Source organism: Lepus europaeus, chromosome 6 (genome assembly GCF_033115175.1).
Source record: "Lepus europaeus isolate LE1 chromosome 6, mLepTim1.pri, whole genome shotgun sequence".
Taxonomy (NCBI): domain Eukaryota; kingdom Metazoa; phylum Chordata; class Mammalia; order Lagomorpha; family Leporidae; genus Lepus; species Lepus europaeus.
In genome coordinates, this window is record NC_084832.1 from 27,066,964 (window position 1) to 27,211,142 (window position 144,179).

General features: G+C 36.7%; 2 protein-coding genes across 2 annotated transcripts; both read right to left on the reverse strand.

Annotated features, from left to right (window-relative positions):
* Positions 1-68,566: 68,566 nt before the first annotated feature.
* LOC133762276 (small nuclear ribonucleoprotein-associated protein N-like) lies at positions 68,567-69,439 on the reverse strand. The gene is given in 2 exon segments (XM_062195284.1): positions 68,567-68,976; positions 68,978-69,439. Coding segments are annotated over 2 exon segments (714 nt in total). The 5' UTR covers positions 69,334-69,439; the 3' UTR covers positions 68,567-68,618.
* Positions 69,418-111,684, reverse strand: LOC133762049 (SNRPN upstream reading frame protein-like). Its single transcript, XM_062195158.1, has 2 exons — positions 111,610-111,684; positions 69,418-69,768 (listed from the first exon to the last, which is right to left on the reverse strand). Exons 1-2 carry the CDS (start codon positions 111,682-111,684, stop codon positions 69,499-69,501), a joined length of 345 nt encoding a protein of 114 aa, XP_062051142.1. The 3' UTR covers positions 69,418-69,498.
* Positions 111,685-144,179: the final 32,495 nt, after the last annotated feature.

The following is a 144,179-nucleotide window of genomic DNA, read 5'->3' on the forward strand; positions in this document are numbered from 1 at the left end:
AGTCATAAGACACCCCAAATTCCAGTAGCACATGTGGCACCCCAGATAGCATTTATAGGGAAATTTAAAGTGCCACATTTCAGGGTAAATTTTAGGGAGTCTTCTCTGATTTCATTTTGACTAACTTACAGTCAGTCAAAGGTCTGGCTGACTTTAAAGCTTAAAAACTTAATTGCTGAACCCTTATATTCCACTAATTCTTAAGAAAAAATGTCTTCAATTTACTACCTGATAATTTACATTTGTTATGGTATTGGTTCATCATATCCTTCAACTAAAATCTTAGAATAAAGCAAGGGATAAATTTGTTTGCATAATTCATATAATATCCCTCAAATATTCTATGAATAGAAATATATGATAGGTCCATTTCTAGAAATGATTTTCTAGATCTGTGTATCTCTGGTTTGTTTAATCCAAAATTATAATTCAGTAAACTAGAGCAATAGATGAGTTTGATTAATTTCAGATAATTGTCAATAAAAATCATTTTTTCAACTTCATTTTGAGATTCCATTCAGTTCAAGAATTCTTCCTTCACTTCCCATGGCAAGTGCACAATCATATAGCTAAACACCCAAATGAATGCAGAGCAGCAATGTGTTGATCAAGAGCCCAAGTTCGTCCCATATTTCACTAGGACATCATTGTGAATCTTTATTTTGAAAGCTTTATGAAGAATATGTTCATAAGTATACTCACAAAGTAATTATAGATCTGTCTAACAGCTCAGGATTAAAGATCCATGTCAATAAATGGTGTAAAAATCATTTCAGATGGAAGATATTTCATGAAGGTGTTACCAACTCAACTTAGCTAACTCTACCTTGGAAAATTTAACTTTGTGTTACTCCACCTTAGTAAATTGGCTACATTTGTATGTCTATCTAACTGACTAGAAAAATGTATGTAACTGTAATGCCAGTCAACTTTTGGTGCATAAACTATACATGATCTTGGCTAAGTGATTCTTTGATTACTAGCCAGTACCAAAAACAAAATACTTTGGTTAATAAATATTTCAAAATAGAAATGTAACATTAATCATGAACTTCTATAGAAGTTCCACTTTTCCCTCAAATTGTGTTGTCAATGAAATAGCTATTTTATGATCCATAAATAACTTTCTAGTCACATTTGCTGCAAAATAACAATCACAATCTACATATTCCTGATAATTCACTGAGCCAATATTGATACTTGAAGTTATTGTTAACTATGGGTTAATTTACTAATCTTCTTTCTCTACATTTATGTTATTTTGTAACAAGATGTATAGCTTCAAAAATGTTATCATTTTAAATCCTTAATATTAAAAGTGTTAAATTGCCCTGATGTTTTAAGACATTTTTATACCATAGCAATAAATTTCTTTTGTAATATGAAGAAATTCAGTAATCTATAAAAATGTGATATTTTTAAACTTTTAATTCCTGCTCAGCAAAAACCTTCTGTTTTTAATAAAACCTATTTCCTCTTGGTTTATATGGCACTCCGACAGTGCTGTGTTCTTTTGCCAGGTTTGTTTTAAAAATTCTGTGTAAACTACTAAAGGAACATTTGTGTCTTCATTTTTAAAGGCTCCTACTCTTTGGCTCAGGTTCTGAGTTTGTGCATTTTGAAAATAGAAGCACTTTATAAAGTCCTTTGATATCTTTTCATCAAAGAAACTAAGGAAGACCTATTTCATTTTTATTTTTTACTTTGACTTGAAATTTTCCGTATCAAAACTAGGTTAAGCTCCCTGTCATGTTATATAACAGGAATGCCTTGTCACATCCTGACATCTTGTCACCTAAACAGTGACTCATGGTCCTGGTGAGCTTTCAGAGAAAGGTTCTGGCAATTATCAAATGGCTCAGCTCTTCCTCTGGCATTTAACAAAGCTAAAAATCCATTTGATATATTGTCTGCATTTTTGCGGAAAATGTTGCTCTAGACACTCATACTAAGACTATTGGAGGGATTCCACATGCTTACATATGGTGATGATAATATGTAATATTCCATATGTTTCCATTATGTTATATTTAAGATAAGTATATGTTTACCCTGATTTATTCTCAATGATTCAAATAATATGTTAAATTGTCATTTTTTAAGGATTTTATTAAAAATCTGGTAAGTAAAGTACCTGGATACCCCAAGAAGAACAATCTAGGCAGAGGCACTGAAAATGCCAAGTTCTGAAGTGAGCATTATGCAGTTAGTAGAGAGCCAGACCGTTGGGGTCACTGTAGGGCTGGAACACAGCACATTTCAGTCTTAGTGAAAGGAGGAGACTTAGTGAAATAAGAAGACTTTAGTGGAGGGCTGCCTGCCATTCATTTGGTAAACAAACATTACTAAGCACCCTATTGTATGTCATGCTACAGATACAGCATTATACAGACAAAAAATATTGTGTTTACCTTTTATGGCTTATGATTTTATCTTTGAGTTGGAACAAAAAATAATGGTTAAATAGCAAATACACCAATGTTGAGCAGTTATCTCATATATTGGAAAGTGATAAATGCTGTAAGAAAAGCAAGGCAAGATAAAGTGGCTAGGGAGTTAAGTATGGAGAGACTGTTATTTTATGTAGAGACATTGAGGGAGGGAAGGAAATATAGTTAACTTCTTAGAATTGTACCGATGAAATACATAGAATCTGTTCTATTCATTGTAATAAAAAATTAAAAAGAACTGGTATTTTTGAGTAATTAAAATTACTATGAGAAGAAAATTATAGGAAGACATAATTAGAATCAGGGGAACCAATTAGGAGGGTATTACAAAAATAAAGAAAAATGAATGGGATTGGAATTAACTTTGAAGGATGATGTGGAGATAGCAAAATATGGTGAGATTCTGAATCAATTTCAATGGGTTACTAACCAGTAGGTTTGGCTATCGCATTACATGTGGAGATGAGGCAAAAGGAAGAATCAAGGATAAATCCAAGAATTATAACTAAGAATCTGAATAAACAGAATTTCCTGAGATGGGGAATATTGGGTTAATAGGTTAGTATAGGAAGTGAAAGTGATTAAAGTTTGAGTAGCACATATAATCACTGTAGTACTTCAGGCAGAAAAGGACTGAATAGGGAAGTGAATAACTATATTGGCAGGACTGAAGCAGCAAATTCTAAATGGAATGCCTATAAATGACTCCCAGATCAATCAAGAAATACAGTTGCTGCCAATAGTTTCTTCCCCCACCTTCTACCAGGAATCACCGAAGTAAAAGATGTAATTTTTTTTTGACAGATAGAGTTAGTGAGAGAGAGAGAGAGAGAGAGGTCTTCCTTCCATTGGTTCACCCTCAAATTGTCGCTACTGCCGTAGAAACGCTGATCTGAAGCCAGGAGCCAGGTGCTTCCTCCTAGTCTCCCATGTGGGTGCAGGGGCCCAAGCACTTGGGCCATCCTCCACTGCCTTCCCAGACCACAGCAGAGAGCTGGATTTGAAGAGGAGCAACCGGGACAAGAACCCGGCGCCCATATGGGATGCCATTGCTGCAGGCAGAGGATTAACCAAGTCAGCCATGGCACTGGCCAAAGATGTCATTTTACTTTTTTCTAATCAATGTCATTATGTTTAGATACTCAGGCACCAGGAAAATGTATATCTATATATAACTGTAGTTACTGGAAAGCTAGATGGAGATACCATTGCCACTGCTGACACTTTCACTGATATTCATCACTAAAGGATCTGAAAAAAATAATATATTGTAAGCTGATAACTCATATTTTTGTAACCCAGTTTAGCAACAGAAAGAACAAGCTAGAGAGTATGAAAGAGCTTTCTTAGACTACAGTGTGAGAGGGAGGAAGGGCAGGATGGGAAGTATCATTATGTTCCTAAATCTGTATGTATGAAACACATGAAACTTGTATACCTTAAATAAAATTTTTAAAAAGACTACATTAGGCTGGTGCCATGGCTCACTAGGCTAATTCTCCACCTGTGGCGCAGGCACCCCGGGTTCTAGTCCTGGAGCGCCAGATTCTGTCCCAGTTGCTCCTCTTCCAGTCCAGCTCTTTGCTGTGGCCCGGGAGTGCAGTGGAGGATGGCCCAAGTGCTTGGGCCCTGCACCTGCATGGGAGACCAGGAGGAAGCACCTGGCTCCCGGCTTCAGATTGGTGCAAAGCGCCGGCCGCAGAGCACTGGCCGTAGCGACCACCTGGGAGGGTGAACCAACGGAAAAAGGAAGACCTTTCTCTCTGTTTCTCCCTCTCTCACTGTCTAGCTCTGTCTGTCAAAAAAAAAAAAAAAAAAAAAAAAGACTGCATTATACTTAGAAGATAATGATGTTGTTTTCCATTTTTGATACAAGAAGAAAAATAATTACATGAAAAACTGTGGGAACCAATACACTATATTTGCAGTGTGGTTATTGAGTACAATGGAATAAGAGGTGGCTGTTTGATAACTTTTCAAGAGTCAAAAAGAGCCTGCATATATAAATTTGGCAATCAAATAAATAGAAGAAGTACAAGTATACATTATGAGAAAAGAATCTTTAGATGAGGCAGGATAAAATAACATCAACAATAAATGATTATAGACCCTAGTCCCTAGTCCCCATTTCTGTATTGCACAAATGGTAAATCTGCTTTCTCTGCAATGGTGGAGCTGGGCCAGTCTGAAACCAGGAGCCAGGAGCTTCTTCCAGGTCTCCCACGTGAGAGCAGGAGCCCAAGGACTTGGGCCATCTTCCATTGCTTTCTCAGGCCATGGCAGAGAGCTGGATCAGAAGTGGTGCAGCTGGGACTCGAACCAGTGCCCACATGGGATGCCAGCACTGCAGGCAGTGGCTTTACTTGGTACTCCACAATGCCGGCCCCTATTATGAATGACTTTAAAATGTGTCACCTTGAAGCAACAAATGATCATTATTTTCAGTTTCTGTAATTGGGAGCTGGGTTGTTCTGATTCAGAATATTACCTGTATTTGTGTGTATCAAATTATTGGTCAGTTGCAGCAATCCAATCTAAACGCACAAATGGGAACCATTTTCTTACAAGCTTACCCTTGTGGTTGTTGATAATTCTCAGGTGGCTACTGGCTATCAGCTGAAAACTAAAGCTACCGGAGCCAAGGAGCCTCTCCAGAGCTGTTCACAACATAGCAGTTTGTTCTGCCAGTGTGAGTTTTCTAATGGACAGAAAGTACAGGAGCTTGCTTAAAATGAAAGATGCAGTTTTTGATAACCTAATTTTGAGTGTAATGTTGCATTACTAATTCCATTTCTGTTGGTGGCACAGACCAACCCTGGAAAAATGTGCGAGGAAGTCACATAAAGATATTAATACCAAGAAGCTTGGAACACTTTGATCCTTGTAGAGGCCGGCTACCACGTAAGCCTTTTTTGACCTTATGCAATTGTTGGAGTTGGTTAACCAATTACAGTAATTTACTCTTCTCACTTATGGTGTTATGGCCTTGTCTAAATACTGACGGAGATTATGGATTCAAAAGGCTTCCATAGCCTTGGCAGCTCATGTCAAGAGCCTCAGGCGATCACTGACGTCATCCATAAGAGTGCTAATTGTTAAATAAATAACAGGAGTCACTGTGCAGTAACTTCCTATGCAGGACTTCTATCCTCAATAAGTTGTGTTATGAGAGTTAACTGTAAAACTTGTTCTCAAGCAGTTTGTGTGTGTGTGTGTGTGAACTGTTGAAATCTTTACTTAGTATAGAGTTGGTCTGCTGTGTATAAAATTAACTGAAAATGAATGGGAGAACGGGACTGGGAATGGGAGAGGAGGACGAGGAGGTGGAGTGGGAGAGGCGTGGGAGGGCAGGTATGCTGGGAAGAATCAATATATTCCTAAAGTTGTACTTAAGAAATTTGTACTCATTAAATTAAAGGTTTCTTTGGGGAAAAAAGCGTTTTAAGTTCTCAGGTCAGTTAATTGTGAATGCAAGATGGATGAGAACTGTAAGAGAGCAAGAACAAGCTGGAACCAGAGGACTAAAACTTACATCTGATCTTACTGTCTCTGATCTTAGTGATGGGGGTCTCTTGAAGCCAAGGCCCTTCACCACAGATCTGAACATTTGGCCTAAAATCTCTGATGCTGAACGAGGATCTCAGGGAATGTGGAACCAGTGCAGATCCAGCTCCTGAGCAACAGTAACAAGATAAGCCAGCACATAAGCAATGCACACACATGCTGCCAAAGTGCACCTGCTTCGTCTTCACCTTCTAAGCCTTCCACAGGGATTTCTCTTGTGGCCACTCCTAACCACAGTCACACTGAATAAAGTGTTCTGGGAAATGTAACTGCATAGGAAGGCTGTCACATGGTAAAGCCACCATGGAAACAAGACGCAGGATTCTCGGTGCTTGTGTGAAGCAATATGAATTAGAAAATCAGGGAGTTTTATACTGGATAAAGGATTCTTTTTATAGATTTATTTATTTATTTACGTTATTTGAAAGCAAGAATAATTTCCTGATTTACTCTCTGTGTGCCTACAACCTGCAGGGCTGGACCAGCCTAAGCTAGGAGTCAGGAACTCAATGCAGGTCTACCAACTTGATGGAAGGATTCCAACTTCTTGAGTCGTCACCTGCTCCCTGGCAAGGTGTGGATTAACAGGAAGCTAGAGTTTGAGAAATCAGGCATTCTCACAAAGGTTGTAACTACCCCTAAAAATGTTTTGTAATCACAGAACAAATATTTTATTGGAAAATTTATATTGCTTTGTATTAAATATAAGCAATTTGTATGTAATGTATCATATAAAATATCACATTTACTGTTATATTACAATTAAATATATAATATATAGACTATTGGTGACAAAATTTATTAGCATTTTGAATTACTGAGTTAAAGGTATCATTGTAAATTTGATGTACACATATCTAAAGTCTTGAATAAAAACACAATGTTATTTTTGATTTTACAGAGAAAACATAAAGCATGTGCAATAATAGACAACTTACTTATGAATATTATGCTTGTACATCACTTTTTCCTATTAAACATTTCTAATGGGATTCGGAGTGTCTGGGATATAGGATTTAACCTATAGCACTAAACCTCTATGAAATTGAGTAGGTAGAGATGAGAAGGGGAGTATGAAGAATTGCCAAATTTAGTTAAAGAAACATTTAGCTTATTATCTTACAGTGGCTACCCATTCTAAAAGCTTTGAATATTTATAAAGGATGAAGAAAAATCATATGAGCTAAACTATGTGATAGCGTAAGTGTTCAAGTATAGGTTAACAAATTACCTAATCACATTATCTTTTCTATCATTTATATGAAGAGTCACTGGTGATTTCGCGCATTATCTTCAACATTCCTTTTAGAAATATTGCAGACCATGGGCATAGTTCACAGTGAAACAACTGAAAATTACCTTTCAGTCTGAAACATTCACCTTAAGATTTTTTATAAATTCTATTCTCTTACTATATACAATGAATTAATACATTTACTATATGTACCAACTAGCATTTTATTTTGTCTATCAGAGACATTTTAAAGAATAAAGAATTCCACTATTCCTGAAATAATTTGTTTGAAGCATCAGAGAAAAGGGTGGGTTTAGAAATACATCCTGATTCTTGATGATTCACTTCCTTTCTGTTACGTAGAGGTTTGAGATTTTCCTATATCAGCACCTTCTTAAAAGTTTGAGCTTTCTAATATAAATATTCTTTTTTTTGTGGCAATTGATTTCTTGGAGAAATTTGTTCATATTTCAGATTTGATATAATAAGAAAAAAGAGATGACTCATTTTAGGAAGATATCATCAAGAAACCATTTGTTAAAGACATTGCTCTGATGTGATAATTAAACAGGTGGGTATTTCTTATGATTCTTTTCTGAGACTGCAAAAAGTATCTTAATTTAGTTCTCTCCAATATATTTTTAAATATTTCAATAAAAATATAAATAATTAAGTCCTATTTGACAATAAAACCTTTTTATAGTCTTTTCTTGAGATTGTTTACCTTTTTTTTTCCCCCATGGGGTATTGTGACATGCAAAAATTCGGTGTGGAATAAGAAGAAAAAAAAGGCAGAAAGCAAAAGTAAATGCTAAATTGACAAGTCTCATTGGTGTATTTTCCATTTATAAATTATACTTAATCTCTATGAACAATATATCAAATGATTTTAAAGTTTATGGAAAATATATTATGCTGCTTAAGTGCAGTCTACCCAAATTACACAATAGAAATTCAAACAATTATATATTCCACTTCCTGAAAGAGGTGAGTTTACTCAGTTCATTCAGGCAGAGTTAATATTTATTTAATGCCTACTTCATGGAAGCACATAACAATCTGAAAGCAATCAGCCTTTGTCCTTTGAGGAGGATCTTTCATATTTCAATCCCATAAAAGAAAATGTCTCAGAATATCATATGTAGGTGCTCCTAAAGAGGATTCTACTTACTTTTAGCATATTTCATTCCCCTACCAAAACAGTGTTGTCAGTATCCTGTTCCTTTTCTTTTAATTGTTCAGCTTTTGCTTACTATGCTTCTGCTAAAAGTTGGAAATGTAAAATATAAAATTTAATATCAGTACATATGCTGAAAAACTTTCCATACAAGTTTTGGGTTTTAGCCTCATGGCTGCAGTGTACCAGCAACTCCCTAACTGTGAAACTGTTTTTGTTTCTGTGTATAACAGTAATCAGCTTGCATTTGAATGTTTGATTATTAGTTGTTTTCTGGTAACTAAACAATTCCATAAGCCAAAAAATATGAAGTGTCAAAGAACAAATTACTTTCACTAATTTATAAATTGATTTTTAATTAACTTTAAAAAATATTTATTTGTTCATTTACTTGAAAGAGTGACAAAGTAGGGGAGAGAGAAAGAGACAGAGAGGGAGACACACACACACAGAGAAAGAGAAAGAGAGAGAGAGAGAGATTCCATCCATTGATTTACTCCTCCAAAGGCTCACAGCAGCCAGGGCTGGACCGGGTCAAAATCACAAGACAGGAATTCCATGTGGGTCTCTGACATGGGTTGCAGAGGTCTAGGTACTTGGACCACCATTTGCTGCCTTCCCAGGCACATCAACAGGAAGCTGGACGGAAGCAGAGCAGCCAGTACTCATATCCACACTGCCTTATGGGATGCCAGTATGCCAAGTGGTGGCTAAACCCACAGATCCACAATGCTGACTACCTAAGTTGTTTTTCAGTATAAAGAATCTGTTAATGGGCCAAGTTGTTTGGTTAGCTTGTTTTATGTGTTAATCTTTTGCAAAATGATTACCAGTTAGTCTTAATTATTATGGTCTTCATATTATTTTGGACAGAATCTAGGCTAGGACATCTCCTAACTATATTAAATTGAACTAGATTGCTATCTAAAACAACCTAAAAAGCCAAGGGCTAAGGCATCCACTATTATTTTTTATGTGCTGACGGGCAATTTTCTCACAAACCATGTGATCCTGACCTTTTCTGTCTGTCTGCAATGTGTAATGCACATGAAAAGTTGGCTACAAAATAAAGAGGTGTAGGGAATAGCAAAAGAGGAAATGACCAAAGGAAATAGCAAAACATTCTGTTCTGATTATTTTAGTCTTAGAAAGTTTTCATCTAAGTACATTTTCTGCTTTGAAAATGAAACAAATGCAAAAATATAAGACAATGAAACTAACTTCAGCACTCTATAATTTACTTCCCCTCAGAAATGTTAACCAACTTTTCTTTGATCTAGAAGAGAAGTATTATTAATATAGCTTTTGAAATGTTAAGAGAACATGAAAATCGGGGTTTCCATAGCAGAGATATTTGTGCTCATTTCCTTGTCAATATTCTCAGGGCATCTCCTTAAGATTTTGTGAGATATTTGCAGGAGATGAATTCAGTCTTCATTCTTTCTGCCTAAATCTCAAGAACTAGTCACTCCAAAATGCTCTGAGAACACACACACACACACACAGGAGAAAGAGAAATGGCTAAGATAATTTAAAACATGTGAAGCAGAGATATAAACAATTAAAAGATACTTGTGATATGAAGAGACTAATTTATGGAGTCAAGATCATTTATAAAATTATAAGTACTAAGGATGGAAAAGGATAGCAATCGTATCAGTATCAGTTACTTTTTACACTGATCTCTAACCATGACATTAAGCATAACGTTCAAAGTTTCTTAAAGAATCATTCCCCATTTCAGGCCAGCTGTGCAATAGGATAAAATTATTAGGAATAGCTTGGAAGGAGTTGTATAATTATCTCAAGAACAATGTGCTCCAAAGCAGTAGCCACTAGTCATGCACAAGCTTTATACTTATATTCATTTAAATTAAATAATGTAAAAAAAAGTCCATCAGTCACACTAGTCACATTTAACACTCAGTGGTAATTAGTGGCTATGATAAAGGGCAGTGAGAGATAGAATATTTCCTTCATCACAGAGATTTCCACTGGAAAGCACTGCTCTAGAAAATTAATTTGAAAAAATTCATAAAATCCAATCTTTCAAATACTTAACCAACTATCAGAATTGTTTAGTTGCAAGCTCATAGAGGGTAAGAATCAGTACTAATTCTAATATTCTATTTGTTGGACTTGTAGATAGCTAAGATGCTTGAAGTGGATGGGCTCCAGGAGTCTTTGTAATGTTGGACAGTTAGTCGTTTGCTTTCTTACTCTCCTCTTTTCTGCATGTGTATATTGGTATACACAGCAGACCACTATCTGACATGAAAATATGAAATCCTGTCACTTACAGCAAAATGATTGGAGCTGGAGGACATCATTTCAAGTGAAATAAGCTAGAAAAAGAAACATAAAAAAAAATCCTCATTCTGAACACAGAATGTTGGTACTGGAGGCTGGAAGGAGTCAGCGGGTACAGACAAGCTTTTCCAATGGTTATCAAATCAATGCTAGAATGAAGCTACATGAGCCTAGTGTAACTCAGCATGGTGGCAGACACTAGAGATCACAACAAATTAACATATTTGTATGAACAAATAAATGTAAGAAGCTGCAAACCTTCAGCCAGAAAAAAATATTAGAGAAGGGGAGATATTTGTTACCCAGATTGGATCAGTATACATTATATATGGGTATTGAAATGTCACATTCTAGCCCATAAATATGCGCAATTATTATTTTTTATTTATTCATTTGAAAAGCAGCGTTACTGAGAGAAGAACACACACACACACACACACCAAGAGAGAGAGAGAAAGATCAAGAGAGAGAGAGAGAGAATCCTCTATTTGCTGGTTCATTCCCAAATGATTGCAACGGCCAGGGCTCAACCAGTTAGAAGCCAGGAGCCAGGAGCTTCATCCTGATCTTCCACATGGGTGGCAGGGGTTCTAGCACCTGGGCCATATTCTGCTGTCTTCCCAGGCACATTAGCAGGGACCTGGATCAGAAGTGGAGCAACTGAGACTCAAACTGCTGCATCACAATGCCAGCCCCAACATTTCACAGTTTATTGTTAATAAGAATCAGAAAAAGTAGCCAAATTCTAAAAAGTAGAATTTTAAATGTTCTTACCACAAAACAGAAAGATAAGTATGTGAGATAATGGATAATCTAATTAGCTCAATGTAGAGATTTCACAGCACACACAGATTTCAGAATATCATACTGTACTAGGATAAATACATTCATTTTTTTCTTTGCCAATAAAAATACTTTTTACTGCTTTCTGGATACCATATCCATGATATATTCACAATATTTTACTCTTCCTGAAATTGTTGATACTCTATTCTTTAATTCTTTATTGATGTACATTGTTTCAGTCTGCCTCAGACTATATTTTTCTTCTTGTTTATCTGCAAATTTCTTTTGTTGGTTATAACAGATGTGTTCGGATGTTGAATTATCTTGTACATCTGCCAGTTTCCTAATTTGAGTCAAGAAATATTTTTGTGTAATTTAAGCTTCCCTGTATCATTTGATTATTTATACCTTAAATATTTATCCAATACTCAAGCATTGAGTCTATTTATTAACCACCTGTCTCCTTAGACAAACCAGGAACAGGATAGGGAAGATAAATTAGTTGTTCCCAACCGAAGTGTTCTGCATTTTGACTTTAGTGTTATGTGGCCCTTGTATTAGCAAGTTTATTAAGCATGTTTGTATGACTTGGGTTGAAATAATTGTAGCAGATAATTAGAGCTTTCAAAAGAGTAATTTGAGAAAGCAATGATTTAGAATTTAAAGCTGTATATCCAAATTAAGATATGAAAATATCAAAAAATCCAAAGAATTTGATAATAAAAATACACCATGAAATTAGTAAAGTGAGCAAGTAAAATAAAACAGTAAAGATCAACTAAACCAAGTTTATTTTTACAAATTTCTAATAAAAAACATATCTGCTTTAGCCTGAATAATAAAAAGAGGGTTATATATATATATATATATATATATAGAGAGAGAGAGAGAGAGAGAGAGAGTTGAGAATGGAAAGTGAACTTAGCTACCTGCAAAAGGAAGATTTTAAAAGGAAAACACTATACAAATGATATCATTATATTGAAAATTTATACATTCCTAAGAAACTAACAGCTAATTTGGTTCAAACAGAAAAAAAACAGCACAACTCCCAATAACCAATAAATTAAAGCAATGAAGTAATTGCTAAAAGTCTTTTTCCAAAGAAAACACTGAAAACACATAGTTTTTCAAGAAAGTAATAACTGTCAAGAAACATGTCATTAACATACTATAAGAATTTTCTAGAAATAACTTTTATGGAAAAAAAAAACAAAAAGTACATCCTACCTCATTCCATAAATAAATATTATTTTCCTCCCAAAATAGGTAAGGGGAATATGAAAAAGAAAATTACCTCCTATTTTGCTTATCAATATGACCAATCTCTCATGGAAATACTTCTTTTCTCAATATTTAAAAGGAAAAATTCTCTGTCATTATTCTTCTGTGATTTAAGGAAAATAATCACATGCTTTGTCTCTCCAATTGAGAAGTGACATAGGAGACAAACTGAGAATGAGTTCAAGTTTTTCAGCAGAGTGCTGTGACTAGTAGATTGATAGGTCAGTTTGGCTCTCTAATTAGCTTTCTTCTTTCCCTCTTTCTACATCCAAACTCTGAATCAAAATTACCCACCCATTCATGAATTGGGTAGAGAACAAGCACAGTCCCCCACTAACTCTGGAGGAACGGATATCTCTACCACAACAGAGAAAGCTTAGGCACTTTGATAATAGGAAGTGAGGGAGGGGGCTGAAAGGACGTGCCAAATGCCCTCCACCAAGTTCTCTAACCAGATGACTCAGCTGACACGTAGAGAGATGTGGGTGAAAAATAAAGAAGAAAACACTATGAAGCCCAGAGGCCAAGGGAATGCTGATGGTTCTCACCACATTTGTTGTAATGAGTTATTTGAGCTTGCCTTGTTTCTTCTTTTATGACTCTGGATGACACAAATATTGCCTGTTCTTCAGCATCTGTAATAACATTCAAAACAGAAATTATTATACTCTATTTATCATGTACAACATGAACTTAATAAAGAATAGCTGGTCTAATCAGCTCATAAATTAATGTTTGATCTTACTGTAAATTCTGGTTATCATGTTTACTCAGAGACTTACTACCCCTTTCTTTTGTTCATAACACTATAATTTTAATGAATACTCTATTTATTTGTTCAGATCCTTAAAATACTAAATTCATGTGGAATTGATTCAAATTTGGATCTTTTGTCACAACATCTTTTCCCAATTTTAATCTGGCATGTATTTATCAGTGTAACTTTCAAATTTTAAATTGGGTTTAGTTTACATGTTATATTTAGAAAATTGATTGAATCTCCATCTCATTGACAGGTTAATATTAATGTTTACTTGAAAAAAATTCTGATAACATATAAAGTGTTTGTAAAACCTCCCATACAGACTTTATTGATAAATTGAAATTTCCATTTCAAAGGGGGAATGTGTGTGGTACAGTGGGCTAAGCAACTGCTTGTAGTTCTGGCATCCCAGATGTGTGTCTATTCATATCCTTGCTGCCTCACTTCTGATTAAGCTCCTGGCTGATGCACCTGGGAAGGTACCGAAAGATGGCTGAAGTATCTGGGCCTCTAACACCACCTGGGAGACCCAGATGGAATTCCTGGCTCCTGGCCATGGCCCTGGGCTGGCCATGGTTTCTGGGACTATTTGGGAACTAAACCAGCACATGAAAAATTCCTCTTTGTGTATTTCTCCCAGTCTTTCTATGTATGCCTTTCAAACAAATAAATCTTTTCTTTTTAAAAAAGTGAAAATATATTAGTAAATTATACAGTTTTAAACAACTTGATCATGGCTAGCAATTTAGTTGTTGAAAGGGACATATTCAATGTCTATGGGCAAAGGTTACTTGGAAAATGATTCATTGTAGATATAAATCATAAATCAACCTCAATTGTCAAAGGATATGTTGATATCTCGTAGCTGAAAACTCAAAATACTCTAAACGGAAATTGTAAAATCATTGTTAATATGCTTATAAATAATCTATCTTCCTAGAAATAGTTGGGTCAAAATAAATACTATTGTTTAACTTTACCAATGTATTTTACAGTGACATTAAATGTTTACTACATACCTGTATTTTAGAGTACTCTTCTTATTCAACTTACCCATTCTACATGTTGATGAAATTCAGGTGAAAAAACTGTTGGTCAGCTGCACATGATTCAAAATATCAGATTCAAAACCTATCCATACACCTGAGGGTTCACTTAAATTTTCTAATTATTTACATTTGTAAAACTCCAGGACTTCTCCTCTAAATATAATTATTATTTTATCAAGTAGAAAATAGAAATTTCTAGAATTTTGTGTACATGTAAATAACTGTTGGGCCAACTCATTCTTGCATAACTAACCCTCTCTCAAGAACTACCTTTCAAGGGCATCTCTCCCGCAATGAACTAAAGACTTCCTAGTAGGTCCATCACCCAAGCATCTTTTTTTTTTTCCTTTTTTTTTTTTTTGACAGGCAGAGTGGACAGTGAGAGAGAGAGAGACAGAGAGAAAGGTCTTCCTTTGCCGTTGGTTCACCCTCCAATGGCTGCTACGGCCATCGCGCTGCGGCTGGCGCACCGCACTGATCCGAAGGCAGGAGCCAGGTGCTTGTCCTGGTCTCCATGGGGTGCAGGGCCCAAGCACTTGGGCCATCCTCCACTGCATCCCCGGGCCATAGCAGAGAGCTGGCCTGGAAGAGGCGCAACCGGGACAGAATCTGGCGCCCCGACCGGTACTAGAACCTGGTGTGCCGGTGCCGCTAGGCAGAGGATTAGCCTGTTGAGCCGTGGCACCGGCCCCAAGCATCTTAATTTGAACAAATCTCCATTCTCTAGGGCCACCAACCCACAATTTTAGGTTTTAAATATCTGTTTGAGTAATGGACTCAAATCCTGTTCAAACTGTAACATTAGGTACTTAATACAGTTTTAAATTTATAAATAATTATAAAAAAGTTATTTCCAAGCCAATTGTTTATATTTACTTTCCTTTCTATATTCCAAAAGAGATTTTCTTTTTCAAATCGAAATTAGTTGGACCTGGAAAAGAACCTGGGAGTAAAGAACACAATAAAGATTTTCTTATAATGAGAAGTAATCTGTATCCATCGAAAACCCACAATGCTTCTTGGACCAATCACAAAAAGGACGAAAAGAGCAAACCTAATGCCTAGCAAGTGATAGATATATAAAATCTCTGATTGTGGGGTGCAATAGCCCAACAGCAAAAGTCTGCTGCTAGAGCCAGTATTATGGGGACATTTCAAATGTATTTGATGATTTCCTGAGGGCTCAGTGTGAACTAAATTGGCAGCTAGACATTGTATGGGGAGACCATTTTGGTTAGGGTTGGGAACATACATCTTTACCTGAAGGATCCAGATCAGGTTCTTAGGGTAAATATTGTGGGGAAGAAAAAAAGTAACCATTATGAAATACACCCAGAATAGTTTATTCTTCTTAGCCAAAGACTAATGGCATAAGAAGTTATTTTTCTAGAGTCTAACCAACTTGAGTTTTGTCATAGCCTAACCAATGCAAAAGAAGGGAACTACCCATCTCTAGCCTGGACAGTATCTTCTTACCAATGTGGGACCAGGAGATGGAGGAGAACTGGAGAAGCAGTTTTGAATGCCCCCCAACCCAAAGGACACACCACAAGAGACCTAATACCAGGATTCTACCACATTTCCCTCCCAGTTCCATCTCTAACATACACATCAATACCACAACAATTAGGCTCCTTTAATAGGAACAGACTACAGTTAAGAGAATCCCAATATTCAGATATTGCTTCACTATTTCAGATACTACTTCAGAAGCAGGAAATCCAAGACAACAGGAGAGACAAAAACAAAACACTGACAAACCTATCTACAATTACAAACTGAAACAATGGCTAACTTCCAGCCAGATAAACGTAGAACCTCATACTAAAAATCTATTTAACTCAATTATTTTCATTAGATTCATCAGGACCAGGTTACATCAAAAAATGAGGAAGCCTGCTAAATGGTGAGAGATGGTTTGGACAGAAAAAGCAAAGTTCGGAACCACACCAAGGTAATGTTAGAATTATTGGCATTATCAGATCAGGAAATTAAAATACTTGAACTAGAATATATTCCCCTCTCCTCTTTTTATAGGCTATGTACCTATCTAGTTTGCCCAGGCATATAATTTACTATGTTTTGACTACTGTTTTAAGATCATATATGATTTGTTTATGACATCAAAATCTTTAGCATGTGTTTTTGTATCCTATTCTCCCATGCAAAATTTGAAGTAATATCCCATGAAAATTGACATAGATAAATGCATATTATGTGGCCACACTTCCTTTTATACAACCAACGCCAGCAAATTATCATTAATCTATATTTCTGTAAATGAGTTAAAATTTGTTGTTTGTAGTTGGTTTAAGCTATACATTTGCAACAGGAAATAAAAATGGCCAGATTGACTATTAGTAAATGTCTCAATAAAAGATATTTATAACATGTTAACTTCTTTTTCAACATCAAAAAGTATTAAAAGTCTACTCATCAGTTCTACAAGAGTTTTACCAGACTAGGATGTCATCTATATTTGGAAAATAAGGCCATCTTACATTTTGTTCACAAGAAGGAGACATCAGAGAAAGAAAATTGGGAGCAAGTGGAAGAATGCAGCAGGTCAGACTAAGTCTGATGACACTGAGAGAGTTGGGCACTTACTCGGAGCTGCTACAGAGAACGTATATATGGGATATAAAATAGCTCAGCAATGGCATTTAAGGAGTCAATTTATCATAGCCTACAGTGAATTCAGACAATTTGTTGATCCTTATTTGACCCTTCTTTCCTTTAACATTTGGAAGTGATGCATCATCTCTTGGTTTCAATGAGACAATGTGTGTATATTACTGTATGTTATGATACAAATATTCATAAATAAACAAGACTTACTGAAAGAAACATATGCCCTCTTTCAAGCCAGAAAAAAACATACAAACAAGACAGTAAAAGATAGGATCCCATGTTAACCAGAATTGAACATAAAAGCACCACTTTTCTTATCCAGATTTCATTGGTGCTTTACATTTTATAGCAAAGCATCCAGTATAGCTGAAACAGATAGTATTTTCTCTAGGATAATATATATGATGCTGAAGTTTATGATTTTGGAGCATTTTTGACTCTGAGTTTTATATTAGAGATGGTCAACTAAGTTAAGTTTATGATATTTTTTTTCAAAATTCAAAAAAATACAAAATTTGAAATGATTCTGGTGCCCAGCATTTTGGAGAAGGTATACTCAACATGTATCATATGAAATGATCATCTTCTTTACATGGCTAACTTGTATCTAACGCAGAATAAGAGTAATTTTCTGTCTATTACAGTGTCAGTATATCCAATGAAACAGTCATAATAATCTGTTACATTTCCATAGAGAGTAAGTGGCAGGGTCCTGAAAGGGTACAGTGGTGTTACAGTGACCATGAGATAGGTTTTAACTGTCTTTACTAAGTATCCAAAAATATTTTGGATGTAAGATTGAGAAAATTTTCTGCATGTATGGCATTTAGGTCTGTAATATAAGAACAATTTTTAAAATGTGAGATGATAAAAAGACTGTATTGTTCAAGTGAGGAAAAACTGAAAAATTCATTGCAGAGTCCAGCACTGCCAAGCTGGCAATGACACAGAAGGATATCAACAGTCTGCATTCAGACGGAATCCTGACGTGTTGATGTAATAGCCTGATAATGAAATGACTTGCCTGCCTCTATTTATAAAGAACTCTTTGACTCTTTGAAGTGGGCTGCTTTGGGGATCACGTAAACATGGCCTAACATGAAAAATTGTGACTTTCAGTGTATTATATTTTCTCCATAAACATAAATTCAGAAAAACTCTTTACTAAAGTTTATGCATTTATTAAACACATGAGAATTGAAGATTGCTTAATATCTACTACTTGCTCTGCATTCAAATCAAATTGCACTTTGACACAGTCTTTGGGAATAAAAAACAATAAGTCAAAACTGAGTAACAATTCTGTCTAGACTCAAGTAAATACATTGTCACCCAAATTCATGAATAGATAATAGAGCACTTGTTAGAAGCATGTGATATCAGAGTCAAGCGTTGCCAGAATCTTAAAAATGTAGAAATAGTTGCTTTCGATTCTTTGAGCTCAGTCGAATATGGAGCAAAGAGGAAGAGAGAAAAACAGAAAAGGATAAGGATAGAAATTTCAAAATCAAAGGAGTTGGAAAATGAGCCTAATTTATGAGGTGTTAAGTATCGCAAAGTCTCTCAATATAATATCTGATACGTATTTTGTCTTGAATCAGTTATCCGATGAACATAACTGAAGATCTGCATTACAGTCCAGACTTAACAACTGTATACACTGAGCTAACAAATTCCTAACATTTTCCTCAACACCTAGGATTTGTGAAGTCCTAGATGCTAATTTCACAATTCTGAACAACACGACAATGATTCTTGAGCTTTACAAAGATTTCATTCTTGGGCGACATAAACGCCAAACAAATATACCATTTGTTCTCCCTTATATGTGGGAGCTAAAATTTAAAAAAGAAAAAATAATAAAAACAAACAAACAAAAATGCTGTGTGTATCAGTATTGTAGCAAATATAGTTTGTCGAACTTTGTTTTCTGCGTTTGTCAAATGAAAGGTTAAGAATGATATACAATACTTTGAATTGGATTTGTGAACTACATTGAACTTGTTCTCTTTGTATTAAAATACCCCATTAACTTGAAAAAAAAAAAACCTTAAAAAGCTTACAATAAAATAACCTCACATAATTATATATATATATTTTTTTAAATTTAAAAATTCTAATAGGATTTATTTAAAATCTTTTCAGAAATAATAGGATTAAACACAGAAAGAACTGGTGGTTTATAAAATATTTTATACATTCTCCATATTTTAATTTCAACTATTTTTTTTAACTTTTATTTAATGAATATAAATTTCCAGTGTACAGCTTATGGATTACAATGGCTTCCCCCCGCCCCCATAACTTCCCTCCCACCCGCAACCCTCCCCTCTCCCGCTCCCTCTCCCCTTCCATTTGCATCAAGATTCATTTTCAATTCTCTTTATATACAGAAGATCAATTTAGTATAAAGATTTCAACAGTTTGCACCCACATAGAAACACAAAGTGAAACATACTGTTTGAGTACTAGTTATAGCATTAAATCACAATGGACAGCACATTAAGGACAGAGATCCCACATGAGGAGCAAGTGCACAGTGGCTCCTGTTGTTGACCCAACAAATTGACACTCTAGTTTATGGCGCCAGTAACCATCCTAGGCTGTCGTCATGAGTTGCCAAGGCTATGGAAGCCTTCCAAGTTTGCCGACTCTGATCATATTTAGACAAGGTCATAAAAGACAGAGTGAGGATAGTAACCAATGATCCTAAGAGTGGCATTTACCAGGTTTGAACAATTATACAGCATTAAGTGGGGAAGAGGACCATCAGTACACACAGGTTGGGAGTAGAGCCATTGGTGGTAGAGTAGAGGTTATGATTACAAAGGAATGAGGCCCAAGTGCACTAGACAGGGCCTAGAACAAAGGACAGAGTCATTATTAGAGGAGCTAAGAAAGGTGCTGTCTAAGCTACAATGAAGTTTTCTGATTGAGAGGCAAATAGAACCTGATAGAAGGGGCTTGATAATAATCTGGTGGGCTTCAGGCTTTGTAAATTCAAAGGCCCAGACCTATCTATCTCTTCACATGGGGTATATCCTAAGGGAGGTGTGAACCTCCTAGGGGAAGGCACTCTGTTGACTTTCATTACTTGGCTGGCCTGGGAGGAGAGCTGGCCAGGTAAAGGCAGGGGGCATCTCTAACAAGAAATTGACAGTTCTGCCTGCAATGTTGCTGACCCTACTTGACCATCCCCTCAGCTGCAGTGGTCACTTTGGAAGTTGCCAAGAGTTGTATCACTGGAAATGGACCTGCCCTGGAGTCGAAGGATGCCCAGGTCAGAGCCACAGATCTTATTGGCTCTAAGCTGAAAAGCCCTCCACTCAGCCCAACTTCCAAAATTATATATTTTTAATGAAAATGGAACAAATTTAGAATACAGAGAGTTTGGTGGTGAGGGAGGTAAGCTTACTATCTTGTTTACCTGCTTTCAGTAGGAAGCCGTGAAAGCAGAGTACCAGTTGTACTGAAGCAGGCAGGTGTACAAAAGTGAGGCTGGAGGTGTCACTGTTCTACCAAATGCCATCTCAATATGCCAAAAATGTTCCAATAGTGAGAAAACATGACTCAGTCTTGACTTCACATCTCTAATAACTTAGTTAGCTTGAAACTTCAAAAATTACTTGCTATTCATATAGACAATAGACATTTCTTGTAAAAGTACCGAACATTCAAAAATACCTTTAAGATTTTTGTTTTCCCAAAGAGTTCCAATCCCATTTCAGCTGTCAACTGAAATGCAGCATTCCACATAATATTCCCTTTGTATTAAAGCTCTAAGATCATAGAAAGACCATGGAGTAAGCTGTTTCAAATGCCCAGATTTTGAAAATTTCCCAAGTAGGCTATTTTGATATTTGCACTTATCAAATTGCAAAAGACTTAATATGTGATATTGTTTTCATTATTCAAGAATGTTGGTAAAATATAATGTTATATTTCTGCTTCTGGAAGGTGTAAATAATATTTTTTAATAAATGTAACTAACCACAGCGTGAAGATAAAGGAAAAATCTATTTCCTAGCATCCTTGCTAGGTTTAATCAAGTTAATCCATCTAAAATGTCATTTCTTGACACACATTAAGTGTGCATTAACTTGTACTCCATTATTTTTATTATGTTATTTTTATTATGTTTTATTTATGTTAGTTGAATTATAATTTATGGTAAGTAACAATTTTCATTTTTACATATAATTCTGTATTTTGAAGATATGTATATATTATTCACAAATAAATGATAACTAAAGCAAAAATACACACTGCCATAGTGACTTCTATCCTAGCTTAAAACAAACTTACTTAACAAAGTGAACTTTTTTTAATTCTAAATCTCTGTTTTACCTTTGTGGTAAAAATATTTGGAATAATTCATTTTGCTTCTGTTACTCAAATTTACTAGAACAGGATTTTACTATTTTATATCAACTCTAAAATATATCTAGATCAAATATTCTTTAGCTGACATAAAGCTCAAACAGTAAAAATATTGAAAAGGGATTCTTTGAAACATATATATATATATATATATATATATATATATATATATAATTTGACAGGCAGTTTTAGACAGTGTGAGAGAGAGACAGAGAGAAAGGTCTGCCTTCCATTGGTTCACCCCTCAAATGGCTGCTACGGCCGGTGCGCTGGGCCGATCCGAAGCCAGGAGCCAGGTGCTTCCTCCTGGTCTCCCATGTGGGTGCAGGGCCCAAGCACTTGGGCCATCCTCCACTGCCCTCCCAGGCCACAACAGAGATCTGGAATGGAAGAGGAGCAATCAGGATTAGAACCCAGTGTCCATATAGGATGCTGGCACTGCAGGCAGAGGATTAACAAAGTGAGCCATGGCGCTGGCCCCCTGTATATTTTATATATCAATTCTTTTGTTAATAGATAAAAACAAAATGCAATAACGGGGTGGTATCTATTGAATAGAGAGCTTTAAAATGTGATAGATCTGTTGCATACTTAAACTGTGCCATAGAAATATCTTAACTCTGGGACAGGAGAAGGTAATTCCTATTCTATCCATTTAAACATTGCTCAAAGAATAACTGGAAGAAATCTTGCCTACAATCAAGGATTTACTTCTGACTAGACAGTAACACTGTAATTAAGTACTGTGATAATAACGAATAACTGAAACTACAAGAGGTACTTTCACTGTGGATTGACTATTATGTGTGTTTAGAAATAAAAGCTTTTCATCTATAATGATTTTGGTGGAAATTCTCATCTTTATGGCTGCACTCCAGACCTGTCATTCATATTGTTTATTTACAAGAGATAATCACTTTGAAGATAAACATATGGAAGTTTCCATTTGTTGGTATGTATTCAAATTTGTCTTTTGAAAAGTAAATTATGCTATGCTCTGTGATTTCAGAATAAAAATATCTGATTTCTAACTGTGGGAAAATCTTATATTCTTATGGAATATCAGATTAAGCATAAACATAGTGTGGTGGTGATGAAATTTAGAGGCAGGAGGAAGAAGGGTGGAAGTGTTGGTGGGAAGGAGAGTAGGGTGGGGAGAATCATTATGTTCCTAAGTTTCCATATATGAGATGCATGAACTTTATATACATTAAGCAAAAGGTTTCTAGGTTAAATAAATAAATAAGTAAGTAAAATCAAAAACTGTGAATAACTCAGTGCTGCATAAAATAATAGTAAGTTCACAGACAGTTCCCAAAGGGAAAAATACAAATGGCCAAAAATATATGAAAAATTGATCACCACCACCAGCCTTCACGAAACTGAAAATCAAAGGCATAATGAGATATCACCTCACCCCTGTCAGAATGACTAATATTCCAAACAGAGAGAGTAACAAATACTGGCAAGGTCTTGGCAAAGGGGCCACTTACATACTGCTTGTGGAAATGTAAATTAGTGCCACCACTCTGGAGATTTCTTTTTTTTTTTAAGAGGTTTATTTATTTATTTGAAAGTCAGAGTTACACAGAGAGAAGAGAGGCAGAGAGAGGTCTTCCATCTGCTGGTTCACCCCCCAATTTGCCACAATGACCAGAGCTGTGCTGATCCAAAGCCAGGAGCCAGGAGCTTCTTCCAGGTATCCCCCATGGGTACAGGGGCCCAAGGACTTGGACCTTCTTCTACTACTTTCTAGGGCCATCTTGTACTGCTGAGAGCTGGATTGGAAGTGGAGCAGCTGGGACTCAAACTGGCATCCATATGGAATGCAGGCATGGCAGGCGAAAGCTTTACCCACTTTACCACAGTACTGGCCTCCGAGACGTCTTAAAAAACTAGAAATTGACTTGCCATTTGATCTAGCAATCCAACTACTGAATATATACCCAAAAGATTTGAACACATTGAATCAAAGAGATATCTGCACCCCCATGTTCATTGAAGCACTGCTCACAGTAGCCATGATATGGAATCATTAAAAGCATCAATCATTAGATGAATGCATAAGGAAAATGTGGCATATATAGACAGTGGAATATTATTCAGCTATTACAAAAAGGAAATTCTACCATTTGCGGCAAAATGGATGCTACTGGAGGACATGATGTGGAGTGAAATAAGCTGGGAACAGTAAGACAAATGCCACCTGCTCACCCTTACATGCATTAGCTAAATTTTTTTAAAAAATCAAAAAACAGACAAAAGAAAGAAATGCCTATGTATATCAGTATTGCTGCAAACATACTTTTGCCAGACTTTGTATTATACCTTTGGATGATTAAGAATACTATACTGCTGTAGTATTAATTATCTGTGTTTATTTTGAAATTTACTGTATATGGATGAAATGGTCGTTTTTTCATTTGGTTATTACTGATTGCTCATGTCGTATTTCTGCTAAGCTAGGGTGTGTTTGCTTTTCACTTGTTGGATTCTTTATATACGGGAACACTAAGCCATTGACTGCAATGCGAATTAATGATATGTTATCTCAAAAGTGAGGGAGATAAGGCGGTATGGAAGAGGGAGGAATGGAAGGATGGTGAGAAAAGGAAGGAAGGAGGGCAAAGGAAATATCATTATGTTTTAGAATTGTATCTATGAAGTATATTAAACCTGCTAAAAATAAAATTATAATAGAAATAAATCCCACAGGGATGGGAAGATTGAAGGATTATTTTATGAGGATAGGTGTGGAGACTGTGGCTTCATGACATTTCAGTAAAAAGAAGCAACTGATGGGTAAGACTGGAATCTAAGACTTCAGGGATTCAGTGGTTTTTGAAACACTTGCATACAAACTCAATTTAGTTAATATGCACTGCAGAGAGTAACACTGATGCAATTGTCCTGCTTAGTATTTGCTGACAAAAGTAAATAAAATTTGAACAAAAGTCCTTTTGCAAAGATTTATTTAATTGCTATAATTTACAAATTATGGTTTTCAAACACTAATAAACACTCAAATTAATTTCATCTATTTGAAATCATACTCCAAAAATAAACATATTGTGAGTAAATTCCTTCTAGTGAAAGTAAGAAATATAGAAAATAAAAACAATATAATGAAAACAGTTGATCTTGGCATGGGTACCGAATATGTTGGTATTAAAAAAAATTGCACCTAATTTGGCTATTTGGCTTTGGATATGCAGCTACATATGAACTGCATGTTTCTGGCAGAAGAAGTCAGATGTCTGATGAGGATTTTTGTGTTATTCCTTTCTTTTGATGTTTTATGTTTTCCATTTGTTGTCATCATTTTTATTACTTCAGGATATATTGAGGTCTGAAGAGTATACTACAATTAGTCAGTTTATATGGCCTGTGAGCTTTATAATTGGTCTCTCAGTGTGCTGTTCATTATTTAACAAAAATGGCTAATGTAATTTGCTTGATGAAAATATTAATCCTATTGTTTTTGCAATCTGCAATGTTTTCAAATCTTTCACCAAAATAAAAGCAAATCATGGGCTATATCAGTGTAAATGTCTAATTGCATATTACCTATATTTCTACCCTCCATGGATTTTATTATTAAATTCAGAACTCTTGATTTATAACATCAACATATAAAACACAGGTCTACATGATTTGCATTCTAAGACTAAATGGATCAAAGATCTAAATCTACAACCCAACACAATCAAATTATTAGAGAACATCACAGAAACTCTGCCAGATATAGATACAGGCAAAGACTTCTTGGAAAATACCCCAGAAGCACAGGCAGTCAAAGCCAAAATTAACAATTGGATGACATCAAATTGAGAAATTTCTGTACTGCAAAAGAAACAGTCAGGAAAGTGAAGAGGCAACCGACAGAATGGGAAGAAATATTTGCAAACTATGCAACAGATAAAGGATTAATAACCAGAATCTACAATGAGATCAAGAAACTCTAAAACATCAAAACAAACAACCCACTTAAGAGATGGGCCAAGGACCTCAACAGCTATTTTTCAAAAGAGGAAATCCAAATGGCCAACAGGCACATGAAAAAATGTTCAGGATCACTAGCAATCAGGGAAATGCAAATCAAAACCACACCTCACCTGGTTAAAATGGCTCACATACAGAAATCTACCAACAACAGATCCTGGTGAGGATGTGGGAAAAAAGGGACACTAACCCAATGTTGGTGGGAATGAAAACTGGTAAAGGCACTATGGAAGTCAGTCTGGAGATTCCTCAGAAACCTGAATATAACCCTACCATACAACCCAGCCATCCCACTCTTGGAATTTACCCAAAGGACATTCAATTGGCAAATAAAAGAGCTGTCTGCAGCTCAATGTTTGTTGCAGCTCAATTCACAATAACTAAGACCTGGAATCAACCTAAATGCCCATCAACAGTAGACTGGATAAAGAAATTATGGGACAGGTACTCTATAGAATAGTATACAGAAGTCAAAAACAATGAAATCCGGTCATTTGCAACAAAATGGAGGAATCTGGAAAACATCATGCTGAGTGAAATAAGCCAGTCCCAAAGGGACAAATATCATATGTTCTCCCTGATCGGTGACAACTAACTGAGCACCAAAAGGGAAACCTGTTGAAGTGAAATGGACACTATGAGAAACAATGATTTGATTAGCCCTTGTCCTGACTGTCGAGGAACAGCTTACTACTTTATCCCTTTTAGTATTTTTTCTTGTTCTACTTAATACTATTGGTTGAACTCTTTAACTAACACACAATTATTCTTAGGTATTCAAACATAACTGAAAAGTGATCCCTGATAAATATGAGTGGGAATAAGAGAGGGAAGAGATGTACAGTTCGGCACTTGCTCAATCAGACTTACGCCAAATGGTAGTTAGAAACATACCAGGGGATTCCAATTCAATCCCATTAAGGTGGCATGTACCAATGCCATCTCACTAGTCCAAGTGATCAGTTTTAGTTCAAACTGATCATAATGATAGGATTAAGAGTCCAAGGGATCACATAAACAAGACTAGTGTCTGTTAATACTAACTGATAGGATTAAAAAGGAGAGAACAATCCAACAGGGGAAGTGGGATACACAGCAAACTCATAGAAGGGCAGATGTTCTAAACAGAACTGTGGCCTCAGAAGCAGCCCTTAAGGCATTTAGATTTGGCTAAAACTCCATGAAAGTGCCAAGGCACTGTGGGGAAAAAAAAAAAAAAAAGTAAATGAAAGATCTCTTGTGAGTGAGATCCCAGTGGAAAGAACCGTCCATCAAAGAAGGAGGTACCTTTCTCTGAAGGGAGGAGAGAACTTCCACTTTGACTATGGCCTCACCTAAGTAAGATCAGGGTTGACAAACTCTAGATGCTTCCAAAGGCTTGGCAGCTCATGACAAGAGCCTCCAGTGATTATTGATGCCATAAACAAGAGTGTCAATTGTTAAATCAACAACAGAAGTCACTGTGCACTTACTCCCCATGTAGGATCTCTGTCCTTAATGTGTTGTACTATGTGAATTAATGGTATAACTAGTACTAAAACAGTACTTTATACTTTGTGTTTCTGTGTGGGTGCAAACTGTTGAATTCTTTATTTAGCATATACTAAATTGATCTTCTGTATATAAAAAGAATTGAAAATGAATCTTGATGTGAATGGGATGGGAGAGGGTGCAGGGGATGAGATGGTTGCAGGTGGGAGGGAGGTTATGTGGGGCAAAAGCCACTGTAATCCAAAAGCTGTACTTTGGATATTTATATTTATTAAATAAAAGTTAAAAAATATTTTATATTTAAAATATTTGACCTTATAATAAACAATACTAACAGAATTATATAACAAGGGATTTGTCATAGATAAAATATTTTTGGTTGAACTAATGGGAGAATACAATTTGCATATTAAGTAATTAATGCACAAATACTGCACTCATGTTATAAGAGAATAAATGGTATTATGTGCTAAAATTTCCAAACCAGATAGTCTTTAAGATTGACATTTTATTTTTGGATGTCTCAGTGCATTTAATAAAATTTATGGTATGATAAAATATTTGGTATAGAATCTTTGTGACTATTTAGTGATAAATGGATCTTTAAAGATTTCATAGATCTAGCTTTGATTTAGATCACTCTGCCTTACTGTGTTTTCAGCAGTTACTAAATTTTGGAATTGGAAAATCTTAAGCTAGTAAGGAGATATCCAGAAGTGTTTTCAATTTGTTATTCTATTATGAAAAAAAGATCATTTTGATCACACTTTGAGGTTTTCCAAATGTGGTTTTTGTGCATTTTGACATGAACATTTTCTATTACTTTGTTTTAGAATGCGTACAACTACTGCTCCCTTGACTTGACAATTTCCTGAGCTTGTTTAGTTTGCTTCTTGCCATCCATACTAAAAACTCTTCTTTATCATTGTTCTTTGGTTATCCTTGGAGTTCACTTTTATAACAAATATATATTCCTGGTATTGCAACATATTGTGCACATTTTTCTTATGAGTGGACTGTATAAAATTCAAAAAATAGGTTGCCTTAAACGCTTTGTGTTTTATCAGAAGAGTATAAATAGAATTTCATTTATTGCCCCAGTCATGTGGCACAGTGGGTTAAGCCTTAGCTTGCAACACTGATATCCCAATTGGATGTTGGTTCTAGTCCTGGTTGCTACACTTCAAATCCAGCTGCCTGCTAATGCACTTGGGTAATCAGCAGAAAATGGCCCAAGTGCTTGGAACCTGACATCTATGTGGGAGACCAGAAGAAGCTCCTGGCTTCAGCCTAATCCATCCCCAGCTACTTTGGCTGTTTGGTGAGTGAACCAGCGAACACAAAAAATCCCTCTCTCTGTGTGTCTCTCCATCACTCTCCCTGTAATTCTATTATTCAAATAAATAAATAAATCGTTAAAAAAACATTTTGAATTAGAACTTGTATAAAACTTTTGCTGCATTTTAAACATTTCAACATTTCTGCATGCAATAACTTGAGAAAGCTAAACTTAGTAAAAATATGTTGTGTTCTGAAAAGGTCTACATTATTTTAATTATTGGTCTGAGATGAACATTTTTAAAACAAATTTGTTTAGCTAGTTTAAAGTATGACTATTCAGTTAATTTAACTGAAATAATACTTACAATAACATGCAAATATTGTTTAAACAAAGACTGTTCTTGTGGAGAAAGGTGAATTATAAAAATAATTACATTGAATACATTTAAATAATTCTACTTACGCATATATTTCTCTGCAACAGTACTTTAAGTTATTACTACAATTTCATAATGAAACTCCAAAGTTAATCCCATTTGTTTACTGATTAATCCAGCATTAAAATCATTAATAGGGGCTGGTACTGTGGCATAGTGGATAAAGCCAAAGCCTGCAGTGCCAGCATCCCAAATGGGCGCTGGTCGAGTCCCAGCTGCTCTGCTTCTGATCTAGCTCGCTGCTATGGCCTGAGGAAGCAGAAGAAGATGGCCTAAGTTCTTGCGCCCTTGCACTTGTCTGGGTGACCCAGAAGAAACTCCTGGCTCCTGGGCTTGGATCAGCTTATTTCTGGCTGTTGTGGTCATTTAGGGAGTGAACCAGCAGATGAAAGACCTCTCTCTATATATCTCTCTTTCACTCTCTCTCTCTCTGCCTCTGCCTTTCAAATAAATAAATAAATCTTTCGTAAATAAATAAAATCATTGATGAATTTCTATCAAACCTTTCTGTAATTGAGATTGGACTTAATGAAATATGAATAGTGACTTCTATTCTCGTCTTCACAATTAACTTTGTGAGGTAAAAATGCTTAAATTTAAGACACTGTATGATAACTAAAATGTTTGTTATGCACATCAAGTTGGATAAAAATTTGTGATAAGAAATCATTGGTTTGAAGTTGTTCGGAAATATCTTCTGAAGGAAAAACAAGCTGAGTTCACAATATTGAATCTAAGAATTTCTATTACTGTGTATATTGTTAGCGCCTTATGTTTACTCATATTCCTCTATTCAGAATTTAAATTCCTGCACAGAAATTTTTACCATAATCATTTATTTCTTTACAGGTGAACTCACATGTAAAGGATGAGTGTTTTGTCCTGGGAAATGTTTATGATCCTCAGTTCAAGCACAGTAAACTGAATATTGAAGCTGGAGGAAACTGATATTTCTGCAATATTACTGTATATCTACAAATCATTTTGAATGGTGCTGGTAAACTTGATGTTTTATGTAGAAGAATAGAATTAGCATATAAAAATCGACTCATATTGGATCAAAGACCTAAATTTAAAGCCTGTAACAATGAACATGCTAGATGAAAATGCTGGGGAAACATCACTTCTTGGATGAGACCCCCAAAGCATAGGCAACGAAAATAAAACTAGATGAATGAGATTTTATCAAATTAAGAAGCATTTGCTTAGCAAAGGAAACAATCAACAGAGTGAAGAGACAACCAACAGAATGAGAAAAAATATTTGCAAACTACTTATCTGACCAAGGGTTAATGACTAGAATATATCATCAACTCAGGAATTAACAATAAAAATAATCAATCCAGTTAGGGAATGGACAAAGGATCTGGATGGACAGTTCTCAAGAGAAAAAATACAAGTGACCAATAAATAAATGAAAAAAAATTCTAGATATCACTAACCATCAAACAAATGCAAATTAAAACCACAAGGAAATATCACTTCATCCCTATCAGAATGGGTATTACCCAAAAAACAAATAATAACAAATGCTGCCAAGGATGTGGAGACAGGAGATCTCCTACAGCTGTTGGGAATGAAAGGGCAACTACTGTGGATAACAGTATGAAGAGTTCTTATAAAACTGGAAACTGACTTGCCATATGATCCAATTGTCCCTCTACTGGGTATGTGCACAAATGACATGAATAGCTAGTATCAAAGAGATATTTGCACAACAATGTGTATAGCAACACTGTTCACATTAGCCAAAATATGGAATTAACCAATGTGCCTGTAATCAGATGAATGGATAATGAAAAAGTGATTATATATATATATGTATATATATAATTAAATATTATTCAGTTATAAAAAAGAATGATATCCTATCATTGACATCACGGTGATTATAATTGGAGGACATCATGTTGAGGGAAATAATCTGGACACAGAAAGGTAAATACCATGGTTTCTTCCTTATATGTAGGAGCTAAAATTAAAGAGAGAGAGAGAAATGGCCATGAGTATGCTGTCAAACTTTGTTTTAAATCTTTGTCAAACAAACATTTAAGAATTACATACTACTATAATTTGAATGATGTTGTGACTATTTTAGAATTTATATGAGTGAAGTTGAACATCTTTTCACTTGGATATTGTTTATAGCCTTTGCTTACTTTTCTGCTCAGCTATGGACTGAGCATTTATTTGTTAAATTCTTTATTTAGTGGAGCATTAAGACTTGGGCTATAATGTAAATGAAAAATACATAATCTCAAAAATTTAAAAGAAATCATTTTATTCATGAATTCTGATCATTCTTCAGCATCCAAGTGATGCCTTTGATAAGTCATGCTATGGAGGAAAATGTCACATATTTCTGTCTTATCTGGGAGATTCATTCTCTATCTTATATTTACATCAGAAAAGTGCCCAGTTAAAGGGATCAGTATTGCTTTTAGTTCTTGACTGAACAATGAGAGAACCTCCAAGTTATTTATCTTTATATTCAAGTAGTCTGTATAGTTGGCTTAGGCTTATTAAACACTACATCCTTTTAAAAGTTTTACCATGACTGCATACAAAATGCTGTTATGTTTTTGGACATGTATAATATTGTTCTTTACAAAACAATGAACATATTTTAAATGCAATAATTATATTTAGATTAAAACCACATTATACAACATAATCCCATTATGTTGATATACTAATATCACTGCAATTATCTTGTTAGTAATGGTAATTATATATTTGGAAAATCACATCTATAAATGTACTTCAGAATCACAAGCAATTATTTTGACTCAATTGAAGATACATAATACCAGCACATGGTATTTAAAAAGTAAATATTTAACTAGGAATTTAAAATCCTCATGAAATATTCAAAGCTTACAGGCATTTATCAAAGATAATAATATGTATAAAATGATATATAAATGGCTAAATTGTTTTCCTACATTATGCTGCTAATAAAAAAGATGAATCACTTTGGGAAATTCCAGCCCTTGGATTAATTCTATCATCACCAAAATTATATCTTCAATAATCAAGACCGTTTTTTCCCCAAGCCTTCATCTCTAAAATTTCTTCCATCTTCCTATTCCATTATCTGGCTGATCATCACACATTTTTTTTTTTTTTTTGTACAGCAGAGTGTACTAAAGTGTATGCAAGTCTGCAGACAGAACTATATTTAATTGAATGTTAGCTGTGAGGGATGTACACATCTATTACTGAGCATTCATAAGATAGCATGTTTAAGATGTCAGATGCTATTACAACTCTGTCTCTCTTTTCTCATGTCTGACTTTAGACATCATCACTTCTACTCTACCCCACCTGGTTCAAACTCATCCGCAAGTAATGAGTGTTTGGACACTAGGTGCTTTTCACGAAAGAAACACAAAAATCTCCGATTTTATTTTAAATTACTCTCCTAAAGTTACAATAGAAAGTTTTTAGGAGATATATTTACAATTTTTTTTTAAAAAAATCAAGGATTTGCTATTCCTCCTATATATTTTTTCCAATTTTCCTTAAATTTCCATAAAATATGGTGATGTAGTCATTTTTTAGAAGAGTATTCATATTTTAAACAGAATAACTCTGAATCACCTATTATGCTGGGAATTTTTTTACCCCTTTTCACCATTTTTCTGTGTTTACTGCTTTTCCCAAATGGAAGCTCACACTTCTGTTACTTCACAAGGTCTGCCACCATCAGTTTTTATCCATCTATTATTTATTTTCTGAAAGTATAATTACTTCAATGCTTGGACCATTGACTTCCTCCTGCATGAGGATGCCAGATGTCCTACCACTGGAAAAAGTTATCATACATTACTCTAAGGGTTTGGATTCTAAATTTCCCCCAGATCTCAATTGCTGCATACCCTCTACTCCTGGGTTGGAAATGAGGTCATATACAGATGTTCTTGAACTGGGCATACACTTCCGTTTACCCAGTTATTCATGACTGAATATCAAGGGATCTATCCTTATGTTTGGTACAGTTCTACTGATCCTGATTTTCTGCTATTTTATATTTTAAAATATTATTTTTTCAAATAAAATTAAATATTTCCAAAGTGTACAGTGTTGTCAGTTTATATGCGTAAACTTTGGGTGCTGATGGACATGATCAAATTAACATATTCAACAGCACCCATATTTGTGATTTTCTGTATGTGTGACTACACAGAATTTGCTCTCTTTGTATAATTTAAGTAAATAGAGTATTATTTGCTCAACACACTGAATATAAGATTCCCAGAAATTAACCTCAAAAAACTAGAAATTGGAAATGTTTGATTAAATCTCCACATTTCCTTAATCCCCAACCCTTACAACCTCCATTTTACTCAGCACTTCTATGAATTTGAGTTATTTTTTAAGATATAAAATACCAGTGAGATCCTATAGCATTTGTCTTTTACCTCTGATGAGCAGATGCCCTCCAGATTCATCCATTCTTTTTAAATGGCAGTTTTCTTTTTTAGGGGCTGGATAATATTCCATACTAACCTTTCTTTATCCACTAATTCTATATGCATATTATTGTTCACTGATTATCAAAGAAAAAGCCTAAGATCAAATGGATGCAATTATTTCTTTGAGAAGATGGAATAGTTGCATTATTTTCATATCTTTGGTTAATTATCTGTGAAACTCACAGATTATCCAATGTAGATTACGGTTGTCTGTTTACATTGTTTATACAGATGTCTGCTAATATTGAAATTGTGGCAATGTAGTAGAATTTTGTAAGATTACCATCCAGGGAAACTGGGTAAATGACACACAGGATTTCTGTGTATAAGTTCTTGTGTATGGACAAATCCAAGTTAAGAAAAGTGACTGGGGCTGACGCTGTGGCGCAGTAGGTTGGTCCTCCACCTGCAGTGCCAGCATCCCATATGGGCGCCATTTTTAGTTCTGGCTGCTCTTCTTCCAATCCAGCTCTCCGCTATGGCTTGGGAAGGCAGTGGTAGATGGCCCAAGTCCGTGGGCCCATGCACCCACGTGGGAGACTGGGAGGAGTCTCCTGGCTCCTGGCTCCTGGCTCCGTATCTGTGCAGCTCCGGCTGTTGCGGCCATCTGCAGAGTGAACCAACGGAGGGAAGACCTCTCTCTCTGTCTCTACCTCTCAAATAAATAAATAAAATCTTAAAAAAAAGAATTAGTGACTTAGGTTTAACTGTTGATAAAGGAGGAGGTTTCTCTGTCCTTTTTCTCAGAGCACTTGTTAGAAAAATGTAATTTTAAGTAGTTTCTCTTCTCTTTGAAATGTATGTAAACCCTTTTGAATACTAGGTGAGACTTTCATCAGTTTTATACTCCAGAAATGCCTTCCTGAAGAACCTGGGAGCCACGTATTGGAAGTGAAGGGAGTTAGCATTTCTCGGGAAAAGTAGAAGTCTAACCTCCAAGTTAGCAAGATTGGATTCTTGTTGCAAGGTGCAAGTGTACCTCCTGTTATGAAGAGCTGAGGACATTTGTTTTTCTTCTGGGTAAGGCCAATCTATCGGAGATGGTCATCCCAACTGCCACATGAGTTTAAGATGAACGAGGGCTGATTAATTGTGCTGTCAAGTTCTCTTCCTTGAAGAATGGTAGCTTTTGATTTTTGAACACATGTATTTAGGGGCTATATCTGATTGCTTGCAATGTGATTAACATTCTTATTTAATATTTATTTTATATAAAGACTTTTCTTTCCTTATTATGTGTGGAGAGATGTTTTTATGGGAGTTAACTAAAACTTTGTAAAAATTATATTTGCCTAACATTTAGAACTGCCAAAAATTCTACAATGGGGGCTGGCATTGTAGATGACAGTTCAAAACCTGGCAGCTCCACTTCCAATCCAACTCTATGCTAATGACCTGGGAAAAGTAGAGGAAGAGGGCCCATGTGTTTGGGCCCCTGCAACATATGTGGGAGACTTAGACGAAGCTACTGGCTTTTGGCTCTGGTCTGGCCCAGCCCTGGCAGGTGCAGCCTTCTAGAGAGTGAACCAGCTAATGCAAGGTCTTTGCTGTCTCTCCCTCTCTCTCTCTAACTCCATCTTTAAAATTAATAAATAAATAAAAAATCAAGCTAGTATAATATTTGTATTTAGAACTAGCTTATTTACTTTTTAAAAATGGTTATTTGAAGAAGAAAGAGAATGATCTTCTATCTGTACTTTAGTCCGCAAATATGCACATCAGCCAGAGCCAGACCAGGCCAAAGATAGGAGCAGGAATTCCATCTGTTTCTCCCACATGGGTGACAGGAACCCAGATACTTAGGTCATCAACTGTGGGATCCCAGATGCAGTAGCAGGGAGGTGGACCAGATGTAGCAGGGCCTCTGCGATGGATGTGGGTATCTCGGGTGGAAGATTAACTTGCTACACCACAACAGCTTTCCACATATTTTTATTAGGTCTTTTCTTTCATCCTAATAGTTATTATTGTGCACCCCTGCTTTCTAATGACAGCTGAACAATGAAGAGGAAGAAAAATATAGAAGTATATCTTGCTGATGCATACTGGTAGTTATAGAAGGATGTGACTAGTTAAATAAAACCAGTACTTCAAAAAAATTTTCAATCTATATTTTCTATTTATTCTTGCCATCCAGCTGTATACATACCTGGAATAAATGTAAAATGCACTAAGAAATTAGGCTAGTAATTTAGTAAACCCGGTAAATGGGTTAAAAAGCACAAATTTTTTATAAAATATATTATAAATATCTTCTAATTATAATTTTAATTTTTTTCCTCATCTTTTTTCAACTCATCTGAATATCAGCTGAGTTTGTAGTGTTAAAAAGTCTTAGAAATCAAATCATGTGCTAAACATGCTATTATATAGTTGCAGAAAATAGATCAGCATTTTTTATCATCACAATTTTATGTGTAATTAAAAACACTCCATATTCTAGGCTATTGGATTTTCTGCTATATGAGGCAAAATATGTTTGTTACAAGAAATGAAATATTTTTACATAATTTCCAAGGGTAATGAAGAGTGCATTTAAGTGGTATTTTGCCTGCTTTTGTCAACATTGAATTTCATTTATTTTATTTTGGAAGTGGAGTCTTCACTGAGTGACCCCGTACCATCCTCATAAATTTAGGAGGCAGCGTTCTTTCCTCCTTCCAGCCTTTGTGGTAGAATCATGGCATAGTTGTTAATAACAGTTCCTGTTACGAGACTAAAGCTGAGACAGTCCCAAGCCATTGCTTCCAACTGTACCTCCTTTGGAGGACCTCTCTTACCCTTTATTGGCCTGTCTGACAGAACACAGACAAGGATTTCTCTTCAGAGCAAAGTGCTACTTTAAGCATCACAACACTTACTTGCATGGTTATGAGGACTGTTTGTTTGTTTTTTAAGGAAAATACATGTGACTTTGATTGTTGGTTTGCAGAATTAACAATTAAATCTTAAGGTAGCTTAAATATTTTTAGTTCTTGGGAAATTTTTGCAATACTATTAAATAGCAAGATATTTTCTAGAGTTACAATCCTTTTTATTGAAACTCTTGCCATTTAGATCTTTGAACAGTAGTAGTTCATGCTCTGTTCCCTCTCTTGCCCACAATTCAGTGGTTTCTAACTTTGTCCTGAGTATCTCTAAAGCTAACAAACGCAAACACACACTTTCTCTGACACAAAGACATATTCTATTGAGTTACATTTTACAACAGAGTAATATTTATTGCTTCTCTCATAAAAAGTGAAGTTCTTCATAAGTGTCCTCAGATTGACATAATTTTCTTTATTACCCTAAAATATTTAAGTACCAATTTTATCTTTAGGTTCTTGAAGGAATTGTTATACATATCTTCTTCAATTTAAAACATAATAAACTGTTAACCATTCAATAAAGCACTATTTTTTTTTTTTGCCTTAGCTGTTTTGATATGTTGATGTTGGTATGCTGACAATAAGAGGTAATGACCTTTCACAATAAAAGTATGATTTTTATCTTTTTTACCTCAGATGAACCAATGTAAAATAATTTTTCACTTTTGCTTGAATTTACTGAAGTTCCTCAGGTATGGTCTGCATTATATAGTATGTTAGTATTTTTCTCCCAAATCGATAGGGCTCTGGATTTGGTTGGCATATGCCCCAAATTCCCACATAACATTGATTGATGATTAGCTAGCTGCTTCTCAATAATTGACACTTCTCATTGTAGGATAGCATAGCCCTCACAATTTTAGCTGGTGTGTCTTATGCTTGATCTTTAAAATTTTATTTAAGATATGCAAATTTCATGTCTATAGATTTAGGAACATAGTGATATTTTAGCTAGTTTAATTCAGCCAATCCCAGAACTTAAGATGCACCACCTGAAAATTTCCCTCCAAATATGAAGTTCCATACTAGTGAATTGTTTCTGGAGTTCTGATGAGAGTAAACAGCTTCTTTTTCCTTTGCTTGTCTTTGCTTCTCTCTGTATTTTTGTTTCACTGCATAATGATGTAGATGTATTCTTCATTTGTCTTAAGCTGTCATATATAATTTTGATATTAAAAGCAAAAGAGAATGAGAACACTGTATTAGTGAGAATGCAAATTAGTAGAGCCACTATGGATACTAGAATAGGGTTTTCTTTAAAAAACTAGAAATTGGACTTCTGTGTGATGAAACAAAAGACATGAATTCACTACATCAAAAGAAGCCTGCTCCCCCTGCTTATTGTACCAATATTTCCAATAACCAAGATATGCAAAGAACAAACGTATTTATCATCAGATTAAGTGCCTGTCCTTCCTTACCTATTGAAGCTTGAAAAACCCTCAACCTAAACATTGAATGGGGATTACTAGAGGCTAGGAAGGATAACAGGAGAGTAGAGAAAGTTTGGATAATGGGTAACAAATCAGAGTTAGATCAAAGGAATAAATTTTTTGTTACACAGCAAGGCTAGGTGATTTTAACTCACAATAACCTAGTATATAGTTTATGAGCAAATAGGAGAAAGAAGCTCCAAGTCTTCAGTCTTAGATAATGTTAAATAAGGGGAAACATTGATTATTGTGATTTGTTAAATGCATATAATATGCATATATTGAAATGTCACACTGCAGCCCATAAATATGTATAATTTATTATTTATAAAAAATTAAAGTTCAATAGGAAAAAGCTATGAAAAGTGTTCTAACTTCAGATGGATCTTCTTCCCACTTAAATGGATTCTATTGATATATTCTCTCAATGGGATACAGTATTATGATTATTCTACTCCTATGCCTCAAAAAACAGGTAAACATAGTCATCTGTCACAGCAGAACATAGAATGACTGAAGATTTCCAAAATAGAGGTTTTCAATCTATTGAAACATAAGGTATATAAACATAAGGTATATAAACAAAAATACAAGAAACCTTGACCACAAACATAAATACTCATATATATGTATATATGTACACAAATAGGTTATTAACTGTCATTGGTTAAATATGATACTTTGTATTTATCCTCTAGACAATGTTGATTTTTGATAATATTATATTTATTAACACACCAAATTCAAGAGTTTGAAAATGGTCACCAAATTTTCTGTGTTGGAAACTTAATCCTCAAATTCTTACTCTGTTGGTATTTGAGAGTGTAGCCTTCAAGTAAGTAATTAGGGTTAGTGGAGGTCATGAAGAGGTCACGAAGAGATTTGTGGTTTTACAAGAAGATGAAGAGAAATCCAAGTTTATACAAGTTCTGTCACTATATTTTTAAAAATATTTATTTATTTATTTATAAAGCTGACTGACAGAGGGAGACACATACACACACACACACAAACACTCAACACAAAGAAAAAGATCTTCCATTTCATAGTGCACTGGCCATATGGCTGCTATGATCAGTACTGGGCCTTGCTGAAGCTGGAAGCCAGGAACTCCAACTGGCTATCCCACATGGTTGGCAGAGGTCCAGGCACTTGGGTCATTGTCCATGGCTTGCCAAGCTCATTAGCAGGAGGCTAAATCAGAAGTGGGAGGAGTAGCTAGGACTGGAACCAGAACTCTGTTACAGGATGTGCCATGATGCTGATTCTTCTCTCTTCCTCTTGACTATACTCCCTTGATCTTCCACCATTATTGCACAGCATGAAGATCCTCACCAGATGCAAAAACAGTGCTCTTGGACTTCATGGATTCCAAGGCTATGAGCCAAATGCACTTCCATTGTTTATAATTTACTAACCTGTGGTATCTGTTAGAGCATCAGGAAATGGTAGAGGAAACCAGGCCATTACCCACCCTGAAGTACAGTGAATGTGTTATCATCTTTTCTCTTCTCTCAAAGATTGCCTGACTTGCACATCTGCTTGTGGTGTGTGCTTAAGTACTCACAGGCTCTTCCTCTTGAAGTTCTGTGTCCCCGAGAAACCACATCACAAGAACTTTATAGCCACCTCTTCAAAACACCAGGCATGGAAACTATGTAGTGAGTTAGGAAGGCAACTAGTGACAAAAATAATATGCTTACTTCTTCTTGTAAAAATAAATGTAGTTTAAAAAAATGCAAAGAGGCCAAAACAACCCAGGAAAAAAGACAGAAGGTGTCCACCTCCCTGCCTTTCTTTCTGTCCTTCTTCTGCCTCTATGTATCTCTTTTTGTTGAAAGACATCTTTCTTCCTTTCTCCCTACCAAAATTATTATTTAATAAACTATTTAATAAACATTTTTCAGAGCCTTGTAATTCAAACAATAGAAAAAGTTCAATATCCTATGCTTATAATTTAAAAAATTCAATATAGGTAAATTAGTCAGTAGGTGATACTTTATAGTTCACATTAAATGAACATTTTTAGAAGCACGACAAATAAAACACATGAATTTAATTTATATGACAGGCACAGCGATTACATAATCCTTATACAAATAGCTACATCTTGTATGGAAAGAGATAAAATTGCTACTGTAATATAATTAAAACCAATATTTGGGAAAAAATTACTAGGGAGTGGGCCATTACCTTAGAACTTGGGATGTCCTCTTTCTACATTGGAGTGCTTGGGTTGAATATTGTCTCTGGTTCTTGAGTTCAGCTTCTTGCAAAAGCAAACCCAAGGAGGCAGCAGTTATGGCTCAAGTAATTGGGTCTGTGCCACCCTTATAGGTTATATGGATTGAGTGCTAAGCTCCTGGCTTTGGTCCTGGCCCATCCCTGGCTCTTGCAGTTAATTTGGAGTGAACCAGTGCATGGTATCTCTCATTCATTCTCTCTCTCTCTCTTCCCTCTCTATCTCCTTCTCTCCCTGTCTCTAAATAAATAGATAACTACAAAAATTGCCAGAACATTGTACATTAAGTTGATTGTGCATGGCCAAATGGACTGAAAATTAATGTTAAGAGTATGCAACCTTTCTCATACCAATGCAAATTATGTTCAATCTAGTGATAGATGGGACATGACTATTTTAAACATTAAAGAGTCTCAGTGATACTTTTTTGTGCAAGGGAAAATAAAGTTACAAGCTTATACATATGTAGACACAATTCTTCACTTACGTTTGCTCATGCACTGTTCAGAGAAATAACTCTGCGAGTCATGGAACAGTAAAGGAAAAGCAAATGTTTCGGTGGAGAGACTGGTGGGTTTTGTCTGATTAAATGTTGGAATAAACATGAGTGATCACACAAAAGAGCAAAATGTAAGTACAGCATCTAGAAATGGATGAACCCTTTTTCATTTGAACTAAGATATTTTGAAATACACTGAAACATATATAAACATTGTATAAATTATCCATTCCTTTTTACTCATCCCATCAAAATAAATCACATACACAATCAAAGTTAGAGAGTATAACAAAAACAATGTGAAATGTTTATAACATTTGGTAAGGAGATGAGTGTGAGGAGTTGGATGGTGATTCCAAGGACAATAAATAGATGATGTTTGAAATGTGTACAAAAGTGAACATTTTAACTCATGGTTTTAAAAGAAATTGAAATATCTGTTATATAGTGACTACTGATTCTTTGATCAAATTTTCCAAATAGCTTTAAAAACAATACAGCTGATTTTTAATTGTATTTCATTAGTGTCTATGTTAGGAATGGTAAAAAATATAAAATTATTTGACATCATTACTATCATTTATTTTATATCATTATAATTGCCTTTTCATGTATGAGTAATATGCTCTAAATTATAATCAAATGTTTATAACAAAAATAATTATCCCAAGTATACATCTGCTAGCATGGAAACAAAACTTAAAATAGTAATTTTTAATTTTTAAAAAATATTTATTTATGTGCAAGAGCTAGAGAGAGAGAGAGATCTTTCCATCCACTGGTTCTCTCCTCAAATAACTGCAATGGAGCAGGGTTGGGGTGGGGAGTTTATGCCAAGACAAAGCCAGGAACTTCATTTGGGTCTTGACGGGGGTGGCAGAGCCCAAGGACTTGAGCCACCTTCTGCTTTTCCAGGCTTGTTAACAAGCTGGATGGGAGCAAAACAGCTGGGACTTGACATAGTGTCCAAATGGCATTGCAGGCAGCCACTCAACACACTGCACCAAAATACTGGCCCCCAAATGCCAACTTTTAAAAGTACTGACTTGCCAAATTTTCTAATATTTTGTGATGAATTCAATGATCCTAAAATGCAATGTGTGCAATGTATATGTATGGGTATTGTATACATAATTATGACCATATAATTATCATAACATTTATGTGTGTCAATTATATGAGAAAGAACATGAAATGTAAAAATAATATTTGCAAATAATGCAACCAATAAAGGATTAATAACCAGAATCTACAAAGATATCAAGAAATTCCACAACAACAAAACAAACAACCCATTTAAGAGATGGGCCAAGGACCTAAACAGACATTTTTCAAAAGAGGAAATCCAAATGGCCAACAGACACATGAAAAAATGTTCAGGATCACTAGCTATCAGGGAAATGCAAGTAAAAACCATAATGAGGTTTCACCTCACCCCTAAATTTAACTGAAAAGTGATCCCAGTAAATATAATAATATTGGGAATAAGAGAGGGAGGAGATGTTCCATTCAGCATATGCTCACTTAATGCTCACCCTAATGGTAGAGGTAGAAAAGTACCAGGGGATTCCAATTCAATCCCATCAAGGTGGCATGTACTAATGTCATCGTACTTGTTAAAGTGATCAGTTTAAGTTCATAATTGATCAAAAAGATGGATTAAGTATCAGAGGGATTACATGAATAAGACCAGTGTCTGCTAATACTAACTGATAGAATTAAAAGGATAATGATCCTGCATGGGAAGCGAGATACACAGCAGACTCATAGAATGACAAAAGCCCTGAACAGCGCTCTGGCCTCAGAATCAGCCCTTAAGGCGTTTGGATATGGCTAAAAAGCCCATGAGAGTATTTCAGGCATGGAAACCAAGACATTGTGGCAAAAATAAATAAATAAATAAGTAAATAACCTAAATGAAAGATCTCTGTGAGTGAGATCCCAGCGGAAAGAACATCAAAGAAAGCAGTACCTTTCTCTGAAGGGAGGAGAGAACTTACACTTTGAATATGGCCTTTCTAAATAAGATCGGAGTTGGTGAACTCAGGAGGCTTCCATGGCATTGGCAGCTCATGACAAGAGCCTCGGGTGACTACTGAGGTCATAAATAAGAGTGTCTGTTGTTAAATCAACAACGGGAGTCACTGTGCACCTGCCCTCCTTGTAGGACCTCTGCCCTTAGTGTGTTGTACTATGAGAATTAATGGTGAAACTACTACTCAAACAGTGCTGTATACTTTGTGTTTCTTTGTGGGTACAGTCTGTTGAAATCTTTACTTAGTATATACTAAGTTGACCTTCTATATATAAAGATAGTTGAAAATGAAAAAAAAAAGAAATTAATGCAATAGATGTGGAATCTTATATCTTCAGAATTTGCAGTTGATTCTCCCAGCTAGATTTGGATCCCTCATTTCCCTTATAATTCCTTTAGATACTTCCAGAACTACCACTACTCTGTTAATACTCTTATTAAAGAAAAGAATTTGCTAAATGTGTAAGAATGTCTAGATTTCCTAGAAGTAAAGTTAGTTCTCAAGCAGTAAAAAATATATAATTACCTAAAACCTAGTGGTCCCTCAGTCAGCAGTATATATTTGTATTGGATCAGAGAATATACATAGCCAAAAAGCAGTGTAGAGATATCAATGTTCTATCTGTGGTGATGACCTATCAGAAATTTATACATGTATTATCTTACACAGCAATAAACCGTAGATGTGATTATGATGAGCAGCTTGAATTGGAGGAGATTGTCTAACATGGTTTAGGTGGGCACAGTGAAAATATAGAGTCCTTCAAAGAGGAAGAGGCAGGACAGCAAATCATTGTGATGACATATGAAGTGACTTATTCCACCATCATTGGCTTTGAATATGAAGGAAGGGAACCACCAGCCAAAAAGCGTAGGCAGCCTGCTTAAGCAAGAAAGAAAATGAAAAATTTCTCCCTGAGAGCCTCCAACAAAAGGGATATCCTACCAAAACCCTGACACTAGTGAGATTTGTTGGACTCCTTATGTCAAGAACTATAAGAAAATAGATTTCATTGTTTAAAGCCACTGACTGTATGTCAATTTGTTATAACAGCAATAGGAAACTCAAACAACATCACCCCTGAATCATTCTACAACCAAATCACTCTGAAGTGATTCATTTTAGCCTGCCACACTTGTCTTCAGTGTATACAACCATGATCAAACATTGGTAGCACATGTGTTACATTTACAAACCACACAGGTAGATATTGGAGCTATTGATTTTATATTTTCAGGAACTTCAAAATTGTTTATAGAGAACCTTAAAATAAGATTTTCAGAAGTCACTCAGTTCTCTTTATTGATATCTGAATAATAATGAGTCAAGGCCGGCGCCTCAGCTCAATAGGCTAATCCTCCACCTGCGGCGCCAGTACACCGGGTTCTAGTCCTGATTGGGGCGCCAGATTCTGTCCTGGTCGCTCCTCTTCCTGTCCAGCTCTCTGCTGTTGCAGTGCAGTGCAGTGGAGGATGGCCCAAGTGCTTGGGTCCTGCACCTTCATGGGAGACCAGGAGGAAGCACCTGGCTCCTGGTCAGCGCTTCTGATCAGCGCAGCATGCCAGCTGCAGCGCGCCGGGCATGGCGGCCATTGGAGGGTGAACCAAAGGCAAAGGAAGACCTTTCTCTCTGTCTCTCTCTCTCACTGTCCACTCTGCCTGTGGTGATGGTGGTGGTGGGGGGAAACAATGAGTCAATTCCACAGAACAAAATTCCTTAATGCTATTTCCTGTTGGCATTCTTGCCTAATTGAGCAACTTCAATAACCTCTAATCCAGTCACTCTTGATTGCATATTTCTGGTTTTCAAATATAGCAGAATTCATTCTAAATGCATACGCAATACCAATAACATCAAAGACAGTACTATAAATCTTAAATCCAGAACTCATTTATATACTTATGATTCAATTAACTCGCTATTTCTCTGCATTGTGTCAAAGAAGAAAATATCTTAGTTCTCATCAAAGACCTGTTTCAGTTTCCTTCCTTCCTTCCTTCCTTCCTCTCTTTCTTCCTTCCTTCCTTCCTTCCTTCCTTCCTTCCTTCCTTCTTTCCTTCTTTCTTTTCTTTTCTTTTCTTTTCTTTTCTTTTCTTTTCTTTTCTTTTCTTTTCTTTTCTTTTTTGACAGGCAGAGTTAGACAGTGAGAGAGAGAGAGACAGAGAGAAAGGTCTTCCTTTCCGCATGGTCTCCTATGCGGGTGCAGGCCCAAGCACTTGGGCTATCCTCCACTGCCTTCCCGGGCCACAGCAGAGAGCTGGACAGGAAGAGGAGCAACCGGGACAGAACCAGCACCCCAACTGGGACTAGAACCCAGAGTGCTGGCCTGTGGGAGACCGAAGGAGGATCCTAGCTCCTGGCTTCAGATTGATGCAGCTCCAGCCATTGCAGCCATTTGGGGAGTGAACCAGTGGACAGAGGACCTTTCTGTCTCTCCCTTTCACTGTAACTCTACCTCTCAAATAAGTAAATAAAAGTTTAATAAATTAAAAAGATTAAAATAACCCAAATAAAACCATATATTCCATGAAAGTCAAACTTATAGATGAGTCCCCTTTTACTAAGGTTTATCAGGAGTTTTAGAGGGCTCAAAACTCCTCTTTTTTTTTTTTTCTTTGCCTTTTTTTCTGGCTTGGGGTTCCAGTGTGGAGTGGATCACTCCACTGCACTTCATTCATCTGCAGATGTCATTATAGCTGCTTGTGTGGCACTTCCAAGGCTCTTCCACAGCAACCATTTGAGGTTCTCAGTGGCCCATCAAGTAGACCATACAATGCTGCTCCTTACCTCTCACCTCTTTGTCTTCAAAGACTACAGTGTCTGTACTGAGCAGCAATCTCCTGTAAATATTTTCAGTCTTCAGAATACAATAAGTGGGATGTCTGACAGGGTGAGTTCCATGAGGTCACTCAACAACTTTACAGCAAAGCTTTCCCGCTGGGCACACCTCAGTACTGAAGGCACCAATGATTTGTCTGGATACAACTTTGTTTGGTGGATTAGGGCAGTGTGGGTCACTCTCACTTATGTCTTGGCAACAAAGATAGGCTGACTTAAAAACAGTCTTTTTCTGACCTTCCAGAGGGAGCACAGGGTACCTGTGTGTCTTGAGTTCTGCCTGTTCCAAAGCCTTCGTAGCTGCATAGCACAGCTCATCAATCACTCTAGCAAGAAGCATACCCTCTTCTTCCCTAAACACTGAAAATTCACAGAGATATCTTCTGACTGTAGTGTAGGAATTGCTATTATGTGGAAAAATTTAATTGCCCAAGCATCTTTAGTGGCGATAAGAAGGGATAATCATAACATCATGAAATGCTAGTTCTCCAGCTAGGTGTATGCTGGCACCAGAGTCCAAAACAGCTACCTTCCCATGTTTCATGAAACCAGGAACCTCCTTTCCATAGATCATTTGCATTTCACATGAGCTCTCAGTAGATAGATTCCTCACAAATAGATACTGAATGTGGAATCTATGCATAGGTGATGAGACATGGAATCCATTTTTGCAAATATGTAAAGTGATGGGCTTGCCATCTTCCCCAGGGAATTTGGAAGAGGGGCCAGGGCTTGCTAGGTGAAACACTTGACGCTTAGGCATCTTACAGAGCCAGAAACTTTAGGAACTCAAAATCACTCAAGTCTGAGTACATCTGCAGGTACTATCTTCTCTTTCCCAGTCTCTGATAAGGCACAACTGTAGATTGGGCAAAGGAATTCTTGGAAATTCTTCAGTCTTCCTCCCACAGGGAAGGGCACAAGATGAAATGACAAGGATTGTGATACTTCTTCCTCTCTGATCCACACTGCACAGATTGTTGCCCACCCCAGATTCTGGCTAATTCTTGCCTTTCTCCTAAGCAAACTCTCCATGGCTTCTTCATTTTCTCTATACCACAGGTTCAGTTAATTGATCCAGTCCCTGTTCACTTGGATGCTTCTCCAAATCCCGGACTCCATTGGCTAAGTTGTGGTCACAGAACTACTGCTGAAGAAACCAGAGAGAAAGGGCTACTGGACAGGTTTTCCTCCATGCCCAGAACTTGGACTTTTTTAAAATTAAGTTTTATTTATTAATTTGACAGAGTGACAGGGAGAGCTGAGGAGGGGTGGGTGTGGAGATAATAGAGAGATACTCTACACACTGGTTTACTCCCCAAATGGTTTCAATGACCAGAGCTGGGCCAGATCAGAGCCAAGAGTCAAGATCTTCACCAGATCTTCCATGTGGGTGGCAGAGGCCAATGCACTTGGGTCATCACCCACCGTCTTGCCAGGTACATTAGCAGGGAACTGGATCAGAAGCAGAGCAGCCAGAACTCATATCAGCACTCCAGTACAGGATGTTGGCATCACAAAGTGGTGGCTTAACCTGCTGGACCAAAACATCACCCTCTGCAAATGTGGTTTTAATTATCCTGTTTAAAAATATTGGAATGAAATCCACTATCATATCTATACTCCAGGCAAGAGGATGGAATAAACACTAAATAGTAAAGGAGAAGAAATTATGTGTTAACTGAACTTTATGTAAGGTTTCCAGAAGTTCCCCAGTGATGATTAACAAACATTTCATTATCCAGAAACCAGTCATATGACCATACCAGTAACAAAGGATTTTGAAAATGTTTGGTATTAATATGAAGTTATTAATTAAAATAAGAAGTGAGAGGAACACATTTTGGAGAAAAATAGTACTCTTTGCTGACCCTTTGCTTAGAGTTAGATCGGTAGACAACCACAGTAAATTAGATAGTTAAATGACTAATTGATAGATAGACAAATGATCACATTTAGTCATTATAAATATATAATAGAAAGTAGTATATCCTGTGTTTCATCAACAAGAAATACAATGTTTAGCGCAATTCTCATTATAGTAATTATTTCTGTTAATGCTTTTCTTCTGTGTTAGCTACTCTATTAGATACATTTTCATGTATACTGACTGAAGTTTAGGACAATACTATAGAATATGTAATTGACCCAAGATTGCATGGCTGGTAAATAAGGGAAATTATTCCTGAGTTCATGATGTATCTGCTTTCCAATACTTGATGCTTAGTATGTGATAATTGTAAACAAATGAATTAGTTCCTTTACAGAATACATGCAATTTAGTTACCAAATGGAGTATTCAAACAATAAATTTGCATTGCAATAAATTTGCATCTATTTAAAATGAGAGTCATATTAACTTTGATCACAATAAATATGGCAAAAAAGTTTATAATATTTTCCCTTCAGCAGAATTCAGTTAACAGTTCGGACAGATGTGAGAGATATCAGACATGAAAGCTATGGATCTGTGAAATAACAAATACTATGAGTCCAAAGAAGAATCTACATTACCAGAGCCTTTTGGAAAATGATTGTCTGCATCTGTAGGCAGTTTAACTTTCTGCCAAGTTTCTCAACTTCTTTTGTTTACCAAGGGTACATTTTAAAATTAAACATCTTGAGAACTGGCGCCAGAGTTTGTGACATACAGCAGCATTTTGACATTCTTTTGGTTTCACAAAGAAACTGGTTATCTGCAATTCAGTAACACACAGCATGAAATCATATTTCACTAGTTTATTTAATAATCTTGGTGTCAATTTTAAAAACACAAATTCTAACCTAGAAGTTTGGTGCTTCATGATTTTCAGAATTAGATGGTAGAAAATTGTAAAACTGAAAAACACTTTCTATTTTGTCTTCACTTGTATATATTCTTTTCCCATTGATATTATGAAATAAAGTTGGCAATGATAAGGTAATGAGGTCTTTTTACTTTCATCCTCAATAAATTTTTAAAACTCTCATGTTAGTTCTTCATCATGAATTAATCATTTTCCTTCTTCATTCATCAAATGTTCATTGAGTACTTCCTATGTTTCATTTACTTAAAATGTCTTCCTTGTTTAACAAGTTACACAGAGGATATTAAGTTGGTTCAGAAATGTAGATACTGGGATTAGATGACGTAGTCCAAGAAGAATATGTGGACAGTGGTTCTTAACTTTGGTTACATGCCAGAATCATTTGCATTACTTTTGTAACTACACATCCTGGGGTCCATCTAAAAACCATTTAACAAAAAACTCTCATAAGGGGACCAAGTGAGTCATTTGAAAACATCTGTAGAAGATAACATTTCCACAAAATGTTGAGAGATACTATGGAAAGACATGAAAAAATAATATCACTCTTCAAAACACCAGTATTTAATATGTGGTTGTATGAGTAGCCAACAAATGAGCCAGGGAAGAAATTAAAAGAAAAATAATGTAGTCTTACAGGAATATGCATGCTTGAAGATTCAAGAATAAAAAGATAATAAAAATGTATTTTAATCACAGAAGATTCCAGAAAGAAATGAAAATGACACTACAACATATCAAAAATTATAGAATACAATCAAAGCAGTGTTCAGCTGGAAGCTTACAGTAACTGCTACTTACATCAACAAACTAGAAAGGCATCAAATAAATGAGCTATCAATGCCTCTCAAGTACCTAGAAAAACAACAAACTATACCCAAAATTAGTAAGAGGAAAGAATTAATTAAAATTAGACAAGAAATAAACAAAATTGAAATAAAAATACAAAAGATCAGTGAAATACTCTGCAATTAACACACAATTATTCTTGGGTGTTTGAATTTTAACTGAAAAGTGATCCCTGTTAAATATAAGAGTGGGAAAAAGAGAGGGAGGAGATGTACAATTTGGGACATGCTCAATCGGACTTGCCCCAAATGCTGGAGTTAGAAATGTGCCAGGGGATTCCAATACAATTCCATCAAGGTGGCATGTACCAATGCCATCTCACTAGTCCAAGTGATCAATTTCAGTTCACAATTGATGACTCTGATAGGTCTAAGAGTCAAAGGGATCACACAAACAAGACAAGTGTCTGCTAATACTAACTGATAGAATCAAAAAGGGAGAGAAGGATCCAACATGGGAAGTGGGATACACAGCAGACTCATAGAATGGCAGATGTCCTAAACAGCACTCTGGCCTCAGAATCAGCCCTTAAGGCATTCGGATCTGGCTGAAGAGCCCAGGAGAGTATTTTAGGCATGGAAAGCCAAGACACCATGGAAAAAAAAAAAAAGAAGAAGAAGAAGACCTAAATGAAAGATCTCTGTGAGTGAGATCCCAGTGGAAAGAACGGGCCATCAAAGATGGAGGTACCTTTCTCCAAAGGGAGGAGAGGACTTCCACTTTGACTATGACCCTATCGGAATAAGATCAAAGTCAGCGAACTCTAAAGGCTTCCATAGCCCTGGCAACTCATGACTAGAGCCTAGGGAGATTACTGATGCCATAAACAAGAGTGTCAAATTGTTAGTCAGCAACAGGAGTCACTGTGTACTTACATCTCATGTGGGATCTGTCCTTAATGTGTTGTCTAATGTGAAGTAATGCTATAACTAGTACTGAAACAGTATTTTACATTTTGTGTTTCTGTGTGGGTGCAAACTGATGAAATCTTTACTAAGTATACAGAATCGATCTTCTGTATATGAAGATAATTGGAAATGAAAAAAAAAAAAAACCCTGGTGTTAAATTGGAAATGGCATAGAAAATTAATTAATTTTTAAAAATATCATTAAGATTTCTGTCTTTAATGTGCTGTACATTGTTATTTAATGCTATAACTAGTACTCCAACAGTATTTTTTCACTTTGTGTTGTTATGTGGGTGTAAACTGTTGAAATCTTTACTTAATATATACTAAACCGATCTTCTGTATATAAGGGGAATTGAAAATGAAAAAAAAAAGAAAAAAAATTGATACACCATTGGCTCAACTAAACAAAAAACAAAGTCAGAAGACACAAATTAATAAAAATCAGAGATGAAAAAGGAAATGTAACAAAGAATACTACAGAAAGAAAAAGAATCATCCAGAATTACTGCAAACAGCAATATGCCAACAAATTAGAAAATCTAGAAGAAGTGGATAGATTCTTGGACACACACAATCTACCAAAATTGAGTCACAAAGATATATAAAACTAAACAGATCAATAACTGAGAAGGAGGTTGAATAAGTAAGAAAGGCAGCCCGACAAAGTAAAGTCCAGTTTTCACTGTTGAATTCTACCAGATTTTAAAAGAACAATGAATTCCAATTCTTCTCAATCTATTCAAAACATTTGAAATGGAGGGAATCCTCCCAGAACTCTTTCTATGAGGCCAACATCAACTTAATTTCTAAACCAGAAAAAGATACAGCAGAGAAAGAGAACTATAGCCCAATATCTCTGATGAACAAAGATGAAAAAATCCTCAACAAAATACTAGCTAAGGGACCAGTGCTGTGGCATAGAAAGTAAAGCTTCTGCCTGCAGTACCAGTATCCCATATCAATGCCAGTTCCAGTCCCACCTGCTCCACTTCTGATCCAGCTTTCTGCTATGTCCTGGGAAAGCAATATAAGATGGCCCATTTCCTTGGGCCCCTGCACCCACGTGGGAAGACCCAAAGTAAGCTCCTGGCTCCTGGCTTCAGATGGGTGCTGCTCTGTCCGGTCATCTGGGGAGTGAACTCTATCTCTCTGCCTCTGCTTCTCTCTCTGTATAACTCTGACTTTCAAATAAATAAATAAATAAATGAATCTTAAAAAGAAACACTAACTAATCAAATCCAACAACACATTAGAAAGCTCATTCCCTCGGACCAAGTGGGATTTTTCCCTGGTATGAAGGGATGGCTCAACATATGCAAATCAATAAATGTGATACATCACATTAAGAAGCTGAAGAATTAAAAGCAAATGGTTATCTCAATAGATGCAGAGAAAGTATTTGATAAAATACAACATCCTTTCATGATAAAAACTTTAAGCAATTTGCATATTGAAAGAACATTCCTCAACATAATCAAGGCAATTTATGACATACCCACAGTCAGCGTCTTATTGAATGGGGAAAAAATGGAAGCATTTCCACTTGTCCACCAGACAAGAATGCCCACTTTCACCATTGCTATTTAATATAGTCCTGGAAGTTTTAGCCTGATCCATTAGACATGAAAAAGAAATCAAAGGGATACAAATTGGAACAGAGGAAGTCAAACTATCATATATAGGAGAACCAAAAAACTCCACTAAAAGACTGTTGGAACTCATAAAAGAGTTTGGTAAAGTGGCAGGGTATGAAATTAACACACAAAAATCAATAGTCTTTGTATACACAGACAATGCTATGTCTGAGAAAGAGCTTCTAAGATAAATCCCACTCATCATAGCGACAAAAAGTATTAAATACCTTGGAATTAATTTAACAAAGGATGTCAAAGATCTCTACAATGAAAATTATAAAACCTTAATGACAGAAATAGAAGAAAAATCTTCCATGTTTGTGTATTGCAAGAATCAATATCACCAAAATGTCCATATTAGAGAAAGAAGTTTGAAATTCACTGTAATCTCAATCAAATATAAATAACACTCTTCACAGATCTACAATATGACATTAAAATGCATATGGAAACACAAGAGACCCCAAGTAGCTAAAGAAATCTCATGCAAAAAAAAAAAATCAATAAAGCCTGAGGGATCATGTATCAGATTTCAAGAAATACTCCAGGACATTTATACTCAAAAGAGCCTGGTACAAGCACAATGACACATGTAGAACAATGTAACACAACAGAAATTCAAAAGAAATCTACCCATGTACCTACATCCCTTTGACAAACTAAAATCAATCCCTAGAGTAAGGATAGTATCTTTAATAAATGATGCTGGAAAAGTTGAATCTCCATAAACAGAAGTATGGAGCAAGATCCCTACCTTACACCTTATACAAAAATCAACTCAAAGTGATTCAAAGATTTGAATCTACAACCTGACACCATCAAATTGCAAGAGGAGAACACTGGCGAAACTCTACAAGACATTGGTATAAGGGGATTCCAATTCAATCCCATCAAGGTGGCATGTACCAATACTATCTCACTAATCCAAGTATCAGTTTCAGTTCACAACTGATCATACTGATAGGTCTAAGAGTCAAAGGGATCATATAAACAAGAATAGTGTCTGTGAATACTGATAGAATTAAAAAGGAGAGAACAATCCAACATGGAAAGCGGGATACACAGCAAACTCATAGAATGGCAGATGTCCTAAACAGCACTATGGCAGCAGAATCAGCCCTCAAAGCATTCGGATCTGGCTGAAGAGCCCATGAGAGTATTTTAAGCACGGAAAGGCAAGACACTTTGGCAAAAAACAAACAAACACCTAAATGAAAGATTTCTGTGAGTGAGATCCCAGTGGAAAGAATGGGCCATCAAAGATGGAGGTACCTTTCTCCAAAGGTAGGAGAGAACTTCCACTTAGACTATCCTTATCTAAATAAGATCGGAGTTGGCAAACTCTAGAGGCTTCCATAGCCTTGGCAACTCATGACAAGAGCCTCCAGTGATTTCTGACGCCATAAACAAGAGTGTCAATAGTTAAGTCAACAATAGGAGTCACTGTGCACTTACTCTCCATGTAGGATCTCTGTCCTTAATGTATTGTACTATGTGAATTAATGGTATAAGTAGAACTCAAACAGTACTTTATACTTCGTGTTTCTGTGTGGGTGCAAACTGTTGAGATCTTTACTTAATATATACTAAATTGATCTTCTGTATATACAGAGATTTGAAAATGAATCTTGATGTGAATGGGATGGGAAAGGGGAGAGGGTGTGGGAGATGGGAGAGTTGCGGTGGTAGGGAAGTTATGGGGTGAAAAGTCCACTGTAATCCAAAAGTTGTACTTTGGAAATTTATATTTATTAAATAAAAGTTTAAAAAAGACACTGGTATAGGCAAAGATTTCTTGTAAAAGATCCTAGAAGCACAAGGGATCAAAGCCAAAATTGACAAATGGGATTACATCAAGCTGATGAACTTCTGTGCTGCAAAGGAAATACTCAGGAAAGAGAAGTGACAACCAACAGAATGGGAGAAAATATTTGCAAATTGATAAGATTAGGCAACTGATAAAACGTTAATATCCAGAATCTATAAAGAGCTCAAGAAACCCAAAAGCAATAAAACAAACATCCCAGTTAAGAAATGGGCAAAAGACTTGAACAGGAATTTTTCAAAAGAGGAAATTCAAATAGCCAACAGATAAATGAAAAAATGCTCAATAACGCTAGACAACTGGGAAACACAAATCATAACCACAATGAAGTTTCATCTCACCTAATTAGAATGGCTCTCATACAGAAATCAACACATAGTAATATCTGGAGAGGATGTGGAGAAAAAGGTACCCTAATTGTAATCTAGTACAACCATTGTGGATGACAGTATCTATTTACCTCAGAAAGCTGAAAATAGATCCAACATGTGGCCCTGCAATCCCACTCCTGGGAATTTACCCGAGCAAAAAGAAATCAGCATATGAATGAGTTATCTGTACCCCTATGTTTATTGCAGCTCAATTCACAATAGCTGAGATATGGAATCAACCCAGATATCCATCAACTGATGACTGGATAAAGAAATTATGGCATGTGTATATGATGGGATACCACCCAGCTGTAAAAAAGAATGATAACCTGTCTTCTGCCACAAAATGGTTGCAACTGGAAACCATTATACTTAATGGAACAGAACAAACCAGTCCTAAACTGACAAATAACGTATGTTTCCCCAGGTCTGTAGTAACCAGTAATGTACTAAAAATGTAATATATAGGCATGAAATTGACATTTTTAGTTTTGAAGATTGCTTACAACCCTTGTCTTTACTGTTGTGGAACAGTGTTTTTCGCTTTTTATTATTTGTTGAACTCTTTACTTAGTGTTGGGTTAATCTTATGAATACAAAGTACACTGAAATTAGATCATTATAAAAGTTAATAAGATATGGGAAAGAAAGTAGGAGAAAATTGAAAAGCATGGAGGGAGCGTAGAGTGGGAAGTATCACTATATATGAAATTTTATATCTTAAATAAAATTTTTTAAAAAGGATTCAAGCATTACCAAAAATTAAAAGTAGGCTAAAGTATTTTTAATTTCTGTTTACAGACTATCATTTCATATTCCCTTCAAAAACTATTTTAATAACGGTTTTATTCCTACCACTCCATTGAGATTTCCTTGTAAAAGTCAAAACAGATGCTTTGTAGTCAAAATTAGCTGCTACTTCTAGGTTTTTCCATTGGACATCTTGGGAACATTTGACATAATTGGCTCTACCCTCTATCTTGACACAGAAGACTTCTGGGATTCCAGATCCTCTTTGCTTTTCACTTACTTCAAAAGTTATTCTCTCTTATCAACATTGCCCCATATTGCTCTGTTCAACTTACAAATATGTAAGTATGCAGTGTTGGCAGTACGGACAGCTTTCTGTTTGCTGTGGAAATTTTTTAAGACTATTTATTTGTTTAACCCAAAGGGAGAGAGAGAGAAAGAGAGAGAGAGAGAGAGAGAGAGAGAGAGAGAGAATCCTCTATCCACTGATCCATTTCCCAGATGGCTGCAGCAGCTAGGGCTGTTCCAGACTGAAGCCAGGAGCTTGGAACACCATCCTGGTCTCCCACTGGGGTGACTAAATCCCAAATACCTAGGCAATCTTCTGTTGATTTCCAAGATGCGTTATCAGAAAGCTGAATGAAAAGTAGCATTTCTGGAACTCAAACAGATGCTCCAATATGGGATGCTGGTGTCACAAACAGTTGCTTAACGTGCTGGGTCCACAATGCTGGATCCTGAAAGTATGTTTTATAGATGATCTTAAGCAATCCCATAGCTTATAATGTACTCAACACATGCATGACTCTCAATTTCATATCTGTAGCCCACACATTTCTCCATAACTGCATATATGCACGCTCTGTTGTGTATTTAACATTCTGTGTAAATACTTCATTTGTATTTCATGTCTAACTTGGTAAGAATAGAACTCACTGTTAATGTCCTCTCCTTCAAAAAGTTTCCTTTCAGTCCCTATTTCCATATAACCAAGAACAAACATTCAATGGGTCAAAACAAATCTAATAGTTCTTCACTATCCTCTCTTTTTCTTTCCTGTTCATGTTCAACTAAACAGAAAATCCTGCTGAGTCTTTGTATAAAATGTATCCAGATTTGCCCACCTTTGCCACTGCCATGACTAACACAGGAATGCAAGCTCTGTCATTCCTTGTTTGGTTAACTGGAGCAGTTTTCTCACTGTTTTCCATACTGGTAGTCTCCTCAAGGCAACCACCATCATCTTTCAGAACATGAAGCAACTCATAATAATTCCTCCACTTGAAACACACTATGACACCCAGTTATGTCAAGAATAAAATGCAATTCTTATTCACAAGGCCTTATATGATTCATCTCCTACTTATTGCCAGTTTTTTCTCATATCTTTTCATCATAGAGACCTTTATAAAAGGGGACGTGTATATAAAATGAAAGAAGCAAGGTGCAGTGGATACTCAGCTGAAAGAACACATCTCATGTCGGAATGCCTGGATTGGATTCCCACCTTTGGATCATGAATCCAGTTTGCTATCAGTGCATATCATTGGAGGTAACAAGTGATGGCTCAGAAAATTGGGTTCCTGCCAAGCACATGGGAGACCTGCATTTTGCTCCTGGCTCCAGGCTTTGACCCAGGCCCATTCCTCGCTATTGCCATTTGAATAGTAAATCAGAAGGTGGATCTGTCTATCATCTGCCTTTCTGCCTCTAAAATAAATAAAAAGTGATTTTAAAAAATCAAGATAGATGGTAGATGGATCATGTATGCATGCCTCAATCACATTAGCTTACTTTATATCTGCTAAGCATGTCAAAACTACTCCTGCTAGAGCCATTTACACAAACATCTCCTTTGGCAAAGCTCCTCTGATTTTTTCACAGTTAGTGGTTTCTAGTCTTTTATCTCAGTTAAATAATGCATCTTCAGATAGGCCTCTCATAGTGATAAATCTAAAATTACCTTCCAGCTGTTGCTTAATAGATTAAGTCACATTTTTTATGCATAGGCTTCTTTATGTTTAAGAAATTTTGCTGAAATGTAATGTCTATCTACCTAAAATTGAAAAAAAATCACAAGCATAGAAATTACTTGTTTACATTTTGTTGGGTTATTTAGAGTACAAACAACAAAACCAGGGATATTTTCTTCTGAAGCACCGATCAGCATCTAGTGGAGGTTGTTAAATGGTTTCTAGTATGTGAATAAAATATCTTCTCATCAATTTCTTCAGATAGTGTTATTAGACCACAGCTAATTCATCCAATCATTTATATATTGCTAAAGTTTCTTTCCTGCTACAACAGCAGTTTTAAGCAGTTGTGATCACCAATGTACTGCCAAAAGGGATGCCTGCAACCCACATCAGAGTGCCTGGTTTGAGTCCTGGCTCTGTTCTCCAGCCCCGCTTCCTGCCAGTGTGCACCCTCAGGGCAGCACTGATGGCTCAAGTGCTCCTGTCCCTATTACTCATGTATGAGATACAGATGGTGGCCCTGGCTCCTTGCTATGGCCTTCCAGCCCTACATGTTTTGAACAATTGGGGAGAAAACTAGTGGATTGGAGATATCTTCCTGTCTCTTTCTTTCTCCCTCTCTCTGCCTTTAAATAAAGAGAAAAAATTAAAAATTGAAAACTAATAGACATCATATGTCTCTAAACCTAAAATATTTAGCATCTAGCCCTTCAATGAAATGCTTATCAACTTCTATATTAGATGCAATAAAAAAGTCATATATTATTTTTATCATAAAAATATTACATAAGTAGGAAATGCATATGTTGGCTTGTGGTTCTAATTTTATAGCATTATATAACATTAGTAGAATGGTGAGCATAAGAATGTCTATGTTTTTTTTTTGTTTTGTTTTTTCAAACTTTTATTTAGTAAATATAAATTTCCAGTTTATGGATTATAATGGCTTCCCCCCCCCCATAACTTCCCTCCCACTCACACCCCTCCCATCTCCCGCTCCCTCTCCCATTCCATTCACATCAAGATTCATTTTCCATTATCTTTATATACAGATTGATTTAGTATATATTAAGTAAAGATTGCATCAGTTTGCACCCACACAGAAACACAAAATGTAAAATACTGTTTCAGTACTAGTTATAGCATTACTTCACACTGGACAACACATTAAGGACAGAGATCCCACCTGAGGAGTAAGTACACAGTGATTCCTGTTATTGACTTAACAATTTGACACTCTTGTTTATGGTGTCAGTAATCTCCCTAGGCTCTAGTCATGAGTTGCCAAGGCTATGGAAGCCTTTTGAGTTCACTGACTCCGATCTTATTTAGACAAGTCATAGTCAAAGTGGAAGTTGTCTCCTCCCTTCAGAGAAAGGTACCTCCTTCTTTGATGGCCCGTTCTTTCTACTGGGATCTCACTTTCAGAGATCTTTCATTTATGTCTATGTTTTAACTTACAACATTCTCATTTTATGTTTGAAGTTGATAAACATGCTTAAGCATGCTTCTGATTCCAATTCAACACATTTATTCACCATTGAAGAGGAAGTGTGATGAGTAACAATTCCCCTCCCAGCATTAATTCTAGCTACTACTAATATTAGGTATTGAAATAGCAAAGTTACATAGAAACAGAGACTAGATAAATTTACTTGTGCAGGACCGATGAGGCCATCCACTCTCAGGGAGTCAACTGAATGAAAAAAATTAAAGTACTTACAAAGTTAGTCCTAAATTTTGTTTGTTTGTTTTAAGAATAGTAGAATTGACAGAGCATGCCAAATACAAATTTCCCATTTAATTTCAAACTCTACCATGTAAACCCAAGTTAATCTTTGTTTTAGGAATTATTGTTTATTACTAAATAGCCAGTGAAGCTACTATGTTTCTGATTTGTTAGAGGAACATCAAGAAAAGGAATCTGATGCTGTATTTAGTTATGTGGAACAATAAAATCTGCAAACTGCTAATTGACAGAAGTTTCAGCCAAATCCAAAATTCTTTATTAGAAAAAAATTTTTAGGAAAAAAATAGAGAAATGAGCCAAACTGTTTGTTTTTTGATATCATTGCCTGGTCTATTGCTATATCAGATATTACTTAGGTAGACCACCAATTCTTATTTTAGTGAAGATGTTATTTTTCATTGAACAAATGCCCTCAATTATACACTAGAGCATACTGCAAATGCCTTAATTTGTGATCTTGTCTCTCTCAAGTTTTTATCCTCTCATATTTTCTTTCTGTGATTTTACATCACCTCAATTTAATCAATTTACTATAATTCCACAGCCCATGCTGAAGGTATAATGACAGCACTAACCAATGTCTGTCACTTGTTTACTCCATAAATATAGAATTATCTGAGTACCAGGCCTTCATCATAGCATTATATTCTCAATGACTCTTTTTAAATTAAATAACATCCAACTTGATTGACAGTGAGAAACATATATTTAGCAGTACTTCTAAAGATGAGAAACTGTGGTAGAAGTTTAGTTTGACCATCTAAATTTGAAATTGTAGAACCAATTTAGTGGTAACTTGTGTGTATCTAATGCTATTCCTTGAAATTAAACATTTTCATCTGGCCTATACTTTGAAACTTTGGGATGTTTAAGAATGATATCAGATAAAGACTTCTATTTAAGCTGTCAGTTTTCATTATAAAAACAATGTGAAAAATTGGAGCAGTGTTTTAATTTTCTGATGATCTCAATCATGGGAAAAGAACTCTGTCTGAAGTATCCCAGATACTCCTGCACACACCTCTAAAATTACCCTAATTAATTCTTATATTTACTTTTTGTTTATGTACCTATTAGAACACATCAGTCACCTTAGAAATAGGAATTAAGAAACAAATGCCTTCTTGGCTCCTGGCTTTGGATTGACATAGTTCCGGCTGTGGCGGCCATTTGGGGAGTGAACGAACAGAAAAGGAAGACCTTTCTCTCTGTCTCTCACTCTCTCACTGTCTGTAACTGTACCTGTCAAATAAATAAATAAAATCTTAAAAAAAAAAAAAACACATGCCCTAACAGAAGCTTAATAAACACAGCAATTTTTTCCAGTACTGAAGTGCTGAGGATAAAGGATGTGTCATAATAATTTCTTTTTCTTTCTTTTTTTTTTGACAGGCATTGTTGGACATTGAGAAAGAGACAAAGAGAAAGGTCTTTCTTCTGTTGGTTCACCCCCCAAATGGCCACTAAGGCTGCGCGCTGCACTGATCCGAAGCCAGGAGCCAGGTGCTTCCTCCTGGTCTCCCATGCAAGGCCCAAGCACTTGGGCCATCCTCCACTGCCTTCCCGGGCCACAGCAGAGAGCTGGACTGGAAGAGGAGCAACAGAACAGAACCTGCGCCCCAACCAGTACTAGAACCAGGGATGCCGGCGCTACAGGAGGAGGACTAGGCTAGTTAGCTGCGGCGCCGGCCATAATAATTTATTTTAAGGCTGGGCATTGTGGCAAAGCCGGTTAAGCCAATGCCTGCAATGCTTGTATTCTATGTCAGTGCTGGTTTGAATCCTGACAGTTCCACTTGTGATCCAGCTTCCTGCTAATGCACCTGGGAAAGCAGTGGAAGATGGCCTGGGTACTTGGGACTCTGCACTCATGTGGGAGACCTGGAAGTTCCTGGCTCCTGGCTTCAGCCTGTCCCAGACCCAGGCTGTTGTAGCCATTTTGGGAGTGTACAAGCAGATGGAAGCTATCTTTCCATCTCTTTGTAACACTGCCTTTTTGAATAATAATAATAGTAATAGATTTTAAAAATAGGAAACATAAACTAAAAAGTTACACAATTACACAATTTATATATAGCAGAAAAAAACATCAATCCAGCCTAAGCAAAATGCTGAATTCATTTTTTTTAATTTTCACCATTTAATACTTCCAGAAATGCTACTTGTGGGTAGATCAGACTGATTCTTGTCTTCTCTGCTATTCTTTATTATTGTTTCAGAGTAGGAGCTACACTTCCAAAGCAATATCCATGATTCTAGAATCACTTTACAAATTTCCTCTCATACTTAAAATCTCAGAGCCATTAAACAGACTTAGATTTTAATCAGAGCCCCCACTTGTATTGGTTATTTGACTTTGAACCAATAATCCTCCTTAAACCCTCTTCTATATAATGGTGATAACAGCAGTAACTATTTTACAAGGTTACTTTGAGGATTAACTAAATTAAGTATTCATAGTTTAGTGTCTAAGGATAGTAAATGTTCAAATAATTATATTTCCAAATCTGTTTATATACGAATAACTATACTTACATAAATCGCATGTCTTTATTAAAAGGGAATGAACCTGAGTCCTGTATTTGGGGGATTTCAATACACTTTTCACAAGGAGGACAGTGCTGTTATGAATTTGTCAGTCCAGGTGCTATAACAAAGCCATTACCTATCATGGAGCTATTTTAAATTGAAAAGCAGATGAAACTGACAATCCAAAGTGTCACTTTAATAAAATGCATTTTGTTAGGCTTTTATTCGTTGATTCACCCCTCAAATACATACATTGAACACTGCTGAGCCAGGGTTAAAACAGGAGCCACAAGCAAATCACTTAAACCATCAACACTGCCTTCAAGAGCCTGCATTAGCAGGAAACTGGAATCCGGAGACAGAGCCAGGTATCAAACCCAAGCACACCAATGTGGAATGCAGGTAGACACCTGCATCTCAACTGCTAGGCCAAATACCAAGCCCAAAGTGTGATTTCTTTCCATCTAACTTTAGAAAGAGATAGAGATCCTTAAAAGACCTTTTTAGGATGAAATTTGTCTTTTCATCTGCCCCTAAAATCATTCATCAAGGAAAATGGATTTGTGTATATGTATGTGTGCATGTGTGTGCAAGTACATGTGTGTGTATGTGTGTGTGTGTGATAGAGCAAGACACCTTGTGTGGAAGCTGGGGAATGTGCTAATGTGGATGTGAGAGTGTGATCATTAAACTTGGACATCTATTGTTACTGTCATAGTCTGTGTAGGAGCATAGTTGGGGGCTACAGGTTAGTCAATATATTTTTATTGAAGATAAAATTAGAATTTCAATTTTTGTGGTATGCTACATATCCAGCATTGCACAAAGTTCCATTTTTATAGCTTTTGTATTATATGATTTTACTACAACCTATACTCACAATTTTCTGTGCTGTTGTAGGTAGTTCTCTTTCAAGATGTATATTGATAAGAAAGTTTTATAACAAAATTCTAATTTATCACATTAAAATATGTTGTGCCATTATATCATTTTTTTATCTGATCATTTCAGAATGCTTTCTAACGTTTGTTTATTCACATGAATACATTTACTTCAAATGACATAAGCAAGGAGAAGTTTCAGTTACTGAACCAGGGCTGGCACTGTGGCATAGGAAGTTAGCCCTCTGCCTATGGCATGACATCCCATGAAGGCACCAGTTTGTGTCCCAGCTGCTCCTCTTCTATTGCTTCTCTGTGCTAATGGCCTGGGAGGGCAGCAGAAGATGGCCCAAGTCCTTGGGCCCCCTTTACCCATGTGGGAGGCTCAGAAGAAGCTTTTGGCTCTTTGCTTTAGATCATCCCAGCTCGTGTTCTTGTGGCCATAGTGACCAGTGGGTGGGAGACCTCTCTCTCTGTCTCTCCTTCTTTCTGTAACTTTGCCTTTCAAACAAACAAACAAAAAAAAATCTTTTTAAAAAAAGTTACTGCACCATCCAGTGCAGTATTTGACACTAGACAAAATCGGGAGCGTTCAGGGTGGTATGGCCATAGACAGTATTTGACGCTAGAATAACTGTGCCTGCTTTTTAAGCTTTACAACATACTTTCTGATTTTACATAAGTATACATTACAATAAGAAGCACAATTATAAATACGATATCCTATCACATCATTCACTATAATGAACAATATTTGTCAGTGTGGATTTTTAGGCACAGATCCACTTAATAGTTTGTTAATAGGTACATTTCAGCCTACATATTTTCCAGTATTAAAGAATATGATTCTTTATTTAAACAAATTATCAGGTATTCCTTTAAGTATTGGAAAATATAAATGTAAGATGAAATTCTAAATGTTGAGAAGTTATTACCTAGAAAGAAAGACACATACTAAAAATAATAAAACATTGTTCATATAATTTTTCTTAAGAAAATGCATAGTAAACTATAGAAGTTGAGGACGTCAAGTTGGTATGGTTTGGGGGGAGATGCTTTTTGAAGAAGTGAAATTTAAATTAAACCAAATGCTGAAATGGAAACAATCATGAGAAAAATATGTGCCTGAAGAATATGAGGGGAACAGAGAATGTAAAGATCTTGTAACATAATCAGACTTGGTTCTTTCATGGATTCAGCGACATGCACTGTATCAAAACTTAGGCTGTTCTGAGGCTCTTTAATTTTTGCTGTGATATAAATCAATATAATGACAGTTATGCACTGTAACCTCTGTGGTCATTTGCAGCATTCTAGTTGTAATTATTTTTCCATAAAAAGAAAAATAGTGCAGGTAGCAAAGACCTATTAAGAGATTCTTGTATTTAGTCTATTATAATCCATTTTTCCTTGGTTCACACACAGTAGTAGTACATTTTTTTTGCCACCATCTCATTGATATTAAATTTCAATTTTATACCAGTGATGATAATGTTTTGACAACCACTTATTAATTGGTTACCAATCCTTATAAAACCTTATGGGGCCAGCGCTGTGGATCACTTGGTTAATCCTCTGCCTGCGGTGCTGGCATCCCATATGGGTGCTGGTTCTAGTCCCGGTTGCTCCTCTTCTAGTACAGCTCTCTTCTGTGGCCCGGGAAGGCAATGGAGGATGGCCCAAGTGATTGGGCTCCTGCACCCACATGGGAGACCAGGAGGAATCACCTGACTCCTGGCTTTGGATTGGCACAGCGCCAGCTGTAGCAGCCATTTGAGGGGTGAACCAACGGAAGGAAGACCTTTCTCTCTCTCTCTCACTAACTCTACCTGTCAAATAAATTTTAAAAATTTAAAAATATTTAAAAAAAACCCTTATGTATTTAATTCCTTTCTATGAACATATTACTTTATTCCATTTTTGTTAAGATTTTGGAAAATTGGAGTATCTTGCAACTTCCATTTTTATTACTAATAGAAAGGAAGAGGACAAGCGGAAGGACTTCTTACTCTTGCTAGTCAAGGAAAATGTAAGCTCCAAGAATCATAACAAAATAATAATGAAATATTTTTATTGCATGGAGATCATTTTGAAAGTTATTGACTTGTTCTATAATGTCTCATTCCATCTTAATTATATTTAGGAAGTACATATTGAGTATGAATATTCTACATGCAGAATACAAAAACCTGGAAATTCAAAGCAATTTTAATGGCTACTGACACTACCTCCTCCAGTATTTGATGAAAACAGATTTAGATATGATTTCTTCTTTCAAAAAAAAAATAAGGAGATATATGCTTTTTAGTTAGCATTTTCCCCCAAGAGACCAATGTCCTTCAAAGATCTGAAGAAGATTTACATTCAAAATATTGATCCAAATATTGGGTAATGTGCCGGACATAGAGATTTGCCACTTAATAATCCATAACGAAAGCACACTGTTCCTAGCACACTGATCTCTAGAGTAATCCAATAAAGAAGGAGACCATCTGGATTAACTGCTACCTAGTAGAATGTTAGAATCCCATCTTGAGTCATAAGTATGACAGGCAAAGACCCTCCCACAGATAGAAATCCGAATATAAAAACATTGTCACCATAGAAAAATATCTCACTGTCTATGGCTTTATTGACTTGATATTTCAAGCATCTGAAATACATGGAAGCATTAATAAAATTAAAATGATGGAACGTTATAGTCATTTCTATGTTGTGTAGTTAACACCTTTAAAAATATTTTGTATTTCATAGCTGCATATTTATTGTTTTTAATAGAACATTGTATATGTTACAGTAAACCAACTAATTTTTCATTTCATTCTTTGATCTTTGCATTGTACCAACAATTATCATTTGGTTTACCAGTAAAGAAAGAGTCAAAGAAAAGAAACTTTGGGTCAGCCTACAGTGTCTTCTTTTCTGTGGTATTATTTTCAGCATAAAATGTTAAATAAAATGCAGAACCTGTAGATGGAAATAATACAGGGACCGAAAGATATAACAGGATTTCGTGGTAACTTCATGTTTCTTAGAAAGCCTGCATTAATTTCCTTGAGCTGACTCAATGAGTACCACAGACTGGGTGGCTTAAGACAACAGAAGTTTATTGTCTCATTATTCTGGAGGTTAGGATTTCAACCCTATTTCTCAGTAAGGTCACATTCTCAGTTACTTGGATTTAATACTTCAACATACTTTGGGTTAAACAGAATCCACAATGTCTTTTCCATCCTTCTGCCATGAAAGGAAATCTTGGTTTAAACATGACCCTTGAGGGCCATTGACACCCCTACTTAGTGAGTAGCAGACATAACACTCTTCCTTTGTTCACTGGTTTGGGTTTCACTAAACTCCCACATATTCTCAGTTTGCGATTGTGAGTCATCATGAGCCCTGTATATGAATGTGCTGTCAAGGAATTGTGGTGGGCATGAATTCTGTGCATATCTCCTACGCTCACTGGCATGTTGCACTGCTCCATCAGATTTCAATTACAAAATACAAATTCAAAGAGCAAATTACTATTTCATGGCATCATGAAATCAACAGATTGGCCCCAACATCGTGGACCACCACTTACCATGACTGATCCAGCTACACCTGGCTCTGAAACTTCAACTTCAGCAACATATACTAACAGTCAATGCCAGTTTGGTACCATTCCTTACAATGAAGAATGAGCCAAAACAGAAATGATTCCAATTTTTTCTCTCAGTAATAAAATAATATTTTAAGTATAATTTTGCCTTTTTTGCCAGAACTTCAGCTAGCACCATGAACTATGAAGTTTATCTTTAACAAAAAAAAAAAAGAGAGAGAGAGAGAGAGAGAAGAGCTTCTCGAGAAAGAAATGGCTTATTATGGCTTATATAATGCAGATTCACAGTTCAAAATCAAGGTATACCCTTAGTCTGGCACCTGGTGGAGGATGGTAATGCAGAAGGTTGTGCATGGTGACTCTGGAAGCAGAGAGAGAGAGAGAGAGAGAGAGAGAGAGAGAGAGAGCAAGCATAGCTTATATCACCATGCTTCTTGCAAGAAGTACCTTCAAGCACCCAGTGAACTAAAGATCTCCAACCAGGTCTACAGAACAAAGGCTATAATTAGAGCAAATCTTCATCTATAATCCATCAACCATTAACAAGGGACTTAGTAATTTAAGAACTTGCATGAATTTGGGGAGTTAAGTCCTGCTCAAACGATAATATATCATTAAAATGGGGGCTTGCAAAAGATTCTCGAGCAAAGCAGTTAAGTAGAAATCAACTTGGCAATGTAGAGTGTTGTGGAATGGACCTATGATCCTTGGATGAATTGGTCATATCATATACCCTTCCAACTGAAGTTGGAAATGCAATACAGCATTAGAATTGCATTTCCAATTGCACAAATGAAGCACCAAGTTGGAGGTAATATCACGTATGTTTTAATTTCTGTCATTCCCAGCATGTTGTATACACTGATTCAAAGGGCATCATGGGCTGGTGCCATGGCTCACTTGGTTAATCCTCTGCCTGCGGCACTGGCATCCCATATGGGCACTGGGTTCTAGTCCTGGTTGCTCTCTTCCAGTCCAGCTCTCTGCTGTGGCCTGGGAGGACAGTGGAGGATGGCCCAGGTGCTTGGGTTCCTGCACCTGCATGGGGGATAAGGAAGAAGCGTCTGGCTCCTGGCTTTGGATTGGCATAGCGCCGGCCATGGCAGCCATTTGGGGAGTGAACCAATGGAAAGAAGACCTTTGTCTCTGACTCTCTCTCTCTCTCACTGTCTATAACTCTACCACAGAGACCTTGAGAATCTTGTTGCAGGATAACAGGCAGGTGTCTGGTTATCACAACAAGACGTTCCTCTCCTCTTTGTGAGAGGCGGCCTGATGCCTACCACCGCATAGGTAGAATAGTGCTGATGTTAACAAATACACACTTACTGATGCAGCAAGGCTGAATGTTATCTGGAGAGAATAAAAGCTGTTGGGAGAGGCAAAGATATGTTCCTTCTCCACCCATAGAGAGGCTTCCTCAGGCACCCTGCTTTTCCATAATCTCTTGTCTTTGTTCTTATTGATTACCTTCCATCCCCTCTTCACCTTGGAAAAGTTGCTGAGTAGGTCTCAACATTTTCTACCATAGGAGGTATAACAGTGAAGATAATCTCCTCTCCACTTTGAAGAATTCTAGTTCTCGGAAAATCCATCTATATTTGTTTTCCCTCAAATCACATATATTTGTGTTAAAAGTAACTCATCTCCCAAGCAAAGGGCTAAAATTCCCAGGGTGATACCAATGTTGTAGGAGTAAGAGACAACACTCTGATGTCTAAAATGTTGATGATTTTTATTGCTTATATTAAATATATACACATATATGGATATATTTATGTTAGCAAACTGTAGAATATATTGTTTATATCTGCAGTATATTGTGGAGAGAGAATAATACAACATGGTGAAAAGAATATGGCTCTATAGTATAAACAAAGACTAGTAAGAAATTCAACCATTAGGGACAAACATTTGGAAAAGTGGTGAAGACACCATTTGGGATGCCTGCATCCCATATCTCAGTGCCTGGCTTCAAATCTTGGCTCTATTTCTGACTCTAGCTTTGTGCCAATGGGCAGCCTGGGAGGCAGCAGTGACGACAACCCTGCCTGTCATACATGTGGGAGGCCTGGATTGACTTTTGAACTCCTAGCTTTGGTCTGGTCCATCCCCAAATGTTGTGGGTCACTGGGGAGTGCAACGTCAGATAGGAAATGTCTCTTGGTCTGTCTGTCTGCCTTTCTGATTTCTGACTTTCAAATAAAAAATAATGAAATAAACTAAAAAGTGAAATTCAACCACTGCATTATGAATATAAACCACCTTGGAGAGTGAGGAAAGTAGGTGTTGAGCTTTCCTCCATAGTATATGTATAAGCAACTGTAAACAAATTCTCAGAGAAATGAAAGATTCCTATTAGAAATGTAACAGGGAATAAAAGTTAGCAGTTATTGTTTACTTTCCCTTTTCTTTTTTTTTATTTATTCTTTTTTTAAGTTTTATTTAATAAATATAAATTTTCAAAGTACAACTTTTGGATTATAGCAGCTTTTTCCCTCCATAAGAACCCTCCCACTCCCAACCATCCCATCTCCCATTCCCTCTCCCATCCCATTCTTCATCAAGATTCATTTTCAATTCTCTTTATATACAGAAGATCAATTTAGTATATACTAAGTAAAGACTTCAATAGTTTGCACTCACACAGAAACACAAAGTATAAAGTACTGTTTGAGTACTAGTTATACCATTAATTCACATAGTACAACACATTAAGGACAGAGATCCTACATGGGGAGTAAGTGCACAGTGACTCCTGTTGTTGACTTAACTATTGACACTCTTGTTTATGGCGTCAGAAGTCACTGGAGGCTCTTGTCATGAGTTGCCAAGGCTATGGAAGCCTCTAGAGTTTGCCAACTCCAATCTTACTTAGGCAAGGCCATAGTCAAAGTGGAAGTTTTCTCCTCCCTTCAGAGAAAGGTACCTACTTCTTTGATGACCGGTGCTTTGCACTGGGATCTCACTCACAGAGATCTTTCATTTAGGGTTTTTTTGTTTGTTTGTTTGTTTTGTTTTTTTCCCACAGTGTCTTGGTTTTCCATGCCTGAAATACTCTCCTGGGCTTTTTAGCAGGATCCAAATGGCTTAAGGGCTGATTCTGAGGCCAGAGTGCTGTTTAGGACATCTGCCATTTTGAGTCTGCTCTGTATCCCACTTCTCAAGTTGGATCCTTCTCTCCTTTTTAATTCTATCAGTTAGTATTAGCAGACACTAGTCTTGTTTATGTGATCCCTTTGACACTTAATTCTATCATTATGATCAATTATGAACTGAAATTGATCACTTGGACTAGTGAGACGACATTGGTACATGCCACCTTGATGGGATTGAATTGGAATCCCCTAGTACGTTTCTTTTTTTTTAAATTATTCTATGCATTTATTATTAACAATTATCAATGCATAAAGAGGTGACAAAAAGCTCTCAAACACTCTGCACAATTTCACAAGACTCATTGGAAGGGAAAAAGTGACTGAGACAGATCAACAGTATCTTAGGGTCTTGGTGGGCGCATTCCTGGGGGAGGTGGACCTCTAATTCCTGGTGGAGGGGGTCTCATTCCTGGAGGGGGCATGCCTATTGTTGTCCCTTGAGCAGGGGGGAGCCCAATTGGTGGACCCATGGGTGGTCTCATACCAGGTGGCAGTGCCATAATTCCTGGAGGTGGGGTTGCTCTGCCAACAGGTGGGGGTGGAGTCCCTCGTCCTGGTGGGTACTGTGTTGGGGCTCCAGCAATGCTGGCAGTAGCAGCAACTGCAGCAGCTGCAACAGTGCCTCTTCCCTGTGGAGTCATTACCTGCTGTGATGGGCCTCCAACTCCTCTGACAGGGCCTGCTAATCCAGCAGGAGCTTGGGACCCCAGCTGGTACACCTCTGCCAGCAGCCCTACCAACTCCAGGGCCACCTGCAGCTCCAGCAAGTGGTACCCGAGCAATGCCAGTATCTTTTGGAGGTGGCCCCTCAACAGTCATGGATACCAAGTTCTCTCCACGTAGCAACACCAGACCCAAAACCCGCTTTTCTTCACGCTCCCGTTGTTTTGCATTCTTTGGCTTTATCTTCCTGAACTCATCACAATCACAGAGGATCAAATTCATATGCTTGTCAAAAGCCTTAAAGGTGCCAGTGAAGATTCGGCTATCTTGCAGGATACATCTCATTCTGTAGTCAGTGTGCTGCAGCATCTTGCTACTCTTGCCCACAGTCATGATTGCTGTTCCTCCAAATTCAATGTCCAAAGTAAAATTTCAGGACCCTTACGACCTAAGGGAAGGCTATAGATAAAGGTGTGATGGCAGGTACTCCTAGAAACAATGCAAGCTGGGCAGAAGCTTCACAAAAAGTAGATGGAGCCTTGATATTCCAATACTGCTTTAACCACCTCTTGGTGTCTCGGCTAAGAATGCCTGTCTTAGTTCCGCCTGGAAATCCACCACAGGTACTTGCTGCTGTTGAGAACGTCTTGGGTACAACTGACACTCTTGATTGCTCAATGAAGCAGTCCTCCTACGTTTAACTTGGACTTCCACTTCTGGCACGTGCTGCTCTGTAGTCCCTCTCAGGTGTAAGCGATCCCTGTTGATGTACCCTCTCCTGTCGAAATCACCTCGGCATACCCCAGCCCGCACCACGCTGCCGAAACTCTACCATTAGGGGTAAGTCCAAGTGAGCATGTACCAAACAGTAGAGGGCAGCGGCCTTGCCTTTCCTGAGGGCTTGTTGAAGTTGTGAGCATCTGAATTCTGGAAGCCAGGTCTTCTGGTTCCCCTCACATTTATGTTTTGTCTGCTGGTCTGAACATACATAGCCTTTCTTCTTGCCTCTGTTGGGAAACTGACATGAAGGAAAAAATCCTTTTTTCACCAACAAAGCTTCATGCATATGCCACACTAGAAATGAGGAGGCACCTGAACTGTGTCGACTAAAAGGACAATTTGAACACAGAGATAAATTTCTAGATGTAATCATAACTTCCTCAAGAGTATTTATAGGACTGATTGTTTTTCTTAGAGAAGGGAAAAGCTCCTCCTTCAATAGGAAGAATATAACTAGAATGAAATTTAAATGAGATGATGCTATTGCTTTGAATTCAATCAGATTTTTATTTGGTTAATCTGTTAGCTTCTTGTAAATCTTTACATTGGATGCCATCGATGATTTAGATGATTCTTAGACTCCTATTATTTTAGTCACACATAGAATTTTGACTTTACTTCTTGAATATTGAAATATACTTATGTCCTGAAAAATGGGGTACTTAAATAATTAACACTCAATTATTATTTACAACAAAATATAAACTGAGGGTGTTATGTAGAATAGCTTACCACAATTGCATGTGTAGATGGACAAATGAGCAGGAAGATTTAAAAAGTAACAGAGGCTTACTGATTCAATACGTGATTGGGAATGGGTCACTAATGGAAAAATCAGAGGTTTCCTCACACAGTTGCTCTTGGGAGTTCAGTTATCCTTGGGAGACAAACATAGTAAAAAGAAAAAAGATAACAGTTTGTTACTGGAAATTACATAAGATGTACCTGGATATTGCATTGCAGAGTCTTCATTAGCTTAATAAAAATTCATATAAATTTTCATGGAGCCCTAAAATTTCAGCACCAGGAATGCTGAACACACATATGTTCCTGTATACATTTTCATTGGTGCTTTTTGCTCAGATCATGATGGGACTCCACAGATTTATCTTGCCAGTATAATCACGTGCAGCCCTTGGAAGTTCGCTGCAGTGTACTTACCAATGTCTTGACCTTTAGATTGGAGTAGTTTAAACACCAGTTCTTCAGTACTTACTGAGATTTTCTTTAAAAATGTGTTTGTGTTACTGTAATGTAGAATGGACACACAAGACTCCCTTTACTGAAACTTGTATGGGTATATCAAGCCAAGGAAAAATTTACTAACACTATGATTATTTTAGAAATGTTTATTTAGAAATGTTATTTTAGAACTTTTTAAGGAAAGAGCAATTACTAAAGGACAATATAAGAATCTTAGAAAATCATCTTCTGGGCAGTCTTGTCTTAGGTATTAGTCCTGCTGTGTCATTTACAGATGGTTGATCAACTTTAAATTTCAAAAGTGTTTTCCATGCTTACTGTGTATAAAGGAGGACAGAGGGACTGCTATAGTTTGCATATTATTTGTCCCCCCGAAAGATTCACATGCTAGACAGTGTGGCAACCTTGGAACCCCTAAATAGTGTAGAACCCTAAATGCTGGGGCTAAGGGGAAGGTATTTAGGTCATTAGGGATACTGCCCTTGGAAAGGATTAAGATATTTCTCATGGTTAATTCTTTTGAAAGAATTAACAGAGAGCCAGTCTGGCCCCTCCCTAATATCTGGCTTCCTGTCTTAGCATGGGATCTCCTTACCATGATGCAATCTGCCATTATGGAATACAGTTAGAAGGACTATAATCAGATCCAGTGCTATTGCTTGAATTTGCAGCATGAATACTCTGAGAAATACAAGCCTTTAAAATTTATGCAGTATCCAGTCTCAGGTATTTGATTATAGCACAGCAAGTTACTACAAGGACTTAATGTCATCGTGCAGAAATATAGGCAGTTAGTTGTATGTACATTTGGCATTTATCAGGAGGCCAACACTGCAGTTCTGACTCCTTTACATAGCTGGTTTTGCACCCACTTACATTCTAATGTAAAAACATGGCATTCTACATCTGCCCATGTGAATTTCCTAGGTACAGCAAATATCTAACAAAATAAAAATTTTAATAACACATGAAAATATATGTCTTAGGAAAATATTAACAAAACAAATGTAGTTCTCCCATCAAGGGAAGTGATACAAACCCAGGAGTCAGACAAACTGGTGCATAAATTGGGTAGTGTTTGTAAAGAATGTTAAAATACATGTGATGCTGTGAGATTCTATCAGATTCTCAAACCAAAATAATCTTGACTGACACTTATCAGCCATGACTAGATCATTGAATACCCTGGAGAGAATACACTGGATTGCTCCCCAGTCACTGGGAAAAAATACGTTCTGAAACAATTTTATCTTTACATAAACTATATTCACATTTTTCAGATGCCTTCCAAATACTAATAATGCTTTATTATAAATGCATACATTGAAATGTATTGGATGATGTAAACATGACAAGTTTTCATGCCAACTCTGCCCTAGTAGTAGGCCTGATACCCCAAGAATGCACTCAAAATCATTCCACACTGATTCAATATGCCTAAATGAAGCAACACTTTGCTCCTCTCAGCAGTCAGGTTTTCCCATCATCAGCTCATGACCAAAGAATTGCTACTTTATTTGGGTAAAAATAGCCACAGTAATAATGGAACTTGCTTTGACTGGCTTAGGAAAGTAAAAGGATGATTTCAAATCAAGTCATAATATGTAAGTAAAAGACAGATTGGTAATAGTGAATTAATTATTTAGAAATCCAAGGTGTATATTTTGTCCCCAGTTTTAGGGTAATATTTACAGAGTAAAATAGAAAGATTATTGAAAGTACTAAAATTGTGATAACCCCTAATCTATTGTGGGTTCAATTTACCAATACAACTTAAGAATTTGGAATCCTTTTCATTGCATATTCTGTTACAATACCTGGCTTTACAACCACAAGGTCAATGGGTCTAATATTTAACTATGCTTAAAGTGGAAAATCACTGGTTAATTCTAATGGTGAATAAAAATGCATGTTAATTTAACTAAGTCCACTCATGTGGGGAAATTAGGCACACGTGGCAATTCAAAGATGGCGCCCAAAGGAAGTAAGGTGAGCGATACCCAAAGTCGTTTACCGTTTACCACCAAAGCTGATTGGCTGCACAGCATCAGGGGAGGTGACAACTGATGACAAGTGTACAGACATATAGCTGGTTCTGTAAAAAGTTGCCCTGTAAAATGACCTTTTAAGTAATTGGTTGGTCCTTAAGCTCTGCCCCAGTAATCATGTGGTCTTGTGCTTTAAAAGGCTTTGCTAAGTGCCAATAAACCGAGTTCTTGCTTGCTTGACTTGACTCCCCACTGCGTCTGACTGTCTCCCAGATCGGGAGGCTTGGGAACGGCCGAGCGGTACACTTACCTTTCTTCGGACCCAGTCCATCCTCATTCGGGTGGACTAAGACCCTGCACACTCAACCTTTATGAGTACCACTGTGAGGGTTAACATCTGTGTGAAAATGTGCCTGTTAACTGTTGACTGAAGATAAATGGCTTATCTCAAAGGGTATATAGAAACAGGAGTAAAACCTAAAGGTTCATCATTTTCATGTTTATTGATTTTAGATGTTATTTCAATCTATGTTATATTAAAATGGAATATTTTTCTGGTAATTCAAATAATACTACAGTTTTGAAGAAAACATGGATTTTTAAATTAATTAGATGGACCTCTTAAAAATATATAAAATATGTCTCCAAAAGGAAGCAATAAAACTGCATGTGCCCATGAGTCCTGGGTACTTCTCAGCATCTGGCTGAGCGTTATTACATTACTTGTGGTATTTGTTGCTCAGCCAGATGGGCACCCAAATCCCTTTTAATTTTCTTGGAAAATGAACAGCAGAAGCTTTTCTATTTTGTGTTTAAAAACAATGTTTCTCCAAGAGTGAGCCACTAAAGTATTTCTAGGTATAAGTACTCACTGTAATAAGTGCTTCACGAGTCTTCATACCCCTGATATCTACCAATTAAATGCTGATACATGATTTTTGGGTTTTAAGAAAAATTTTAAAGTGCCTCCAAACTTTCCAAATATTCTTGCGGGCTTGAGCTACTTCTTTAACAAGGGCTGCACACATCTGTTTGCAATGAATGAAAAACTCGAAGAGGAGAATGGGCCATGTGACCCTTGGAGAACCCAGCCTTCCATCTAAAACATTTTGGCCACTTTCCATCTGAATATTTTTGTAGATCTAGGCAGAAGTTGGGCTTGAGAAAAATAATACCATGGGAGAATTGTATAGAAGACTAAGGACACTGACATCTCAAGAGAAGAGAAGAAATGCAATACAGAGCAGTACTTTTCCACATTTTATACTGGTCTAACCTATAATATTTGATCAGGAGACTGAAGAGAAAGGTTTCTCAACATTATAAGCTAGAAAAGATACTTCCACTAGTCTACCACCATCACTGCATATTATTTCAATAACTGAAGAACAAAAATCACCTTGTAATAGCTAAGCAGGTGTCAATTCTTTTTTTTTTTTATTCAAAGCATCAGGTGCTAGGTAGTTTAAGTCTTGTGAGATGTATCTGTCACAACTTCTTTTCCAGAAAAAGAAGCTACAGGTGATGTGTAAGTGAATGAAATGACTATACTCCAATTAAAATTGTACTTATGTACACTAACTTGACATATATATATATATATATGTATATATTTGACAGATAGAGTTAGACAGTGAGGGAGAGAGACAGAGAGAAAAGTCTTCTTTCTGTTGGTTCACCCCCTAAATGGCTGCTACTGCCAGAGCTATGCCAATCTGAAGCCAGGAGAACGGTGCTTCCTCCTGGTCGCCCACATGGGTGCAGGCACCCAAGCACTTGGGCCATCCTCCACTGCTTTCCTAGGCCACAGCAGAGAGCTCGACTGGAAGAGGAGCAACCGGGACTAGAACCTGGCGCCCATATGGGATGCCAGTGCCTCAGGCAGAGGATTAACCAATTGAGCCAAGGTGCCAGCCCTAACTTTTATAATTTTTTAATTTATCACATATTATTCTTTATTTCAAGTATCTTAAAGAATGCCATAAGCATCTTTAGTTTACCAGTCCTACCCTACAAAAACATGCAACATATCAGAAACAGTCCTTGAGCTGTAGTTTGGTAAAACCTGATCTTGAGTAAAAATGAGAAAAACTGTAGACAGAACCATGTGTCTCTTAAAGTTGGGAATTTTTCATTAACATATTTGGGAAAACATTCATTGGTTTTACTACTTATGGAAGAAGAGGCTATTTCACCAAATTTGACCAGAAAAAATAACTAAAATATTTAGTATATAGGTGTCATCTCAAATTGTAATCTGTTAAAATTTGCTAAGACCTGTAGTGATCAAAAAAAAAATTTATCTTCCAAATATCTGGTTTTTTAAATGTTTTTTGCTGTATATTTTTATTCTTTTTTTTTAATTTTTTTTAATGAATATAAATTTCCAGTGTACAGCTTATGGATTACAATGGCTTCCCCCTCCCATAACTTCTCTCCCACCCACAACCCTCCCCTCTCCCGCTCCCTCTCCCCTTCCATTCACATCAAGATTCATTTTCAATTCTCTTTATATACAGAAGATCAATTTAGTATAAAGATTTCAACAGTTTGCACCCACATAGAAACACAAAGTGAAACATACTGTTGGAGTACTAGTTATAGCATTAAATCAAAATGTACAGCACATTAAGGACAGAGATCCCACATGAGGAGCAAGTGCACAGTGGCTCTTGTTGTTGACCCAACAAATTGACACTCTAGTTTATGGCGCCAGTAACCACCCTAGGCTGTCGTCATGAGTTGCCAAGGCTATGGAAGCCTTCCAAGTTTGCCGACTCTGATCATATTTAGACAAGGTCATAAAAGACAGAGTGAGGATAGTAACCAATGATCCTAAGAGTGGCATTTACCAGGTTTGAACAATTATACAGCATTAAGTGGGGAAGAGGACCGTCAGTACACATAGGTTAGGAGTAGAGCCATTGGTGGTAGAGTAGAGGTTATGATTACGAAGGAATGAGGCCCAAGTAAGCTAGACAGGGTCTAGAACAAAGGACACAGTCATTATTAGATGTGCTAAGAAAGGTGCTGTCTAAGCTACAATTATGTTTTCTGATTGAGAGGCAAATAGAACCTGATAGAAGGGGCTTGATAATAATCTGGTGGGCTTTAGGCCTTGTAAGTTAAGAGGCCCAGACCTATCTATCTCTTCACATGGGGTATATCCTAAGGGAGGTGTGAACCTCCTAAGGGAAGGCACTCTGTTGACTTTCATTACTTGGCTGGCCTGGGAGGAGAGCTGGCCAGGTAAAGGCAGGGGGCATCTCTAACAAGAAATTTACAGTTCTGCCTGCAATGTTGCTGACCCTACTTGACCATCCCCTCAGCTGCAGTGGTCACTTTGGAAGTTGGGCTGAGTGAAGGGCTTTTCAGCTTAGAGCCAATAAGATCTGTGGCTCTGACCTGGGCATCCTTCGACTCCAGGGCAGGTCCATTTCCAGTGATCCAACTCTTGGCAGAGCTGCCAGGGCTCTTCACAAGCTGACTTCTGCTGAAGCCCAGGCTTACCACATTGAAAGCCACTGCAGTGGACTGGCCTGTTGGGTCTCCTTGAGGGCAGATCACTGTACAGATCAGCCATGAATAGGCCTGCCACCCATTGCTTCTGATGCCTAGCTTTCTTTTCCTCCTGGTTTGTGTTAAAGCAGACCAAAGGATGCAAGTCAAGGGAGTGCCCGTGTCCCATCTCTAATCTTCGGTGGCCTGAACTACAAGTCTATAGTCACAGGCATGTTCTGTAGTAGTTTTTCTAAGGTAGACAATGCCCATGAGGAAAATTATATTCTCACTTTAAAACTTTCTTTCCCTTTTGTCTGAAAGGGAGGTTTTTTCTACTTACTGTATACTTTGCTGATGGCGAAGTGAATCTAGCTATGAGATTATTATTTAAGTTCTTATTTTGGCTATGCTATTACAGAAAAATGTTAGCCATCTCTTTTATAAGGTCTAAAGATTAAATTGTGCGTCCTACAGATTCCTTCATAATAGAATTAGTTTCCTACCTTGAAGAGAATAGAGAAATGAAAGAACAAGTTGGGCTTAGAATAGAGAAATGAGGGAGCAAGTCCTAGATCACTTGCTGACAATAGCAATATTACATGAATACTTAGCAAACCGTTTCAACCATTAGATAACAACTTAAGAAAACATTTACCAGAAGGTCCAATGCCTTCTATAAATTTTAAGATTCATGTATTTGAAAACACCTCTTAAATATCTAACATGGTGTAGTTTGTTTAACCAGTAAACTTAAGCACAACCTTATAAAATGTTTTTAGTTTCTTTCTACCAACAAGTTTAAAACATATGATACACAGATTCAGGAAACACAAATTAAAATGTATCTTTGATTGATTTTAGCTGATTAAATTTATGGACAAACTTATCTATAAGCCATTTAAAATAAAACTCTTAATAAAATTTCCTATGTGGACATACAATATGTACACACATATAACATAGCATAATAGACCAATATAGCAATTTTAGTAATAGCTTTTAAAATCTTTAACTCTTTTTGTAGATTGCCAATTGATTTGAATTGCTTTTTGTTTTTAGATTACTTTAACACATTGCTTTAACAGAGCATCAGAGTTTAATTCTATGTCAAAGAGAAATTGAGCTTCCTGTGATCTTTTGCTGTGAGGTTTCCTTCGTTTACCTTCTTTCATATTGGTGACCATGTTTCTGTGTTTCTGTGTGTAACACATCTTTAAGCATCTTTTGCAGGGCAGGATGAGTGGCAACAAATTCTTTCAGTTTCTGTTTGCTATGAAAAGTCTTAATTTCACCTTCATTCACAAATGAGAGCTTTGCAGGATATAATATTCTGGGCCGGCAGTTTTTCTCTCTTAGTACCTGGGCTATATCTTGCCATTCCCTTCTAGCTTGTAGGGTTTCTGATGAGAAGTCTGCTGTGAGTCTAATTGGAGATCCTCTGAGAGTAATTTGACGTTTCTATCTTGCACCTCATGGGAGACCAGGAGAAGCACCTGGCTCCTGCCATCGGAACAGCGCGGTGCGCCGGCTGCAGTGCGCTACCGCGGCGGCCATTGGAGGGTGAACCAATGGCAAAAAGGAAGACCTTTCTCTCTGTCTCTCTCTCTCACTGTCCACTCTGCCTGTCAAAAAAAAAAAAAAAAAAGAAAAAAAAAAGAATCTTTTCTTTATGTTTCACTGTGGTGAGTTTGATTACAATGTGTCGTGGTGAGGATCTCTTTTGGTCATGTTTATTAGGGGTTCTATAAGCTTCCTGTACTAGGATGCCTCTGTCCTTCTCCAAACCTGGGAAATTTTCTGCTAGTATCTCACTGAAAATGCCTTCTAATCCTTTCTTCCTCTCCATGCCTTCAGGAACTCCTAGAACCCGAATATTAGGTTTTTTAATAGTATCCTGTAGATTCCCGACAATATTTTTTAGATTTCTAATTTCTTCTTCTTTTCTTTGGTTTGCCTGTTTCCTTTCCTGTTCTCTGTCTTCTAAGTCTGATACTCTCTCCTGCTTCGCCCGTTCTGTTTTTAAGGCTCTCTAATGTGTTTGTCATTTGATCTACTGAGTTCTTCATTTCATTGTGGTTTTTTGTCACTATCACAGTTTCATGTTCTACTAGTTGTTTCATTTCATTTTGATTCCTCCTTAATATTTCATTTTCACGAGAGAGATTTTCTATCTTGTCCATTAAGGATTTCTGTAGTTCAAGAATTTGTTTTTGAGAACTTCTTAATGTTCTTATCAATTTTTTGAGATCCGCTTCTTGCATTTCTTCGATCTCATCATCTTCATAATCTTGAATTGGGGTGTCTTTTTCGTTTGGGGGCGTCATAGTGTCTTCCTTGTTCTTGTTACCTCGGTTTTTGCGTTTGTTGTATGGCATGTTGGAGATATTTGGTTTCTTCACTGTGGTGTTTTTTCTTGTTACACTATGGCTCTATATTAAGTGGACTGTCTGCTTTCGGTGGAGCCTTAGAGGCTTGAGATGAGTGTGGACTGAGAGCTGTGTTTGGTTCCTCAGGGTTGAGGGTGTGTCAAAGATGACACTCCCAGGTTAGGCGTGGTAAATCTCTCTCTTTCTTTTTTTTTTTTTTTTTGATTCAAAAGGGAAGTAATTATGCACAGCTGAACGTAATTGGAGGTAGTTAGCAGGCAAATGATATACCCACAGGAGCCAGAGATTGGAAGCTCTTTCCCAAGGACCACACAGGGAATCTCTGCTGCCCTCGGTGTGGGCTCCAATTCTCCTGCAATGTCCCACTGGGTTGCCAAGTTAGATGCTAATCTCCTGTTATTTCACCCCTCCCCCCAGAGTCAGGTTTTTCTGCTAGGTTCAGGGCTGGTGCAGACCTGAGGTCGCCCTGCTTATGACGTATGTCCAAAATGGCGCCTGCTCTTTGTCTTGTTCGCCTTTGACGGGTGAGCGGAGAGAGAGAAACTCGTGTCCGTATTGGTCACTTTTTTTTTTTTTTCCCTCTCTCTCTTCTAGTTAGCCTGGTGAACTTTCCCCCACGGAGTTTTAAGCCTCATTCCCTCTAGTCTCCTCTTTCCGCTTGCCCGCTGATGTCTCGGGCTATTGAGATTCGGCTCACCTCGCGTTCCAGCGCTGGTGTGTTGAGTCTGCCGCTGGTGTCCCGAACTTGGGCTCCCACGCTCTCCACGCAGGTCCACTGTGAATCACTAGTTCCGGAAGAGTTTCCTCTGCTGTTTCTTCCCCTACTCTTCCTTGACCCTGCAGTATCTCCACTTTTATTAACCTGTGTGTCTTGCTGAACTATCAATGTGCTCCCTTCCTATTCCGCCATCTTGCCCAACCCCATTTTTTGCTGTATATTTTTATTCTTAAGGAAGGATATAACATTATCTTTTAAAAAATCTACTTCAAAAATGCAAGAATTTCTCAAATAATTATTCTTAATGATTACCAAAACAGTTATGAGAGAGAATTACAACACAAATATCATACAAAAATGTTTCCTCTAAATAGCAGGTATGGTTACATGAGATCTCTCTATACTATTTTTTTTCTTTTGAATACATTTGAAATTATTTCATATAAAATGAAAAGTAAAACTGTATGATCATTTTGACTTATTTCTATTTTATTCACTTCTATAGTCATTCATTAGATCCTGTCTATTTCTGGCATAAATTTCATCACTATACCATAAAATTACCTAATTATTTAATTGTTCTTTTTTTAATTCATATGACTTTTCCTCAGATATATATTTTATTGAAATATTGTTGACTCCTTTGATTCTTAGTTACTCCACTCCACATTACCAATCACACCATTTGCTGCTTCTTTTTTTTTAATTTATTTTTTATTTGTTTATTTGACAGGTAGAGTTACAGACAGTGAGAGAGAAAGAGACAAAGGTCTTCCTTCCATTGGTTCACTCCCTAAATGGCCGCTAAGGCTGGCACTGTGCTGATCTGAAGCCAGGAGCCAGGTGCTTCCTCCCGGTCTCCCATGCGGGTACAGGGCCCAAGCACTTGGGCCATCCTCCACTACACTCCCGGGCCACAGCAGAGAGCTAGACTGGAAGAGGAGTAACCAGGACCAGAACCCGGTGCCCACATGAGATGCCGGCGCCACAGGTGGAGGACCAACCAAATGAGCCTCGGTGCTGGCCCCAATCATCTGCTGCTTCTAAACGTACCAATATCTGATTGCTTCTGTCATCTTCTCTCCTCTACTCGAATATATTTTCCTTAATGTACTCTTGGCATCAATGGTCCTTTCCTTATGTCAAAGTTCAGTTTACATCCTATGTCTTAAGGGGAGCCTTTATTTAAATTAAAGCATTAATTTAAAAGGATAATATTTTGCCACATCAAATGTAGACTGAGTGGAGCTGGCTTTGTGGCATAATAGGCACCTGTGGTGCCAGTATCCCACGTGGGCACCAGTTCAAGTCTCGGCTGCTGCAATTCCAATCAGGCTCTCTGTTGATGGCCTAGAAAACAGTGCAAGCTGGCCCAAATGCTTGGATTCCTGCACCCATGTGGAAGACACTGAGGAGGATCCTGGATCTTCTCTTCAGAATGGCCCAGCTTGGACTTTTCTGTGCATTTGGGTAGTGGACCAATGAATGGAAGTCCTCTCTCTCTCTCTGTCTCTTCCTCTGTAGCTCCACCTCTCAAATAAATAAATAAATCTTTAAGAACATGTAGACTGAATATAGAGAAAGTATTTTTATTTACTCATTAAATAATGAGGGGATCATTAAGCTATCACAAGTAATTTACAGGATAATTCAATGATCACTATCAAGAAATCAGAAATGCCATAATGAATTAGTGTATATAAAAATGTAATATTCACCAGACAGACATCAACTGCAAATATGTAAGGGGCAATGTTTATTTTCCACATGAAGAACCACTTCCTTTGCTGTGAGTTATTTATGGTTTACAGACTTGTAAATGATCTCAAAGACAATGAATATAGCTAGCCTGCTGGAATCTGCTAACACAGTTGATTTTGTTAATAGAATACTCAGTAATCTTGTTCTGTGTGTGCCCATTTCAAAACCTTTTACAACTATTGCAGATACTGACTGATTTCCTTTCTTCCTTTTAAAGTGTTGCCTGTAGCATTTCCAGCAATTGTGGCCCATCATTCTGATACCTAGGCAAGCAGCAGTAGCATTCTCTAGGAAATTGCCAGAACATGTAATTTCATGCCTATTGCATCCTCCTGATTCAAAAAGCACATTTTAACAAGATTCCTGGCTGATTCATATGAACACTAAAATCTTGAAAGTACTGAACTATGCCCCATACATTAATGCTGAAGGAAATTGATAGTCTTGCAATGTTCACCATGTTGGTCCTATATCTTATGTTCCTTGATTTACAAACTCTTTGGGATACAGCATAAGCAAAGGAAGGAATTGATTGACATATATTATTAAATAATTCTTTTTATTTTTTTCTCAAAATAGGCAGCTGGTACTATTTTTTTTCCATTGCCAGAAATTTTTAAATAGCCTTATGTTTTACCTGTTACCTAGTAATTGTGGAGACATGTGAATTAAAGCTGAACTCATGTTGTATTGTTAGAACATCAAATTCATGAAGAAAATGTTTTATTTCTTTAAAGATTTCAGGAATTTACCATAATACAATTTTTATACAAAAGTGACACTCATAGTTCAAAATGAAAGAGAGATCAGGTAGCTACTTTAGTAGTCAAAATCCTCAAGCACGGGCTGGCGCTGTGGCGTAGCAGGTAAAGCCTTCGCCTGCAGTGCCAGCATCCCATAAGGGATCCAGTTCGAGTCCCAGCTGCTCCACTTCTGATCTAGCTCTCTGCTGTGGCCTGGGAAAGCAGTGGGAGATAACCCAAGTCCTTGGGGCCCTTGCACCTGTGCGGGAGACCTGGAAGAAGCTCCTGGAACCTGGCTTTGGATTGGCATAGCTCCAGCCTTTGCAACCATCTGGGGAGTGAGCCAGCGGATCGAAGACCTTCTCTCTCTCTCTCTCTCTCTCTCTCTCTGCCTCTCCTTCTCTCTCTGTGTAACTCTGACTTTCAAGTAAATAAATAATCTTTAAAAAAATCCTCAAGCAGGAAAAATTGTGCCTGTTTTCATTTAATTAATATGTTTTCAACATGCTATATTTCTAAATACAGAATTCCCCAAACCATCAAATATGTTTAATTTCTTATTAGAGTTAGGCATAGTATGATTTGAACTAACTATATCAGCAAATAATGTTATAGGGATAATTATCCAATTATATTTTCACATAGTAACACATCACAAATTATTCTTTTTGATAATTAAATCTTTTTAAAGAAATTTTTAATTATTTATTTGAAAGGCAGAGTTACAGAGAGACGAGACAGAGTTAGGGAGAGAGGTCTTCCAGCCACTGGTTTACTCCTAGATGGTCGCAACAGCCGAAGCTGTGCTGATCTGAAGCCTGGAGCCAGGAGCTTCTTCCAGGTCTCGCACGCGGGTGCAGGAACACACGGAGTTGGGCCATCTTCTACTGCTTTCCCAGGTCACAGCAGAGAGCTGGGTGGGAAGTGGAGCAGCTGGGACTCGAACCAACACCTATATGGGATGGCTTCACCTGCTATGCCACAGTGGTGTCCCCGATAATTATATAAAGTATAACATATTCATATATATTTATATATTTAATTTTTGATACATAAAATTGTACATATTTATGGACTATCATGCAAGTTTGGTAGATGTATACTTTATGTAGTATTAAAATTGTGGTAAAATATCTCCTCAAACATCATTTTTATATAATGAATTATTCCACATTCTTTCTTCTAGTTTTCATTTTAGAAAAATTTAGAGCCTGAGGCTGGCCCTGAGGCAAAACGTGTTGACACTGCCTGCAGTACCAGCATCACATGCAGGTTCTGATTTGAATCCTAGCTGTTCCACTTCTGATCCAGCTCCCTGCTTGTCACCTGGGAAAGCAGCAGAAGATAACTCAATTGCTTGGGACCCTACACCTGCATGGGAGACCTAGAAGAAGCTGTTGGCTCCAGGTTTCATCCTGGCCTAGCCATGGCCATTGCAGCCATCTGGGGAGTGAGCCAGTGGATGGAAGAACGGTTCTCTCTCTCTCTCTCTCTCTCTCTCTCTGTAACTCTGCCTTTTCTAATTATTAAATGGAATCTGCAATAGCAGAAGAAAAAGAAACAAAGACGTATAGCTCATCACTACCTATACACTCTACTGCGTCATGGGACAGCAGAACTTCCTCATTCCATCTAACTGTAACTGTGCCATCGGTCTACCTTACACCATGATCCCCTCACTGCTATTCCTCCAGCATCTGGTAATCACGATTCTACTCTTAACTTCTAGGACAACACTTTTAGATGTCACATATGAGTAATATCATGTGGTGTTTATCTGTGTGAGCCTGACCTATTTCACATAACATGAAGACGTCTACCTCCATCCATGCTGCTGCAAATGCAAGATTTCCTCACTTTTATGAATGAATAGCATGTTGTAAGTATTTTTACACAAAAATTGTATATATTTTCATTTAGTTGTATCATTGAGGAACAACTTCTTAAAAATTCAGATTTTAAAGTGTAAAGTCTATTCTACTTCTTCTTTAATGCTAAAGCAAATGTTCCCTACTCTGCAGCTACCAGTTAATGTAAACAGAAGCAGTTTTGGCATCACTGAATTAAGATTGGACAAATAAAGTGCTTTATATATGCCTAAAATGTATCTCTCCTATGTCTTCTCTAAATCAAGAAAAATCAGCATTATGATAAACGTAATATTGAAAACTCATGAGCTCTGGGTTCTATCAAGAACCTTGAATTTCAATTGACATAAAACACATAGATCCCTAAATGTTTGCTGATGACATGAAGCAACCAGCATATATTGCAATCACAAAAATTAATCTTAAGAGAAATCTTAAAAAGCAAGAAGAAAATTTCATCAAGTCTTTCTCCAAAATTCATTTTTCAAGTAATGAAACCCATGGATGAATAAACAATCTAATTCTTTGTAATCTTTGCAATTTTAAACTTTGCAATTTTCAAAACTTGTCAAGCTTATTTGGGACCTAGGGTTATGCATCTTAGCCTTAGGAAAGTTCTTCTCCAGTTCTCTTAAATAACAGGCTTCTACGAGTTTTGGTTTGTTTTTGAGCAAGGCACTTCCTCTCTTGCCCATTCTTGTTTTGTATTGTTTTATGTATGAGGTTTTGATTGGCTCAGCTTTTTGTTTTATAATCTTCTGACTCAATGGGAAAGGGGAAATTAGAAACTAATCTCATGTTTTGAAACTTCACTTCATAAAGTAATTTAACTTTTGCCATATTTAAAATAATAAACTGCAAGTTTTTGTTTTTAAGGGTTATTTCATAAAGAAAAAATCTAATTTTTAAGATTAAACCAATTGTTCATGTCCAGTTTCAAAGTATTTAAGTATACAGTGAGATTTAATTAATAGAAAGATTATACTTGGCAATGTCCTAGAGGTAAATAATTGCCAAGCTGAAGACCAATCTCCTTTATCCTTTTTTCTCTCTTAGTATTGTTTCTCTAATGACATTCCTAATTCAATCATTTGTGCCATGATCCTCCACTCGCTCAAACTATATTTTTTTTTGTTGAACATTTATTTATTTAATTGAAAAGCAAGTTACAGAGAGGTAGAGTCAGAGAGAAAGAAAGTCTTCCATCCGCTGGTTCACTCCCCAAATGGCTGCAATGGCCGGAGCTGGGCAAATCTGAAGCCAAGAGCCAGGAGCTTCTTCTGGGTCTCCCATGTGGGCGCAGGGGCCCAAGGACTTGGACCATCCTCCACTGCTTTCCCCAGCCATTAGCTCAGAGCTGGATAGGAACAATAACAGCTGGGTCTCAAACCATCACTCTATGTGATGCTGGTGCAGCACGTGGAGGCATAACCTACTACACCACAGTGCTGGCTACAAAATTGTATTTCTAAATAAAGATAGTTGATTGGAATCAGACATTTTGAGATATAGGCATTTATTTACCATAAGGAGGAAAGACAACTTAAAAATTTTAAAATTTATATCTTTCCTATAATTTCATTTGACACAATCTCTCTCCTCTTTTCCACTACTCTTCCCTGTTCCCCTTCCTCTCTTCTCTTCCTCCTCTTGCTTATTTTCCTTCTCCCTTTCTTTTCTTTCCCTGTTATTCTTCTTGTTTCTTTCCATGATATGAGTAGGCAACACATTTCAAGAAAGTTTGAAATGGCAGTCATTTTTAGAGCATGTTTTTTTTGTGAGTTATATGCAATGAAAGGTTCTAACAGATATTGTCAGTGTGCAAGAGAAACTTAATACCCTATCATACACTAAATTATTATAATAGTTAATATATCCAAAGCATTAAAAATGATTTCACTGTAAAAAAATACACATAATTAAAAGGCGAGACCAATATAAAAATTGCTACTAAAATCACACTTTCTTAGTGGCAGAAAAAAATAGTTGAGCCATATGTAAACATTTTTAATATATAAATACATTTGTTTTAATATAATCCACTGTGAGGATTTGATCATTTTGACACCAAACATTTGCATTGACACATTTCAAAACTAGATTACTTGTATTAACTATCTTAATCCTTCAGCTATTCATGATCCCTATTTTCATTATTGAATTATCCATCCTGGAATGTGGAATTGAGTACCTTGCCATAGACTCTGTAACTTTCAAATGTTGCCAAAGAAAAATTGCAATGGACAGATTAAAACAAGCCAGGAAGTTTGTCTTTATGATTATTGCAATAGGAACTAAAGGAAAAGTGGGAGGCTTTTTCTGGGCTGAAGAACAAGAAGGGACAATGGTCAAGGTGTTCAGGTCAACCCAATTTACTAAATATAATTTTTAGAAGCTAAATTCCTATCCTGTCATCAAACATAAGTAAAAAGGGATATTCTTCCCTTCTATGATTACATATCAAAGGTATTGCTCCAAAGAACGTGAGAAAAGCATTCAATACAATCAAATTACTGGAGCAAAATATTGGAGAGACTGTAAGACATTGGCATAGGCAGACTTCTGGGATAAGACCCTAGAAGCACAAGCAGTAAAAGCAAGATAAGAACCTTTTTCAGAGCAAAGAAAATATTCAACAAAGTGAAGAAGCAATCAATAGGATGGGAGAAAATATTTGCAAATATGCATTTGATAAATGATTAAGATCTAAGATAAATAAAGGGCTCAAGAAACTCCACAATATCAAAGCAAACAATCCAGTTAAAAATGGGCAAAAGACATGAACAAACATTTTGCAAAGGATGGAATTCAAATGGACAACAAACACTTGAAAAATGCTCAGGATAACTAGCCACCTGGAAAATGAATATAAAAACCACAATGAGGTTTCCCCTTACCACAGTTAGAATGACTGTCATCTAAAAATAAAGAAGTAATAAATGTTGATGAAGATATGGAGAAAAAGGTACCCTAATACCTCATTGGTAGAAATGTAAACTAGCGCAATCTTTATAGAGACTCCTCAGAAATCTGAAAGTAGATCTACTCTACGACCCAGCTATACCACTCCTGGGAATTTACCCAGATGAAATGAAATCAGAATATAAGTTATTTCTGCCCCCATGTTTATGGCAGCTCAATTCACAATAGCTAAGATATGGAATTAACCCAGATGCCCATCAACCTATGACTGGATTAAGAATATATGGTACATATACACTATGGGATATTAAAAAGCCACAAAAAAATAATGAAACCCTGTCTTTTGCAACAAAATGGATGCAACTAGACACCTTAAGTCTTTGTTAAATAAGGCAGTACCTTAAAGGCACATGTCAAATGTTTTCTCTGATCAGTGGTAGTTAATATTGCATACAGAACACACATACACCCACACACAAAATGTGTAAGAATGAAGCTGGAGCTCAAGAATATCAACAACAACAAAACAAATAATCCACTTAAGAAATAGGCAAAAAATGTGAATAAGCATTTTTCAAAAGAGGAAATTGAGACAGCCAACAGATGCATGAAAAATGTTGAGGATCAGTAGCCATCAGGGAAACGAAAATCAGAATCACAGTGAGATTTTTACCTCACCCCAGTTAGAATGGCTCTCATACAGAAATCAAGAAACAATAAATGCTAGTGAGTATGTGAGGAAAAAGGTCTTCTAACCCACATTTGGTGGGAATGCAAGCTAATACAGTCACTGCGGAAGACAGTATGGAGATTCCTCAGAAAGCTAAAAATAAGTGTACCATATGACTCAGCTATCTCATTTCTGGGAATTAACCCAAGTGAAATGAAATCATCAATCAGATTTATCTGTACCCCCATGTTTACTACAACTCAATTCACAATAGCTAAGATATGAAATCAACCCAGATGCCCACCAGTCAATGACTAGAATAAGAAATATGGTACACTATGGAATATTACTCAGCCATAAAAAATGAATGCCTGTCTTTCACAGCAAAATGAATGCAACTGTAAGCCATTATACTTAGTGAATTAAATCCCCAAAAAACAAATATCATGTGTTTTGCTGGCATATGGTAACTTAAAAATGTACAAAAGAGTACAAAGAAATATAATGTATAGTTATTTGCATTGTAATCTATATAAAATTATTCCTGTGCATAAACAGTTGAGAGGAAATAGACTAGATGAACTTAATTATTATGTTATAACCACACAGAAAATATTTAGATGTTACATTGTCATTGGTTGCATTTCATTGAAAGAAATTATAAATGATCAATTAACCAAAAAACTAAATATGGGCAAAATGGTTATTTATACATTCAATTATTATTTATATCCAATATCTGTATTTACACTAAACTATGGTCTTTTTTCTTTTTGATTGTTAATTTTCTTGTTTGGTGAAATATGGTGAAATATTAAGCCATTTTATTGTAATATAAACTTAAAATATGTTATCTCAAAACTAAAAAAAAAGGAAGAAGGGTGGGAGGAAGGAGGGTCAGAGGGAGGGAGGGGGAATATCATTATGTTCTTAGGCTATGTCAACAAATCATACTGAATCTGTTAAAATAAAAAATTAAAAAGTCATTGGCCGGTGCCGCGGCTCAATAGGCTAATCCTCCGCCTGCAGCACCAGCTCCGCGGGTTCTAGTCCCGGTTGGGTCGCCGGATTCTGCTCTGGTTGCTCCTCATCCAGTCCAGCTCTCTGCTGTGGCTCAGGAGTGCAGTGGAGAATGGCCCAAGTCTTTGGGCCCTGCACCCGCATGGGAGACCAGCAGAAAGCACCTGGCTCCTGGCTTTGGATCAGCGCAAGCGCGCTGGCCATGGCGACCACTTGGGGGGTGAACCAACAGAAAAAGGAAGACCTTTCTCTCTGTCTCTCTCTCTCTCTCTCTCACTGTCTAACTTTGCCTGTCAAAAATAAATAAATTAAAATAAAATAAATAAAAAATAAAAAGTCATAAAAAAGAATGAAGCTAACATCCTATGATTTGATTATTGTTTATTTTCTTAGAATTTCATCTATGAAATACATGATTTTTCTCTTTTTATTAATGCAAGTTTTAAAAAGTGGTAAAAGGTGCAGAAAAATAATTTACACTTGTAAGTTTTCTAAAATAACTTCTATAAGAAAAAAATGACTCAGTTATCTATAGTCGAGAAACATCTCTTTTAAAGTTTGGTGAAGCTGTAGAAACTGTAAATTCCCTCTGTGGTCCATGAGCATATTTCCGTGGTCCCATGGCATCCTCCTCTATCAAGGTTCATAGTTTATACATTTTCTACTGTGCCACACCTCCCCACACTTCCTTTTCTCTACGCTAAAGGTAAGGGATACAGTTTTAAGGTCATATATATAAGAAATGTCCTATGATAATTTTATTTTTTATATTTAAATTCAGAATCAATGGTCTTCTTCAGAAGAAAAGAAGGTAAATCCTTCTTTAGGATATAAACATGAAAAATGACTTATATATAGGAAGCACTATGGTTCTGGTGTGCTATGTTTCTAAAATATCAGCCTCAAGACAAATTAGACATGGGAAACAATTGTAAAGATAAAGTAGCCCTTTGAAATTCTTGTTTAAATGACGAGTCTTATCAAAATAAACAAGCCAATGAGTTTTGCTTATTGTATCACAAAGGAAATAGTTGTTTTTCAAATAATATTCCTTCTTCAATAGTATAATGATATAAGCAAGGAAATAAAATATTTCTGATACTGAACTTTTCCCCTTGATTCTGCTCTTTAAACTTGAAATGAGACAGACACACTGTTTTCATGATCTTCAGAGAAAAATGTTTATTTTCCCTTAAAATAATGCTTTTTTAATATAGAAAAAGCAAAGTGAGAGAAACATTCCAATCTGCTCTCAGAGAAATTAGGTTCCCACTTCAAGGTACACGTGCGTTTGGTCTTTATCCTCTTTACTCTGTGCTATTTTTCTTCTTAGCTCCTTCGGGTACGTCTAACAACTTTGAAATCTTTAGATAAATTGCACTGAGAGTTTTACCCTCTTCAGTGAAATGCTGTTACAGTTTATAGGCTTGAGCCAAGTTAATATTTGATTCAAACACTGCAAACTGTAATATGAACTAATGCAGGTGATGCAAGCACATCAAGCTTAAAGATGCAAAAAGTGAGTTCTTGTGTCCCATCCCAAGCTGCATAAAAGCCTTTAGCACAAGATCTGAGAAATGTCTAGATACACCTGTTAAATAGCCTTTCCCGGATACCACTTTTATATATCTAAATTGTTTTCAGAAAAAATTTCCCTTATTATCCAATTTTCAAAAGAAAACTTTGAAAGGATTTGTAATCATGATTTAGAGAATATCTTGTTTCTGTTACTTTGACAGACATAAGTTTAGATTATCGAATGTATGACATACAGCAGAGTTTTAAATAAAGCTTCATGCTTTTGCACATGTTTGGATTTGTCATCATTTAGGAAACTGTAGGTGTCAAAAAGATTTAGTAAAGTTTTTCTCCGTTATGCAACTGAAGGAAACACACTCACCTAGTTATTAAACAAAGTTTATTCATATTTTGTGTTATGTTGTACAAGACATAGGAAAATCTGAATTGAGAAATATTCTGGTCACCTATCAAAACTTAAACTCAATTTAATTTACATCTAAATAATTTAGATTTAATCTTTTCATATACCATCTATTCAAATATAATATGATCAGTAAGTACTTTTTGGATGCAATATCACTAGTGTCTGAAGCATATAATCAAGTAGAGAAGATAAAACTATATAACTCAGGAAAGTGGAAAAGAATAATTCTTTTTAAAAAATTATATGAAGGGAACAAATTTCATGTATGTTTTAAGAGCATAATGATAGGTCCTACTGCACCCTACCTCTTCTCTTATTTTTCTTTTAATTTATACAATGACAGAATTTCAATTTTTTTATAGTCACAAACTTAGCCCTCCACTAAATAAAAAATTCTACAAGTTGGAAGTAGAAAACCATTGTTCCTCAAGAGTATATACAAGAACTATAAACAATAATCAATTCTCAAAATTCCCAATTTACACATATAAACTACATTTTTGTAATATTATATTAGTTAGAACAATCAGAGGAAACATATAATATTTGTGTATTTTAAACTGGCTTATTTCTCTAAGCATAATGGTCTCCAGTTGTATTAATCCTAATAGTTTGTTGAGAAAATAAATCTGATTGAGTTCTTGCCGATGAGTAAAGCTCAGGAGATACAAACCTATTATATCGAAATTGCTATCATTGCCATTGAAACAATCTGGATAAAGAGTAAAATTTAGTTTCATTCAAATTATGATTTAGTTCTTCAAGCAGTCATATAAAGTGGACCGTAGGAATGCCATTTAATAAGAGGAAAGGTGGTTGAAGGACAACAAGAAGCAGGTCTAGCACCACCCCACTCATAGGCAGAAGAATTAAATTCCAAATTCAGATATCCCTGGCTTCAATTTTCTTGTTCTTTACTATTTTTGCTATATCATTATTCTGAAAAAAAATATATCATGGATATCATAGGTAGCAGAGATGACTTTAAATAATCAGGTATAAGGGAAGGAACCATGATGAAAAGGTCCTTCAAGCTGTATCTTTATTTTGTATGCTTTAATTTTCTTGAAAGAAAAAGAGATATAGAGATGGACATAGAGAGGGGGGGGGGGGAGAGAGAGAAAGAGAGAGAGAGATGTTTCGTTTGCTGGTTCACTCCTCAAATGTCCCCATTAGCTGAGGCTAGCCAAGACTGACATTAGGAGCCCATAATCCTATCTGGGTTTCCTAGTTAGGAAGTAGGGATCTAAGCATTGAAATTCTGTCCCCATAAGTATTAAAATATTTAGTTCATATATTTAACAGGAATCACTTTTCAGTTAAATTTAAACACCTAAGAATAATTGTGTATTAATTAAAGAGTTCAATCAATGGTACTAAGTAGAACAAAAAATACTAAAAGGAATAAAATAGTAAGTTGTTCCTCAACAGTCAGGGCTGATCAAGTCATTGTTTCTCACAGTGTCCATTTCAACAGGTTTCCTTTTAGGTGCTTAGTTGTCACCAATCAGAGAGAACATAAGAGTGGGAATAACAGAGAGAAGAGATGTACAGTTCAGCACACGCTCACTCGGACTTACTCTAAAGTTAGAAATGTGCCAGGGGATTCCAATTCAATCCCATCAAGGTGGCATGTACCAATGCCATCTCACTAGTCCAAGTGATCAATTTCAGTTCATAATTGATCATAATGATAGAATTAAGTGTCAAAGGGATCACATAAACAAGACTAGTGTCTGCTAATACTAACTGATAGAACTAAAAAGGAGAGAAGGATCCAACTTGAGAAGTGGGATACACAGCAGACTCAGAATGGCAGATGTCCTAAACAGCATTCTGGCCTCAGAATCAGCCCTTAAGGCATTCGGATCCTGCTAAAAAGCCCATGAGAGCATTTCAGGCATGGAATGCCAAGACACTGTGGGAAAAAAAAAAAAAGTCCTAAATGAAAGATCTCTGTGAGTGAGATCCCAGTGGAAAGAACCAGTCATCAAAGAAGGAGGTACCTTTCTCTGAAGAGAGGAGAGAACTTCCACTTTGACTATGGCCTTGCCTAAGTAAGATCGGAGTTGGCAAACTCTAGAGGCTTCCATAGCCTTGGCAACTCATGACAAGAGCCTCCAGTGATTTCTGATGCCATAAACAAGAGTGTCAATTGTTAAATCAACAACAGGAGTCACTGTGCACTTACTCCCCATGTAGGATCTCTGTCCTTAATGTGTTGTACTATGTGAATTAATGGTATAACTAGTACTCAAACAGTACTTTATACTTTGTGTTTCTGTGTGAGTGCAAACTGTTGAAGTCTTTACTTAGTATGTACTAAATTGATCTTCTGTATATAAAGAGAATTGAAAATGAATCTTGATGAAGAATGGGATGGGAGAGGGAATGGGAGATGGGATGGTTGGGAGTGGGAAGGTTGTTATGGAGGGAAAAAGCCGCTATAATCCAAAAGTTGTACTTTGAAAATTTATATTTATTAAATAAAAGTTAAAAAAGATATTTAGTTTTGAGCCTTTTCCACAATAAACATTACAGCAGCATTATTAGTGTAAGTGACTTCAATTTTTATATTAAAACATTTAGTTTCTTCAAATTATAGGGAACTAATATTTGTTGAGTGTCTATTTTTTCTTAGTATATTAAATTAAGTTACTTTAAGTATTATGGTTACTTACACAGAACTACTATCATTTCCTCTGTCATAGAGTTAGTATCACACACACACACACACAAATATAACCAATACATATACTTAATTCTCTATTAAATATTGTTAGCATTTTAAGTCATTCATTCTTTAACTCATTCTAAAAGTAAAGTCGTTGAGTATATTAGCCTAGTGCCTGAGGATGCAATAGTGAAAAATGAAACACATGATTTTAAAATCCATAACACGGTTGAACTTTATGCACATGAAATCAGAAAAGGCATACAATGAATAACAAAATAGTTAGAGAAAATAAATCAATGAATATCAAGTATGCACGTTAATTAAGAATATGCTGTGAAGAACAAAAATATGATCCTAAAATAGTGAAAGAGGTTGAGAAATGTGAAGAGTGGTGGAAGTTTCTTTGTTATGGTATTGGATGTGCTTTTGGTTTCCCACCCAGATGTCCTGGGCCTGATCAGTCACTTTCCCACTGCTAGCATGTGCTGAGAACCACAGGTGTCAGATGCAAGTGCTGCCCTTGTCAGCCCAATATTGACATCCTTGGAGATCATGAGTGTCTCTCTCCAATGACTGAAAAATGTATGGATAATGACGTATGCAGGACAATTATTGTGGTAGTATTGGCACTCCAGAGCTCCCTACAGGGTCTGTCTGAGGGTACCTTCTTCCCAAAACATATATTTGCTTGTTTCATTCCTTCAATATCCCAATACCTGCTTTTTATATTTTTCTTACAGCTTTCTCTTGAATATATTCTCCCAATTAATTATATAGCCAGAAATTATTCTCTCAGACTGTGGTTCTAATAATCTGATGTGAGATAGGTTGCAGGAAAGACATGACTGTGAAGATAAATATTTAGAGGATTTTTGCAGTGATAGGAAAGAAATAAGTGAGATCTGGGGGTTGTGGTGACAATAGAGGAAAGGTAATTCAAATTGAAACAATTATAGATTTATGTTGAAATTTAAGCCAATAGCATTTAGTAAGGAGATGATGTGCATACAATAAAAAAGTAGAATTCAGAATACTAACTTCTATAAGCTATTGATTCGATCTCTGGAGTAATTGAGTTGTTATCAAACTGGTATAGAAAACAGTGAAAAGGAAACTGCTTTTGGGAAGATAACACTGGAGTTGTTCTCACTGTGTATCAAATTACCCCACAATTAGAGGTTGGAAAAAAATTTTAAATGTTAACAGAATAGTAATTTGAGCAGGACACAATAGGGTTAGCTATTCTCTGACTTGGTGTCAGCTGGAGTGTTTACAGGCAGGGATGCTCAGCCATCTGAAGATCCACTTATAGCTGGGAGTTGTTAACTTCCAGATTAGATTCTATGTGGTCTATGCTTCTCAACATTATAGATGGTCCTGAAGATTGGAGTGCCAAGATAGTGAGAGAACCAGGCAGAATTTTCTTTGCTTTTTATATTTTTAAGTCATGCATTATCACTTCTAACATTTTTTATCTGCCTTGAACATCACACATTTTTAACCCATATTCAAGGAGAGAGAACTTATATCCTGCTTCTTAATAGAGGTTATTCAATGTTACTGTTTACACAGATAATACCTTAAGATAATTTTGGGGCAATACAGTCTGCCATGTTTGGCAACCAAGTTTGGCCATGATAAGTGTGAGGATCCTGTTACACATTCAAGTAAAGATGTCAAAAAAAAAAAATGAAGTATGTGTGTTTCTGAGTTGAGAAATAAAATGTAGCCCATATCAAATAATTCAGAATATAATAAAATTCTGCTTTGCTCTACTTGGTTCAACATGCCTGAAATCCATTTTCACAAACGTTCTTTGCTTTATAACTATTAGATTAACTTTTCTATTCTGCTTTACATTCCACCAGAAAGTACAGAACCCATAAAGGTACAGAATTAGGGGAATTATGTATTAGATAATTCAAGGGGGACGGCAGCCTCAGGCAACTTTTGGTTAAGATGGAAGTGACTCTTCTTCAAGCAAGGAAAGGAAGTAATTCAAAATGGGTCCAAGTTCTAAGATCTCCTGTGTGGAGTTGTAATTCTTTTTCAGGGACTAGTATTTTACCTATCAATGATGGGAGTTTTCAAGTAAGAACAAGTTATTAAATTTCTTTAGAATCTGTTACTGTAAGCAAATCCTGAAACTAATTGTTTTATAAGTGATTTTCTTTGGTTGCAAGACTGAGACTCTATAAACTAACTTTAAAAAAGAGAAACTTCGGAATTCCAATTATATACATGAAATAAGAGGAAGCTGATTTAGAAATAATAGAGTCTGCATAGTTCCAGGTTTCTTATTAGAGACCAATTTTGAAAAAAATATATTTCTTTGTGGGGCGCCGGATTCTGTCCCGCTTGCCCCTCTTCCAGGCCAGCTCTCTGCTGTGGCCTGGGAGTGCAGTAGAGGATGGCCCAAGTGCTTGGGCCCTGCACCCACATGGGAGACCAGGAGGAAGCACCTGGCTCTTGGCTTTGGATTAGCTCAGCGCACCGGCCGTAGCGGCCATTTGGGGGGGGGGGGTAAACCAACGGAAAAAGGAAGACCTTTCTCTCTCTCTCTCTCTCTCTCTCTCTCTCTCACTGTCTAACTCTGCCTGTCAAATATATATATATATATATTTCTTTGTTGCTATGAAATGTTTTATCTATCTATCTATCTATGCACACACACACACACACTTTTTTTTTCTATTTGTATTTCTTTCATCATTTACTCCTGGTTGAAATTCCATAAAGGGACATATATTTTCATTATATGATCCACCATATATTATGCAAGATAAGGAACACCTCATAAGAAAGTAACTTGACCAAAAGACAGTACAAAAACACTGGCACTTGAATGTTGAATGTCACCGTATGCGTGAAATTATATATTTCGGGGTAGTGTGAGCTTTTAATGTTAAGTCATATTAAACTCTTAAGTCAAATTAAGCAGACCCGGCATTGGCAGTGTAGCCATAACTTTCTGATGTTAGTAAAAACAAAATTGGCGACTTGAAATTAAATCATGCCAAGGTTTTGATACACTTGTCTTAAGATATTAATGAAACACTTCAAAACACTGAAACGAAGTGTCCAGATTCTCAGATGTTTGTTGTGTGAGTTTTGTTTAGTTGTGTGTATTTTTTTTTTCAGTGAATGTCTGGCACATTGCAATCCTCAAACATGTGGTTATCTTTGTTGTATTGGCATAATCAGTGACTTGTACATTCAGCGATAGCATTTGAGCAAGTTTTATCAGCAAGCAATATTTTCAGTTAATAAGGTTTCAAAAATCATGTAAGAATGGGTTTAAACTTGCTGAATGTAAAGATTGAACCTCAAGTCACTGTAGCTTTAGTAATTGCTTATTGTATTAGTTTAGATGCTAGCACTGCATGTGCTGTGCATATTCTGATTTTATTAAAATAAAAAGTTGAACTGCACAGTCTCCTTTGTTGTTGTCAATTGTTTATTTTTAGAGGTGGAAATAAAGTTGTGCTTTTGCCTGAAAAAAAAAAAAAAGAAAGTAAAATTCCCACAGCAAAGAATACAGTCCAAGAGGAAAAAAGAAAAACAAATGAAAACCTAAAAACAAATGATGACATCAGATTAAAATCAACAACATCCGACCATTCCTTGTGTCTCTGAACTGTAATTCTGATTGCTAGAATTGGGTCTATTCTAAACAGTGAACATTTTTGTGGATTGGAACTTCTCTTTTGGGGTGCATCTTGATTAGTTTGACATGGTTGATATAAATCTTGATGTATAAACATAATATTCCTTACATTCTTTAAGTCCCTTACTTTGAATCTATAAACAAAATTTGAAACTAGTCTGATATATCTGTTACTTTTATGACAAGAGTCCGTAAACTAGAAACACAGAAATAATTTGTATAATTAAAGATGCATATTGGGTCAAATAACTAACTTCCAAACAAACAACTCATTGACTGAAGTATACTTTACTTCTCTGATTAATCCATAAATAGCTTCATGGTTCTCTTTTTTCAGGAAAAAAAATATGTGTACACTGAAAGCTGTTCCAAGAGAGAGACAATAATTATACTCTACAAATATATAGCCTCATATGGACGTTACCTACCCATGCATTGTGTGTTGGTTTTATGGCAGAGAAAAATATTTTGCTTGAAAATTAAATTATTACTAAGATTGATAAACAGCTCTTAGTTTAATTAAAATGAAATAAATCAAAATGACTTTATCTGACTGCAATTATCTTATCAAAATGCAAAGTCACTCCTGTGCTGGAACATTTTAAGTGCTTTTACAGAAAATGAAATTCAGAAATTTATTAATTTTCCATGATAGTTTGCTTAGAAAAATATCCCACTTCTGTCTATAAATTCCAGGTGTTTACTAAGAAATCAACCATGACTGTTAGTGACCTATCACAAATAGAGAGCTTGACAATGACTTTCTGATTAACTGCAGACAATTGTGTTTCCTTCCTAGATTTTCAAGAATTTAGATGTGGATTAGTAGCCCAATAGCTATTATGTTCTGAAGCTATGAAAACTTATCACTGAGCAATAAAAAGGAAGTCAGTGTCTCCCTTGCCCTACCTTCCCTTGGGGTTGCTTACTCCCTGAGGTTTTATAAAAGTTTATTAATAGCTTACATTTTTCTAAAATTCATTGAGGCATGTATCAATCTACAGTACTCTTATGAGAGTGGTATTTCTTCCACAAACTCCTACAGTTTTCTTCAGGCATTCATTTTCAAGGTGGGTTCTCACTGAAATCCTCCTTTCAAAGAGCTGTTCTTTTCTTTTCTTTTTTTTTTTTTTAACTTTTTCCTTTATTATTAACCATGTATATTTATCCCATCTGGATCATATGGTACCCATACAGGGTCTTGAAGAACACCATGGGATAAAGAATTTTCCGGAAATCTTGGGAATAACTCATCCATTAAGTCTAGTTCTCAAAACCAGGATCCTCTCAGAACTTCCAGTCTCACTCAATTCCTTTTCCTCCACACCTTTCCATTATGCACTTCAGACTTTCTATTCTGTATTAAATAAAATCTTGTATCTTCAACCAGTACAGGCATGATTCATGTCTTAACAGCTGGCTTCTTGAAGCTTATCTCTTCCAAAATACCTTTGGATTAGGAAACAGATCCCCTGTTCTGCTTACTGCATACTACTGCCTCTCCAAAGACTTCTCCAGCCAATTAAAATTTTGTTTGAGTTCAATAAATCTCTCTCGGCTACCCTTTCTCTTTAGTGTTGGGGTTTATATTATTATTTCTGCTTCAGAAAGGTAGAGAATATCTGCTTTTTTTAAAAAAAAATGTTTATTTTATTCATTTATTTGAAAGACTTACAGAGAGAGAAAGAGACAAAGGTCTTCTATCCGATGGTTCACTCCCTAGATGGCTGCATGATTGAGGTTTATATATTTCTGATTTTATGAAAGAATTTTTTTTAAGATTTATTTTATTTATTTGAAAGAGTTCCAGAGAGAGGTAGAGACACAGAGAGAGGTCTTCCATCTGCTAGTTCACTCTCCAGATGGCCGTAACGGCCAGTGCTGCGGCGATCCGAAGCCAACAGCCAGGAGCTTCTTCTGGGTCTCCCACACCGGTGCAGGGGCCCAAGGACTTGGGCCATCTTCTACTGCTTTCCCAGGCCATAGCAGAGAGCTAGATCGGAAGAGGAGCAGCCGAGTCTAGAACCAGCGCCCATATTTTTTATTTTTTTTTTTAATTATGACCTTATTCAGTCCTGTGCAGAGTGATCATAAATTCAGCCTATAGAATCCAGCTTGATTTGAATGGGGAGCTCTTAATAGTTAACACTTGTGTAATCTTAAGAAAAATGATCAAATAATCTGGGGGACGTTCCTGGGACAATCAACTGGAGCGTGTGCTATCTCATAGTTTGTAGTTGTCAAGTGAGTATCCCTAGGTTAATTACTTATGTTCAGAAAACTTAACATAAGTAAAACCAAATATATTGTCTAATGATACTAGTTTCCATCTACTTCCTTACTCTTAACTGTTGTAGACATACAAATTAAGATATGTTTGTACTATGTATCTAGAACCTAGTTAATGTTAATACATTATTATCAAACACATATATCCCTACCTTCTCATTCTTGCAAAGATGTTTATAACTCATTTATTACACTGTACAAACCTTCTTAAGATTTGTGCATGCTGAAGAACTTCTTTCTTTTCAGAAATTTCCACTTGACACTTCTTATTAGCGTTGATCTAGTAATATTTTTATATTATACATATTTTATATGTAATATGTGACACATTTTATTTATTTTTAAATACTTATTTATTTTAAAGGCAGAGTTACAGAGAAGTGGAGAGACCAAGAGCAAGAAGGCTGGTTCCTATTCACTGACTCACTCCCTAAATGGCTGCAAAGGCCAGGTTTGTACCAGGCTGAAGCCGGGAACCAGGAGCTTCTTCCAGGTCTCCCACATCAGGGGTAGGCACACAAACACTTTGGCATTCTTCTGCTGTTTCCCAGGTCCATTACCAAAGAGCTGGATTGGAGGTTGAGCAGCAGAGATAGGAACAAGCACCCATGTGGGACTGCAGCTTTAGGAGGTGCTTTAACCTGCTACTCCATAGAATGGGTTCCTAAGGGCATATTATATAGATAACAAAAAGCAATTTGAAATTTGCTTAAGTAAAATATAACAACATCTGTATAAACATCTAAGTTTTCTTAGTTGCTTTGAGTGTTTTAAATTCGCAGTGTTAATTGAAGGTAGAGAAAACATATTAACATTGTGATTGACCTTAAAAAGCCACATTTCATATTAACCATATAATTCATATAAATATTTGATAAAATAATTAAAAATTTTGATATGCCTTATAAATAGTTTACACAGGAAGCTTACCCTTCAATACATTAAATATGCGTGGTTAACTCAGATGTAGGAGTTTATAATAATAGAAATATTATTAAAAATGACTGCATTAGATAATTTACTGGGCTATAATAATTTAATTTGATTTAATTTAGTAGCTTACAAAATGGTGATTTTTTTCTACTAGAGAAAATAAGATACATGTAAGTTAGTAAGTATGGTCAGAAAGGCTTCTATTTGTAAAAGTACATATCTAGGAAGTTAATCAAATTAATGATTTTCAGAAATTTTTATAGACTAGGGTGCTTATAGCAGTTTCAGAAAATTAAGTGACCAATAACCTGGGAAAAATGAAGATATACTTTACAAGTATAGAAAATTATAAAGATTTGAGTTTGATTTAGGGAGAAAATGGCACTTGTTTTCTATAATTAATAATGATCACATAAATAATATGGAGAAAATTATTAAACCCAATGAGAATTTATAATTAGCAAATAGAAAAAGTTATTATTATCTATCTGCCTATTAGCTTAGTCTACCCTTATGCATATTATAAACCTACATTATTTGTTGGTGTCCAATGAACTGGAATTCCCAGATTGTGGTAATTATGCTTTTGCCTCCATTTGGGTTGAGAATTCTTTTTCATTTTCCTGATGAATTACATGTTAATTCAATTTGTTTTACTCTCTTTTTTTTAGCCAAAACATATGTTTATAGTTATAGCTTCCTATTTTCCCAAGACTTTTGGCCAATAATTTTTAAAGTCAGGCTCCTGAGAAATATTAATGGCAATGCTGGTCCACAGATAACTCAATGCCCCATGAGTTAAAAGATTGTGATTCAGCCAAGAGAGTTCTTCCCAAAGACACCAAGAGAAATTCTCTTTCAAAATAAAGAAAAAAAGCAATGTTTTCTGATTCTGCAGTAGGGAAAACTAATTTTTATGAATGTTCAGTAAAATAATGTATTATGTACGTAAATGCATTCCTTTATTTTAGGTTGAATAGATGAAGCGGTAAGAAAAGTAGCAGTCAGAAAAGATGTGTGACTCCTCTCCACTAAAGCATGCAGAGTACATCACACATACCTTGTTCAAACAGACAGGAAGTAAGTCCTCTTATGATCATCATGTATTAATTCTGGCAGAAACTGAATTCTTGTGCTAGGGTTGTTTGGGGTTTTCATTTCCATAAAGCTCATAATTTTTTTTTTTTGACAGGCAGAGTGGACAGTGAGAGAGAGAGAGAGAGAGAGAAAGGTCTTCCTTTTTCCATTGGTTCAACCCAAATGGCCAATGCGGCCGGCGTGCTGCAGTCGGTGCATCGCGCTGATCCGAAGTCAGGAGCCAGATGCTTCTCCTGGTCTCCCATGCGGGTGCAGGGCCCAAGCACTTGGAGCATCCTCCACTGCACTCCCGGGCCACAGCAGAGAGCTGGATTGGAAGAGGAGCAACTGGACAGAATCCGGCGCCCCAACCGGGACTAGAACCCAGGGTGCCAGCACCGCTGGCGGAGGATTAGCCTATTGAGCCACAGCGCTGGCCTGAGCTCATAACTTAATCGCTAAGATCACATTACAGAGCTCATAACTTAATCACTAAGATCACATTACAGGCAATTCTTAGGTAGTATGGCAAGTGATATGATAGATGTTTTTACAAGCAATGATAATTCCTCCCAGATGAACCCAGTGGAAAATGGGAAGGGATTAAAGAAAAGTTTGTATAAAATGAAAACCTGAAATGCATTATAAAATAAAGTTAAATATTGATATTATTGTTTATTTTTTTTTTATTTTTTTTGACAGGCAGAGTTAGTGAGAGAGAGAGAGAAAGGTCTTCCTTTTCCGTTGGTTCACCCCCCAAATGGCTGCCACAGCCAGCCCACTGCATCGATCTGAAGCCAGGAGCCAGATGCTTCTCCTGGTCTCCCATGCGGGTGCAGGGCCCAAGCACTTGGGCCATCCTCCACTGCACTCCCTGGCCACAGCAGAGAGCTGGACTGGAAGAGGAGCAACTGGGACAGAATCCGGCACCCCAATCAGGATTAGAACCCAGGGTGCCAGCGCCACAGGTGGAGGATTAGCCAAGTGAGCCACAGTGCTGGCCAATATTAGTGTTAAAAACATATTTTATTGAATAAAAATTTTAGAAATACAGGATTTCTGAATAATGACAACAATGATAATGGACTATACATACTAGACTATACATAAATAATATATATGTGAAATTCTTTACAATCAATAAGCATGTAATTCTTATAATAAATAATTTAAATATAATAGTGTCTTTAAAATGCATTATTTAAATCAAGTGTTGTGATGTTGGTAATTTTTGTACTTTTTATAAACATTTCCTGGGGTGTTGGCTCAGTGGTGAAGATTTTGCTTTGGAAGCCTGCATCCTTTATCAGAGTGGATTTCAATCCCAGCTCTGCTCCTGATTCCAGTTTCCTGCTAACAAGTATCTGAAGAGGCAGGAGGTTCTGGCTTAAGTAGTTGCATTCCTACCTCCCACCTGGGAGACTTATTAAATTCCTAGATCCCAAGCACTTGGAGAATCAATGGTTGAGAAGCCTTTCTGTGTGTTTCTGACTCTCTCTCCCTCTGTCTCTCAAATAAACTAATTAAACAAACACAAAGGTAAATTATTCCTGAATCCCCTAATATATATTCCCTATATCACATTTCCATGGCTAATTTATTTAAAATGCAATTAATAATTAGTAAAATAACTTAGAAAACAGTAATACATAGACAGAAACATTTGACTTTTCTAAAAGACTATATAGCATAATATGCAATAAAGAGGGGAAGAACTGGATTCCATTATTTTAACAAAGAAAAGTGACAAATTTCCCCAGTGTTTTGGCGTTAACTAAATCCATGAGAAAATTCTTAGAAGGCAGGAAAGAAGCACAAAAATAGAAACAATTGTTTAGAAAGGAAGAAAAAAATATTTTATGCTTGCATCAATTTACAAACAAGAAAAAGCACACTCCGGTTTTCAGAAGAGTAAAAGATTTCAACACTTAGAGAATACCACCCATGTATCTGAAGATCATATGGAAATATGAAAAAGAACATTCTTTATGTGACATTCTAAATTAGGCAAAAACAAGCCAAAATAATTCTTATTAAAATGACAGAGGCAGGCATTTGGCTGGCATAGCAATTAAGACAGTGCTTGGGAAGTCCCTGTCTAAGAGATGGAATACTGACAATAGCCTGATTCCAGCTTCCTGCCACGGCCGACTCTCAAAGGCAGCAGAGTTTGGCTCATGTGGTTGGGTCCCTGACACCCAACAGGAGGCCAGGATGGAGTTCTGGACTTTTGATCTTTTGGCCTGACCCAGTCCTCCTTGTTCTTGGCATTTGGAGATTGGACCAGCAGATGGGAGATCTTTCTGTCTTTCTCTCTCTTCGTGGTTCACTGTCTTCAAATGAATGAAATAAACAAGTAAACAAAAAACAAACATTATGCCAAATTTTCTTCTTCTATTAATGTCTAGGGAATTCTGAATCATGCCTATGAGTGAAAGACCGCACGGTACAAATTGTGTTTACATGTGCATGTCACATTTTCCATATCTGAATATGTCTCTATATCTGTGTATGTGAAGAAATGAAATTTTATGATTAATTATAATTTGATAATTCTATGTGTATTTTTGGACAACCAGTATAGAGACAAGCAAGTCACCGTGTCTCAACCCTCTCTTGAACCGCAGACTTCATCATCCAAATATGAAAAATGGATCTATTCATTTTTCATTAAAATGTTTCCCAAGTCCAAATCTCCGTCACCTGAGAAAGTAATGTCCATTATGTTTTAAAGCCTAAAAACTAGGAATCTTCCTTTAGTCCACTATTTATCATCACATCCTTAACCCATCACCAGATCTTTATAATAAAAACTTTTTGTGTGTCTTGATCTTGCCAATTTCTCTCCATCCCCAGCTCCACAACATTTTCCCCCAGTTATTCTTCCAGACCATTTCAATAGTTTCCTAATTCATTTTCTAGTTTATACATTTTAAAAATCTTGATTTAAAAATTCAATGAGCAGAAGGGACTTACAATTTTTTCTAAATTTTAAATTGTTAATTTATGTATTTCATAGGAAATGTAGAGAGAGAAAGAGAGACTCAGAGATCATTTGTTTGTAAGTTTACTCCCCAAAAACTCTGAACAGCGACCACTGAGTCAGACTAAAGTTAGGAACCTGGAACTCAATGCAGGTCTCCAATGTGGATGGCAGAATTCAAGTAATGTACCATCATCTGGAGTCTTCCAGTGTGTTCATTAGCAGGAAGCTGAAATCAGCAATAGAGATAAGACTTGGACTCCAGTACTCCGATATGGAATGTGTATGTCCCAGGCTGACTGTTAAGCACTGTAACAAATGCCCAGCCTTGAAGTTTCTAATTTTGTCTTAAAATATTATATATATTATATATATATATATATGCTTTAAAACATCCTCATATATATGTATGTATGCATCTGCATATATATAGTTGATTTAATGCTTATCGTGTCACATTGGTTGGTATTTGGTTCCCTATGGTTATTTTCCATGTGTAATCTAAATCTCTAAGTAGTTAACAAGTCTATGTAATCTGACCATTGCTATTTCCAGAATCATCTTATACCAATTTCTCTATACATTCCTCTTACTCTACAGCCTTTCTTGTCTTATTTTAACTCCCCAACAGTAATCTCATTTCCATCTTGAAACTTTTGTCCTAGCTCCTTTGTAAAGTCTAAAACCTGGACCCAATCACTTTCCAATAACGCTTTGATTTTTTTTACTAAGGCTTATTATGACTTTATAGTGATTTTCTTTTTAAAAAAGTTTTTTGTTGATATAAAAAGAACAGATTTTGTGCATTCCATAGGAACAATTCCAAAAAGACAACTGCACTCCCTCACTCCCTGCTTTCCCAAATCTCTCTCTCCCTTCCCTTTCTTCATCAGTTTTTGCAAAAATATAATTTTAATCCACACCATATTTCAATGCTTAATGTGCCACTAATCATAATATTTAACAAGTAAAAAGTGGGAAGACCACAGTTCCACAGGAGTATAAACATTTGTTAAAATGAAAATCATATCCCAAATTGACCATTTCATTCCTGTACATTTCTTGCATTCTGTAGTAACCACTACATATTTGTCTTTTTGAGACTGGCTTATTATGCTAAGCATGATGGTTTCCAGTTGCATCCATTTTGTTGTGAAAAAGGATATCATTCTTTTTTATTTTTATTTTTATTTACTTATTTTTGACAGGCAGAGTTAGTGAGAGAGAGAGAGAGAGACGAAGAGTTATAGACAGTGAGAGAGACACAGAGAGAATGGTATCCCTTTAATTGGTTCACTCCCCTAATGGCCACCACGGCTGGTGCTGTGCCGGTCCGAAGCCAGGAGCCGGGTGTTTCCTCCCGATCTCCCATACGAGTGCAGGGAACCAAGCACTTGGGCCGTCCTCCGCTGCCCTCCAGGGCCACAGCAGAGGGCTGGACTGGAAGAGAAGCAACCGGGACTAGTACATGGCGTCCCAACGGGGCTAGAACCCCTGGTGCTGGTGCCGCAGGCAGAGGACTAACCAAGTGAGCCATGGCGCCGGCCATATTTCATTCATTTTTATGGCTGAGTAGAATTCACAATGTAGCTATACCACATTTTCTTCATTCAGTCCTCAGTTGAAGGACATCTGGGTTGACTGCTTATTTTAGCTATTGTGAATTGAGATGCAATAAATATGGGGGTATAAATAAATCTTTAATAGGCTGATTTCATTTCCTTTGGTTAATTTCCCATGAGCCTGATGGCTAGATCATATGGTTGATCTCTTGTGAGATCTCTGCAGACTCCCCATATTATCTTCCACAATGGTTGTATTAGTTTGCATTTCAATCAACAGTGGATTAGGTTGGCTTTTCCCCACATCCTGGCAAATATTTATGTATTTTAGTTTTGGATGATAGCTATTCTAACTGGAGTGATGTGAACTTTCACTGTGTTTTTTATTTTCATTTTCCTGATGGCTAGTGATCCTGAGCATTTTTTAAAGTATTTGTTCACCATTTGAATTTCATCTTTTGAAAAATGCCTGGTAGGCCGGCACCGTGGCTTAACAGGCTAATCCTCCGCCTTGCGGCGCCGGCACACCAGGTTCTAGTCCCGGTTGGGGTGCCAGATTCTATCCCGGTTGCCCCTCTTCCAGTCCAGCTCTCTGCTATGGCCCGGGAAGGCAGTGGAGGATGGCCCAAGTCCTTGGGCCCTGCACCCGCATGGGAGACCAGGAGAAGCACCTGGCTCCTGGCTTCGGATCAGCGAGATGCGCTGGTTGCAGCGGCCATTGGAGGGTGAACCAGCGGCAAAAAGGAAGACCTTTCTCTCTGTCTCTCTCTCTCTCTCACTATCCACTCTGCCTGTTAAAAAATAAAAATAAAAAATAAAAAAAAAGAAAAAAAAAAAAAGAAAAATGCCTGGCAACGTCCTTTGCCCATTTTCTGACTGCATTGCTTGCTTTGTTGTTGCTGAGCTTCTTGAGCTCTTTATAAATTTTGGGTATCAATTCCTTATCAGTTGCACACTTTGCAAATATGTTCACTTTGTTGAGTGTTTCTTTTGCAATGCAAAGGCTTGATATAATCTCATTTGTCTATTTTTGCTCTGACTGCTTGCACTTCTGGGGTTTTACCTAAAGGTCTTTGCCTATCCCAATCTCTTGTAGAGTTTCCCTGATGTTTTCCTCTAGTAACTTGATGATACTAGGTTACAGGTTTAGATCCTTGGTCCAGTTTAAGTTGATTTTTGAGTACAGTGTAAGGTTGCATCTGATTTCATACTTTTGCATACATATATCCAATTTTCCAGCACTGTTTGTTGAAGAGATTGTCCTTTCTCCAGGGATCGATTTCAGCTTATTTGCCAAAGGTTATTTGATTATAGGTATGTGGAATAATTTCTGGGGTTTTTATTCTCTTTCATTAGTCTACATGTCTATTTTTGTGCCGGTACCAGACTGTTTTGATTATAACTGCCCTGTAGTATATCTTATAATGTGGTATTGTTATGGTTCTGGCTTTGTTTTGTTATTTAAGATTACTTAAGGTATTTGGGTCTTTAACATTCCCATAATAATTTCAGCATCATTTTTCTAGATCTGAGAATATTGTTGGTATTTTGATTGTTATTTCACTGAATCTGTAAATTGTTTTTTTTTCCAGTAGTATGGACATTTTGATAATATGAGTTATTCCAATCCACAAATATGGAATATTTCCCCCTTTTTGTGTCTTCCTTTTTGATTTCTTTTATGTTTTGTAATTGTCATTATAGAGCTCTTTTACATCCTTGGTGAAATTTAGTCCAAGTTATTGAACTTTCTTGTATCTATTGCGAATAGAATTAATCTTAGAAGTTATTTCTCAGCCATGACATTGTCTGTGTATACAAAAGCTTTTTGTACATTGATTTTAGTTCCTACTATTTTACCAAGCTCACTTATGAGTTACAATAATCTCTTAGTGTAGTCTTTTGGTTCCTTTCTATATAGAATCATGGCATTTGCAAACTGGGATAATTTGACTTCTTCTTTTTCAAGTTGTAACCATTTGATTTTGTTTCTAATCTAATGTATCTGGCAAAAACTTCTGTTACTATATTGAATAGCAACCATGAACATGTGCATCTTTGTCTGGTTCTGGATCTTAGTTGAAATGCTTCCACATTTCTAATACAATATGATTCTGGCTGTGGTTTTGTCATATACTGCCTTGATTGTGTTGAGAAATATTCCTTCTATACTCATTTGCTTAAGGTTTTTATCATGAATGGATATTGTGTTTTATCAAACACTTTCTCTGCATCTATTGAAATAATTATATGATTTTTATTCTTCAGTGTGTTAATGTGATATATCACATTGATTTGTGTATGATGAACCATCCCTGCATTCCAGGGAAAAGTCCTACTTGATCTGAGTGAATGGTCTTTCTTATGTGTTGTAGGATTCAATTAGCTAATATTTTATTGAGGATTTTTACATTTATGTTCATCTGAGATATTGGTCTATAGTTCTCTTTCCCTGTTATATCTTTTTGAGGTTTTGGAATTAAGATGATGCTGGCCTCATAGAAGGAGTTTGGGTGGATTCCCTCCATTTCACTTGTTTTGAATAGCTTGAGAGGAATTGGAACTCCTTCTTTAAAAGTCTGGTGTAGTTCAGCAATGAAGCTACCAGTCCTAAGTTTTTCTTGGTTAGTAGGGTCCTTATTCCTATTTAATCTATGTCTTAGTTATTGGTCTTTTGAGATTTTCTATGTTTACATGCCTCAATTATGGTAGAATGTGTGTCTCCAGGAATCTATCCATTTCTTTAAGATTTTCCAATTTATTGGCATATAGCTATTTGCAGTACTTTCTGATGAGTTTTTTTTTTTTTAATTTCTGTGATATCCATTGTTACATCTCTTTTTCATCTCTAGTTTTATTGATTTGGATCTTCTCCATCTTTTGTTAGTTAAGCCAATGGTTTATCAATTTCGTTAATTTTTTTTTTCAAAAAACAGCTCTTCATTTCACTGGTCTTTTGTATTTTTTGTTTCAATTTTGTTTATTTCTTCTCAATTGAAATTATTTGCTTCTATTAATTCTGGGTTTGGTTTGTCCTCGAGATGCACTTGCAGCTCATTTATTGACACCTTCCTGATTTCTTGATGTAGGAAATAAGTTTTATTGTGTTGTTTTATAACCATCATTCATTTCCAGGAATTTTTTTTTTTATTTGAAAGACAGAGTTATACAGTGAGAGAGAGAGACAGAGAGAAAGGTCTTCCTTCTGTTGGTTCACCTTCCAAATGGCCGCCACAGCTGGAGCTATACTGATCTGAAGCCAGGAGCCAGGTAATTCTTCCTGGTCTCTGACGCAGGTGCAGGCTCCCAAGCACTTGGGCCATCCTCCACTGCCCTCCCAGGCCACAGCAGAGAGCTGGACTGGAAGAGGAGCAACTGGGACTAGAACCCAGAGCCCATATGGGATGCTGGTGCCACAGGTAAAGGATTAACCTAGTGAGCCATGGCACCGGCCCTCCAGGAATTTTTTTATTTCCTTTTTGATTTCTTGTATGACTCATTGTTCAGTCAAGAATGTGCTGTTCTGTCTCCATGTGTTTGCATATTTTCTAGAGTTTCTTGAGTTGTTAAGTTTCAGCTTCATTCCATTTTATTCAAAAAAGATACATGGTATGATTTCAATTTTTTTTTGTATTTGCTGACACTTGTTTTGTGGCCTAGCATATGGTCTGTCTTGGAGAAAGTTCCAGGCACTGATGAAAAGAATGTATATCCTTGAGGTGTGAAATGGAATGTTTGTATATTTCAGTTAGGTCCATTCTGTCCATAGTGTGGATTAGCTTTATTGTTTCTTTGTTGATTTTCTGTCTAGTTTATCTGTACATTGATGAAAATGGAGTGTTTAGGAGTCTATATTTTCCTTTAGATCCAGTAATATTCCTATGGAGTATCCAAGTGCCCTGGCATTGGGTCCATATACATTTGTTATAGTCACATTTTCCTATTGAATTAATATCTCGATAATTATCTAATGCCTGTCCTCGTCTCTGTTAACAATTTTTGTTTTAACATCAGCTTTGCATGATATTAGGATGGTAACACCTGCTTGTTTCTGCCTTTTTTTTTTTTTTGAAGATTTATTTATTTACCTGAAAGAGTTACAAAGAGAGAGAAGGAGAGCGAGAGGGAGAGGGAGAGAGAGAGAGGGAGAGAGAGAGAGAGAGAGAGAGAGAGGTCTTCCATCCAATGGTTTGCACCCCAATTGGCTGCAACAGCCGGAGCTGCACCAGGAGCCAAGAGTCTCCTCCAGGTCTCCCACGTGGGTTCAGGGGCCCACAGTCTTGGGCCATCTTCCACTGCTTCCCAGGACATAGCAGAGAGCTGGATCAGAAGTGGAGCAGCTGGGACTCAAACTGTCGGGGCTAGTGGCCCTGGCCCGACATGAGATGCAGCAGGCTGAGGCTGTCCTTTATCTAATCCTGTTTCCTATGTTTATTGTTCTGAAGGCACAGACTCTTCGTCCCACATTCCTGCAGGCAGGATGTGACTTCTGATGAAGGTTTATGATGTTCTTTGCTCTATCAGCAGAGCTTGTACCCTGATCTTTGCTACCTTGTAAACTTGTTTTGTTCCTTTGCTATGCATGATAGCACGCAATGAATGTTATCTGTATGGGGCCTGGGGTATATATCCTTGCCTTTCTGTGTGCTCGGGGCTGGAGGTTGAAGAGTTTCCCCAGGGAGACGGCTTCCAGTCCCTTATCGCCGGGCCCCCTACCTTGGCCTGGAACGCAATGAGGCAATAAACGTGGTGATGAATTGACTAAGTGCTGCGTCTCCATGTGGTTTGTCTGGTTGCCTCCGACATCAAACCAGTGCTTATATGGGAATGCTGGCACTGCAGGGGGCAGCTTTACCTGCTATGCTACAGCACCAGCCCCCTACCTTTTCACTTTCATTCTACTTGTATTTTTGTTGGTGAGGTGTATTTCTTGTAGGCAAATAGATGGGTCTTGTTTTTAAATCTATTCAGTCTGTATTTTTTTATTTGGAGTACTTAAGCTGTTTACATTCAAAGTTATTAATGATAAGTAATGACTTGGCCCTGCCATTTTTCTGTAATATTCTGTAATATTCCTGCTACTTGCTTTAGACTTCCTTTGTACTTTTACTAGGAGATTTTCTGCCTTCAAAATCTTTCATAATGATGACTGTCATTTTCTGTTTCTGTGTTTAGTACATCCTTAAAAGTAATTTTTAATGCTGGACAAGAGGTGATAAATTCTTTCAACTATTATTTGTTTTGGAAGATCTTTATTTCCCTTTCATTCTTAAATGAGGCCTTTTCTGGGCAAACAGTTCTGGGTTGACAGTTTCTTTCTTTTAGGACTTGGATTATGGCTCTCTATTCTCTCCTACTCTGTGGTTTTCTGATGAGAAACCAGTTTTATTCTACTTGGGAAACATTGAAGATAATCTGGCTTTTCTATTGTGCTCATTTTAGATTCTTTTCATTATGTTTCACTGCTGGAAGTTTGAGTATACTGTGTCATGGTGAGGATCTTTCTTTGTCATGTCCATTATATGCTTATGTCTATGTGCTTCCTGTACTTGGATGTTCCTTTCTTTCTGTGTATTAGGGAAATTTTCTGCTTTTATATCTCAGAATAGGCCTTCTAATCAATTCTCTATTTCTATGGTACAGGAATCTTTAAGACACATATGTTTTTGGTTATTTGATAGTGTCCCATAAATCATAAATACTATTTTTCAAATTTTTTCTTCACTTCATTTTTTGTCTAATTGTGATATTCCCAATGATTTGTTCTAGCTCATTACAGTTTCATCCACCTCACCAAGTTTGTTTCTGAGACTTTCCACTCTATTTTATATTTGACAGATGAATTCTTTATTTCTAATATTGCAATTGATTTCTCTTTAATATCTCAATCTCTTGGCAAGATTTTCACTCATATTGTACATCATGAATTTGATACTCTGAGTTTCTGAGTAATTTAACATCATTCTTTTGTATACCTTTTCAGGCATTTCATCAATCTCTTCATCTTTACCTTCTAATGTTGAAGTGTTATGTTCCATTGGGGGAGTCATGTTGTTTTCCTTATTCTTTAGTCTTGTATTTCTGAATTTATTTACGTGCATTTGTGGGAACACCTGTTGATTTTCTCCTTTTATGGATTTTGTCTTTGAACTACACGTCTGTGGTTTAGTGGAGTTTCTGCTCTTTCAATGTATATCCAGAGTAATGATGTGGGTGAGCCTAGGAAGATCTATTTGGTCAGTGCTGGAGTGCAGAGTGAGAATCCAGGGTGACACCACAAATTGGGTGTGGTAGATCTCTACTGTCTTTAGTGGGGAGGGTATGATCCTGCCTGTTGGTATGAGCCCAACCTCACCTCCTCTCTTCAAAGTGACCAGTGCCTGAGGTTAGCCCACAGTGTATTCTACCCTCACCCACGTAGGCTCATGATTGCACAAAGGATCTATGTAGTCCTGTTTGAGCATGGAACCCTCTGCAATGACCCACTCCAGGCAGTCAATGAGCTCTGAACTCTGAAGGTAGACACAGTGACTTCCCAGATTCAGCTACACCTCATGCCCTATCAGGCCGTCACAGGATTCCCATAGTAACAGCATGCAAGGTTACCTCAGTTAGAGGGTGCAGAGTATCCAGTCTTAGCCAGGCAAGCATGTCCTGTCTACAGAAAAAGCAGATAAATGCTTCCAGAGCCAACTGCCTGTGAGTGCTCCACCTTGGCAATTTTAGCCTCAGAGCTTGTGAAAAATTGAAGGAATGAGAGCACCTCAGAGTCCTAAGTAGGTTTACAGCTCCTTGCTAATCCTTCTGCCCAGACTCTCAGCTAGTAGAGAACACAGATTTTTCCCTCTGGTAAAATTTCCTAGTTTCAAGTGTGTGAGAGATACGCTGCATCTTACTGACATTAAGACGATACGTTCTCCCTACTGATAGACAGGCACACTGTCGGGGTATGGGGAGAAAGAAATATGGGTTTCCTTCACTAGATTAGGTGGGTACCCTGCCCTCTACCCCCTGCTAGGACTCCAAATGGGACTCATTTCAGTGTGATTCACAAGGGATTAGACATTCTCTGTGCTTGTTAACAGCAGATATTTTGAAAGGTGGGAATAAAAACTGAAGTAAAAATGTGGTGGACAGGGGCGGAGCCAAGATGGCGGATAGTGAGGACGTGCGCCTTAGTTTGGGAAAATAAAGTTTCATAAAAGTGGAATTATTGTAGCCTCAGGAAAAGACTCAAGAAAAAAACTGCAGAGGAAACGTTTCCGGATCTAGTGGATGTGACACAGAGGACCTACAGGGAGCCCACCGCGTGGAAACCCAACCGCGGGAGACGAGCCGAGCTGCGGGAGACGAGCCACAGAATCTCGCCAGCGCGGGAACCAACGGGAGCTCAATTCACAATAGCTAAGACCTGGAACCAACCCAAATGCCCATCAACAGTAGACTGGATAAAGAAATTATGGGACATGTACTCCATAGAATACTATATAGCAGTAAGGAACAATGAAACCCAGTCATTTGCAACAAGATGGAGGAATCTAGAAAACATCATGCTGAGTGAATTAAGCCAGTCCCAAAGAGACAAATATCATTTGTTTTCCCTGATCGGTGACAACTGAGCACCAAAGGGGAAACCTGTTGAAGTGAAATGGACACTATAAGAAACAATGACGTGATCAGCTCTTGTCCTGACTTTAGATGTACAATGTAATACTTTATCTTTTTTAGTATTTGTTGTTGTTGTTCTAGTACTAGTGGTTGAACTCTGTAATTAACACACAATTATTCTTAGGTGTTGAAATTTTAACTGAAAAGTGATCCCTGTTAAATTTAAGAGAGGAAAAAGAGAGGGAGGAGATGCACAATTTGGGACATGCACAATCAGACTTGCCCCAAATGATGGAGTTAGAAATGTGCCAGGGGATTCCAATACAATTCCATCAAGGTGGCATGTACCAATGCCATCTCACTAGTCCAAGTGATCAATTTCAGTTCACATTCAATGGCTCTGATAGGTCTAAGAGTCAAAGAGATCACACAAACAAGACCAGTGTCTGCTAATACTAACTGATAGAATTAAAAAGGGAGAGAAGGATCCAACATGGGAAGTGGGATACACAGCAGACTCATAGAATGGCAGATGTCCTAAACAACACTCTGGCCTCAGAATCAGCCCTTAAGGCATTCAGATCTGGCGGAAGAGCCCATGAGAGTATTGTAGGCATGGAAAGACAAGACACCATGGAAAAGAAAAAATAAAAAGAAGACCTAAATGAAAGATCTCTGTGAGTGAGATCCCAGTGGAAAGAACGGGGCCATCAAAGAAGGAGGTACCTTTCTCTGAAGGGAGGAGAGAACTTCCACTTTGACTATGACCCTAGCGGAATAAGATCAAAGTCAGCGAACTCTAAAGGCTTCCATAGCCCTGGCAACTCATGACTAGAGCCTAGGGAGATTACTGACGCCATGAACAGGAGTGTCAAATTGTTAAGTCAGCAACAGAAGTCACTGTGTACTTACATCCCATGTGGGAACTGTCCTTAATGTGTTGTCTAATGTGCAGTGATGCTATAACTAGTACTGAAACAGTATTTTTACACTTTGTGTTTCTGCGTGGGTACAAACTGATGAGATCTTTACTAATTATATACTGAATCGATCTTCTGTATATAAAGATAATTGGAAATGAAAAAAAAAAAACCTGGTGTTAAATTGGAAATGGCATAGAAAATTAATTAATTTTTAAAAAAAATATTATGTAGGATCTCTGTCTTTAATGTGCTGTACACTCTTATTTAATGCTATAACTAGTACTCCAACAGTATTTTTTTTCACTTTGTGTTGCTATATGGGGGCAAACTGTTGAAATCGTTACCTAATATATACTAAACTGATCTTCTGTATATAAAGAGAATTGAAAATGAATCATGATGTGATTGGAAGTGGAGAGGGAGTGGGAAAGGGGAGGGTTGTGGGTGGGAGGGAAGTTTTGGGAGGGGGAAGCCATTATAACCCATAAGCTGTACTTTGCAAATTTATATTCATTAAATAAAAGTTTAATTAAAAAAAATGTGGTGGACATTGATTAAATGCCCTGGTTCAGAGAACAATGATTGTTCATGTTAAAAAATGATAATTAGATATCATCAAAGTCATTCTTAAGCCAACAGAGATAATTTTTTTTCATATTACATATCAGGTGAAAGAAATGTTTACTATTCTGAATGTACAGAGAATTCACAAAGTAATTTTGCTGTGTGAAAAAATCTAGCCACTAGCTTATATAAAATGTGATTCCATGCGCTAAATGTTACCATCTATGGATAAAGAACATTGAGAAGGACATGTTACAGAATAATTTACATCTTTAAGATGTTAATTATTTTTAAGAATTATTTTTAAGAATTTTCCTAAGATACACTCCAAGAAAATGGGGAAGGAAGAACATCTGGGATGTCTGAGAAAGTGAAAACCAAATCCAAGAGATGCACAAATGGAAATTCAAGGTTGTCAGAGTGAGTTAAGGAAAATAATTTTGTCAGGAAAGAATCTCGAGAGAGAGAAGGTGTGTTTGCAAGTGTGGAGACAGGAAGATGTAAGATAAACCTAATGATATTGAGAAATGAAGTTAAATCTCCACCTTAAATATTGAGGGCTAAAGAAATGAAAAATTTAATATTAAAATATATTAAGTCAAATTCAATCAATAAATGAGCTAAACACCAAAATACAAATATCAAGCACTGAGAAAAGTGGATGAGGCAGACATGATGCTGTAATTTTTCTAAATACACATATTTTATTTAGGATCATAAAATATTTTACATTTTTATCCATAATAGCCTATAACTATAGTATTTATTAATACAGGTAAATATCCAAAATATCTTGAAATAAAATGATTTCAGAAATTACATCTAGGAGAACAATTGAGGATGTAGAAGGTGAAAGCAGGAGACAACTGTTCTTCCATATAAACTGTATGTTCAATTGCATCTGTTTCTGCGTTACTCTGAAAAATATAACAATGCTAAAAATCAACTACTATTAACTATTTTATTTTTAAATTGCAACCAATACCAGATGACTACTTAATTGGCATATTTATGTCATACGCAGCCATCTTATTAAAAACAGCTCTTGAAACAATTTGATTATATTTGCCCGCTCAGTCATCCATGGACATCTGAATTCATTCAATTCATGGAGTTCGCAGTTAAACTTCAACAGAAGGCAGTAAGTCATTGCTCTCTCTGATCAAATATGGTAATCTCTTTCTCCAAAGTTCACTTCAGAACAGGCAGAATTCAGTGCCACTTAATATTTGGATCTTCAACTCCTGAAGGTCAAAAGCAGTAGCAGACAGTGATAACAAAGCTTCCTGCTGCCCTACAGAAAGACATGGTGATAATTCATCTGTTTATTTTTTCTGATTTCTGTATTTCTCACAAGTAGTTCCCAAAGCTATATTTTATACTTTTTCGCAGTTTCCAGTGGAACTTAAGATTTTTGTAGCAAAACAAATGTACTAGGGAGCATAAGAAATAAATTAAAATAGCTTTTTATTTTTCCCAGTGTGGGAAGCCTCAGAAAATGAATTCATCCAAACATCAAGTTCTGACTTATTTGTGCTTCCTTGTTATTGACTGATATCATGTGTCTTCTGGGAATTGTGTAAGTCAGAAGTTCAGGAAAGACCACAACCCTGAAAACAATAACAACTTCTTGCCTGTGAATCCAAATCAAAACACCAAACACTAGCATTCAGTTCCCTCCGTCTACCAGGCTCACTTTAGCCACATGGCCTCATCATTCTTTTTGAATTTCATTTGACTCACTAAACATTTATTTACATGCTAGCTTAACCTCACTGTTCCCAAGGCTTTCCATATAGTGGTTTATTCCTGAGTAAACCATAAAGATAAAGTATTTTCCATATTTTAGATTTCACAAGAATATCCTCAATGTTTTCTTTACTGGTCAAAGAGAGCTTATCCATGCTACCTGCATTAAACAGTGCTGAATTAATTCCTTAGGTGGCCAAAAAAACCCAGACGATCAAAATCTTTAAACTCTATCCCCACTTTTCCCCATGACAGACTACTCATCTACTGCAGATGATATTCAAAAACACTCTGCAATCCTAATGGATATTAATAATTTTTGTTTTACATTGTTGTTATATATAGTTGTATTTTTGCTACAATGGTGTAATTACATATATGTACATTAGATGAAATGTCACATTGTTTTATTCATACACAGAATGTGTTTTCATAAAAACCAAATGCCTCCAATAGCCAGTGAAGTCTCAATTTGTAAAGCAAGGGAGTGTTACCGTACTTTATCATATCTAAGGTATTATTAGTGCAAGTTATGCCATTATTTTATATTACATTAAGAAATTTCATGCTGCCAACTATAAAATGTGATAAAATAATTAATATTATTTAAAATATTTACTTTATTGAAAAAGCTATTGACAAGCTTAAATGTTATATCAAATATCTAGTTCATATATAAAAATGTTAATAAATAATGATTAAAAATAAAGATTCTTGAAATGTTTTCTCATTTATTATCTCTCAATGTTTTTGCAGCTTGGTGTTGCACATTTTCATGTTTTTTTCCATATCACTGTCTATTAAGAATGTTGGTAACCGAGAATTTCTTTTTATTTTAAAGATTTATTTTATTTATTTGAAAGACAGCCTTACAGAGAGAGAGAGAGAGATACAGAGAGAAAGAGAGAGGTCTTCCATCTGATAGTTCACTCCACAGATGGTCTCAATGGCCAGAGCTGAGCCGATCCAAAGCCAGGAGCCAGGAACTTCTTCCAGGTCTCCCACATGGATGCAGGGACCCAAGGACTTGGTCCATCCTCTACTGCTATCCCAGGTCATAGCAGAGAGCCAGATCAGAAGTGGAGCAGCCGAGACTAGAATTGGTGCACATATGTGATGCCAGCACTGCAGGCCAGGGCTTTAATCCTCTGTGCCATAGCACTAGCCCCTGAGAATTTCTTAAAATGACACTTAACATTGCTGTCCGAGATTTTCGTTCAAATCACTGCATTCAACTCTGTAAATCTTGATTCCATCACATTCTTGCTCTTTCTAGAATATCTAATCAGGTTTTCACTCAACTAGGTATCTTATTACCTCAAGTATCCCTAAGTAGTTTTGTTGAATGATACTCTGAGGAGTTGCTCTTGTCTGGCTACGCTACCTGGAGTTCAAACCAGTCTACTTCTACAGGCAATAGCAGCAAATCAACCGGCTGACTCCCAACAGCATTTGAAAATGTCCCATTCACTTTCAAAAATGCTTCTATGTGACAAAATATCCATACTAGAATGAAAAGCATGTAGACAAATAAATAGTATACATTGTTAAAGTGGATAGTATATTGAAAATCAAAAGATCTATAAGGGTGGATAGATAAAATGGGTCGTTTTTATTTATTTATTTGACAGGTAGAGTTACAGACAGTGAGAGAGAGAGACAAAGAGAAAGCTCTTTCTTCCATTGGTTCACCCCCCAAATGGCCGCCATGGCCGGAAATGCACCAATCCAAAGCCAGGAGCCAAGTGCTTCCTCCTGGTCTCCCATGCAGGTGCAGGAGCTCAAGCACTCGGGCCATCCTCCACTGCTCTCCCGGGCCACAACAGAGAGCTGGACTGGAAGAGAAGCAACCGGGACTAGAACCTGGCGCCCATATGGGATGCTGGCACCACAGGTGGAGGATCAACCAAGTAAGCCACGGTGCCAGTCCCAAGGGTCTTTCTTTCTTTCTTTTTTTTTTTTTTTTTTGACAGGCAGAGTGGACAGTGAGAGAGAGAGAGAGACAGAGAGAAAGGTCTTCCTTTTGCCGTTGGTTCACCCTCCAATGGCCGCCGCAGTAGCGCGCTGCGGCCGGCGCACCGTGCTGATCCAAAACCAGGAGCCAGGTGCTTCTCCTGGTCTCCCATGGGGTGCAGAGCCCAAACACTTGGGCCATCCTCCACTGCACTCCCTGGCCACAGCAGAGAGCTGGCCTGGAAGAGGGGCAACCGGGACAGGATCGGTGCCCCGACCGGGACTAGAACCCGGTGTGCCGGCGCCGCAAGGCGGAGGATTAGCCTGTTGAGCCAAGGCGCCGGCCTCTTTTTTTTTTTTTTTTAAATAGCATTTAATCTCTTAAAGAAATTACATTAGATCCAAATGTATATAGTAGGCTTCATGTTCACAGTTATTCTTCTTTACACCATGAGTATATCAAGAAAAGTTAAAAAAAAATGCAAGTAAAGCAGTACTACTTTATGAAGATCATCTGCTCCTTCACAATTCAATCTTGACGTATCTAGGTTGTTGTTTGACTTTATGGTTTGATCAATAGTTTGATGTCCCCCACAAGCCCATGTGTTAAGAATTGATCTCCAATGTCTGACATTAAAGGTGAATGCCTTAATATTAATAGGTCATGTATTAAGGGAATAGACTTGAACTAATTATGGCTTATGGGAGGTAGTCCATTGGGAGGACTTTAGATTGTAGGAACATGGCCCTACAGGAAGGTTTTCATGAGAGAACTGGTTATGTAAGCTGAGTTCAGACCAGATTTTCTGTTTCCTGGCTCATAGTGAGATTGTCTCTCTGCCCTCCTCCAGTTTCTCCAGATGCCTAAACCAAGGGTACATCTTGGACTTGAACTTGCAAAATTGCAATCCAAATTAAACCTTGATCATTTCTAATTTGATTCGCTCAGGTAATTTAGTGGTGATAATGAAAAGCTGATGAATGCATCATGTTACTTCTGCCTTACTTTCTAATATTAAAACTTTTTAAAGATAAAAAATACAACCACAATTTGCTATATGATTTCACTTCATGAATAATTTATTAAAACACTAACAAAAGTATTCATTAATATTGTTTGCATGTATGCTTTTGTGTAATTTAATTATCTGTTGCTGCTTAATGATTTATATCCTTGTTTAACATCTTGAAAATGCAACCATTTATTATATCTCAATTTCTATTATCAGGAGTCCAGTTTGGCTTAGCTGGATTCTATTTCATATTCTCTTTGGATGCTACATTAAACCATCAGCTGGATCAACAGCTTTATCTAAGATCCAGCCCCTATGGCCATTGGCAAAAATGGCCATATGAGCTGTTGCTCCATAAGGTTGCTTCAGAACATGAGAACCAACATCTCTCAGGAAATTAAGAGACAGTGAAAGTATCACTCAAGGTCAAAATTAAAGTCATTTTTCAAGTTACTCTGTAAATTACATTCAATATTTGTGCCATATTCTATTTGTGAATACTAGGAGTTAGGGTCATTAAAGTCGTTTTAGTAACTATCACCCACAAAGACCTTGGCTCACTTGGTTAATCCTCTGCCTGCAGCGTCGGCATCCTATATGGGTGCCGGGTTCTAGTCCTGGTTGCTCCTCTTCCAGTCCCTATCTGTGCTGTGGCCCGGGAGTGCAGTGGAGGATGGCCCAAGTGCTTGGGTCCCTGCACCCACATAGGAGACCGGGAAGAAGCACATGGCTCCTGGCTTTGGATTGGCGCAGCGCCTGCCGTAGCGGCCATTTGGGGAGTGAACCAACATAAGGAAGACCTTTCTCTCTGTCTCTCTCTCACAGTCTATAACTCTGTCTGCCAAATAAATAAATAAACAAATAAGAAAACAGATAATTAAATTCCATGATCCATTCCTTTGTTTATTTACTCCTAAACATTTATTGAATTACTACTATATCCCAGGTATTAAACATGTCATTGAAGTTTCAATCCTTAAACAAAAGAGAATGATCAGTAGAAATCCATTAAGGTGTAAAGTACAGAATGTTTTGAAAGATACATCCTACTTAGTAGTACTAATTAGTATGTTAGTAAGTAGTGAGACAGTTAGGTTGTCAAGTCAAGAATAAGTAAAATAGTGAGAGTAATTCTGGCAATTGTAAATATTTGATACTGCCTGGGAATATGGCTAAATGCATGGTCACTGGAAATGTTTTTCGCATAGAGAAGAAAATATAAATCCTTCTATACTGATTTTAAAAACTTACCAATTATCATTTGAACAATTCAAAAATAACCATAGGAGAATAACAAGATTAATATTCTAGAAAGTCTTTATGATCATAATGTTGATTTGGTTTCATAGGGAAAAATGCTAGAAACAAGAATATTATTTCTATAAAGTTACCAGGATGGTCAAAGTGAGAGACAACTAAATCATTCCAGGAGGTAGTATCTGGGAACTATATATTCAGTAATTACTTCTGAGGTATAATAAAGGGATATAACCCTCAATTGAATGTGTTGGGGATATGCAGGCCGTAATCAGCACTGAAATACATCCAGGAAAGAAGGCACATGATTTAAAGTTATAAGAAACTCATCAGTGGGGTGTTTGGTGAAGTGATTAAGGCACCTCTTAGAATGTCAACATCACATATCAGAATGCTTATGTTCAAATTTGGGCTCTGTGCCCAATTCCATGATCCTGCTAATGTGCACCCAGGGAGACAATAGGTGGTGACTTATCTAGTTACATCCCTGTCAAACAAATGACAAATGTAATCTTGCCTTTCAAAGAAATAATTCAATCTTATAAGACACTCCTTCCTTCTACATTGTACTGCAATGGATTGCTGTGTTGACAAATTAGCTATACATTTTTTCATATGAATTATTATAGATATATTCCACAATTTAGTGCTGTTAGGTAAATGGAAAGTTTAGACACACAGCCAATTTTGACAAGTCATGCATGACTTTGACTATAACATTATTTTCTTGATAGCTGCTGATTATTTTGGTTTATTTTTATGAGTGTACAGTGTGCCTGATGAGGATGGTCATAGTTATGGTTTCTGCAATCATGGTTTGTCTATATCCACAGAAGGAATCTAATACAGTCAGATCAAGGTACATTTCCAACTAAACTTGAAGGTAAAGATTTTTTGCATTCTGCTATTCAAATTTTGTCTTTCCTTGTACTCTGGGGAATAAATTTTAAATACTGCAATGTTTGAGATTCTTTGCTCTATTAGAGTGATTATTTTATTCTTGATTAGTAGTCTTAGGTGTTTACCAGCTTATGATAAGATAGCACTTAAAAATCTGAATTCTGTTAGACATGAGATCATCATGAAATTTCAGTCCTCTTTGTAATGATGTCTGCTTTGGTATGTCAAAAGACAGGTGAAAATTTTTTCCTTTTGTGGTTTGCATTCAACATGTTGGACTTTGCATTCTGTTTCTATCAAAGACACTAACCAAATCATACATCTGCAAATATATCAGGTTTTTTACAGAGTTCTGCCAGTTCTACTGCAATTCCAGCAAGTCTCTGTATATGATTATCTAACATGCATGTTTATTGTAGATCTTGCTGAACATCACCTAACCTAAATCCTGTGCTTCTTATACTGGGCAAAATGTCCAAGTAAGCCATTAGTGGCATTAAAGGATTTGTCTTCCAATATATAAGCACCTAATGGTATCAAATATCTGAGTCAATAAAACAAGACTGTAAGTTTTTGAAGGATACATTTGATTTTTGTGTCCCAGGGACAAACACCTTTAAGAGGAGATCTAGACATTAGTAGATTACCTCATTATGGAAAACCCCCTTACTTTTCTGTTATTACGCTCAACCCAGAAGATCAATTGGATATATCCTAGATAAACCAGAATTTGAGTTTTGATGTGTCTTGTCTCAAATCAATGTTGTTGGATGAACCATCCTACAATTTCAATTCTTGTGTGTGCATTTCAGATCTCTAATTGACAATGCATACCTCATGTGGTTCTTCAGTGTCTTTCATGGCATCATGCATGAAAAGAGTATTTATTCTGTCAAGAATTTTTTTTTTTTTTTTTTTTTTTTTTTTTTTTTTTTTTTTTTTTTTTTTTTTTACAGGCAGAGTGGACAGTGAGAGAGAGAGACAGAGAGAAAGGTCTTCCTTTTGCCTTTGGTTCACCCTCCAATGGCTGCCGCGGTAGGCGCGCTGCGGCCAGCGCACCGTGCTGATCCAAAACCAGGAGCCAGGTGCTTCTCCTGGTCTCCCATGGGGTGCAGGGCCCAAAGACTTGGGCCATCCTCCACTGCACTCCCTGGCCACAGCAGAGAGCTGGCCTGGAAGAGGGGCAACCGGGACAGGATCGGTGCCCCAACCGGGACTAGAACCCGGTGTGCCGGCGCCGCAAGGCGGAGGATTAGCCTGTTGAGCCACGGCGCCGGCCCTGTCAAGAATTTGTCACTGATGAGTGTAAGAGAAGGTGAATAAGAAGCAAAATGGACATTAAGTTTGGATGGGACTAGTTTAGATATCAGTACTATTATTTTTTGAGCATTAAGTGGCGCAAGCATCTTTTGTTTGCTCTAAGTTCTAAACTTACTTTGGTTCCTTTGTTGAATTTAAAATAATTTCAAAGGCATTTGCATTGTCCCAGTCTGAGCAACATAGGCTCTACTATGGACTGGTGTAGAGTTGATCCCCTTGTTTTATGATGGGTGGGATGATCCAATCATTCAATAAACTTTTTTCATGTATTTTACTGTCTGTTTTTAGACCTTCCCTTTTTTCTGTGTTAATTTCCCCAATACATTGCTGCTGAAATGACTCTGGTATGCTCACACTTTTTTGGAATATTTTTGCATTTATTTAGGTTGTATTTCTTTCAACAGTGTGTTATAGATTTCATACAGCCATGCAGTATTTTGTAATTTTTACTAAATATTTTATTCTTTTTGATGTTTTTTATTTTTTAATTTATTTTATTTTATTTTTTGACAGGCAGAGTGGACAGTGAGAGAGAGAGACAGAGAGAAAGGTCTTCCTTTACCGTTGGTTCACCCTCCAATGGCCTCCGCGGCCAGCGCGCTGTGGCCGGCGCACCACGCTGATCTGAAGGCAGGAGGAGCCAGGTGCTTCTCCTGGTCTCCCATGGGGTGCAGGGCCCAAGGACTTGGGCCATTCCCCACTGAACTCCTGGGCCACAGCAGAGAGCTGGACTGGAAGAGGGGCAACCAGGACAGAATCCGGTGCCCTGACCGGGACTAGAACCCCGTGTGTCGGCGCCGCATGGCGGAGGATTAGCCTGTTGAGTCACAGCGCTGGCCCTCTTTTTGATGTTAATACAAATTGATTCTTAAAAAAACTTGCTCTTGGGGCCGGTGCTGTCGCGTTGCTGGTAAAGCCACTGCCTACTGTGCTGGCATCTCATCTGAGCGCTCATTCAAGTCCCAGCTGCTCCACTTCCAATCTAGCTCTCTGCTTTGGCCTGGGAAACCAGTATAAAATGCCCCAAGTCCTTGGGCCCCTGCACCCTCATGGGAGACCCTGAAGAAGCTCCTGGCTTCTGGTTTTGGATCGACACAGCTCCGGCCATTGTGGCCATTTGGGGAGTGAACCCGTGGATGGAAGACCTCTCTCTCTCTCTTTCTTCCTCCCCTTCTCTCTGTGTAACTCTGATTTTCAAGTAAATAATAAATAAATCTTAAAAAAAGTGCTCCTTATTTTTAATTTTTCCTACAACAATGTTGCAGAAATGGTTTACACAATATTACAATACAACACTGTCCTGATTTGGAGAAATGTGCTCTATGTATTGAGACCATGTTGGTTGTCATCTCCTTTAGTGAGCCCAGGTGTGACATCATCATTGTAACGATACTGGAAGGGACAAAGTATTGCAGTGTTCTCTAGGTTCCTGTCTCATCCAACATACACATAATTTTAACCATTAGGCAATATGAGACATAACTTGAGAGACACAGTGAGGTATATTATAGACTTAAAATGGCATCTGCAAATTGTCGTAGGTAGTACTAGGAACAAAATATATTAAATATATTTAATGAGAGAGAACATTTCAAAAAGATGTGTCCCAGTAAAAAACTGAGGACTTAATATACTACCATTGCTGATAAGCTTCAATCTTAATGATACTGGGAGCAACGGTTAGATGCTTGTAATCCACCAGGTATCACCATCAGTAGATCATTACATGAAGATTCATTATAGGCATGCATTCACTTCTTTAATTTGGTCCAGAAATGTTGATGTCTTTTGAACACTCATATAATAAATAATGCTGCTCAAAACTAGACGTAATGATTTGGGAGGTTCCAGGGCTCCATTTGTTCTTTCCAAAAGCTAGGGCAAGCTTACTTAGTAATTATGTTTCCTCTCGGGTAATAATGTTTATTTTTAGTTTACAGGCACACACACACAGACACACATATGTATCAGCTACTACAAGGTTGATTCCAGTAAAAGGCCAGACTCTATTTGGATCTTGACTAACATGCCTGTGTTATAGCCCATCAAGGTCTATGACAATGCCCAGAATGAGAACTGAGAACTGAGAGGAGAATGCCTCCAATCAAGAGAACTAACTTGGTGATATATGCCCTTCCTAAAGCAGCTCATGCACAATGACAAGGCCTGACAAGTCCCATCTTCCTGTCTCTAACCACTATTAAAAACCACAACTACCACAGGACCAGGTGAATCCTTATAGTGACCTTGCACAGTGAAGCGAAGCCCTGAAAAAAAAATAAACTACTCACTCATAAAAGCATTTTATGTCATAAAAATGTGAAATCATGTCCCAAGAGATTGGGATCCTGTCTTAGCAAATTCATCTGCATTACACATTTTCTCAGGCATCATTATTTAATGAGGCTTGCATCTTCCCTAGAACCCCTATGCTGTACAGCAAGGGCACACTGTACTTTGCTCAGTCATCTCTGTGTAAGTCAGCAGGTGACACTCGCGCAGACTGGGACTGAAACCTGCAGGCCCTCCTCTAGGGCAAAATGGGGTAGAATTCAGCTTCATGTAGTCAATTCAGTTGTGACTTACCATTCCTTCGATTAGCAAACATTGTCCTCAGTGGCTATCTTTTTTTCTAGGGATAATTAGAGATAGAATTTTTTGAAGATTACTGCCTTGTTGTAATTATTATTTAACTCATTCTCTCTCATACTTAATCTATTTTTTAAATTTTTATTTACTTATTTATTTATTTTACCATTAGTTATTTGGTAACTCAAGAGCAGTGTACTGAAGTAGTTAAGCACATGGATGATAAAGTCAGACTGGCTAAATTCCAACCCTGGGTCTGACACTTGACAGATAAACAGAATTCTCAGATGCCTGAAATTTGCCTGAAAATTATGGATTGTGATAGTATCAACATTAAATTTGTGACTTTAGTAGGGGATATCAATCTAAAGATGCAATATGTATTTTAGAACAGCGTTTGGCACATAGTAAGTGCTTTGTAATGTGAAACATTATTTGTAATTAACTACACAGACACGGTTAACCAGGGTCTCATGTTTGAGGAATTGCACTGCTTCATTCTCTGGTGAAGAAAAGAGAAAAGAAAGCAGGTCCTGGAGATATCATGCTAGTCACTGTTGCATAGATACATAGGATAAAAAGAACAGTGATTTCTTCTTTAAGAAATAGCGCTTACCTGATTCTTTCTCATCCATTTAGCTTTATTCTTTCTCACTAGCATAACTTTCACTTAACAGAAGGAACTTGTGCATGCTTGGAATACGCCTGTAGACTCCAATCTCGTTACACTTGAGTGGTAATTAAATCAATCAAGTCTTCCTGTGCTATGATTCTAAGTGCTTTCAAAAATCACAAGCTGCCTAAGGCAGCTTCTCCCCTTCTGCTTTCAATTAAATTTTCTCTGCCCCCACCTGTCCAGTGAATTGAGTAAATAAGGTAGCATATGTCTGCCAAGAAGGCCTCTCTACTCCTGCATTTTGTGCCTTTTGGCTGTGCTAAATATCCCCTGAACCTTGTTCCCCTTGCATTTTTGGATGGGGTGAGATCATTTAGAAGACTCTATGCTCAACTGTGAACAGGGCTAGTAATTTCTTGACCATCCCATCTGTCTAGGAGAGTGTCTTTCCCCACTAGCCTTTTGTGATTTCAATGAGGAAGTCCATCTTTTTTTTTAATAACAAAACATAGGATTGTTACTCAATACATTAGAAAACAGGGTTGTGACAAAACTCTGAATCTTAATTGGGAATTTTTTTTGCTATAAAAATCATAGTCAGTAAATGTACCCCAGTTCATTTTTTTAAAGATTCATCTATTTATTTGAATGACAGATTTAGAGAGAGAGAGAAGAAAAGCCTGAAAGAATCTATCTCCAGAAATTGGAACTGCCAGGCTGCAAGAAATGGTGACTTTATCCTTGACAAATCCTTACCATAGCACTGTGCAAGTACCACAGAGTTACTCTATATGATGGGACATACCTTTCAACAACGCATTTTGTGTGGATCTGACATTGGTGTTTTATCCTTACCCACCTTATAGGTTGCTATACAATCTATAAGAAATATACATAGACCAGGCACTCCCTGTGGGCTCATGCTACAGTTACACATCCATGATTGTGACGTGGCACAGTAGATACATAGTGTAAAATGATCCAGAATAGCCTCTAATTCTCATCATTTTACCACTCATAGTGGAAGGTCATTTGGCAAGTTGTTTAACCTTTCTGTACTATAATTTCCCCAAGTCTTAATTGAGCATAATAATATGTCAAAATTCTTGAGATGATTAATTATATTAATTTAAGTAACCTAAAGTTAATTGTGCATAACTGTTATTACTATTAGTATTGTGATTTGTTTCTATGCTCAAGTCATGGAAAAATCAGTTTCTTTGAAGATAATGATACTAAAATTATAAGAATCCTTTATTTTCAAGTTTTGCAACAGTCTATAAAAACAGTTTTAAATCTAATACTGTTTTCAGACAAGTAAATTCAAGGATAGAAAGTTTAAATAATGTTCCTAGGACTACTCAACAATAACAAAATCTTCCTCTCTCAATATTCTTTCTCTTCCTTCTCTCCCTTCTCTCCCTTCCCTTCCTTCCTTCCTTCCTTCCTTCCTTCCTTCCTTCCTTTTTCTACTCCTTCCTTTTCAACATAGACTTTACAGGTAATTCTCACAAATTTGGGAAATTATCAAGACTTCCTTTTGAACTCTCTGGTAACAAGTAATTGTAATTAAGCATGTTCAACAAACACTAGGAGACCATCTATGTGATCAAAAAGCATATGTTGTGAAAGTAAACCAAATTGTGGGGCTGGTGCTGTGGCATAGTGGGTAAAGCTGCTGCCTGCAGTGCCCCCATCACGTATAAACGCTGGTTCGAGTCCTGGCTGTTCCTCTTCCAGTCTAGCTCTCTGTAATGGCCTAGAAAAGCAGTAGAAGATGGCTCAATTCCTTGGGTCCCTGCCCCAGTGTGGAAGATCCAGAAGTTCCTGGCTCCTGGCTTCGTATCGGCATAGCTTCAGCCATTGAGCCTATCTGGGGAGTGAACCAGCAGATGGAAGATCTTTCTCTCTCTCACTCTCTCTCTCTCTCTCTGCCTCTGCCTCTGCCTCTCTGTAACTCCGCCTTTCAAATAAATAAATAAATCTTTTAAAAAAAAAAGCCAATGAAATTGTAATGCAATACAAGGTACATGGCTGAGTAGGGGACCCAGAAAATCTGTTGACATCTCAGAAGCTTAGTTCACTTATCTGCATCTCTGTCATCCTAGGTGCTATTGAGGTAATGTATTACCTATTATTTAAGGTGGTGCATGGCATTTCGGTACCACACAACAAATACTTTTTCATTCTCTAAATATTTTGCTTAAAAGATTTATTTTTTTATTGAATGTTGAACACAGGGGTTATATGACCCTTTAACCTCACATTAATCTAGCTAATTTTTATTACATCAAATCTATATTGACTCCATTTGAATAAAGATAATTGCTTTATAGTTTTCTCAGTTATGGAATTTGGTGGATTTATTTAGATTCACTGTTTAAACCAGAATGCGTTTCATTCTATTTCTTTCCAGGAAAAAACAAAAAAAAAGTCAAGTCCTATAAGATTTGGGGACTAGTTATTTGACCAAATAGATTTGTTCTGTATTTGAGATAGCAGATGCAACTTGAGTTGTGGTAGATACTGTGATGAATATGGAGAAATCAATCTTGTATAAAGGTTCTTCATAACTGTAATAAAAACAGGGAATGTAAAGGATTCCAATGAAAGGTTATTTAACTAAGTGGTCTCTGAGGAATATTTGGCAAATGAGGTGAGAAGCAGCCTCTAAAATCTTGCTTTAAGCAGCATTTTCTTGCTTATTAATCTGACAGCTTTCTCTACTGCTCTCTAGCTAACCATGGCAGATTTAATCATAGAAGAGACACGTCAAACTGCTCTAAATTCAAACCCATCAAGAGTGTGGAATGCCTTTAGGATTTAAAAGAACCTTGAGGGGTCAAAACTTTTACTCCCTATTTACTATATCTTATGTAATCAACTTTGATGTATATAGTCAAGGAATTAAACATGGATAATATCTCTCTTCTGCTTTCAATTGTTTTTTTAACCTACATTATAAGATTGTGCCAAAATTATGTGTGCACACACTGGAGATGTTATTTTATTATTTAAGTGCTGCAAAATATGGCTATGCCACAAACAGTGTAGTTGTGATTAAATGTTACAATACAAAGTGAGTTAACAGAAAGTATCAATTGCACCACTGCTTGAATTTTTGAGTTATTTATTTAAATTACTTTCCCATTAATATTTCCTTATCTAAGGAATCCTAAAATGACATGGATGATAAAAACAGTATCTGCTTTGCATTGTATCCCATTTAATTGAAACAAAATGCATATAAGAACCCAATCAGAAATTTGTACAATTCTGTATTAATCAAGTATAGAAAATATCTCTGAAAATTTAAATTTGTGATTTTGTAGGCACAGAGTAATAGCATGAAAATAGTGAGGTCAAACTGTGGTGTAGTAGGCTAACCCTCCGTCTGAGGCATCGGTATCCCATATGCGTGCCGTTCATCTCCTGGCTGCTCCATATCTGATCTAGCTTCTTTCTAATGGCCTGAGAAAGCAGTGGAAGATGGCTCAAGTGCTTGGGCCCCTGCATCTACATGGAAGACCTGGAAGAAGATTCTGGCCCTTGGCTTAGGATTAGCTCAGTTCCAGCAACCGGGATCATCTGGGGAGTGAACCAGTGGATGGAATACCTGTCTGCCTGCCTCACCCTCTCTCAAATAAATAAATCAATCTTAATAAAAATTGATGTAGCTTTGTAGTATGCTTTGAAATCAAGTATTATGGTGCCTCCAGCTTGGTTTTTCCTGCTCAGGATTGCCTTGGCAATTCTGTTTATTTGTGTGTGTGTGTGTATGATTCTATTTGATCTTTAGGATTTTTTTTTTCTATCTCTGTAAAGAACGCCATTGGTACTTTGATAGGGATTGCATTGAATCTGTAAATTGCCTTAGATAGTATACACATTTTAATTATATTGATTCCTCAGGTCCATGAGCATAGAATTTTTCCATTCTTTTATGTCCTTGATGATTTCTTTTATTAATGCTTGGTAATTTTCATTATTAAAATACATCATTTCTTTGGTTAAATTTATCCCTAAATACGCATTTTTATGTGACTATTGTAAATGGGATTTCACTTTCTCTGAGTTCATAAATAGCATATAAAAAGCTACTATTTTTCTATTTTTCTTTTGTAACCTGCAACTTTACTAAATTGGTGTATCAATTCTAATAGCTTTTTGGTGGAGTGTTTAGGTTTTTTTTCCATTTACAAATTCATGTTATCTGCAAACATGGATAATTTGACTTCGACTTTTCCAAATTTGATACCCTTTATTTATTTCTCCTCTCTAATTGCTCCCTCTAAAACTTACAGACCTATATTGAATAGGAGTGGTGAAAATGGACATCCTTGTCTTATTGCAGACCTAAGGGGAAATGCTTTCAGTTTTTACCCATTGAGCTTTTAGTTTATGGTCTATGTCCTTTACAAATTATTAGTGATCAACAGATTCATCCATGTCTTTTGTTCTCTGGCACAGGAATGCCAGATTCTTGCTACTTACACAAGTTTTGAAATAAGAAGGACTCCATGTTTCTTTTTTTTTTAAGATTTATTTTATTTATTTGAAAGAGTTAGAGAGGTAGAGACAGAGAGGTCTTCCATCCGTTGGTGCACTCCCAAGATGGCTGCAACAGCTGGAGCTGCACTGATCCAAAGCCAGGAGTCAGGGGCTTCTTCTGAATCTCCTGCATGGGTACAGGGGCCCAAGGACGTGGGCCATCTTCTACTGCTATTCCAGGCCATAGCAGAGAGCTGGATTGGAAATGGAGCAGCCGGGTCTAGAACCGGCGCCCATATGGGATGCCAGCACTTGAGGCCAGGGCTTTAACCCACTGAGCCACAGCACTGGCCCCAGGAATCCTTGTTTCAAAGTCTTTTTTTTTCCTGCCTTTCTACTTTCAGCTTAGCCTCTTATAAATAAAAAATTACTTTTTGCAATGCATTACACAAACAGCTCAGAGGAGCCATTTTTACTGTTGGTGATACAGGTAAGACTTTCATAGGACATTTTGGTTTTGGCCCTTTCCATATCTGCGTGTCATTTTTCTTGGCACAACCTCTGGAGATGTTGCTGTCAGGCCAGGAGGTCCAGGAGAACAATGTTATTCGAGCTGCTTTTCCAATTGCCAACAAATGACATAAATTGTAGGAGACTGAAAAGGTCACCTCTGCTACATTCCTATTTATATTAGCACAATGATCACTAACCTGAAGCTACACAGAGATCTCGGGCCCAGACCACACAAGTGGCCATTCTGGCCAAGACAGCAACTCAGTTTTTATGCTAGAAACAAAATCAAAGTGCCACTCCTACCAGTACTGGTTCAGCCTTGCATATGGAATTTAACATCCTTTTTTTCCCTAATATATTATTTATTTACAACATGTAACTATTCATTTTCTCACTTTAATGCAGCTATATACATGGTTAACTGAAACTTCGTATTTCTAAATGGAATTTAAATTTGATATATATCTACATATACACATATATAAGTATATATGTATTCATAAACATGGAATGCAGTGCAAATATGAATTCTATATTATTCTAGAATGATTTGCTAGAATTTTATTTACCAAAATATAAGTGTAAATCTAATGTCTTCCTTTTATCATTTTTTTAAAAAATTTTGTTATAAAAGTTTCATGTGTTTCCTATATACAGATTTAGGAGCATAATGATATCATCTCCTCTCCCCACCCACGCTTCAATCCTTTTTCCTCCTCCACTCACATTCCTACTCTTAATTTTTACAAAGATCTATTTTCAGGTTACTTAATGATCCTAGAGTTAACCCTATACAAACTAAAATATTTAAACAAGAGTATTTTAAAAATAACGCAATTCCTCAACAGAAAAGGGCGTTAAACAATCATCAACTTCAAAATGTCCATTCCATTCCATAGTATTATATTTCAGGTATTCTATTAGTTACCTCAGAACTAGGAAAACATATTTGTCTCTTTGGGACTGACTTATTTCGCTAAGTATAGTGATTTACAGTTGGTCCATCTTATTGCAAAAGACAGGATTTCATTTTTTTTTCAGCTGATTAGTACTCCATAGTATAATACCATAATTTCTTTATCCATTCAATAGCTGATGAACATCTGGGTTGATTCAATATCTTAGTAATTGTGAATTGTGCTGCAATGAATGTAGGGTACAGATAACTCTTTCAGATGCTGATTTCTTTTGTTTTGGGTAAATTCTCAAGAGTGAGATGACTGGATTATATGGTAGGTCTGTATTGAGATTTCTGAGGCATCTCCATACTGTTTTCCACAGCAGTTCCAACAGTTTACTTTCCAATCAACAGTGGATTAGGGTGCCCTTTTGCCACATCTTTGCCAGAATTTGTTGTTTGTTGATTACTGTATGAGAACCATTCTGACTAAAGTGAGGTGAAACTCACTGTGGTTTTGATTTGCATTCCCCTGATGGCTGGTGATCCTGAGCATTTTTCAAGTGTCTGTTGGCCGTTTGAATTATATCTCTTGGAAAATGCCTGTTCAAGTCTTTTACCCATTTGTTGTGTTGCTGTTGAGTGTCTTAAGCTCTTTATAATTTCTGGATGTTAACCCTTTAACAGTTGTATAGTTTGTGAACGTTTTCTCCCATTATGTCAATTTCTCTTCACTATGCTTAGTGTTTCTTTTTCAGTGTGGAAGCTTCTCAGCTTAATGTAGTGCCATTCATCAATTTTGACTTTGATTGACTGTGCTTCTGGGGTCTTTTCAAAGAAGTCTTTGCCTATGCCAATGTCTTTTTCATCCCTGATTTCATTGATTTGGATCTTCCTCATTTTTTGGTTAGTTGGGTCAATGGTGTGTCATTTTTGTTTATTTTTTCAAAAAACACGCTCTTCATTTCACTGATTTTTTTTTCAAGTTTGCTTATTCTCTAATTTTAATTATTTCTTTCTCCTACTAATTTGGGGTTTGGTTTGCTGTTGTTTTCCTAGGTCCTTGAGATGCATAGATAGCTCACTGATATGGCACCTTTCCAATTTGCGCATGTAGACACTAATTGACAGAAAATTTCCTCTTAACACTACTTTTGCTGTATCCCATAAGATTTGATATGCTGTATTGTCACATTCTTTCATTTCCAGAAATTTTTTGATTTCTCTTTTTATTTCTTGTATGACCCACTGGTTGTTCTGGAACATGTGGTTCACTCTCCATGCATTTTCATATGTTCTAAAGATTCTTGAGTTGCTGATTTCCAGCTTCATTCCATTGTGTTAAGAGAAGATGCATGGTATGATTCATCTTTTTTTTTTTTTTAATTTGCTGAGACTAGCTTAATTGCCTAGCATATGGGCTACCTTGGACATAGAACTGTACATTGATGGGAAGGATGTGTACTCTGCAACTGTGGGGTGAAAAGTTCTGTAGATATCAGTTAGGTCCATTTGGTCCATAGTGTAAATTAGCTTTGTTGTTTCTTTGTTGATTTTCTGTCTAGTTGATCTGTCCATGGATGAAAGTTGGGTGTTGAAGTTCTTCATTCTTTTTTTTTTTTTTTTTTTTTGGACAGGCAGTTAGACAGAGAGAGAGAGACAGAGAGAAAGGTCTTCCTTTGGTTCACCTTCAAATGGCCACCACAGCTGGCGTGCTGCACCGATCCAAAGCCAGGAGCCAGGTGCTTCCTCCTGGTCTCCCATGTGGGTTCAGAGCCCAAGCACTTGGGTCATCCTCCACTGCCTTCCTGGGCCACAGCAGAAAACTGGACTGGAAAAGGAGCAACCGGGACTGAATCCTGCACCGTAACTGGGACTAGAACCTGGGGTGCTGGCGCCGCAGGTGGAGGATTAGCCAAGTGAGCCACGGTGCCGGCCTAATTCTTTTTTTTTTTTTTTCTTAAAGATTTATTTTATTTATTTAAAAGGCAGAGTTACAGAGAGAGGTAGACATAGAGAGGAATCTTTCATCCGTAGATTCACTCCCCAGATGGCTGCAATGGCTGGAGCTGCGCTGATCCAAAGCCACGAGCCAGAAGCTTCTTCTGGGTCTCCCACATGGGTGCAGGGGCCCAAGGACTTGGGCTATCTTCTACTGCTATCCCAGGCCACAGCAGAGAGCTGGATCGAAAGAGGAGCAGCCAGGACTAGAAGTGGTGCCCATATGGGATGCTGGCATTTGAGGCCAGGGCTTTAACCCACTAAGCACTGCACCAGCCCCGCTCATCCTTTGTATTGGAATGAATCTATGTCTCTGTTTAGATACACTAACATTTCTTTTAAATAGCCAGGTGCCCTGTAATTGGGTGCATATACATTTATTATAGTCACATATTCCTGTTCAACTGATCCCTTTTTCACAAGATTGTGCCCATCTTCATCTCTTAACAGTTTTAGTGTTAAAATCTATTTTGTCTGATATTAGAATGGCAACACCTGCCTTTTTTTGCTTTCCATTAGCATAGAATATCTTTTTTTTCATCTTTTCACTTTTAAATTGCATGTATTTATGCTGCTGAGATGTATTTCTTGTAGGCAGCAAATAGATGGCTCTTGTTTTTTAACCCATTCTGTATCTTTTAACTGGAGAGGAGAAGGCATTTACATTGAAGATGACTAGACTATTGATATATAATGACTTGGCCCTGACATTTTTCCATAAATATTCTTATTGTTTACTTTGGATTTCTTTTGTATTTTTACTGGGGGATTTTCTGCCTTCACATTCTTTTGTAATGATAGCTATCTTTCTGTGTATGAACATCCTTAAGCATCTTTTGTAATGCTGGATGAGTGGTGACAAATTCTTTCAATTTCTGCTTATTATGGAATGTCTTTATTTAACCTTCCTTTTGAAGTGGGAGCTTTTTAGGGTACAGTATTCTGGGTTGACAGATATTTCCCTTAGACTTGGACCATACCTCACCATTCTTTCTAGCATGTATGGTTTCTGATGAGAAGTCAGTTATGAATCTAATTTTAATCCTCTGGAAGTAATCTACTGTTTCTTTCATGCACATTTTCAAATATTCAGTGTATGTTTTACTGTGGAAAGTTTGACCACAACACATCATGGTGAAGTTCTCTTCTGGTCATGTCTATTAGAAGTTCTATGTGCTTCCCCTACTTGGACATCCTTTTCTTTCACTAAACTGGGGAAGTTTTCTGTAATTATTTCACCAAATAGACATTCTAGTCCATTCTCTCTTTCCATACCTTCAAGAACTCCGAAGAGCGAGTGTCCTGGGTTCTTTTCCTCAGCTTAGTATAGAAATAAAAAGCCGGGAAACAATTTGAAAACAAGTAGAGACTTTTGATCAGCAAGCAACAGAGAAAGTGTCTGGTCCAAGAGGAGACCAGGCAGAGTGCCTGAGCAGGACACTGGCTTTGAGGAAGTGTCCCGGGTTTTTAAGACATTACTATCTGTTGATTGAGTCATCCTACTGGGGGTTGCCTCATTGGACAGGGGGTTTCATGTGCGTGTGTTGATTGGCTTGGGAATCATGGAGATAGCGGAGGTCTCTTGGAGACTGTCTCCTTAGGGGGCTCAGCCCCCTCCTCTGCTAGCTCTGGATGGAAGATTGCAACTAACTTGAAGGCATGGTTTAAAACTGCAAGGTCACACAAGATAGCCAGGGTCTCTTGGAGCTGGTCCAACTCTCCTCAGGGGCTCAGCTGCTTCCCCTGCCAGTTCTGAGTGAAAGATTGCACCCACACTTTGCTCTGCAATGTGAAGGTGAGAAGGCACCCCATCAAATTCAATCTGCTTGTTCTCAAAGGAAGGTGATTATTGAGTGAATAGCACAGTACGGAGCTGAAATCAGTCAAGTTTAGAACTCTACCCTTTACAGTGCAGAATTGAGAAGATAAGAAATTAGACAGTTTATAAACACAATTGCTGAAAATTATTATTTGAAATTATTTATCATTTCCCTAGAGATGTTATTTTCTGACTAATTTGAAATATGTATGTTCAAGTGATCTAACCTACATGCATAAATATTATTTCATGAAAGATATGTTTCCTTGGACCGGCGCCATGGCTCACTAGGCTAATCCTCCGCCTGCAGCGCCAGCACACCGGGTTCTGGTCCCGGTTGGGGTGCCGGATTCTGTCCTGGTTGCTCCTCTTCCAGTCCAGCTCTCTGCTTTGGCCCGGGAAGGCAGTGGAGGATGGCCCAAGTGCTTGGGCCTTGCACCCGCATGGGAGACCAGGAGGAAGCACCTGGCTCCTGGCTTCGGAAGGCCAGCGCGCCGGCCGCGACACAAAGGCCATAGCAGCCACTTGGAGGGTGAACCAATGGAAAAAGGAAGACATTTCTCTCTGTCTCTCTCTCTCTCTCTGTCTAACTCTGCCTGTCAGAAAAAAAAAAAAAAGAAAAGATATGTTGCCTTAAAAATATTTAGAACAATATTTCCATATTTTTAATTTCTTTTTCCTTCCACACATTTTTCTTGCAATTTTTATACATGACTCTATTTTGTTGAATGACGTAGATCTTCTTTGTTAAAGGTTATAATAAAGATACATAAAAATTAAATTGAACACTGCAGGGAAATATGGAACACTTGCTAAAATTCACCACCCTTATAAGAAAAATAGCCCCTTTACTGCAAAAATTTAACAATTCTTTTCAGAAGATCTATTGAAACAATATTTGTACCATTTTTTAGAAAGAAAAATAATCAAAGAAAACAAAAGCAAATGTTCTTGGAAAGCAAAAGAAATAAATGTTTTTAGTAATGGTATTATGGAAATTTTATTTCTGTCTTAATGCAGTGCTTAATCTATTCATCAATTCATTTACAAAAAAAGTCTCATATAATCTTGAACTTTAATATATTGTGGATAAAATCATGCATTTTAAAGATGAAACTTTAATAAAATAATTTCCATTTGCAATTTTCAAAATGAAAGATGAATTTCCAATGTCATTTCTATTTCTAAAGTTCAGCATTACTGTATTCAGAATAAAGTTTTATTCCTGGATATTTTATCAACAATTTAGATTTCTTTCTCCCTTGTTATAGTACAACAGCTTAAGGCAAAGCATAAACAATGTTCTTTGAAAATTACACTGGTATATAACTTGGTTTGATTTATATTTCTGTGACTATTGGAGTTATTCCTAATTGCTGTAAATATTGAAATTTTCTTTTGATCTTTCCTTTTCAGAAACAAGAAGCTTAGAGTTTACCTCTAGAGCAGAAACAATAGCAATGGAATCGATTTCCTGTTTGGGGAATCTATGTGAAGTTGTCTGGATACTTGACTGACTGTATGTCAGTGCAGCCTTCAGTGCGGATAAGGTTAGGAGTCCCACTACACCTAGGTAAGTATTGCTGAACTACATAAAGCCTTAGATAATTAATGTCTACCACTGCATATTCAAGGGTACTTCATAAAGGCCTTGGAAAATGGAATTAAATTTTGAGTCATTGCTAGTAAGTTATAGTTAAGTAAAAGTAAGAAGTTGTGAGATTATATATATATTATAATACTATATATAATACTGTAGATATATTGTTACTATAGATAATTGTATAGCACTGTATATATATATATATATATATACCTTAAAAAACCTTGAAGATGAAATTTTGAATACATATACCATGAAGAAATATTAAATGTTTAAGGAGATAGATATATTTACATTAATTAGACATTATACAATAAGCATATGTAACAAAGCACCACATGGTACACTTTGAATATGTATAATTTTTATGTACTAATTCAAAGCTTGTTTATTTATTTTTAAAGATTTTGTTTATTTTTATTTGAGAGCGTTATACATAGTGAGAGGGAGAGACAGAGAGCAAGGTCTTCCATCCACTGGTTCACTCCCTAGTTGGCTGCAATGGCTGGAGCTGCACCGATCCGAAGCCAGGAGCCAGTTGCTTCTTCCTGGTCTGCCACGTGGGTAAAGGGACCCAAGAACTTGAGCCATCTTCTATTGCTTTCCCAGGCCATAGAAGAGAGCTGCTGGAAGTGGAGGAGCCAGGACTAGAACTGGCACCCACATGGGATGCCAGCGCCCCAGGCGGAGGATTAACCTACTGTGCCATGGCACCAGCCCCAAAACTTTATTTAAAAAAAAAGTAGGTTTATTTTAGTGCAAAAAGATTTTGAAATCTATGTATCAAGAGATTTTCAAAAACTTCATGGAAACTGTAGATTATGCATATTATTTATGCATATTATATATATTAACTATTATGTACATTAAGATGCATATTATGAAAAAATTTTGCATGGATCTCGAAAACTTTTTGCACCAAAAAAAGTTTTTTCCCCAAATGGTTTATACATTTATTTATTTATTTGACCGAGTGACAGATGACCAGATAGAAGAAAGAAATCTTTCAGTTCCCAAATGGCCACAACAATAAGGTTTGGGCAAGGCCAAAATCAAAAACAAAAATATCCTTGTTCCTGGTTTTCCACAAAGGTGACAGGGTCCAAGTACTTGGACCACCTTCTGCTGCCTACCCAGGAAACTGAACCAGAGGTAGGCAGCCTAGGCTCAAAGCAGCACTCTACTGTGGGCTGCTGACATTGCAAGCGGCTTCACTCCCTGCCCCACAACACCTAAACCCCCATCTCTCCACCATTCCCTCTGTGCCCCCACAATTTATCAACATATCTTTTAATTCCATTTTTTACATGAACTTCTCAAAGTACCCTCATGTGGAAATTAATTCATTTGTAAAAAGGTTTCATTTTTTTTCTACAATCTATCCTGAGCATTTCAAGTCAAACCACAAATATATATTTAGTTTTCATTGTATGGTCTATCATGGTGACATACTGGAAAGAATATCTTCCATTCTACATTCAGTCAGAAAAGGTTATATTCAGGCTCTCTGATTAGCTAGCTTCACCTTCATCAATATAGATTTTCAACCCCAGTTTCAGACTTGTCATGTGATACCATAAGGTTCTGATAATTAACTAATAGGGGAAATAATGTTAAAAATCTTAGATTATTTTTTCATTGTGAAGGATAAAAGTACATAGGATGTTCTTCATTCCTTATCTCCTCTCATGTGCCTGACCAAACTCTAAGGCATCAAAGTGCAGCTGTGGGCTTGGATTTCGACTCTTGAGGGAAAACTCGCAAGACACATTGCTCCCCCTCCCCACCTTGCTCAAACAGAATGTGTTGCTCCTGCTCATTTTCCTCCAATTGCTCTTTTTTACTACCTTAGTACCTCTCACTGCCTTTCTCTTACTCTTTCATCCCCAGCTCCTGGAAGACTGTCAGACCCATGGCATTGGTTCAATAAATGTCTGCTTAATAAAGCATGTTAGTACATACTTAATTTTATATCTTGTTTCAAATAACCTAGTAAATTGACACATATTCTTCCCTAGTAAATTTAATAAAGATTTCTGGGTTGTCCATTTGCGTATTAATCCTATGAGCCCACAGGCTTGTACATTTGTGTACCCTTAAATATACTTGGAAAAAAGGTAGAATTTAATTATTACCTTTGAAAATTAACAACAAATAGCAATAGATTTTTACTTAGTGTCCATTACATAATTATGTATTTATGAATATGAATGTCTTAAAAAATTTCCCTTCTCACAAGTCTGAAGTCTTGGATTATTTTTGTAATTGATTTTCTAGTTGATTAATACTATACATAGTATTGACATTTATATTATACTATAGATATATATATATATAATATATAAAATTTAGGTAAACAAATGATACTCTGATAAATTGCATAATAGTCTGTAGATAGCATACTTCTAGATATGGATCCATGTGATAGAAAAATTGGAAAAGTTAAACTAGAAACTTGTCTTGTCCATTTTCCATTGCAATAACAAAAGGCCTGAGGTCAGATGCTTTATAAAGAAAACAGGTTTATTTAGTCACAAATTTGGAAGTTGGAAGATAAGAAGCAGTTCACTTGTTCCTTCAAGAGCCTCATGACAGATACCATCACAGAGAGAATTTGTGTGAGGAGAGATCCCATGGCAAGAAAGGAGGGCAGAGAAGGGACAGGAACCAATCTCGCTCCTTTATAACTCTCTCTCAAACACTAGCGGCATACCCAATGACCTAATTAACTTGCACTAACCTTTATCTCTTAAATGTTCCACTACCACCCAACACTTCCAGCACAAAAACCCTTGAAGAATACATTCGACTTACATCCAAATCATAGCAAATGTTGCTTTGCTATGGAAGCAGATAAGCATGCAAATGAGTGAAAACACATTTTAGGAAGCTGATCTAAGTTGCAAAAATGCATAAATATATAAAAATAAAACTATAATAAAATTAACATAATGATATAAATAAAATTAAGTGCATAACTAAAAATAAAAACACAGCAACAGAGATTTTACGATGGAAAATTCTATAAAACAATGTTAAATGAGTCTATAGTGAGTTTACATAAATAGACTTTTTTTAATGAACTACACACTCAAAATATTTTTTGTGATTACTTCCATAAGTTCTTTGCTGACAAAGAAATCAAAATGAATTCAAAATCTAATTGCTAATATCTCTATTATCTTTATAAATAGCTGTTATTAGATATTCCATAACAAACTTATTTATACATTTGTAAAATGCCTTTCAGAATGATATTCTTATTCTTATTTTTATTTGCCTTGTGTGTTAAGCAGTGTAAACTTTACATGTGGGAAACATTTTTTAACTCTAACTCACGGGAATAATCTTGTTCTAGGATCCTCTATGGGAAACTAATGTTAATATACATATCATGAGAATGGCCTAGTTTCCAGAAGTTTCGCAAAATTCCTGTTAAATACACATTGGATCTTAGCCTAAAATCCTTGGCAAACTTTATTGCCCAAAACTTACAGATATAGTTGCTTGGATGAATGAAATTCTTTAGATAGTAATTACTGTTAATGGAACAAATAGTTTAGTAAAGAGTTGGAAAACTTTTCTTTCTCTTCAAGAAAATACATTTAAATGTAGCAAAATAAATATTTTGAAATGCACATTATGTGTAGGCTAATAATGTCATATTGAAAATAATCCATTTCTATTGATTTTTTTTTGCTTCATTTTCTTGTATCCTTAATTAATTTTTTTTTGACTTGGCAATGTGCTCATTGGATTTATACTCTAGTTTTGTCTTCGTATGTTGACTTGGTAAACAACTCCAGTGAAGAAAAATTTTACTCTAAACCATTTGCAAATAACTTTAAAATATATTATAATATAATGACAATTTTAAAGTGTGATTTCTGTAATATAGTTTGAATACAGATGTCCACTGCAAAATTTGTGTTGTAACAGATTTTGTTAAGAAGAATGGCTTTTGGTAGTGATTAGGTCATGAGGGCTATGCCTTCATAAAAGGTACTAGGATGCTGATATAATTGCTAGAGGCTAAGAGGAGAAATCTTTTGCCATTCTGCCTTCTGCCCTGTGAGGACACTGAAGGACACCATCTTAGAATTTGAAAACAGCTTTCACTAAACTCCAATTCTGGCATCTTGGTCTTGGAAATCTCAGGTCCTGGTATGTAAATTATCCAGTCTGTGGTATTTTGTTACAGCAAAACTAATGGATGGAGATGCACATTTAAATTTTTTGTGTAGTTATAAGACATGAGGAGATAAAATGAGTTTGAATTCTAGAAGGATGACTATATTTCCCAAAGAAACCTAATTATATTGACTTTACAAAATGCATTTTATAAAGCTAGATTTACTTTTTTATTTCATACTTTTTAATAATACAATTTTAAGTTATAGTAATATATTTTTATCTTACATTTCCTGGAATAAATCAATTTAATATCAATTATCTCACTGTAATATTTTCAATTCTTAGAAAAATGCAAGCTGTCAATAGGAGGGGGTTCTACTACTTCGATTGCCTTTCTTGCTCTCAAGTCATTAACAGGGTTAAAGGTTGAGATGTAATTTAGTAAATGGAATTTCATTTCATCACACTAAAGATTATTCCATTGATGTCAATGATCACTAAATTCTACCCAGAATTAGTTTGATGTGAGCCTATAAGGACACAGTCAAAAAGCTTAAGATAGAAAATAATTTTAGGAAATAGGTCAGACCTCTGAAATCCCTTAGCTGTAAAGGAACAAGCTGTGCAGAGCAGAAAGAAAATGGTATTGTAAGTACTGTTTTTTTGAACACTTAGAGAAGTAGTGAATGCTTAATAAGGTATTGGCAGATGGTCTCATTAGATAAAATGACTATTAAGAAGTGTCATTACTAATAAAATGTAGTGTTCTACCCATATCCAAGTTGGTGAGTGATGGGAATGCAAATCCACATTATTGATGTTTAATGGATGTTGCAGGTTTACTAGAAATGCCAGTCCTGCAAAGTCATCTTTTATATATATCACATGATAAAAAATTCTGAAGTAAACCCAAAGCCATTATAGAAAACAAATACCTAAGCTTCACTTATTCCTGGTTGGTGAATAATATAGCAGACAGAATATATGTAGCACAGTTAAAGGGAGCTTTTGGCACCTTCTCTAAATCCAATAAAGGAAATCAGTTCAGTTGTAGAATTCAGACCAAGACATTAACCAAGACATAACTGGCACAGGAGCCAATTGCTCAACTACTGGGGAAGATCTCCTATCTGATGGGGTAGGATTTTTTTTGCAGATGTGTTCCAGAAAAACAGGTTTTTATACTTAAATGACCTTTTCTGACATTTCTGTATCTTTACTGATTGAAGAGAAAATTAAATTTCAAAAAGTCATCTGTTGATTCTGTTTGTTTGAACAAACAATGAAAATCTGGTGGTACAGCTGTTGAAAATTGCTATGAGAATAAAAACGAATATCATGTTAATCCCACCCACCCCCCTCCATGAGTATTAGAAAGGTTCTTTTAGAGTCAGAGAGAGAAGAGTTTTAATTATCACTTTGGTAAACTTACTATCCATATTTCCATCCTGAATAGTTGGGGCACCAGTTTCCAAACAATGCTAACCTACAGGCCAAGAACAGGCCAGAGCTGTGGTGCCCAGTGGCATTGGGTCAAGCTGCTGCATGGGACACACACGTCCTGCTCTACTTCAAATCCAGTCTCCTGTTAAAGCATTCTGGGAAGCAGCAGATGATGGTTCAATGTGCTTGGGGCCCTGGATAGAGTTCTGGGTTCCTGGCTTCATCCTGGCCAGCACCTTTGTTGAGACCCTTGGGAAGTGAAGAGACAAATGGAAGCTATCGCTCTCTCTTCTCTCTCTCTAGCTCTGCCTTTCAAGTATTTGAAAATAAACATTTTTTAGAAGATTTGGGTTTTTTTGTTTGTTTGTTTGCTTGTTTTAGAGTTATAGAGAAAAAGAGAGGGAGAGGAGGGATCTTCCATCTCCTGGATCATTCCTGAAGTGACCACAGCAGCCAGGGCTGGGTCATACAGAAGCTAGGAGCCAAGAGCTTCATGAAGGTCTTGCATGTGGGTAGCAGCATCTCAAAAGCTTTAGCCAGCTTCTGATGCTTTTCTCAGGCCATTGGCAGGGAGCTAGATCAGAAATGGAGCCACCAGAACACAAACTGGAGATGATATGGGATGCTGATGTTGCAGATGGTGACTTTATCTGCTATGCCAGTCTCTAAATAAGCATTTAAAAGTTTACTTGCTACACTCTAAAAAAATAACTCCTTGATGAAATAACTGGGGCATACTATAGGATTTTCAAAATGGACCAAAGTTGTAAGGTGTTTGTGCATGTTGTTGTTCAAATCTCTTCTTTATTTTAGATGTAAAATACTATCTTAGAAAATTTGTTGTATGGAATTCTGGGGAACAGTTTTCTAATCACTCTTAGCCATAAATACCCACTGAGATTGTCTTAAAGTGTTGTATACGTGTCTGGAGTGTAAGTCCTTTGTGAGGCCATTTTCTCAATTGTAAATTAAATTCCTGCTCATAGAGCAGTTATGTGAATTAAACGTGATAATTGTTATAAAGTAGCTGGCTCATAGTAAGCACCATATAAACTTTTAAAAGAGACTAAAATAGAGACAGGCAGTTTTCCTTAGAAGATTTAGGATAATTGCTCATTTCCCTGGATAGCAATTGTTCTGAATTATGTCCA

Bases quoted from the DNA above. Each gene is read 5' to 3' on its own strand.
- LOC133762049 (XM_062195158.1), bottom strand. From the start codon at position 111,684: ATGACTCCCCCAATGGAACATAACACTTCAACATTAGAAGGTAAAGAT. The intron at 69,769-111,609 runs GTATACAAAAGA...CCCTAATGGTAG, and splicing joins TTGATGAAATGCCTGAAAAG to AGTTTCGGCAGCGTGGTGCG.